At 47.9% G+C, this 142,837-nt stretch overlaps 3 protein-coding genes and 2 long non-coding RNA genes across 7 annotated transcripts in view; 3 read left to right on the top strand and 2 right to left on the bottom strand.

The window, feature by feature from the left end:
- The window catches only part of MR1 (major histocompatibility complex, class I-related), a 20,338-nt gene extending 11,522 nt beyond the window's left edge, over positions 1-8,816 (bottom strand). Inside the window, exons 1-2 of one of the 2 annotated variants that reach the window (XM_059875291.1) lie at positions 8,646-8,816; positions 7,381-7,558 (exon numbers count right to left, since the gene is read on the bottom strand). Coding sequence is in view for 1 of the 2 variants with exons in the window: in NM_001190298.1 (NP_001177227.1) it covers positions 8,646-8,700 (55 nt within the window). In the remaining variant the exon portion in view is untranslated. The remainder of the gene's footprint in view (positions 1-7,380; positions 7,559-8,645) is intronic. The other variant, NM_001190298.1, reaches the window with a different exon arrangement.
- Positions 8,817-21,916: 13,100 nt separating this feature from the next.
- On the top strand, positions 21,917-73,200 carry STX6 (syntaxin 6). 2 transcript variants are annotated; one of them, NM_001082431.1, is made up of 8 exons: positions 21,917-22,142; positions 39,603-39,772; positions 41,614-41,708; positions 54,484-54,546; positions 57,678-57,803; positions 59,027-59,133; positions 63,288-63,382; positions 67,446-69,060. In NM_001082431.1, exons 1-8 carry the CDS (start codon positions 22,108-22,110, stop codon positions 67,520-67,522), a joined length of 768 nt encoding a protein of 255 aa, NP_001075900.1. In that variant the 5' UTR covers positions 21,917-22,107; the 3' UTR covers positions 67,523-69,060. The 2 variants fall into 2 exon arrangements, with proteins under 2 accessions (NP_001075900.1, XP_059731326.1); XM_059875343.1 differs by lacking the exons at positions 21,917-22,142; positions 39,603-39,772; positions 41,614-41,708 and adding an exon at positions 48,707-53,377 and having other exon boundaries at positions 67,446-73,200.
- LOC132342488 (uncharacterized) lies at positions 22,149-33,102 on the top strand. Its single transcript, XR_009490897.1, has 2 exons — positions 22,149-29,652; positions 30,683-33,102. It is a non-coding gene; the product is annotated as an uncharacterized lncRNA (long non-coding RNA).
- Positions 73,201-81,626: 8,426 nt separating the features above from the next.
- On the bottom strand, positions 81,627-124,631 carry KIAA1614. Its single transcript, XM_003587099.6, is given in 11 exon segments — positions 81,627-82,883; positions 88,316-88,500; positions 89,170-89,297; positions 92,637-92,795; positions 92,797-92,896; positions 94,830-94,959; positions 97,625-99,114; positions 109,192-109,335; positions 120,646-120,709; positions 121,568-122,514; positions 124,209-124,631. Coding segments are annotated over 11 exon segments (3,588 nt in total). The 5' UTR covers positions 124,256-124,631; the 3' UTR covers positions 81,627-82,689.
- Positions 123,434-134,778, top strand: LOC107133256 (uncharacterized). The gene is made up of 3 exons (XR_001502101.3): positions 123,434-123,937; positions 126,479-126,565; positions 134,490-134,778. It is a non-coding gene; the product is annotated as an uncharacterized lncRNA (long non-coding RNA).
- The last annotated feature ends 8,059 nt before the right edge of the window (positions 134,779-142,837 follow it).

Genomic DNA, 142,837 nt, shown 5'->3' with positions numbered 1-142,837 from the left:
GGCCGAATCAGGCCTACTCAGCCCCGGCCCCTTCCAACCAATTGCACCAGTTCTGTAACCTGCAGGATCCTCCAGTTTTCTTTCTTTCTTTCTCAGTTTTCTTTCTCTCTGCTCCTCCAGCTGGGGTGGGAGCAGTTTTGGGCAGCACCCATGTCCCATGGGCCCCCTCCCTGGAGGTAGTATCCTGCATGTCAGCTGTGCTGCTGAGCAAGATGGAGGCTGTTCTCCCCCAGGCCTGGGCGGAGCATAAAGGCCCCATGGTCCCTCCGTACTGCTTTGACCTTTTATTCCCCACCCCTCTCCCTTCCCGTGGCGGTGGGGGCTGGAATGGGGAGGCAACCCAGTGAAAACCTCTGAGACTGGACATAAGACCATCACAAAAGTGTTGGTTCTTATGAAAACAAGAGTGAGGATAAGCAGAGGCATAAACTCTATCCCTGAAACAATAGTTCCATATTCTGCCTTCTATTCTCTTATCTTTGTTCACTTTCTACCCACTTCTCAGTCCTAAGATACTTAAGAACTGGGATTTAGCTTCTTCCTTCTGTATTTCCTACAAGGCCTAGCACAGGGAGCCTAGTGCATGGTTGGAACTTAAATATTTGTAGCTATTTGTAAATTGTTTGCAAAACACTATTTTTATGCTTCAAAATAATTAATTATGCTGGAATGAATGCGAATCAATTTAACTTCAAACTTATGCTTTATTTTAAAAACATTTTTGGCCTCACCACATGGGTATCTTAGTTCCCTGACCAGGGGTCCAACCCAGGACCCCAGCAGTGAGAGCTCCAAGTCCTAACCACTGGACTTAAACTTTAAAATAGAAATTTTAATAAAATAAAATAAAATTTTAGTTTTATAAAATTAAATTATAATTCCCAGGGAATTCCCAGGAACTTATACTTTAAAAAATACTTTTCATAAGGTGCAAGCTGGTGAATGGGAAGCAGAGCTGAAATCTAATTTACATCCAGCCTAGAGTCTGCAAAAGGTGTAATATGGTGGAATCTGCAACCGATTTTGCAAACGGTTCTATTTCTCCACATCTGGAAAGGTTTTGTGGTTCCTCTGCAGATTATGCAATTGCTCAAAGATGAAGGCAAAAGGAAGAGCAAGTCATGAACATTTTCTCACACTTTCTTAGTCTCCATCTGAGTACTCAACAAACATGTGAGTACCTTCTCCGTGCTAGGCGCTGTTCTGGACTCTGAACACATTACATACAAAACAGGTGAAAATGTCTGCCCTTCTGGAGCCTACATCCTAATGGGAGGACACAAGGAAGGCATACAATATAAAATAAATACATATAACCCGTCATTTAAAAAGTGCAGTGGATAAAAATAAAGGTGCAAAGAGGACTAAGCCATGTAATTCTAAACAGCGGAAGTTAGGGAAAGCTGGTCTGAGAAGACTTTGAACAAGTGCCTGCAGGGAACAAGGGAGCCAGGCAGATGTCTGGGGACTGCGGTCCAGGCAGGGGGATTTTGTACAAAGGCCCCAAGGAAAGGTCAACCTGGCACATTCTGGGAAAAGCAGTGAGGCCTGGGGCTGGAGCTGAGGGGGTGAGGGGAAAAGAAATAGGTAGGAATTGCTTCCACGCTTCCGATAGCAAAAAGCCTCATAGAAATCAAATCCCAGACAAAGAATGAGAGAGAGGGAGGAAGGATTTTAAAAAGAGACTATGTCATTGACATATAGAACTTCCCTCGGAAACTGGGTTTCCTTCTATGACATCTGGGGTCTGCGTGCCTGGTAGATGCCAACAAACAAACAAAAAAAATAGTATTACCAACTTGGGGTATTACTGCTCAATGGGGTTATTTATTCTAAATGAGTATCACTGACATCATCTCTATACATAATATCTACAATCCATGTAATTTCACTTTCTTACAAAAATGTAACTTCATAAAGATTTGCATAATCCAGAGTTTAGAGGTCAACCGAGAGACACATGGCCTGTTGCCAGCTGTCCAAGGACAGTGGAATGCCCTTTTCTCCAACCTCCGAGTCTTGTTCCTGGTTTCGGAGCAGTTTTTGTCCACCAGCCAGCCCTGACTTCACAGGGTGCTCTGCCCCTAAAGGCTGGCCTCCATCTGCCAGTCGCCTGCCCATCCAGCCTCGTGCAGTCAAGCTGTGGCTCTGCTCCAGGACATCACAGCCTGGTCCCCTTCCTCTGCCACGCACCCAGTTACCCATCTGGCGTATCCATAGCTATGAGCCATGCTTGCTCCTTACTTGGGCTTCTAAAATGTTACCTCAGCTGTGATGGGAAGTTGGTTGACAGATGTTAAGTCAGTAACTCAGAACAGAAAAAACAGGAGAAAATTCATGGTACTCTTTCTCTCATGATACATTAGATCTTGTGATAGGTTATATTCCTATGGATATGCTGTCTGGATGATTAGATTTCCATATAACTATGAAGGTTGAATCATTTGAAAAGACCTCTATTGGACTAGTTTTGATCTACCAAAATGGCAATTTCATATGATTCATTCTGACCTTCTGATTCTTTCTTCTTGTTCCAATAATTACAAATTGGGTTTTTCTCTCCCTTTCCATGAACAGATTATCAGCATCAATCCACTTAGTGGACTGAAATCTACAATTTTGAATTTGGTCTTCTGTCTAGGCCAGTCAAGCTGCTTCTCAAAGAGGCAGCTCTGTCCCAACAGCCTCTGATAGACGTTGCTGAAAAGCCTGAACAACACAACTGAACAGCGATCAGACCAAATATAGTGGTGACTCTACATCTTAAATTATGTTCATTTTAGCCTGTAGATGAACTAGCTGGACCATTTTGACAAAAGGCTGTGGAAATGACAATAACTGCTAACGTATTTTCAGATAGTCATCCATGAGGGCAATTGATATTTGAGTTTCTACCATGTAAGAGGAATTGTGAGGCAATGTCAGGAAGGGAAAGACAGATCAGACACCAGTTCTTTTCCTCCAGGAATTTACAGTATTATTGCAGAGCCAAAGTGAAAATGAAAGTGAAAGGCGCTCAGTCGTGTCCAACTCTTTGCAACCCCATGGACTATACAGTCCATGGAATTCTCCAAGCCAGAATACTGGAGTGGGTAGCCCTTCCCTTCTCCAGGGGATCTTCCCAACCCAGGGATTGAACCCAGGTCTCCCATATTGCAGGCGGATTCTTTACCAGCTGAGACATCAGGGAAGCCTATTGGAGAGCCAAAGAATGTGACAAAAATAAATACAATACAGGGACATATGGCAGCAAGCAGTAAGTGCCACAAAAGAGGCACCAATGGAATGTTCCAGCAACTAAGAGAGACATGCTGGTCTTCCATGAAGGGATCCAGAAATGCCACAAGGAGGAGATGGAAAACCCGCTATGAAGTTAGGCCTTCCATGCACCATGGAGCACAGTGAAATCTGAGTCATAACCCTCAGAACCACGCTTATTTCTTGAGTGCAAACCATGTGATAGCTACCATGCTAAGTCTTGGATAAACATGAATTATATTTACTTCTCAATACAACCTTTTATGTGTGTGTGTGTGTGTGCTCAGTCACTCAGTTGTGCCCAACTCTTCATGATCCCATGAACTGTAGCCCACCAGGCTCCACTGTCCATGGAATTCTCCAGGCAAGAATACTGGAGTGGGTAGCCAGTCCATTCTCCAGGGGATCTTCTCAACCCAGGGATTGAAACAGGGCCTCCTGCATTGCAGGCAGATTCTTTACCATCTGAGCCACCTGAGAAGCCCTGCAACCCTTTGAGGTAGATCTTAAAATTCCCAGGGCTTCCCTGGTGGCTCAGACAGTGAAGAATCCGTGTGCAATGTGGGAAACCCGGATTTGATTCCTGGGTTGGAAGATCCCCTGGAGAAGGAATGGCTACCCACTCCAGTATTCTTGTCTGGAGAATCCCATGGACAGAGGAGCCTGGTGGGCTACAGTCTATGGGGCTGCAAAGAGTTGGACATAACTAACTGACTAACACTTTTCACTTTCTTAAAATTCCCATTTCACAGATAGGAATGGGTTCAGAGAGATGATGAAAATTGTCCAATATCATCCTTAGAATCCATAAGTAGAGGGCCCAAGAATTTCCCTCTGACCTGTCAAGCAGGAAGCCTCTCTGCCTTAGACTGCCCAGCTGTTCAGAAGCAGAGGCCCTTCCCCATCCCAGGCTCTGTTTCAGGCTCCTCACCAGGCTCACCATTGCTCTCTCCCGCCCTCTTGTGTCAAGGATGACTCACTAATCCCAGATTTTCCTGTCCCAGGGGAACCAGACTTGAGACCTTCCTACAACTGGCTGTGAGTCCTGACTGGATGACCAGTTCAACAAAGCCCCAATTATTTGTTGGCCCTCCCAAATGGCCCTATGTCTTAACACAGTCAAAATGATTATAATTCCTGGGAACTACTCTCTGGAATTTCAGGCATCGTGGGAATGAGAGGGAGAAGTGGAGGGTGATATTTTTAGTTAAGAGGGCCTTTGGACACTAGTCCAACTATGCAGTGATGTGGGTGGCTCTATACACTTCAAGAACTGCCAGTCTCTCCTAACAACTCCTCTCACTACAGAAACTTGTTGAGGGCCAGGAAGTGCTGAATGTGGCGGTTTGACTTTTAAGTTACTCTTTTAAGGCTACCCTTTGGAGGTTACCAGTGTCCCTTTTAAATTTTATGCTTTTCTGAACTTCCAGTAGGCACAGTCCTAACTGCTAGGAATACAGCAATGAACACATCAATGTCCCAGCTATCTGAACTCCTTTCTAGAAGGAAGACTGGCAGTAGCTAAGTGTATAACACAAGGGTTTTGAAGAGAAATAAAGAAAGGAAAGGAAATATACACAAAAATAAACAAAATTTTTTTAAATGGAGAAAAAGATACTGAGAAAAGAAAATTTAAAAAGAGAAAAACTAATTTAAAAAAAAGAAAAAAACAAGGAAAATAGAATGTGAAGAGGGATGATCTTATAGGTTAAAGGGACCAGGAAAGGCGATCTCAGCAGGTGGCACTTGAGCAGAGATGTGAATGGAGAAAGGAAGTCAGCTTAGGAGAACCTTCCAGGCAGAACAACAAGCCCAAGCCCTCCAGAAAGTTGCCCATTCCATGTGTTTGAGGAATAGCAAGGTCTACTGTGAGCCATATAAACCTTCAGAGAATGAATGAATGAGCCCTGATGGTTTTTTCCCCCAGTACTCTCTGTATACGATGATGACCACAGGTCTCCTATTTCCCAGAAGAATTACAATTTTATGAATTCTATTCTTATAAAATGATTCCATTGAAGTTGTAACAAAATGTGATTTGGTACTCATACTCTCGAAAAGTTTTCCATAATAAATATAAACTCGGCCATCAGAAAGAATGTCCTTTATCATCTGTCTCAATTTGGGTTTCATAAAGCAAGTATTTAAAAAGTCATGTGTTTTCTCTTTAACCTAGGCCCCTTCCTTTGAGACCTTGGGAATCCTCTAGTGAGGATGACCGAGGTCAATGGGTTTTAGTAAGAATAGACAAATATTCCCACTAGTCAGAAGAAAATCTACAAATTAGTTGAATTGCTCGGATTTAGATAGATTCAATGTCAACTAAGAAGAGGGCCTTAGGGGAGTAAAACAGTATCTTGGAGAAATTTCTACTGCATGTACCTTGGCAACAGCCCCATGGAAACAGACTGGAGTCTAATAAGGTCTATAGCAAGTGCCCATATTTTCTCATGTTAACTCTTGGAACTCAAGGTCATTTCTTAGCAGATAATTTGCAAGCCTGTCTCTTAACACTAGCCCAGTTGACAATTCCGGGGACTTATCTATCATCAGTCCTTATCTGTGGAGGACTTCATGAAGCAGATTGATATAGCATATTGAAATATCCATAGAGTTATGAATAACGTCAAGAGACTGACCTTGGTGTTTTTCAGGATCAACCATACAAACCACATATAGCTCTGCCAGAGAGATCCCATGCCTGCCCCACCTGATTACACCCACCCCTCACCAGCTCACAGTTTCCCACAGGCTGGAAACCTCTTTCTTTTTCATGCAAATTCTGCAACCAGAATAAACCACAGTCATGAATTTAGTCATTATTGCTGCCCAAGTTCTCTATGGCAGTTCTCTCCAACCCTAACCCCAACCTTTTTAGCACCACAGATTGGTTCCCTGGAAGACAACTTTTCCACAGCCTGGGTAATGACGAGGGGTGGGGGAGGGTTTCAGGATGATTCTCATAAAAACCTAGATCCCTCCCATGCATAGTTCGCAGCAGGTTCTTGAGCGTTCCTATGAGAATCTAATGCTGCAGCTGATCTCACAGGAGGTCAGCTCAGGTGGTAATTCAAGCTATGTGGAGCAGCTATAAATATGGATGAAGCTTTGCTTGCTTGCTCACCTGCCTGCTGCTTACCTTGGCCCCAGAAGTTGGGGACCCCTGCTCTATGGCATACAGTCAGATCACTTCAATTTCTTAGAAACATCACCTTGGAACATAAAACCCAGGAGGTGTTTATTAAGTGCCTATTGGTCACTAGAACATATGAGGGAAACGAGAAAAATGAGATCTCTCTCCCCGCTTTAAGGAGAACCTTGACTGAGAGATTTTGGTAGATAGAAAACTATAAAACTGGGAGCAGGAGCTATGGGAGTATAAAGGCAAGAGCAGGTTACTGAAGGCTAAGGAGTCAATGAGAACACCACACTGGAAGTGATGCTGGAGTGATCTTAACATTGCTCTGTGATCTCAAACGCTCTGGTATCTCCTCCCTGCATTTCCACCCCTAGAAGCTCCCACTCAGGGCCAGCATTAGGTCCAAATATCAACAAGACCAAGTCCTTTTTCATAACTCCATCTCCCCTCTGTTAGCACTCCTCAATGCTCAGCGTGCTCAGTCAGGGTCCTGGCAGGTAATAGCCTTCACTCTAGATGAGTCACATGAAGAAACTTCAGTGGAGGGACTCTACACAGAGCTGTGAGCAAGGTTACAGGAACAAATGAGGGATGTTAGGGAACCCAGAAGCTAGCAGTTATAAGAAGCCGTTACCAGCCCTAGTGTTGTAGCGATTAGAGGAGCAAATAGTGTTCCTGAAGCCCAGTGGTAGCTAGAACCATGAAAAAGGGGCTATTCATGGAAAACTATATTGTGGAGGGACACAGCTATTATACTACCAGAGGCACTAGAGAAAGAGGGAAAAGAAGAAGGTAATACCTCAACCTCGCTTCGCTCTCTGATTGCTTTCCCTCGGCGTCTCCTATTGGGTGAACCCAAACAGAAATCAGCCTGTGAGAGAGACCGGGTGATGTCGCCTGTAGCAGTCAACGCCCCGGGACACAACACAGGGCCGAGAAGGATGCAGCGGAAGAGAAGGAGAGCCAGCACAAGGTGACCTTACCTGCCCTTCATAGGCGACTGGTTCTATTTCTCATGCTGTCAGTTATCAAAGTGCGGAGCATCCACATCCAGAGACGCTACGATTTTGTGGGAAAGCCAGGGGCTGTGGGCGGGAAGACCTGCATGTGCTTCAGACTCTGTTCATTATGTGAGCTGAGTCCACCTCTCTCGGTCTGGATCTCCTCATCGGGAAATGGGGATATTGTCTCAGCCACAAGGGTTAGTTAGACCAACACATAAAAGATTATATTTAGGGGGTATTGTGGTCATATTATTGGAGAGTTCTTTGAGAATCAAATACAGGCAATATATAGGCTTTTTACCTTCTAGAAATATCACTCCTGCCCTCTTTTTATCCTCTGTCTCTTACCTTCACCTTCAATCTTTCCCATTTCTGACTTGAATGGTAGGACTTTTCTATAGAAGTTTCTATAGAATTAGGACCTATGTCTATCTCGTCCATGGTCATGTCCCCAAAAGTGCCATCACATAGTAGGCCATCAAGAAACACACAGATATTTTGAAAGAGCTCCTTCCCATCATGCTCATACATCGTTGTCTATGATGGTAGCCCAGATGTTGTCCAGCAACCCCCTGGGAGTGCTGAACTCTAGCTGAGAAAGCAGTTGCTTAGAGCAGAGAAGCCTGTTGCTTCCAGCCCACCAGTCTTCTTGTGTATTTGGGGCAACAGAAAGCAACTGCTTCCCTAGTAACACAGGTTCCCCATACAATGAAAATCTTTTTCTACTCAGTTGATAACTCTTACACTCAGTACACAAGTCCAGAACCATGGTTTTATCTTTCTGGGATCTTGTGTTACAGGTTGGGCTTATGGTGAGGAGGATAAACAAATAAATGTGAACAATGGATCTGCTCTACTCTTCAATGCCCCTGAAACCCTGACCACATCCTCATGAGACTCACCAAGCTAGTAGGGAGGAAAAACAAAAGTGAAAGAAAAGACATGAGCAGAAAAGACAGGGAACAACGTGCAGAAAGGAAATAGGAATGAGGAAGTTACCCAGAGGGTCTTTCCAGAATGGCTTTCAACCCCTCAGAAAAGGTGGGCAACATCAAGATCCTACGCACACAAACTGGAAAACTGTATAGCTTTCCGGTTCATCACTCCAACAAGTCCTGGGTTGAATAAACACACTTTTCTGCCCCTGGCTTCTTCACTTCACCAGGAGTTTCAGGAAGACAAACTGTTTCCCAGAGGCTCCCTCAGCTGGGGAGTTTAGAGTAAAGAGAACTTGGGGTACTCACGAGCATCGCTGAGCTTCATCATTAATACAATGATGAGAGGCAATAGGAGCATCATCAGCCCCTCTAAAATCCTTCTCTTCTGATTCTTTTAACAATAACACTGATAGGTCCCTGTTGATCTTTCAAGAACCTTGTACTGCTCTCTCCGTTTTTTGGTGATTCAGCAACTGTGACATTCAAGGTCTCTCTCCCAGTCAAAACAGTGGAAATGTTGGTGTCATCAGTTGCTAGGTAGCATAGAGAGCAAGAGAAAACTAAAGGACCGCCTTCCCCAGTGACCTTTAACCCTTTGTTGGTCTGAGACACTGATTGCTCCTTTTGCTGTTCCTATCTTGGTCCTGTTACCAACTTCTAAATATTTATGGAGCACAGCTATAAGAAAGACACAGGGAACACAAAGATGAATCAGTTCTGGTCCCCCAGGGAGCTCAAAAGAAAAAGAAGCCTTTGTTTATTCCCTGGAGCTTAGGTTTCACCCAAGATCCATGAGAAAGATTCACACAAAGTTCCCAGGACTTGCTCTGGCTTCCTATAATGCTGCAGTCCACATGTCTGATATAATATGTATCCCCTAGACTATCTTGTCATTTTTAGCTTACATCTATCTTCCATGCTGCTCTAGCACCCCCAGCCCAATAGCTCAAAAATGCTCATTGAGTAAAGGAGACCTGGGGCTTTACGAAGATTCTGAGGGGCAGATGGCTTGGCTTCCTAGATTAGCAAACCTCAGCACAAAGCCACAACTACCTGGTCATCAGGAGAACACAATGACCTGGGAAACAGAAGTGTAGCTTGTTCAGGGAGTTGGAGGACAGGCCCAGACAGGAGAGAGGATGTAGAGGTGAGCGGGAGAGATGAGTGGAGGCAAGGCCACCAGGCAGGCTGGCTTGAGCTTCTGCTCAGGGACCTGGGATGTTTGCATCCTAGCTACTTGACCTTGTGCAGAATCCCAAATTGTGTTGAGGCTCAGTTTCCTCGATTTATCTATTTTGCTTTGAAAACTTTTTCTTTTGTATTGGGGTACAGCTGATTAACAAGCTATGTTGTGATAGTTTCAGGTAAACAATGAAGGGACTCAGCCATACGTATTCATGTATCCATTCTCCCCCAAACTCCCCTCCCACCCCAGACTGCCACATAACATTTAGCAGAGTGCCCTGTGCTATATGGTACATCCTTGTTGGTCATTCATTTTAAATATAGCAGTATATACATGTCCATCCCAAACTCCCTAACTATCCCTTCTCCCCATCCTTCCCTACCAGCGTCAGTCTTCTCAACTTTAAAAGCAAATCCTGGCATATATTTCACAAGGCTTGTTGAAGATTTAGATGAGGTTATGTTTACAGCGTACAAGGTAGATAGTAGAACATACCAGTTTTCTTCTGCAGTAGGTGGAATAATACCCCCTTCCTCACCCCAAAGATACCTATATTCTAATTTCTAGAACCTGTGAATTTATTACCTAGCATGGCAAAAGGGACTCAGCGATAAAATTGACTTTAAAATATTGAGATGGGGAGATTATCCAGGATTATCTGGTGGGTCCAATCTCAAGGGTGTTATAAAATTGAGACAGTCTCTAGAATTGGAAAGAGAAGGAAGAGATTCTCTCCTAGAGCCTACAAAAGGAACACAACTCTGCCATCACTTTCATTTTAGCCCCAGAGACCCACTTTTGGACACCTGACCTCCAGAACTGTAAGAGAATAAATCTATGTTGTTTTAGGGCACTTAGTTTTGTAGTAATTTGTTCTAGGAGCAACAGAAAATTACATGTCCTCCATCTCCCAAAAGAAAAAAAAGAAGCCAAATAATGAAATAATAATGATATTTAACAACTCTCAGCATCTCCTAGCACCTTCTCTTCTCGGACCTTTGTATTTCTTCCTTTCCTTCCTCCTTCCCTTCTCTTTCTTTCCCTTAATTCTTCACTTAACAAATGCAGGGCACCCCTGTGCCTCTCACTCTCAGAGCCCCCAACAGTCCCCGGGATCTCTCACTAGCACTGATGTCCCACAGCAGGGAATTCATTTCTTCTTTTGAATTTCTGTTCCTATCTTGTTACAAAACTGCATACTGTACTGCAGTCTGCAGCATTTACATTAGAAAGTAGGTATGGTGACCGTGCTTTTCATTTTTAAGTCATTTTATCCTAAGTGCAAATCAACAAATTCAACGCAGAAAACTTGAAAGCACATTAAAAAATCAGAGTAATAAGATAAAAATCACTCTTCAGAGAAAGCCAATGTTAACATTTTAGTATATGTCTTTTTAGTACTTTGCTGTGACTATATATGAATGTATACAAACACACTTTGGGGGATTCATTTTACCAAAACAGAGTTTCACATCCTAATATTATTTTGTAATTTATTTTTCACTTAACAATTTCCCAGTACCAACATGCATTTTTATAGCATAGCCTTAATAGTCTTAAATTTTTTAAGTAAATGGATTTAATAAGTGTCAGTATCTTAAAGGACAAGTGAAGACTGCCCAACTAAGCTAGAAAGCATTGGAGTGAGAAGTGTCCTATTCATTCCCCTTGGGAACTAGCTCTACCTCTGAGCAAGTGTCTAATCCTTGAACCTCAAGCTGTATTTGTCACAATAGGTTGTGTTCACCTTGTTTACTATGGGTCTACGTCTTTGGTTTTTAAACACTGTTTTATTATATATATCTTGAGGCCCTTCTGAAGAATCTGACCCATTTGCAATGGGACAAGTCATCCTCAAAAACCAAAAGACAAATTATTAAGTTAGCAAAAAAGTCTAATTCATTAAATGTATTGTGAAAGGGAGGCCTGGCATGCTGCAGTCCATGGGGTCACAAAGAGTAAGACACAACTGAGCTACTGAACTGAACTGAACTGAATGGATTGTTTTCAATATACTGTAGTGTATTTTATTCCATTCAGTAAGTAGTTTCCTCTGGGGTGTTTTAAGAAGTTCAACAGGGGTGTGTGTGTGTGTGTGTGTGTGTGCATGTGCCTGCGTTATGTCTGTGAAATCTGATTTGAGCCATTTTCAGTGATTAGGTAAAATCCATTCACCAATTTTGGGACAAGGCTAGCCCTTGTACAAATGATCAGTAAAGTACTATAGCAAAGAACATGGATTTAGGAGTCAGACAAACTTATCTTCAAATGGGGCTCTGCCACTTCATACCTATGAGACCTTAGACAAATTATCAACCTCTCCAAGCCTCAGGTTTGTCTTGTGGAATATGGGGGTCATAACAATATCTACCTTATAGAGTTGTGTGGATTCAATGAAATCAGCAGTGATGGAACCAAGAGGTGATTTGTCACTTCTTGGGACTTCTGTTATTGTTGTTTAGTTGGTAAGTTGTGTCCAACTCTTTTGTGACCCCATGGACTGTAGCCCCAAGGCTTCTCTGCCATGGAATTTTCCAGGCAAGAATACTGGAGTGGTTGCTATTTCCTTTTTCAGGGGATCTTCCTGACCAAGGGATCGAACCTGTGTCTCCTGCTTGGTGAATGTCTGCTAAGTCACTTCAGCTCAGTTCAGTTCAGTTCAGTTCAGTCGCTCAGTTGTGTCCAACTCTTTGCGACCCCATGAATTGCAGCACGCCAGGCCTCCCTGTCCATCACCAACTCCCGGAGTTCACTCACTCACATCCATCGAGTCAGTGATGCCATCCAGCCATCTCATCCTCTGTCGTCCCCTTCTCCTCCTGCCCCCAATCCCTCTCAGCATCAGAGTCTTTTCCAATGAGTCAACTCTTTGCATGAGGTGGCCAAAGTACTGGAGTTTCAGCTTTAGCATCATTCCTTCCAAAGAAATCCCAGGGCTGATCTTCAGAATGGACTGGTTGGATTTCCTTGCAGTCCAAGGGACTCTCAAGAGTCTTCTCCAACACCACAGTTCAAAAACATCAATTCTTCGGAGCTCAGCCTTCTTCACAGTCCAACTCTCACATCCATACATGACCACAGGAAAAACCATAGCCTTGACTAGACGAACCTTTGTTGGCAAAGGAATGTCTCTGCTTTTGAATATGCAATCTAGGTTGGACATAACTTTCCTTCCAAGGAGTAAGCGTCTTTTAATTTCATGGCTGCAGTCACCATCTGCAGTGATTTTGGAGCCCAGAAAAAATAAAGTCTGACACTGTTTCCACTGTTTCCCCATCTATTTCCCATGAAGTGATGGGACCGGATGCCATGATCTTCGTTTTCTGAATGTTGAGCTTTAAGCCAACTTTTTCACTCTCCACTTTCACTTTCATCAAGAGGCTTTTTAATTCCTCTTCACTTTCTCCCATAAGGGTGGTGTCATCTACATATCTGAGGTTATTGATATTTCTCCCGGCAATCTTGATTCCAGCTTGTGTTTCTTCCAGTCCAGCGTTTCTCATGATGTACTCTGCATATAAGTTAAATAAACAGGGTGACAATATACAGCCTTGACGTATTCCTTTTCCTATTTGGAACCAGTCTCTTGTTCCATGTCCAGTTCTAACTGTTGCTTCCTGACCTGCATACAGATATCTCAAGAGGCAGGTCAGGTGGTCTGGTATTCCCATCTCTTTCAGAATTTTCCATAGTTTATTGTGATCCACACAGTCAAAGGCTTTGGCATAGTCAATAAAGCAGAAATAGATGTTTTTCTGGAACTCTCTTGCTTTTTCCATGATCCAGAGGATGTTGGCAATTTGATCTCTGGTTCCTCTGCCTTTTCTAAAACCAGCTTGAACATCAGGATGTTCACGGTTCACGTATTGCTGAAGCCTGGCTTGAGGAACTTTGAGCATTACTTTACTAGCGTGTGAGATGAGTGCAATTGTGCGGTAGTTTGAGCATTCTTTGGCATTGCCTTTCTTGGGGACTGGAATGAAAACTGAGCTTTTCCAGTCCTGTGGCCACTGCTGAGTTTTCCAAATTTGCTGGCATATTGAGTGCAGCACTTTCACAGCATCATTTTTCAGGATTTGAAATAGCTCAACTGGAATTCCATCACCTCTACTAGCTTTGTTTGTAGTGATGCTTTCTAAGGCCCATTTAACTTCACATTCCAGGATGTCTGGCTCTAGGTCAGTGATCACACCATCATGATTATCTGGGTCGTGAAGATCTTTTTTGTACAGTTCTTCTGTGTATTCTTGCCACCTCTTCTTAATATTTTCTGCTTCTGTTAGGTCCATACCATTTCTGTCCTTTATTGAGCCCATCTTTGCATGAAATGTTCCCTTGGTATCTCTGATTTTCTTGAAAAGATCTCTAGTCTTTCCCATTCTGTTGTTTTCCTCTATTTCTTTGCATGATCGCTGAGGAAGGCTTTATCTCTTCTTGCATTCAGATGCTTATATCTTTCCTTTTCTCCTTTGCTTTTCGCTTCTCTTCTTTTCACAGCTATTTGTAAGGCCTCCCCAGACAGCCATTTTGCTTTTTTGCATTTCTTTTCCATGGGGATGGTCTTGATCCCTGTCTCCTGTACAATGTCACGAACCTCATTCCATAGTTCATCAGGCACATTATCTATCAGAGCTAGGCCCTTAAATCTATTTCTCACTTCCACTGTATAATCATAAGGGATTTGATTTAGGTCATACCTGAATGGTCTAGTGTGGTTTTCCCTACTTTCTTCAATTTAAGTCTGAATTTGGTAGTTGTGTCCAATTCTTTGTGACACTATGGACTGTAGCCCACCAGGCTGCTCTGTTCATGAGATTCTCCAGGCAAGAATACTGGAGTGGGTTGCCATTTCCTCCTCCAGGGAATCTTCCTGCCCCAGGGACTGAACACACGTCTCTTGCATCTCCTGCTTTAGCAGACAGGTTCTTCACCACTAGCACCACCTGGCAAGCCTCTCTTGGGACTTTAGAGCATCATTACCACACACACATAATTACCATCCCAAATAACCCATAATTTCAAAATATACACTGGGTCTGCCATCTAATGTCAGTTCAAGTCTCCTAGCCCTGTTGTCCAAAGAAGTTACATTCTAAACCTGCCCCATGTAGAAATTTTGGAGCCACTTCTGAAGAGTATGCATGTATATTATTTAGCACAATGTCTGGTCCATAGTAAGTAAATGTTAGCAATCGTTATAACTATTGTTGTGACTCACTAGTTTACCAAGCAAAACTGTAGTTTTTCCTTCCCTGTGCACTAGCAAATTCATAGAAAAGGGTAAATGTCATATCTGCCTCTCAACAATGGTTTGAATTCACTATTTTATCAAGTTCAGGGTTTCCCTTGTGACTCAGTGGTCAAGAATCTGCCTGCCAGTGCAGGAGGTGCAGGTTAGATCCCTGGCCCGGGAAGATCCTACATGCCTCGGAGCAGCGAAGCCCATGCACCACAACTATTGAGTCTGTGCTCGAGAGCCTGGGGAGCCACAACTACTGAGCCCACAAGCTCTAAAGCCTGTACTCCACAACAAGAGAAGCCATCACAATGAGAAACCCACGCACCACACCTAGAAAGTAGCTCTCGCTCGCTGCAACTAAAGAAAAGCCCACGCAGCACCAAGCAGCCAGCCACAAATAAATAACTGAATTTTAAAAGTTTGTTGAATTTCAATAGTATAAATTAACTTTGCGAACTCACTAATATCCTTTCATTCATACACTCTTAACCTGCCTTATTCTAAAAGGGATTTAAAACTGCTAACCCTTGTTATATTTTTGCATATGTGGTCACTTGGCTTTCTCACTTATCTTTCTTCAATTTTTCTTTCTTTTTTTACTTTTTATATTTCTGATTATCCAAGTATATACTCCATTGTAGAAAATGATCAAACTTTAAGTACATTTTCTTTTTTCTATGTGTAAAAGTGTTTCTTCATATAAAAATGAGCAGAATTGAAATCATATTATAAATATAATATTGTCTTGCTATTTTCAATATATATCATTATACAATTTTAAACAACCTTTTTGGTGACCATCAAATGGATGTTTCAGAAATTGTTAATCACTTTCTTGTGTTATATATATAAGGAAAGAAAACACAACTTGCATGTGGATATTCCCTATGGTTGGTGCTGGGAAATGTACACATAGCCAGGTCAATGGATGCCAACAAGAGCCAGTGTCTTCTGGAGTGCTCCAGAACAAGCACATGCATTTCAGGGCCTTTAAAAGATTGGGATGAAGATGAAGAGTATAATACCTAACGTCTACATAGCACTTTTCTCCCTTACTCAATCTTGTTTCAAAAATGAACGCAACAACAAAAAGACAAACACAATTTTTAAATGAGCAAAGGACTTGAATAGACACGTCTCTAAAGAAGATATGTGCTGTGCTTAGTCGCTCAGTCGTGTGCGACTCTTCCAACTCCACAGACTGTAGCCTCCCAGGCTCCTCTGTCCATGGGATTCTCCAGGCAAGAATACTGGACTGGGTTGCCATTCCCTTCTCCAAAAGAAGATATACAAATGGCCAATAAGCCATTTGTTTATTTATATAGAAAAACATGTATTTAAAGTTTGGCAAAGAAATGCTGCTCAATATTCTGTAATAACCTAAATGGGAAAACAATCTGAAAAAGAATAGATATATGTAAAACTGATTCACTTCGCTGTACACCTGAAACTAACACAGCATTGTAAATCAACTATACTCCAATATAAAATAAAAATTTAGAAAATTTTAAAAAATAAAAATTAAGTTTGGGAATTTTATACAATGAAATGTTTACATGAAATGATGTTCAACAGCACTAATTATTAGGGAAATGCAAATCAAAACCACAATGAGACATACTTCAAATCCATTAAGATGGCTACTACAGAAAAAAAACACACATAAACAAAATAACAAGTGTTGGCAAAGATGTGAATAAATTGAAACTCTTGTGCACTCATAGTGGGAATGGAAAATGGTGCAGCCACTATAACAGTCTGGAAGTTCTTCAAAAGATTATGATCCAGCAATTCCAATTCTGGGTATACACCCGAAACAATTTAAAACAGTATCTCAACTACATACTGGTACATCCATGTTCATAGCAGCATTATTCACAATTGTCAAAAGGTGGAAGCAATCCAAGTGTCCATCAATACAAGAATGAACAAAGAAAAGGTGATGTATATATGCAATAGAATGTCTGCCTCAAAAAGGAAGGAAATTCTGACACATGCCACAACATGATTGAACCTCGAATACCTTATGCTGAGTGAAAAGAGTCAATCACGAAGAGACAAATACGGTATGAGATACATGTGTTACAAATACTGTATGAGTGTATGAGAAGCGCTTATATGAGGTATCTAGAGAAGTTAAATTCATAGAGGTAGGAAGTAGAAGGGTGGTCAGGCAGGGGGAGCAGAGACTAAGGACATGTTTCAGAGTTTCAGTTTAGCAAATAAACATTCTGGAGGTTGGTAGAAAATGTGACTGTAAACACTACTGAACAGAGTACTTTAAAATGGTTAAGATGGAAAATTTTATGTTATGTGTATTTTACCACAATTAAAATTTCAAAACTATTTTTTAAAAAGACCTAGGGGGACACAGAGTATCTTAAACACTTTGCAAAATGTAGTCACATTTAACATCCCAATTGATCCTTAAAATGACCTAGTGAGGGAGTAGTTTAGACACCATTCCCATCTGAGAATGGAAGAGATCCCTTGTTGGAGTGATATGGAACTCTCACAGCTTTTATGGGGTTGGAAGTGGCCCGGGTTTATTCTGGCATTCCTAGCAACAGGGTGTGATTTGATCCTTTCTGATGCTCATCCTCATGAGCTCGTGACCTGGTGGCCTGTGCCCTCTTTCTGCATTGGCATTTCCTATTTCAGCACAAGATGCCTTGCAGGATCCCAGTAGTATCCTCCACCACTCACTCTCCTAACTTTGGAGACTTGCTCAGAGACCCAAGGTTTTCACGGCTGACCACTCAAAATCTCAGAGTTGGAATGTTAGCCTTGTTCCAGCAAAATGGACAGAGTCTAAGTACGCTTGACAAGTCCTGACAAATTCACATACCTGTGTAACCTACAGTCCTGTCAAAATACAGAAAATCACTAGCCCCCAGAAAGTTTCCTTTCCTAATCATACTCCCCACCCAAAGGCAACTACTGTTTTGATTTTTTTGCTCCATGAAAATTTTTAACTCTTCTTTTTCCGGAGGTAGTGGAGGGTGGGGAGTGGGTAGAGGAGATGACTTTTTGCTGAGTGTTCTTCCTGAGTTATTATGTTTTTGTTTATGCCAGGATCTGAGGCCTGTTAAATTTAAAAGAATAGAAGAGAAAAAGAAAAGAAGAAAAAAAGAAGAGAAGAGGGAAAAGAAAGAGCTTCCTTTATTTTTCCTCCCATTTAAGCTATACTTCCCTTTCCCTGGGGTAGCAGAGGCCAAGGTCTGGGTTGGTTTGAGAAAGGATGACGTATTAAAGAAAGAGACACCCCTTTCATGGAATAGATAACAAGACGCTATGCCAGGTATTGAGGTGGTAGTAACATTGGAAGTCTCCCTCCCTCTGTGAGTTTACAGTTTAGTGGGGAGAACTGACATACATGCTCGAATCCTCAGTTGTGTCCGAGTCTTCGCTGCCCCATGGACTGTAGCCCATCAGGTTCCTCTGTCCATGGAATTTTCCAGGCAAGAATACTGAAGTGGGTTGCCATTTCCTCCTCCAGGGGGTCTTCCCAACCCAGGGATCAAACTCATGTCTCTTGTGTCTCCTGCATTGGCAGGTGGATTCTTTACCAGTGTACCACCCGGGAAGCCCCGGAAAATCAACCTGCTAGCAGTTAATTTATGTTCACCCTAATTCTAGTCCTCCTATGTTCTTTTTCTCAGTGATTGGAACTAACAACAACCCACTTCCAAGTCCAGAACACTCCTTCTTTCACCAGCTCTGAAAACGCTGAACGCTGAACCATTCACTCACCAAATCCCCGAATGTTGCCTCTAAAGTATTTCTGAAATATATCCCCCCTCTCCATCCTAGTTGCAGTGAGCCTATCTCAGGACACCCTCACCCCTTCTCTGGACCATGACTTCCCAGCTGACCTTTCAGCCACTGCTGCACCTACGTCAAATGCCAGAATTATCCTGTCAATTCCCTCAGCTGAGTCTTCACAGTTCTTAACATCACAATCAAGGGCCCCGAGAAACTGGCCCTGCCCATTTCCACCCTTGGCTCCTGCTGCCACAATCCTATTCTTTCCGTTCCAGCTATGCCCCCTGCCATGGCTCCTCCAAAGGCTGCCCTGCTGTCTCCTGGCTGCCTCTAGCCATTGTTCAGAAGTCCTCCCCACCCTCCCCCACACACAAATAGATTGGTGGCTTGTCTCCGTGTTTCTCTGGCAACATATGCCTTTCTTTCATTATGTAACTGGCCTTGCTCTCCTGCTAGTCTGAGAATTCCTTGAAGTCAAGGACCAAGCCTGTTCATTTCAGTGCCTAGCACATAGTAAGATGACAACGCATGCTAGTACTATTCTGAGCACTTCTCAGACACTGACTCATTTAATCCTGATGACACTCTATGCTGCTGCTGCTAAGTCACGTCAGTCATGTCCGACTCTGTGTGACCCCATAGACAGCAGCCCACCAGGCTCCCATCCCTGGGATTCTCCAGGCAAGAATACTGGAGTGGGTTGCCATTTCCTTCTCCAATGCATGAAAGTGAAAAGTGAAAGTGAAGTCGCTCAGTCGTGTCCGGCTCTTCACGACCCCACGGACTGTAGCCTACCAGGCTCCTCTGTCCATGGGATTTCATTACTCTGTCCATGGCAAGAGTACTGGAGTGGGTTGCCATTACCTTCTCCGGACACTCTATGAGCAAGGTGCTATTATGATATTCATTTCTTAGTTGAGGACAGTGAGAGACTAAGCAGCTTGCCCAAGACACAATACTCAGGAAATAGCTGAATTAGGATTTGAACACAGGTAATCCAGCTGCCCAGGTGGCAACAGGGCTAGAGAATCTGCCTGCCAGTGCAGGAGACACGGGAAACATGGGTTCAATCCCTAGGTCAGGCAGATCCCCTGGAGTAGGAAATGGCATCCCACTCCAGTATTTTTACCTGGAAAATTCCATGGGCAGAGAAGCCTGGTGGGCGACAGTCCATGGGGCTGCAAAGAGTCAGACACGAATGAGTGACTGAGCACAGTCCGGCTGCAACTATGGCTCTTAACCTTTATTCTCATCTTCTCTTCAATTTCCATGTGTTTGTTGAATGAATGAAAAATGATTGATCCCTTTTGAGTTCCCCATCTCAATATGTTCAGAACCCAAACAGTTCTCTTCCAACAGCTTCTTTTTCCCTACATCTGATCCCCTTCAGCTGCTCCTCCAGGGTCTCAGAGAAGCCTGGAGTCTGATTTTCACCTCTCTCCCCTTTAACCCCATTCAGCCTTTCACCATATCTAGGTGTTTTGTTTTTCCTTGGAAACATCTATCAGATTGTCTGCTTCCTCTCCATTTATGATTGCTGCTGTCCTATTCTGGTCCTCAGCCCTTCAGGCTGGATGACCACAGCAGCTTCCAGACTAGATTCCCTGACTTCACTGCCTTACTTCCTTGGGGCCTTGGGGTTTCCATGCATTTTTACTTAACCCTCACAACAATCCACGAGCTAAATATTATTATACACACTTTATAGATGAGGGACTGAATAACAGAACTCAGGTTCAAACAGGATTTGTCTGGTTCAAAGGACTCTTCCATCTCCAAAAAGACTGGTACTTTAAGCAAGTCACTTAACCTGCAAAAGTCTCAGATTTCTCATTTGTAAAATGGGGATAACAACAGTAATTACCTCCTGACAGCAACTGAGGTTAACACTTAGCACAGTGCCTGACATACAGGAAGTGCTCAAAGATAATCAGCAATTAATGTTCACAGACCCCATAGCACATCTAACATATGAATTTGATAACTGTTCTGACCAAAATACTTTCTGGAAGTGCTTTTGAACCATTTAGCTCAGAAGAAGTTGCCATATCTGGCCCCTCCTTTGTCCCTCAAAAGTTCTTTCTCCTGGGAAGCATCACATGCTGTATGAAAAAATTATCTTACTGGTCACTTCGAGAAAGGCACACAGCAATAGAAAATACACCCGTCTGGTGGAAAGTGCACAGATTCTCTGATTGCCCTGTCCAGGTTGTATGAGAGCAGGAAATCTCGAAGCGTCTCTGAACTTTTCTCATCTACTAAATGGTAATAATAATACCTTCCCCCCAAGAATATTGAGATAATGTACATACAGCCTTCAGTGCATTGTTGGATATAGTAAGACCTATGTAAAGTTGTGCAATATAGTCAGATAATGTATACGAGCAGGCTTTATTGTAAGTGGAGGACGAGATGGATTTCTAAATCAATGTTATCAAAATCAAGTATCAAAAGTAGAGGAAAGGTGAAAGAATTGTGCAAAGGAGATACTAACGCATACCTAGGACTGACTGCAGCCATGAAATTAAAAGACGCTTACTCCTTGGAAGGAAAGTTATGTCCAACCTAGATAGCATATTCAAAAGCAGAGACATTCCTTTGCCAACAAAGGTCCAGCTAGTCAAGGCTATGGTTTTTCCCGGATCATGTATGGATGTGAGATTTGGACTGTGAAGAAGGTTCAGCGCCGAAGAATTGATGCTTTTGAACTGTGGTGTTGGAGAAGACTCTTGAGAGTCCCTTGGACTGCAAGGAAATCCAACCAGTCCATTCTGGAGCTCAGCCCTGGGATTTCTTTGGAAGGAATGATGCTAAAGCTGAAACTCCAGTACTTTGGCCACCTCATGCGAAGAGTTGACTCATTGGAAAAGACTCTGATGCTGGGAGGGATTGGGGGCAGGAGGAGAAGGGGACGACAGAGGATGAGATGGCTGGATGGCATCACTGACTCGATGGACGTGAGTCTGAGTGAACTCCGGGAGTTGGTGATGGACAGGGAGGCCTGGCGTGCTGCGATTCATGGGGTCGCAAAGAGTCGGACACAACTGAGCGACCGAACTGAACTGAGGACACCTGAATGCCTTTCCGGCGAAGGGACAAGCAGCTCCGGCCCCTGAATCCTGAGGGGCAAGTGGAGAGAAGACCCACCCTCTTCCACCGCCTCCAGAGCCCCGCCTCCAGGGTCGTGTGACAAGGTGCCCAGGGCCCGCCAACGAGGGGCGGGGTCGGCTGTGATCACGTGTGCACGGATGCGGAAGTGGTGCGGCGGGTGGCGTTCGTGATTGGCCGAGGCCGAGGAACCTGGGGGCGGAGCCAGGCGGCCGGACGCTCCGGGAGGAGTCGGGGGAGGGGACAGCCGCGGGGCCGGCTTCGGAGTCTGGATTTGGTCTGCAGTGCCCATCGAGTGCTGGACCAGCGGCTGGCCGGTGCACCCCGCCCTGCGCGCGCAGAGGCTTCGGGACCCCCAGGCCGAGGCGCGGGCCGCTACGAGAGGCGGGTAGGGTGGGCAGAGGGAAATTTGGAGGGCGCGGGCGCCCTGTGCGCGGAGCAAACGTGAGGCGGCCGGGGGCCGGGACGCCATGTCCATGGAGGACCCCTTCTTTGTGGTGAAAGGGTGAGTGTTGCCGAGGGCTCCACTGGAGGAGGCGGTGGCCGTGCTGCCTGCCCGCACCTCCCCGCCTCTCCTCGTTGTAGGGGGGATGGGAGGCAAGTAGAGGCTGGCGTGGGGACAGTGGGGACGGCTTAGCCTGGAGGGCCGTGATCAAGTGTCCAGAGACATCCCTTTCCCGTCCTACCTGGACTTTGAAACCCATGCCCCCAGTCAAGCCCCTGGGGGGGGGTCCCCTTTGGCCTGTGCGCTGCCCTACAACTTATTTGGACGGGAGGAGGGGTTCAGCAGTTCTGCAGGTGGGAAGGGAGCTTAGGCGTCCCAGACCAAACTGGGGCTCTAGTGGAGCACGGGGCCCTGCTTCGAAGGGGGAAAAACAGCATCTGGGCAGGAAAAGGGAAATGGCCCTCCTGAGCTTTGTAGTTGGCGTGGACGGGGGTGAGCTCCTATTGTCCATTGAGTTCGGAGCGCTGGCCCCGCAGACGGGTGAGACCACAACATGCCCAGAGGCGTCTGAGCACGTTAGCAGGCTTGGGGGCGGGGGCGCCTGGCTCCGGAAGACGACTCAATTCAGTGGGGGAGTTTTTACTGAGTAATGGGAGGGGAGGAAAGCAGCCGTTCAAACTCAGTGATGATGTTGGAAGGAAAACAAAATGAAATCAGCCAAACTAAACTTTCCTTAGCTTTCTGTTAGCACCGGGTTTTTCCCACAGTGCTAAAGGAAATGAGCGCTTGGTTTTTAACTCCCTGATTTCATCCAGGCTGTTTGACAGGTTTCCCCCATTTCTTCCTCTGCCTTTCAGACTAGAACAGCCTTAAACTTATTTTTCCCTGTGAGCTGTCGTGACTCCATCTTTGATTGCTCAGTTGTTTGCAGATACCCAGAAACTTTAATGGCACTCTGTTATATAGGCTTTGTAGCCGTTAAACAAATTCAGGGAAGATGGATCCTGTTGTTACAACTTGTCAGCTTTTGTTTTAAATGTCAAACAAACGTTAAAAATTTGAGAACTGCAAAGTTCCTGAGAGATCAGTGCTAATCACCCTAAAGTACGGCTTTGCTTTCAACTAGTTCCTAGCTCCCTATTTCTATTTCTGTAGGGATAAAAGCTGACCAGTTACTTGAGGGTGTATGTGATTTTTTTTTTTTTAAGGTTCTTCTAAGAAAATTTAAGTGATATTCTAGGTGAAATACTTTATTATCCATGGTACAGTAAGATACATTTATATATATATTTAACATTTCCCTAAAAGGTTTTGCCTTCACCTGACTTTAGATAGGAAAATCTGAGTTTAGATGATTAATAATACATGGATCTCTACCTGGAAAATGTTATTAGAAGAATTGATTTTTTTTTTTAGGTGTTAATTTTTAAATGTGAAATCTGTGTGTTTTTCCTTTAAATGTTTTTAATTCTTAGGTTTCAAAGGTTATGTCTGGCAGTGGAGGCTGTAGATAATCAGAATTTTTTGTTTCATTTTTAAATGGAATTTGTGAAAATGCTAAATTGCTCTGCCATCTTGACTATTTTTCCTGATAGTACGATTTGCCAGGGCTTGCTCACTGATTAGATAGCACTGCTTTATTGAAACATTGGCCAGGAATCTTGTTTGACTTTTACATTGTTTGAGCGCATATCTTTTAAGATATCAAAACCTTTTGCTATGGAAAAGTAAAATTAGCTACATGAGTGTCTCCAGATAATGTGGTGAAATATATGGGGAGCCATGTACCTCTGTTTATTAAAAGTTTTGAAAATACACTCACTGCATGATGTGGAAAAATGAAAGAAGCCTAAATTGTGACCTTTAGCCTAGGAGCTGATAGTCTAATCTGAGAAACAAGTCACCCAATAATTAAGTAGAAATGACTGATGGAAATGATTAGTGCTGAAGTGAATCCAACAGATGGTAAGTCCCCTAGTAGTTCACAGAAAGGCATCCCATTAGGAAAGGTTACTATTGGAAAAGCTTTGAACATAGTAGCAGGTCTTGAATTGGGTTTTGAAGATGAGTATCACTTAGATGATTCAGTCCTGTGTGTCTTTTCTGGACTCGTCAAGAAGAGTCTCTAATTGGTCTTCCTGCTTCCAGTCTCTTTCCTCTTGCGTCTGCCTTGGTTTTGTCGGACGAGTGTTCTCCAGAATGCAGTGTGAGCCACACATGGCATTTTACATTTCCTAGTCGACACAGGGAAAGTGAAAAACATGTAAAGTGAATTTTAATGTCATCGATAACCTGGGATAGTCAAAATATTTCAACATGTGATAATTATAAAGATTATTAACGAAGACTCTCACCCTTTTTGTACTGTCTTCAAATCTGGTGTGTGTTTTACACTTACAGCACATCTCAATTTGGATGCTGAATTTTCATCAGAGACACTTGATCTGTTTTTAGAATTCATTAAACTTACAGTTGAAAAAGTAGATTCACATACCCAAATTGTTCCAAGTATATTTTTAAATTTTTTGGTAAGTGAATTGAGTGTCAGCTTTTAAATTTAAAGTAATTAAAATTTAAAACTTAGTCCCACAGTCACACTAGCATAGTTCGGCAGTCACATGTGGTGTCCATATTGGGCAGGACAGGTGTAGCTCTTCTAGAACCCAAGCAGGAGTTCCCTACTTAACATCATTTAGTGGCTGCCTGTTGCCTGGAGGAAAGTCTCAAGACTTCCTGGCCTTGTGATGCAGCCTTCCTTTACCCTTCTCTCACTGTGCCTGCCCAGAGCTCCAGGATCTCCAGACTCAGTACAGTGACTGTGACTGTGGGACTGGGTGCTCTGACCCCATATGCATGCATTCTGCCAGATGCGCGCACTCAGCTTGCAGGATTCAAAGTCAGCGTCTCCACTGCCTCCAGAAAGCGCTTCCTTGACACCTGTAACACATTATCGCACCTCTTCCTCTGGCTCTCTGTCATTATTACCGTGAGCTCTGAGGGTTGGAACTGTTTGTTTTTCCTGTGTTTCCAGCCCGCCACCTTGAATATATAGCATAAATGTTGAAGAAGTTCTCTTTGGTGGTTGTGGTTGGTAAGGAATGGTGGTTCGTGGATGAGAACACGACCAGCAAAGGCCCTCAGATGGGCATGGTGTGTTTAGAAATCAAGGAGGGCATCCCAGGCGGAGTAGGAAGTTTATTTGGAGAAGTAATAATAATAATAACTGACATTTAAAGGATGCAACACCTATGCCAGGTGTTGCAAGCTCAGTAAGCACTTTATAAGAATTACCACTTTGTAAGAAGAGTTCTGTGGTGTGGGTATTAGCCCCACTTAACAGATGAGAAACAGCTACCACAGGGCGGTTGAGTTACTTCCACAGGGTCACAAAGCTAATAGGTGGTAGACCCAGGATTCAACATTCAGCTGCCTAGTTCTCCTCATACTGTTAACACTTCACAGAACAGGTAGAATAAAATCAAGAAGAGCTCATCTTGAGGCCATTGGAAGTTTTCAAAGCAGGGAGTTCAGTTCAGTTGCTCATTTGTGTCCTACCCTTTGGGACCCCATGGACTGCAGCATGCCAGGCATCCCTGTCCATCATCAACTCCCGGAGCTTGCTCAAACTCATGTCCATCGAGTAGGTAATGCCATCCAACCATCTCATCCTCTGTCATCCCCTTCTCCTGCCTTCAGTCTTTCCCAGCATCAGGGCCTTTTCCAATGAGTCAGTTCTTTGCATCAGGTGGCCAAGGTATTGGAGTTTCAGCTTCAGCATCAGTCCTTCCAATGAATATTCAGGACTAATATCCTTTAGGATGGACTGATTTGATCTTGCTGCCTAAGGAACTCTCAAGAGTCTTCCCCAACACCACAGTTCAAAAGCATCAATTCTTTGGCACTTAGCTTTTTTGAAACTCAGTGAAACTATGAGCCATGCCGTGTAGGGCCACCCAAGACAGATGGGTCATGGTGGAGAGTTCTGACAAAATGTGGTCCACTGGAGAATGGAATGGCAAAACACTTCAGTATTCTTGCCTTGAGAATCCCATGAATAGTTATGAAAAGCAGGGACATGACATGAAATTAGGGTCCTGAGAATATTGATTTGGTAGTAGTGTTGGGTGCATCAGTGTGAAGAAAGATTAAAAAGGAGACCAGTTAGAAAGCTATTTTAATTTAAATATTCAGTGATTGGTGTCTGAGTGTTTGAGGTTCACTTTGTGAGATTTTGATACTGTCGATGTCTTGTTCAGAGCAGAACACCAGAACATGGGGGAAAACCACCACAGTCGGGCAGCTGGGCTCTCTGGGCAGGTGGAGCTCTACTGGCCCATGTATTCACAGTGGTATTTTTGCTCCCAGAACGCTTAGCCCTACAGAGTAAACCGAGACCGGCCCTTCACTTGTAGTTTGAGTGGTTGACCCTCTTCAGGTGTGTTCTCACTAAGTAAGCTTGATTATTCCCATTGCATCAGGTGGTTCTGTACATCCCGCACCCTAGTCACTCTGACCCAACTCTCTCCCAAGTGTTCTTCTGTGTATTTTACTAATTGTTTGACATCCCCCATGCTGTGGGATGGGTATCTTACCGCCAATTCTTTTTCATTTCCTTCCCCCTACCTAAAAATCCCTTCCTCCTCTTAGCCCTATTCACTCCCGACTCCACACTCTGTATCAGTCCTATGTCCACTTGGTCATCAGGTCCTCGTAGTGCATCCCCGGGATATCTCTGGAATTCTCTTCCTCTCTGGTTTTGGTTCCTCCGCCCTCATTCACGTCCTTGTCCTCTCCCACCTGGACTCTTACAAGTGTCCTCTTCAGCAAGCTTCATTGGCACTGCTGCCAGATGTGGCCTTGGAGACATGGTCAGGTCACAGCTCTATCCAGAATCCTTCATTCTAAAACACTTACCGAGTGTTCTCTTTTCGTTTACCAGGGGCGAAAGGTCCAGCAGTGGGCAAACGACATTCCTGTCCTTATGAAGCTTATGTTCTAGGGACAGGTGGTAAACAAGTGAACAAATATATGGTATATCAGGTGGTGGTAGATTCTGTAAGAAAAACAAAGCTAGGTGCAAAGGGAAAGGAAATGCGTGCTCTGGATGTTATTTTTCTTTTTATGTGACTTCCAGAGGCAGTGAGATTTGGTGAAGGAAGTGAGCTGTGTAAATCAGGCTGATCTAAAGTTGGAATCTCACCTCTATCCATTATTTGATGTAACTTTTGGCATGTTAATTATCTTCTCTGAACTTGTTTCTTTAGGTACAAAATTGGCTTAACAATGCCTGCTTTATCAGTTATGAGGATTAAATGAGTTAAGGCATGTATGTTGTCTTGGCACAGTTTGGGGCATCCATCAAGTGCTCAGTAAACATTCTCTTTTAAATGTCTGTTGATGTGTCTCCTTCCAAACAGTCTGCCCTTTCTAAGACGAAAGACCATGTCTTACTGTTTTTTTGTTCTGTTTTTATTTTGGAGTAACATTTAAAGTAGCATATGCTCATTTTAGAAAACTTAGGAAATAAAAGTATTTTAGAAAAGGATTAAAGATTCATTGAAGGGACTTCCCTGGTGGTCCAGTGGCTAAGACTCTGAAGCTCCCAAGGCAGGGGGCCTGGGATCAATCCCTGGTCAGGGAACTAGATCCCACATGCTGCAACTAAGAGTTTGAACGCTGAAACTAAAGATCACGCGTGCCACGACGACGACCCGGTGCAGCCACGTGCATAAATGTTAAAAAAAAAAAAAAAAAAGCATTGAAATGCCATCATCCAGAAATAGTTAAAATTTTGGTGTCTTTCTTATCAGTTTCTGTTAATAGTTTTATGTAATACTACCCATCAGTTTTTGATCTCTTATCATATATCAGTCACTGTGCTGAGAACCTGCCAGGGGTTGTCGTTTTAATCCTTATGAACTAGGTACTAGTACTATTATTATTATTTTACAAATGAACAAAATTAGTTAAAAAAAACTTCCAAGTTCATAAGCTTGTAATTGGAAAGGCCAGGATTTATATAAATTGGTATTATTGTTATTATTAATCATGAAGAAATTGGGATCATACTGTCTTGAAATCATTTCATCTGTATATCTTTATATCCTTAGCATGTAGCATGCCTTTGGTGGGGAGGCTTTTTAATGACTGCCTTTGTATTTTGTCATATAAATGTAATACAATTTATCACCTGGGATGACATTTATGATGTTTCTAAATTTCTCATTATTACAATTATTGTAATGATAAGCCCTGCTTTTCATAGGTCTTCATTGCTGTTTCTGATTATTTCCAGAGCCTTGATTCCTCTAGCAGAATTGCTAATTCAGTGGGCCAGCACATTTTCAAAGCTTCTGATACATGTTACCAAATTGCCTTCCAGGATACACTCCTCTCTACTCTACTCCGCACTCCACCCCGCCAAAGTTTGATGGACCCATTTCCCTTGATCCCTTGCCAGTACTGAGATTCTCATTTGAAGAAACCTTGACTAATTTGCTAGGTGAAACATACCATATTTGAATCATGTTTTTTTCATCATTGTCTTCAGTAAGGTCCTACATAGTGTTTGTTGAATGAATGATCCCATTTTGAGTTTCGGGATCTGTAGTTTTTACCCCTCTTTTGTTTGCAGCTTGTAATCAAAATAAGCCATTAAGAAATTGAGTGGTGGAATATGAGAGTATTTTGTACCAAGTGAGCCTCTCCTGTAGGGAAAAGGCATAAATATTGTGTTCCTTTAATATTTTGCTGGTTTGGAGGCTTTGTGTGCCTAAAGGAGGATAGTTTTATTTCTATGTTCTTGGCTATGGATCCTGTTGAAATAATGGTGTAAGTAAGCAGATGAGCAAAACAATATGTTTTACATTGTATTATTCTCTCTCTTGTCTCTGTGTAGAACCTTTTATGAGCTCCTTGAAGGCAAGCATTGTGCACTTTATTCACAATGTTGAGAAAAGTTATCCTTATTTATGAATACTATTATCCAATAAAATGGAATATGTCAAGTCTCATTTTCTACTTTTTGAAAATCTATCAGATGTTTCAGATGTTTCTTTCTTTTTCTTTTTTTTTTGCCTTGCTGCATAGTTTGTGGGATTTTAGTTCCCCAACCAGGGCTGGAACCCACACCCTTGGCAGTGAGAGTGTGGAGGCCTAGGCAACTCCCCAATCAGATGTTTCATTGTAAAAATCACTTTGCAGACATTTGTTACACATTTATTGAATTCCTGATACTCTGTTTGGCTCCTGGTTTGAAGAACACTGTGCAGCTGTGTGAAGCAGTTTAGGTGATAGACGATAGGGATTGCATGTAAGATTTTGGAATAGAGCTGAGATGCTGTGGAGACAGAAAAGACTCCCCGGGGAATGTTGGTCAGGGACACTTGCATGAAGCAAGTAGGGCCTTAATCTGAGCCATGAAGGAAGTGTCTGCTTTTCATTTGCAGAGGTGTAAGGACTCTTCCAGATGGGGAAGCGGTGAGCGAAAGTCCAGAGCCAGAAATGAGGAAAGGGAGGATGAGAAGAAGAGCTGCCAACTGAAACAGATTTTGTTTCAGTGAGAAATCAGGTTGGAAATTAAAGTTGGCTCCTTTGTGGGGAGGAGGAGGCATGGAATACCCAGTTGAGGAGTTTAAATTTAATCTGTTTGCTTTTGTAAATTCTTAATGAGGAGGCGGTTTTAACAGTTGTTACCATGCCACTTGCCTGTGGTCAGACAACTTCTGAGGGCTCAAACCCAGGTCTTTTGATTCACTAAGAAAATAGATTTGTCAGGAGGCTTTGATGGGGTTGAAAAGTCTTGTTACTGGAAGGCGCCTCGTGCTCTGGGTCAGAAGAACTTGAGGTCTGAAACCAAGAAGTCTGAGCCCCTGTTCTCTTATTTGTTTAATGAAGGCAGACTTGTTATTGTGAAAGTTCCTTCTAGATCTAAAATCCAGTGACGCAGCTTAAGTAGAGGTTGTGCAAGGTGAGAAGTAAGAGGAAGAGTCAAAGATGATGCTTGTCTAGACTAGTTTCAAATCTTGGAGAATAGTGTCACTAAGAACTAGAATGAGGAAGTTAGAGAAGGAAGCAATTGTTGTTGTTTTCTGCTTTATTTTGTTGTTTGAATACTTGCTTTTTTGTAGGAAGAATATGATTAGTTTGGTTTTAGGCAAATGGAATGATCCTGGAGACAGCTAAAATATAGGATTTAGTCCTGGGTGACTGGTTAGGGTTGGGACGGCAGTTGGGGAGTCATCAACCTCAAGGGAGCGTTTGAATCTACTAGTGTTGTTGAGCACCTAGAAACTGTAAACGTAGTGCTGAGAAATACTGGGACCAGGTGGAAGAAGAGGAAAGAGAAAATTAGTAGAAGCTAAAATAGCATAATATCACAAAAACAAGGAAGTGAGAGTTCCAAGAAAATAGAAAGGCTGCGGTGTCAAGTACACTGAAAATGAGGGCGAGTTCAAGTCACCCGTGACTGGGACCTGCAGTGTCCCTGGGGCAGTAGTACTGTCCCGGGGAGCTGTGGAAGCGGTGCAGGTTGAGGTCAGAATTGTCTAGAACTGTAGGTAACTAAAGGCTTTTTTTTTTTTTTTTTTTTCCGCCTCTAGGAGAATTATTGCAAAAGATATTATCACAGTGAAGTTGAATTTGGAAATGGCAGTAAGGGCAAGTGTCGCAGGTGTGTGTGTTTCCCCTTACAAAAGGCTTGAGTGTGCAAGTCAGGCGGTGAAAAGAGCGCCTCCTCACCTAGCCTGAGGGGTTGGTGGTGGGACAGGCCGATGGGGCCCAGGGTGGGAGAATGATGCAGAGGCTCGCACAGCCTAGGGTTTTCAGTTTCATCAGTAGAGTGGAAACCGTCTCCCTCAGCAGCCTCTCGGTGCGTTGGTGAACCAGGGACCCCGGTTTGGTACATACAGGATGACGTACACCATGGGTGCTGCTCCAGACACACGTGTTACAGCCTGTGTGTTTTTCCAAAGGTGGCCGTCCAATATCTATCCTGTCCCATTTGCTTTTCTTAAATTGTGAAGCTGGCTTTCTTCTATCAAGCTGGGATCTTCGTTGCTTTTCTTTGAACCCAGGCAGACCTGTGTAACTGCCTTGACTGACAGAATGAGGCATAAATGACACTGCTTGACTCCTGAGGATTAAGTCACAAAAGACACCCAGTTCAGCTTCCAGTCACATCTTTGTGACTTGGGACGCAAGTCCAGCTCTACCGCAGCCCCTCTGCTCGAGCGCTCATGCGGCGAGACTACGAAGGCGCAGAGATGCTACTGAGGAGCGCCTCCTGCCCCGGCCCCCTGCCCAGGGAGTCTTTCAGCTGAGGCCCCAGACAGTGTGCAGCAGGGACAAGCCATCCCTTCTGTGTTTGGCACAAATTCCTGACCCAAAGAATCCATGCACGTTTATGATCCAGCAATCCCACTGCTGGGCATACACACTGAGGAAACCAGAATTGAAAGAGACACATGTACCCCAGTGTTCATCGCAGCACTGTTTATAATAGCCAGGACATGGAAGCAACCTAGATGTCCATCAGCAGATGAATGGGTAAGAAAGCTATGGTACATATACGCAATGGAGTATTACTCAGCCATTAAAAAGAATACATTTGAATCAGTTCTAATGAGGTGGATGAAACTGGAGCCTATTCTACAAAGTGAAGTAATCCAGAAAGAAAAACACCAATACAGTATACTAACGCATATATATGGAATTTAGAAAGATGGTAATAATAACCCTGTATACGAAATAGCAAAAGAGACACTGATGTATAGAACAGTCTTTTAGACTCTGTGGGAGAGGGAGAGGGTGGGATTATTTGGGAGAATGGCATTGTAACATGTATAATATTATATATGAAACAAGTCGCCAGTCCAGGTTCGATGCATGATACTGGATGCTTGGGGCTGGTGCACTGGGACGACCCAGAGGGATGGTATGGGGAGGGAGGAGGGAGGAGGGTTCAGGATGGGGAACACATGTATACTTGTCGTGGATTCATTTTGATATATGGCAAAACCAATACAATATTATAAAGTTAAAAAATAAAAAAATAAAAAAAAAGAATCCATGTACATAAGAAATGGTCATTTGTTGCCCCTGATTTTGGGGGTCATTGTTATACAACCAGAGTAACTGAAACAGATGCCACTTCAGAGCCTATCAGCATGGTCAGAGAAGAAAGGAGAAATCAAAAGGCTGGTGGAGGCTGCACCTATGATTATCCTGCAGTTTGTTGGCCCAACTGAATGACAGGTTCAGGGAAACTGAAGCTCCCTAATGGCTGAAACACTTCTTCCTTCCATCTTACCAACAAATTTGGTGAGATCCAGCTAAGAAATGATTTTATGGACATCTGAATGTATTGCCTGAAACCCAAACAAAGGGTTGGCTGGGATGGTGAACTTTTCTCCATGGTGGAACAGACTGGGATGTTGTATTGTCGTTCAATCGCTCAGTTATGTCTGACTCTTTGTGACCCCATGGATTGCAGCACACCAGGCTTCCTTGTCTTTCATCATTTCCTGGAGCTTGCTCAAACTCATGTCCATTGAGTCAGTGATGCCATCCCACCATCTCATCCTCTGTCGTCCCCTTCTGCCTTCAATCTTTTCCAGCATCAGGGTCTTTTCTAATGAATCAGTTTTTCACATCAGGTGGCCAAAGTATTGGAGCTTCAGCTTCATCATCAGTCCTTCCAATGAATATCCAGGATTGGTTTCCTTTAGGATTGACTGATTTGATCTCCTTGCAGTCCAAGAGACTCAAAGAGTTTTATCCAACACCACAATTGAAAAGCATCAATTCTTTGGCAGAATGTTGTGTGGTAGGGGCTTAACCAGCAGTGACTAGAGGTTAGTGCTCGCTAGCTTCAAACAAACAGGGGAACTTCCCTGGTGGTCCAGTAGTTAAGACTCCTCACTTCCAATACAGGGGACAAGGGTTCAATCCCTGGTCAGGGAACTAAGATAAGCACATGCCTCATGGTGTGGCCAAAAAGAAAAGGAAAAAAAAAAAACAACAACAACCACCCACGGAAGAACTGGGTTGGTTTCATCCTGCCAATCTCAACTCTTTTTAAGGAATGGAAGAATCCAGTTTTGAAAGCTTGGATTACTTTATTTTTGCTTGAAAGATACATTCTTCAAAGACGCAGGCTGTGTTTTCGTTTTTGACATTTGCTTACTGGAAAGAAGCTCTGTGTTACAAGTGGTCGCATGGGCCCTGGTATGACTCTCAGTGAAGAGCCTTCATTCTCTTGGTCATAGAAGTTGTTATCCATGAGGATGTGATGGGGCTCATCATTTTGATGGGCCGTTTGGTGGACAGCAAGGGGAAAAGCCTCTTCCCTGGTATTTCCACGCTGTGACTCTTGTTATCCATGAAATGTGTGAGTCGAGACTGACTTCGAAGCATCTGCAGCAGATGTGGGAGTTAGCCATCTCTCTCCTTCAAGGGGCTGAAAAATATCTCCTGGTAAGGAGCTAACCCTGTAATGCCTAGGGAAGCAATTAGCAAGATTTTTGTTGAAATGGTGTCAGACATGATACCCAAAGCTGTCCATGAGCAGATTATTACTTATCAAGAAGATAGTTAAGCTGAAGTGAAGTGAGTGAAGTCGTTCAGTCCTGTGTGACCCCATGGACTCTAGCCTACCAGGCTCCTCCGTCCATGGGATTTTCCAGGCAAGAGTACTGGAGTGGGTTGCTGAAGATCTCCAGGGTATCTTCCTGACCCACAGATTGAACCCGGGTCTCCCGCATTGTGGGCAGACGCTTTATGGTCTGAGCCACCAGGGAAGCCTCTGTACCAAGAAGCTAAGCCGAAGAACTCCAGAAATTCAAGGTGTACATGGCCCCTCGTAGAAAGTTCTGAGTATCAGACTTTAATCATTCCCATTATGCACTTGGAAGAAAAACCTGAAAATAGCTAAAGCAGACTCTACAGGAAAAAGAGGCAATATCGTGTGATTCCTACCTTTCCAGAGACCGCAGATGAAAGTGGATCACCGTTGACTAAGGAGTCGGCAGCCTCAGAGCTCCCTACAGGGTGCAGCATGCTCACAGGGGCTCAATGTGTGGTGGGCGCTAACCATGAGCAGAGGATGGCGCACCTACATGTGTGGGAATGCACACAAGTTCATGCAGAAACAACCCCTGTACCTTTCCTGGAAAAGTAGGTGAAGAAAGCTCCACCAGCTCTTCTCTACTGAGATCCTCCCAAATACCAAACAGCTGGCCTGGTTGTATACTCCTGTGTCCTGTTCATCGGTTTACTTGGAATGACAGGTGCTTCTAAACATGTAGTCCCAGGTATTTACAAATGGTTCTGAGCTGAGTGGGTTGTGTCACTAGTTAGTGTCTTGTACTTCTTACGTGTGTCTTCAAACTGTTCAGGAATCCCAAGTTCTTTTGGATATTCTGGGTACCATTAATATTTGGTTTAAAAACAGGTTTTGTCTGTGACACACATTTTCTCTCCATGCTTTCTTTTTCAGGCTAATACTAAGCTGAAATGATATTAAAAGAAGAAAAATTGGGAGGTGTTATAAACTTTGAGGGACCCTGTTATAGATGCTATTAAGATGGGATTCCTTGACATACTACAGGTTCTTTGGCTTTTCAGATCAGAACCACTGCTGACCGTTCCCACCTTTGTGATCCCTTAAAACACATCTCAGAAAAGTAAAATAAGACTACTTTGACTTTCTTATGTCTGTGCTACTACTCGAAGACTAAAAATGAACGAGATTGAGAGTGATATGAGCCAGGTCACTGGCCGGGCATGTGGGGTGTTGAATGTTATCCTGGGATCGCTTAGTAGCATTTTTCTAATTCCTGCCATTTCTTTCATTTCTTTTTTAGGACATGCTCAAGTTCTTGCATGCTTTAGGACTCTTTGATTTCACTCTGTGTTGCTAGAATTGAATCCACCCACCTGCTCCTCCTTCCTCTCAAGTCTGAGTCGTCAGCGTCTTTAAAGTTGTGGTGATGAAAGTATGGCCCTTGGCTCCCAGTGTGGGGGCCACCTCAAGATCCTTTCATAGCAGAGCCCCTCAGCTTCAGATGCTTTTGCTACTCAGATGTTATTTACTTTTTTCATCATGTTAACATTTAAACTGATGGTGCAAAGGCAGTGGCAGGTTAAACCACTCGTGTCTTTCCCTAAATCAAGGCAGCGGCACCAAAACCATTCCTCCCTCGTGGTGAAAAAGAAAAAGAATCACGTTCCCTTCAGATTGTTCTTCGTGAAACAGTAAAAGAAATATTAATTTTATCTAATCTTGATTCCCAATAACACTTTTCCTTTTCTAAAAAAAAAAAATAGTTGGTCTCTCTCTCTCTCTTTTTTTTCCGCTGTTGTATGCACCCTGTGGGATCTTAGTTCCCTAACTAGGAATCAAACCTGGGCCCCCGGTGGAAGTGCAGAGTCCTAACCACTGGACTGCCTAGGAAGTCCCAACTTTTCCTCACTTTTTAAAAGTTATGATTAGCCAACAATAAAACTGACTCTTTTTAGTGTATACTTCTGTGAAATTTGACAAATGCATGTAGTCAGTAACCACCACTCCACAAGTAAGTTGTAGGACAGATCCATCACCCCTAGAAGTTTCTCTCTGTCCCCCTCCCGCCATGTCCAGCACCTGGCAACTACTGATGTGTTTTCTCTCCCTATAGTTCTGCCTCCTCCGTAATGTTACAGAAATGGAAGCATACATTGTGTGGCCATCTAACTTCTTACACTTTGCATGATACGTTTTGGGATTTGTCTTTATTGTTGCATGTAGGCATGGTTTGTTCCTTTTTATTGCTGAGTACTATTCCATTGTGAAGGTGTACCAGAGCCGTCCATTCCTTGGTTGAAGGACATTTGGCTTGTTTTCAGTTTTTGGCTATTATGACTAAAACCACTGTAAGAATTTGCAGGTTGTTGTGTGAGTGTGTGTGTTTTTGTGTCGTCTTGAAGTGGCGTTGTTGGGTCATATGGTAAATGTACGTTTTGTATGTTTAATTTTAAGAAACGACTACACTGTTTTCCAAAATGGCTGTACAAGTTTGTGTTGCCGCCAGCAATCCATGAGAGTTCCAGTTACTCCACCACCTGGTCAGCACTTGGCATTGTCGGTTGGTTGTGTGAGGCCATTCCAAGTTTGTAGTGGTATCTCATTATGGATTTACTTTGCATTTTTCTAATGACTAAAGGGATTGGGCATCATTTCATGTGCTTACTTGTCACTTGTATGTTATCTTTAGTGAAGTGACTGTGCAGATCTTTTGGCCTCCCCCCCTTTTTTTTTTTTAAGAAATCAGCTCCGTTTTCTTTTTTAAAGATTTGTTTGTTTATTTTGGAATGTGCTGGGTCTTCACTGTGCCCATTTTTTTAATTGGGTTTGTTTAAGTTTTGAGAGTTTAATATATATATATATGTATATTGTAGATACAAGTTATTTAATCAGAAGTGTAACTCACAGTTGTTTTCTCCCAACCTCAGTACACACTTTAATATTCTTTGTGACAGCATGAGAGAGTGCATGGGGCACTTTTGCTGTATTGTAAGATGACTGACTCCAGCGAAGGCACTTCCGTGATGCAGTAACAAGCTGAAATAGCTCACTTTTTCCTCCACAGAATCTCATTTTTTCCTTCAAAAAATGACTTGCAGACTGGTTATTGAGACTTGCATATGCTCACAAGGATCAAAATTATCCATTAAAAACCTTGAGATTTTCTCAAAAATGAATGAGGTGAACCTGTCACTTCTTGGAAAACAACTGACAATATTTTTACGGATGATGAAATTAGAGCCTTTTTAAAAAAAAAGAATTTGGGAAGCTTGATTCAACTTGTATCATGTTACAGATTCCAAGTAGTTAAAGTTTTTGTAGTGGGATTGGTGGTGATACTATTGTATGATTTTGGATGTTGTGTAATGAAATGAGTCGGCATTTGGAAGATCTTTGACGCTTGGTAAAATACTTTGCGAATGAGCAGTACATGATGGGTGAAAGAGGCATCCACTGTAGAAGATGGAGCAGTGAGTTGCAGTGTACGAGGTGTTCACAGGGTCTTTGGTGCAGTTGCAGCTTCATATCGCCGCTAAGCTTTAAGAAACTGCCACTTGTCAAGTTTTCTTAGAGCGACAAAAAAGAATATCCACAATTATCTGAAAAGACTGTTAAAGTACTCCTCGCTTTTCCAACTATATATCTGTATGAGGCTGGATTTCTGTCATATGCTTCAACCAAAACGTATGTAAACAGTCAGTGTAAAAGCAGTTGTAAGAATATACCTGTCCTGCTGTTAAACCAGATATTTGCAAAATGTGCAAAATGTGAATCAAAGATTTGCAAAAATGTGAATCAGTGCCAGTCTTCTCACTAAATATTTTTGTTTTAGAAATTTTTTGCAAAACATTAACATACAGTAATTTCATTGTAATGTTTTATTAATTGGTAAATATTTAAAAATATGTTTGAATTTCTAAGATGGTAAATGACAACAGATAAAGAGCCCACATCAAAATAAGTTCTTTGGGGGTCTTCAGTAATTTTGAAAAGTGCAGAAGAGCCCTGAGACTGAAAAAGTTTATGGATTAGCGCTTAAGAGTTTAATTCCAGCATCCTAGTTGTCTGGTGGTGGTAGAGAATGTGGTATGCTCCAGCCTGAGACTTCTAGTTTTCAAAAAGCGGATTCATTTCGATATTTGGCAAAACTAATACAATATTGTAAAGTTTAAAAATAAAATAAAAAAAATAAAGTGATTAACTTAAATCATTAAAAAAAAAAAACAAAAAGCAATTCAGAATTCAGATTTCCTTTACAGAACTGGTAATTTTTATGTCCTTTAGAATGAGATATATCGTCTTAGATAACTTTTTAACTCTGCCTTCTATTATCAGAGAAGGTATTCAACACAATTCAACACAAACTTCCCTTCACCAAGTACTTCATATTATGGGAAAATGTATGCCCTTTTCTTTACCAGATCAGCCAGAAACCTCAATAAAGAGTAAAAATAGTAGATTTGCATCTCAGTTACTTAGTCCTTCCTCTTTCTGTCTCAGATAGAGTTTCTCTTTAGCACTGAAAGCATAGGGCTGATGTGAGAGGAGCAATGAGGGGACTTGTTGAACCCATGAAAAGTACTTGCTGAACATAGTAGACTGTTCCTGGTAGATTGATTGTGGGCCACAGAGCTCAGTGATTTATTCAGCTGGATCCAGTGTCTATAATTCTGTATTTAACATTCAGCTTTTTAGCTCTCATCAGTATTCACAGTCCAAGATATTATAAGGTACCTTTTTTCATTTTGTTAGTGCTGTCTCCTCTGACACCTGAAATGTCAGAGGGAATAGGATGCGTGCAGCTCCCTGTTTTAAAGCCATAGGCAACAAGCACACTGATTGAACACCCAGAAGAGTCGGTTAAGAAATCATGGAAGGATCATAACAGGTATCTTAGTTTAGGAGCATGAAGGTTATAATCTTTGTACACAAGAGACCATGATTATAAAATGACTCCTTTTTGGCTTTTATACATGGTAGTGTTAGATTATAACATTTAATGGTAGATATTGGCCCAATGGTGGGGAGAAAGGTTTTTAAGACCTTGTGGCTGTTATCTATAATCTAAAAGAAAACAGACCATAGTACTTAATGGCCTAGTCTCACCCCCTGAACTTGAAGCACACTAATCTTCTGTGCAGAGTAGAAAGTACAATAGAGATATATAAAGCTAATACTGCTGGGGAATCTTCTAATGAGATTTTGAATTTTAAAATGTCTCAGGTTAAAATACTTACCTTCTAAAAGATGAGCTGTATAACAGTAACTCTTCTATCTACCCTTTTTTACCCCCCTTTCCCAGCAGTCTTCCTAAGGAAAAGAAAGTTGTTTTAGAATCTTCATCTGAATATAAATTACTTTGCACCAACTAGCAGCATGTGTGAATGTTAATGGTCCTTTAGTTAATTTGTATTATAGCTTCTTAGATTACTTTTAAGTATGGTCTGTTAGAAAAATTAAATTTTGTCCTTTACAAAATTTAAAGGACACCCTGGTGGCTCAGATGGTAAGGAACCCACCTGCCAATGCAGGAGACACAGGAGACGCGGGTTTGATCCCTGAGTTGGGAAGATCCCCTGGAGAAAGAAATGGCAACCCACTCCAGTATTTTTGCCTGGAAAATCCCACCGACAGAGCAACCTGGGGTTGCAAAGGATGAAACGACTGAGCGGCTAGCAGTTTCACTTTACGAACAAACTTGATGTTATAGCTGCTTAAGTTGTGGCTGTTTTATTTTGAAATCAACTGAAAACATAATACTCAGACTATTATTTTAAAATTTTGAATTTTGATATTTGTCCATGAAGAGCCTTCTGTAATAACGGAGAAACACTTTGGGGAATGGTGGTTCATTGCTGAGGGTGGGGTCTGATTGTAATGGTTAACATAAGTCTTGTGTTAACTTGTTCATAGTAAGCGTTGTCTCATTTCTCTCCTTTCCCTTTACCTGGTTACAGAGAGGTTCAGAAAGCAGTCAACACTGCACAGGGATTGTTTCAGAGATGGACAGAGCTCCTCCAGGACCCATCCACAGCCACGAGGGAAGAAATCGACTGGACCACCAACGAGCTGAGGAACAACCTCCGGAGCATAGAGTGGGACCTAGAGGACCTCGACGAAACCATCAATATCCTTTTCTGAGGCATCTGTGCCATGTGAGGCAGACAGGCAAATGGACAGGTTTTCATTCAGATGTCTCAAATACACAGATTAGATATTTCCTTTTATCATTGATTGATGTTGCTCTTATTTGTACCATGGCACACTTAAAATCATTGCCCAGGAGGCTAAGGTAGAGTAATCAAATTCTGCTTCAGTGCATGACAGATTCTGCAACATAGAGGCCGCGTAGCGCAGTGGCTTTGAGCTTGGACCCTGTAGTCAGACTGGGTGTTCAAGTCCTGCCTCTGCCAGTTGCTAACTGTGACTCTGGGCACTTTGCTTTTCAGTAGAACCTTAGGTAACAGTTGTACCTAGCTCATACGATTGTTGAAAGTTTATCAGGTAAAGAGCTTAGGATAGTGCCTGACCCAGTGAACTTTCTTTTTTGTTGTTGTTGAGTCATGCAGCCTGTGGGATCTTAGTTCCCCAACTAGGGATCAGACTGTGCCCCCTGCATGCCTGCTTTGGAAGCTCAAAGTCCTAACTACTGGACTTGCGTGAAGTCCCCACAGAGAGCTTCTGTGAGTGTTAGCTGTCATTATTTTGAGGAGGTGTATACAGACCAATATCGTACATTGTAATTAGAGATCAAAAGAAAATCTTTCCCCAGACTTTCCTGTTCAGTGCCAGTGAGCGTTAGAGAAGCATCTTGTCCCATGAAACTGCACTTATTAAAGCAGATCTATGTGCCAAGTCATGCTATTGATGTTAAGTAAGTTCGCTGATATGATGGATGAACCAGGGAACTGTAAAAGTTGGATTACATGGCCGTTTTTTCAACTGGAAATATTCAGTCATAACTTTAGATTGAAGATATGCCATTTGCATGTTCTGAGGCCTGTTTTGTTTTTTGAGTGTAACAAAACATAAAGGAAACCAGATTTTGTCCGGATCAGTCTATAGTCAGCACATAGGTTCATATAGAGTTGACTTGTGGAGTGGATAATTTCTTTTCATCAAAATGACCCTGGGGTACCTTTTAAATTATTAAAAGACAGATATGTTCTCTAAAACTAGTGGAAGAGAAATATGTGAAGGGGTGGGAGCAAAAGCACCCTTACAGGGAGATATGTCCTACCTCGAGATAGGAGGGAAGAGAAAAAGATTGGGGGAGATAGAGAAATTGTGAGAGAAAGAGAACAAAAGTTTTAATAGATATCGTCATTCAGCAAATAGTCACTGAGTGTGCTATGTGCTGGACATCTTGCTAGTTCCTGAGATTGGATTGATAAGCAAAAGTGTACCGACCCTTGTAGAACTTATGGTGGGGGTAGAAGGGGGCTTGGAGGAGGAAGAACAGACATTAGTCAAATATTATTACAAACGCATCCTTGCGGACGATAAGAGATGAGTACAGAGAGCCATGGAGTGACCCAGGGTCGGGGTGAAAAGAGCAGGGAAGCCTCGGAGAAGAAGCCTCGATTTCTAGATTAAGAAGCAGAGTTAGCATCTTGACAGAAGTGGGATGGTTGGGAATGGCAAATGAAAACGGCTTGCAATCGCTGTCCTGGGAAAGATGATCTGGAGTCAAAACAGTGGTAGGCACGTGGAAGAGCCTAGCTCAGCTGTGGCCGGACACCTGTGGGTTTGTAGTGAACCCAGGCAGGTCACCTCTGCCTTGGGGCACAAGGAACCCTGTCTAGCTGTGGGCAGAGAAAGTTTGAGGATGATCAGTGTAAGTTGACTGTGTGTTCAGAAATTGGGCCAGATTTTATTGCTTGCTTGTGAGAGATCTGCGGTTTAACACTGATGTTGGCTGTTAGGTTTTGGCTGATGAAATTGCTTTACCTTGACTTTTTGACCCACGCATAGTTGAAGCAAATCCTAGGAAATTCAACCTTGATGCAACCGAATTGAGTATAAGAAAAGCCTTCATCACAAGTACTCGGCAGGTTGTCAGGGTAAGGAGTGAAATCTTATTGTGTTACTTGTGCAAGAAAAAGCCAGACTGTTCCAAACTCTTTCCCTTAGTGTAAACTACTAGGTCAGCTATAAAACTCCTCCTTAAGTGAGTTAAATGACAGTTTCCACATATAATTTCTCTGATAGAAAAAAATCTATTGTTAATATCATCAGGCTTATTTCTCAGAGCAAAAATGAGGGGATAGACTGCTGGCTTTGGGAAGGTTATTGTGTCCTTCCTGTCCATCTGTCTCACTCTTCCAGACCAGTTGTCTTTTTTCCTCTTTATTTCTTAGTATGCTGTGTTCCTAGACAAAAAGAAGAACTATGGTAGAAACCATTTGGTTTCCTGATTGATTGGTAATCACTTTGCATTGTGAAGAGTGCTCTTACTGGGTTTGGATGGCGGCCTCTTCTACCATCTGAATTGCTTCTGGAACTCTTGCAACCCAGTTACTGACATTTCCATATACAACTGCTTGACAGCCTTTCGGGAGTTATCCAGAGCAAGCAAGCAATCATCAGCCTATAAGAAATCAATCCAAGGGAAAAAAATCTTTAGTCTCAGATTATTTTGATATTAACCTATTGTTAAAAAGACCTAAGAGAAAATAGCATGTAAGTGAAGTATCATTAAGATATGTTTGTATTTTGAAACTATATGGCTAAGCCAGTTGATTAGCATAACTAGATGTAAGAGAACCAGCTGTCTTTAACATATGTACTAGAAAGCAGCTTCCTTGAATAAAAAGACTTGGGATCATACCAGTGCTAACATATGGCTTTTTAAGAGTCATCTTAGGCAGGAACCTTGCTATGTGTTTGCCAAAGACTCCATGTCATGTGATTTCCTTTTGAAATTATTTCAAATGGTAGGTTATCACTGAGCTTTAAACGATTCTTATTCCTTGTTTTACTCATTAGTTGCCTTTCTGTATCCATATACCTAAAAATTGTTTAGAAATAAACCCATGTTTATGGGGTGGTAACCTATTTAGATCTAGGAGCCCCATCTATGGGTTTCTCTGGTGGCTCAGTTATAAAGAATCTGCCTACCAACACAGGAGACTCAGGAAATGTGGATTTGATCCCTGGGTTGAGAAGATCCTCTGGAGGAGGAAATGACAACCTGCTCATGTATTCTTGCCTGGAAAATCCCATGGACAGAGCAACCTGGGGGCTACAGTCCATGTGGGGTGGCAGAGACACTACTGAGTGACTGAGCACTCAAGCATGTATTGAGCATGTACACCCCATCTATACAGTGAACATTTGGGTTAGACATTCCTAGTCTCTAGCCAGTTCAGAGGATATTCTGATAAGGAAGCCCTGTTGTTAGGTGGTATATTGTTGGGTAGTGCAAACAATTTCCCAGTTACTTACTTTATAAATATAGTGTGTGCTTTTTAAATTTTTTGTGATAGGTTTTTCTGAAGATGACTTCTGTAGATGTTGATATTTAAATGATGCCTTGCAGTGATGCATATATTCTTGACTTTAATCATTATATTTATTCTTTCTGCAAGGTAGTACTTAGAAGTTCTGCACATTGAAATTCAGAGGTCAATACAGTAAACGTTAAGTGAGTTGGTATAATTGAAAGTGTAATCCAAAGTTCATTTTCTAGTATTTGAAAAGCTTTTTAAAGTATGTTCTTTGCAATAAGTATTCTAAATCATCTATACTTCACAATGTTGCAGAGTCCTTTTAGAGTTGAAAGCTAAAGTAGACTCAAAACGGTGTGATCCAACTGAATGTGTTAGAGTTTTTGGTCCGCCTTCTAATTTGGAAGCTGTTACTATTTGCCAGTGGTGGGTTAATAGTACCTAACTGATTTTTTGCTTCTCTGATTTTAATAAATTCTAGTTGAGGTTTTGTGGAAAAAAAGAAGTGGTAATTGACAGTAACTTGATTTTTTTTTTAAAAGCATTGTGTTGATTCAGTATTGTTATATTCAACTAGACAATATTTGTATCCAGAGCTCTCTGAGTTCCACTTCAAGGACACTGATAGCATGGGTTCAGAGAGTTAGCATTTTGGGTAAATGAAACACAAGGCCAGGCTCAGATTAGGACTTTGTACACCACAAGTTTATGCAAGCTCCTTGGTTACCAGTTCGATGTCATTCAGTTGCTTGAAGGACTGCATTTTGATGCATTTGTGCCAGTTGTGCTTTCTCCTTCCTTGGGCAGGCAGTGGTACGTTACACATTTTTTGTAGCTGTTCTGTCTGAAGAACTAAACCTCTCTCTCGGTTTCTTCTCAATTAATGTCCACTGTTTTTGCTTTTAAATAAGTCATTTTTATTTAAAGAGTCTTGTGTATGTTTTTCCAAGTGTCTTTTTAGTTTGTGCAGTTTTATTAAGTCTTACCAGCAGTTTTTTACTAAAGAAAACAAAGTGAAGTGAATTCGCTCAGTCGTGTCCAACTCTTTACGACTCTATGGACTGTTTCCCCTCATGCTCCTCCATCCATGGGGATTCTCCAGGCAAGAATACTGGAGTGGGTTGCCATTTCCTTCTCCAGGGGATCTTCCCAACCCAGGGATCGAACCCAGGTCTCCCACATTGCAGGCAGGCTCTTTACCCTCTGAGCCACCAGGGAAGCCCAAAGAAAGCAAACATTTGTGGCAGTTGCCTATATATCAGAGATTTCACATGTGATATATTTGTGTTATGGAGATCTATTGCAGAAGTGACATTGGGTTAATTTAATAGTGAAAGGTTTTTGTAGTCAATGGCAAAATAGTGAATAAGAAGTGAGAGGACATGAGTTCTAGGCTCCCCTGAGACCTCAGTAAATTTTCAGCATGGCAAGTCATGTAGCCTCTCTCGATCTCAGTTTTCTTTAACAAGTAAATGATCCTCACTAACTGCAACTTTCTGAACTTTCAAAGGCAATCAAAACTATAGCACCCTCTCCCCAAAATCCATCTCTTCAAATCTAAGAATTGTTTATAGTCAGTTATAAGTCATGATAGAAATGGCTTTGGTTAATCAAAAAGAGTGAGGCATACTGTGTCACTACAAATGACGCTGGGATGTGAGTCCTCTGCGCGGGAAGCACTGGGATTTCCAGCGTGTTATTCACTCAGCTTGGAAGATGGCGCAAAATGAGAACAGCATACACAGGAAGTTGTTTCATTTATTTGTTGTTTTTTTTGACAAGTGACCCATATTTTATCAGTACTAACTGCTTATTGACTGCTTATTCTAAAAGAAGATGAGTTTTAATTATGTTTTTGGCATGACAGGTGTTACAAAATACTCAAAACTGTTTAGCAATGTAACTTAAAATCCCAGATCCTAATAAGGTGATCTGTGGCATGGTATCTGGCAGTTTTTACCCTGCATAAAGAAAGGACCATCTTGAAAGTGAAAGCCACAGCTCTTTGCCTTTTGCAATGCCAAACACAGGATGCGCACCACACAGCTCTGAGGTTACTGACTGTCGGAGCTAACACACACTCACACATACACACACATTTTATTAAACGGAAAACTTAAAAATGGAAACCTTTAAATGTGTGTTTCATTAAAGTAATGCATGCCCATTTTAAGGGCTTCCCAGGTGTTGCTAGTGATAAAAAACCTGCCTGCTAATGCAGGAGACATGGGTTTGATCCATGGATTGGGAAGAGCCCCTGGAGGAGGGCATGGCAAACCACTCCAGTATTCCTGCCTGGAAAATCCTATGAACAGAGAAGCCTGGCGGGCTACAGTCCATGGGGTCACCAAGAGTCAGACCCAACTGAAGCGACTGAGCACATGCACACACATGCTTTTAAAGAGAATTAGAAAAATTTTACAAAAACAAAAAATAGAAAAAGAAACCTAAACTCAAAATACAACACAAAAACAGAACTTTGTTTTATTTGTCCATATTTGTGATTATACTGTTATGTAATCATAAGTGTTTTTAAGTTTTAAAATTAAAAATAATCTGTACTTTAAAAAAAATGCAAATAATTTTGATGAATAAGAAAGGTGAAAATGTGCCTCCATTCTATAATTCCACTCTATAAAAATAATCAGTTTTATCTATTTTTTCTAGGCATTTCTATAAAACGAAATTGAAATATATTTTTAAAAGAAATGATATATTAGTTTGTAATTTTATATGTAAAAATATTGTGGACATAGTTTTATATCAATACAGATACATGCTGTCTAATAGAAATACTAAAGTACAAGCTATCTTTAATTTTCTAGTAGTCATATTTAAAAAATAAAAAGAAACTGGTAAGGAGAAGGGGGCGACAGAGGATGAGATGGTTGGATGGCATCACCAGCTCAATGGACATGCTGCTGCTGCTGCTAAGTCACTTCAGTCATGTCCGACTCTGTGCGACCCCATAGACGGCAGCCCACCAGGCTCCTCTGTCCCTGGGATTCTCCAGGCAAGAACACTGGAGTAGGTTGCCATTTCCTTCTCCAATGCATGAAAGTGAAAAGTGAAAGTGAAGTCGCTCAGTCGTGTCCGACTCTTCGAGACCTCATGGATTTCAGCCTACCAGGCTCCTCTATCCATGGGATTTTCCAGGCAAGTGTACTGGAGTGGGATGCCATTGCCTTCTCCGTCAATAGACATAAGTTTGAGCAAAACTCCAGGAGATAGTGAAGGACAGGAAAGCCTGGTGTGCTGCAGTCTATGAGATCACAGAGAATCAGACACAACTTACCTAATGAACAACAACAAACTTAATATATTTTATTTAAATTAGTATACCCAGAAGACTGTTACTTAAACATGTAATCAATATTAAAAAAATTGAGATTTCTATAAAGTTTTAAAAAATTTTTTACTAAAACTTACAAATTTGGCATATATTTTATATTTAAGCATATCTCAATTCAGAACTGAGCTTTTCATTGGAGATACTTCATCTGTATTTAGAGTTTATAAAACTTACAGTTGAAAAGGTTGATTTACTGGAAAATAGCCAGATTTTCCAGACATATGTGAAAGTTTTCCCAGTAACTAAATTTAAATCTAAATTAATTAAAATTAAGTCAAAAGTTTAATTCCTCCGTTGTACTAACTCCATTTGACGTGCTCAGTGCATAACCGTAGTTGGCTGACAGCTATTGGACAGAGTAGATTTAGAGTATTCTTTTTCATAGTTGCATACTTTATTAATCCCCTACAATGACCCTATAAAATAGCATCTTATATGGAAGAAATAAACACTTTGAAAAATTGAGTAATTTGTCCAACCCTTGCATATTTATTAAAAAGCATAACTAAGCTTGAACCCAGGTCTTTGACATGAGAGGCTATGCTCTCTTCTCTAACCTGTTTCTGTTATGATTTGTTTGATCATTGACCCTGTTGGTACGTATTTATGTGGTTAATTTTTGGCAATTACAAACCATACTTCAGGAACTATCTTTGTGAGTGTATCTTGGATATTTAAGTACTAAAAAGTTCAATGAAAATGCCCATTTTAAACACAGATAAATATTTTCAAAGTATCAAGACCTTATCAATGATATTTCTTAATAGCAGAGTGCATATTTTATATTTCCTAATACCTTTGGCAACACTAAGTAGTGTTCATATTTTTCATCTTTCCCACTCTAACCAGGAAAAATATTTCTTAGCTTGTACTTCTTTGATTATTAATGCATTAGTGCATCTTTTCATGTTTGATCATTTGTATTTTTCTGTGAATTGTTCACTGAACTCTCTTCCTAATTGTAATATCTGATACAGATATATCTGATACTATTCTCATGCTTGGATATGATGCTTATTTATTCTTTCACATTATAAATAAAACTGCAGTATACATCTTTGTATATCTGTTTTGGTATATATTTTATATTATTTCCTTAAAGTAAATCCTATTAGAATTACTAATTAATTAATTCTAATTAATATTAGAATTAGTAAAGTAATGCTCAAAATTCTCCAAGCCAGGCTTCAGCAATATGTGAACCGTGAACTTCCTGATGTTCAAGCTGGTTTTAGAAAAGGCAGAGGAACCAGAGATAAATTGCCAACATCTGCTGGATCATGGAAAAAGCAAGAGAGTTCCAGAAAAACATCTATTTCTGCTATATTGACTATGCCAAAACCTTTGACTGTGTGGATCACAATAAACTGTGGAAAATTCTGAAAGAGATGGGAATACCAGACCACCTGATCTGCCTCTTGAGAAATTTATATGCAGGTCAGGAAACAACAGTTAGAACTGGACATGGAACAACAAGACTGATTCCAAATAGGAAAAGGAGTACGTCAAGGCTGTATATTGTCACCCTGCTTATTTAACTTATATGCAGAGTACATCATGAGAAATGCTGGACTGGAAGAAACACAAGTTGGAATCAAGATTGCCGGGAGAAATATCAATAACCTCAGATATGCAGATGACACCACCCTTATGGCGGAAAGTGAAGAGGAACTCAAAAGCCTCTTGATGAAAGTGAAAGTAGAGAGTGAAAAAGTTGGCTTAAAGCTCAACATTCAGAAAACGAAGATCATGGCATCCGGTCCCATCACTTCATGGGAAATAGATGGGGAAACAGTGGAAACAGTGTCAGACTTTATTTTTCTGGGCTCCAAAATCACTGCAGATGGTGACTGCAGCCATGAAATTAAAAGACGCTTACTTCTTGGAAGGAAAGTTATGACCAACCTAGATAGCATATTCAAAAGCAGAGACATTCCTTTGCCAACAAAGGTTCGTCTAGTCAAGGCTATGGTTTTTCCTGTGGTCATGTATGGCTGTGAGAGCTGGACTGTGAAGAAGGCTGAGCGCCGAAGAATTGATGCTTTTGAACTGTGGTGTTGGAGAAGACTCTTGAGAGTCCCTTGGACTGCAAGGAGATCCAACCAGTCCATTCTGAAGGAGCTCAGCCCTGGGATTTCTTTGGAAGGAATGATGCTAAAGCTGAAACTCCAGTACTTTGGCCACCTCATGCGAAGAGTTGACTCATTGGAAAAGACTCTGATGCTGGGAGGGATTGGGGGCAGGAGGAGAAGGGGACGACAGAGGATGAGATGGCTGGATGGCATCACTGACTCGATGGACGTGAGTCTGAGTGAACTCCGGGAGTTAGTGATGGACAGGGAGGCCTGGCGTGCTGTGATTCATGGGGTCGCAAAGAGTCGGACACGACTGAGCAACTGATCTGATATGATCTGATTAGAATTACTAGGTCAAGGCAGTGGATATTTGTTACAAATATCAAAACTGTTAATACAAAATGCCAAGTTTATTTTCAGAGGGTTGGTTTGCCTTCTAGCCATTGTTCAGGAGCAATAGTTCTTTTTTTTTTTTTTTTAAATACAAATAATTTAAAACTTTAATTCTCTCACAATTCATTTTGATGTCTGTCTTTTTTTCATTTTTTGGCTTTTGTATGACATACATGCATACATGTACACACACACATATATATGTTTCATGTGTCCAGCATTACAATTCAACGTCTGTGTATACTACAGAATGATTGCTGCCACTAGTCTAGTTATCATCTTTCACAATACAGTGGACCTTCTTCATTCATTTCACCTACCCACCCCCAACTGCCTCTTCCCTCTGGTAGCCATTAGTGTGTTCTCTGTATTCATCAGTTTGTTTTTGTTTTATTTTGTTCTCTTTTTTTTTTTTTAGAATCCATATATGAGTGAAATCATATAATATTTGTCTTTCTCCACCAGAATTATTTCACATGGAGAAATATCTAAGAGGACTCTTGGCATGAGGACTCTTCTATCTAAGATAAAGATATCTTAGCATGATATCTTTAAAGTCTAGCCAGGTTATCATAAATGGCAACGTTTTGTTTTTTATGGCTGAATAATGTTCTATTGTATGTATATGTGTATATACATACTACATCTTCTTTATCTGTTCATCCATCAGTGGGCACTTAGGTTGTTGTCCTATTTTGGCTATTGTAAATGCTTCAGTGAACATAAAAAGGCATATATCTTTTTTAATTAGTATTTTCATGTTCTTCAGTTAAATACCAAGAAGTAGAATAACTTGGTCATATGATAGTTCTATTTTCAATTTTATGAGGCATCTCCGTACTGTTTTCTGTAGTGGTTGCACCAGTTTATATTCCCACTGACAGTGTACAGGGCTTCACCTTTCTCTGTGTACTCTCCAACATTTGTTGTTTCTTGTCCTTTCCATTATAACCATTCTAATGGGCATGAGGTGATATGTCATTGCATTTCCCTAATAATTAGACATGTCGAGCATCTTTTCATGTGTCTCTTGGCCATCTGTTTATCTTCTTTGGAACAGAAGAAATGTCTATTGGGCCTTTGAATGAAGTTTCTGAAAACCAAGCGAGGCCCCAGGGCGAGCTTAGCACGTAGGCTATAAGTAAATAATAAAACCTGCCCGCTTCCTCGCCAAGAACTCCAGGCAAATTTGCACTGAGATGCCACATGAAATGAACACATTTTCTGCCTCCTTGCGCCTGCCGCACCGTCCAGGTCACTCACCGCTGAGCTCTGGCTTTGACTCAAAGCAAGAGGGAAAAAAAAGAATACACGGGACTGCATCAAACTAAAAAGTTTCTGCAAAGTGAAAGAAACCATCATCAAAATGAAAAAGTAGCCTACTCAATGGGAGAAGATATTTGCAAATCATGTATCTGATAAGAGGTTAATATTTAAAATATTAGTAAAGTACTCATGCTGCTGCTAAGTCGCTTCAGTCGTGTCCGACTCTGTGTGACCCCATAGACGGCAGCCCACCAGGCTCCCCCGTCCCTGGGATTCTCCAGGCAGGAACACTGGAGTGGGTTGCCGTTTCCTTTTCCAATGCACGAAAGTGAGAAGTGAAAGTGAAGTCGCTCAGTCGTGTCCGACCCTCAGCACCCCCATGGACTGCAGCCTCCCAGGCTCCTCTATCCATGGGATTTTCCAGGCAAGAGTACTGGAGTGGGATGCCATTGCCTTCTCCGAAAGTACTTATACAACTCAACAAAAAACAAACATTCTGATTAAAAAGTGGAAAGAGAATATGAATAGACATTTTGTATTCCAAATAGAAATGTGGACAATAGACTTTTTTTTTAACTTTTAATTATATAACAGTATAGAAAAGCGTATACACCTGTATAGAAAAGTATATACACCCCAAGTATACAGTTTGAAGAATTTGTAAACTGATCACAACCATGGAAGCAATACCTGGAAGCATTCCAGAACATTCCCAGCAACCCCCAGAAATCCTCTTGTGTACCTTTACAGTCATTACTCCCCCCTCACTGTCTTACCTTCTAAGAGCAAAAATGTATTCTACAGATAATGTTCAGAGTCCAACTAGAACTTCAAAGTTACTTTTCCCATACAGGTGTGCTGCTGTTTTTATTATGCAACTAATATTCAATAGGACGCTTCCCTGGTGGCTCAGATGGTAAGGAATCTGCCTGCAATGCAGGAGACCCGGGTTCCACCCGTGGGTTAGGAAGATCCCCTGGAGGAGGGCATGGCAACCCACTCCAGTATTCTTGCCTGGAGGATCCCATGGCCAGAGGAGCCTGGCAGGCTACATACAGTCCATGGGGTCACAAAGAATTGGACATGACTGAGTGATTAACACACACACAGTGTTCAGTACTTGTAAAAGGCTATTATAAAGTGTACTGAATGTGTTTTTTAAAATATATTTTTATTTATTGTGTTGGGTTTTAGTTTCATCACGCAGGATCTTTTGTTGGGGCACATGGACACTAGTCACGCTGTGCAGGCTCAGTAGCTCCAAGGTATACGGGATCCCAGTTCCCGGACCAGAGATTGAACCCACATTCCCAGCATTGCTGGACTACCATGGAAGTCCCCCTAAATGCATTTTTCAAAAGCGTGTATCATCCTAGCCAGGGAACAATTCTGATATACTAAATAAGTGAGATTATACTATTCATATTGTTTGATTGAAAATCAGAATGTCATCTTAAACTCTAATTGATAATTAGAAAAGGAATCCTGCAGTCCAGGAGGTAATAGCATAATGGTCTCCTTTGAAGGCTTCTAGAATTTGTGTGGACCAGAGCCTGTCAAACAGCTTCTCATCTGGGAGACTTGTTTTTAAACTGTTCCTTAAGTTTCATTTAGTAAGTAGTTCTGAGTGGGGTCCAGGGACCTGCATTTTTAATAATACCTCAGGTGACTGACTCAGGTAAATCTCAAACATTCAAGAAATATGGCTTATGTCACTGTTTCTCTTGTTTTAAGTATGCCAGTATCTGGATCTTTATGGTGAATACTTTTTTTTTTACTAAGTACATTTTTTCTCAGTTTCTGTGGGTGGCATTCTTTTTTTTTCCTTTTGAGGTTTGTGAACAAATTAACTTAGGTAAAGATTCCTAGAATTTATGGGTTAACTGAGCACCCTCAGATGCCCTACCTCTTGCCCAATATCATGTCCAAGCGTTCCCGTGCCCTCTTGTTGAAGGCTCCCACCTTCAGGGCACTTCTTTCCCATCCTGGGCAGCACTTTAATGTGTGACAGTAAGATGATCTCTTCACTTCTGCTCTGCTTAATTGCCAGCATTTTTCCCAATGAATAACCAGAGTTAACACATGACCCAGAATACTCCACAGCCCTTCTCAGAATACTTTAAGGCTTCCCATTGCCTTAGAACAGGGGCCTGCACTCTGTGGCCCATGAGATCTAAGAATGGTTTTACATTTATTTTTAAAGGGTGGTTTAAAAAAAAACACGACAAAGGCGGAATATTCAATATCTACTTCTTTACAGGACTAGTGTGCCAATCACTGCCTCTGTATAAACTCTAAGCACCTTGATGGCCCTTGCCTGTTTTGGTCAGCCTTGTCCGACTCCCAGCACGCAGTGGCTCCTTCAGCAACGAGTCTTCTCAAAAGCTAAACCATTGAGCCGTTTTGCCTGCAGGCTTTTGAGCTTGCTGTTTCCTTTGTCTGGAATTCTCTGGCTTTGGGCTTGTTCTGTGGTGGGCTGCTTCTAGGCCCTCAGGTCTCGATCAGGTATCATCCCTGTCTTTCTAGAGTGGCGCTCACCCACTGGATTTCAGCCCCATTGACTCCCTTCCTTCTAGAATGGTCGTCACCTTATTGAAGTGTGTGTGTGTGATTGCCATTTGCTGCTGCTTGTCTACCATGATGTGAGCCATGTCAGGCAGGGGCCGTGTCCGTATCATCACTGCTGTGTGCAGGCACACATCAGTCAGTATCTGCTGAGTGAGGGACCGGGCAGACTGAAGGTTGCAGCGAGGTGGTTATCAAACTTCCCATAGTAGGAATTAGGAAATGTGGCACCCTCATCTACCATTCCCTTGTCATGCGTCCTGCAAGAAGTTTGTAAAAGCCTAATACATCAACATTTGTACCTCTAAAGTAGCCTATGAGCCAGCAGAAAAGAATATTTTGGCATCCCTTTTTTTTTTAAAAGAAGACTTATAGTAATCATATACTTAGCTGAAATCATTTTAAGGTATATTGGGTTGTAGTTAAATATGCAGCTGATGGCTCATATTTAATAAAGCGTTTTGCATTAGATTAAGTAATGGGTACATTCCTTTTTCTTTCCATACAAAAAAAATTTTGGTATCACTCTGGAAAATACTGGCATTAGAAATAGTCTATATGTCCCATGAATCCAACTCAGAAATAAAGTGACCTGTTCATCACTATTTGAAAGTATTCTCTGGTGTTTAATGGTAAGTATACTTTAAAGTATGTGGTTTTTTTTTTTTTTAACATGTATTATACTTGAAGATCGGAGAAGGCAGTGGCACCCCACTCCAGTACTTTTGCCTGGAAAATCCCGTGGACGGAGGAGCCTGGTAGACTGCAGTCCATGGGGTCTCTAAGAGTCGGACACGACTGAGCGACTGCACTTTTCACTCTTCACTTTCATGCATTGGAGAAGGAAATGGCAACCCACTCCAGTATTCTTGCCTTGAGAATCCCAGGGATGGGGGAGCCTGGTGGGCTGCTGTCTCTGGGGTCGCACAGAGTGAGACATGACTGAAGCAACTTAGCAGTAGCAGCAGCATACTTGAAGATGGGCTTCCCGTGTAGCTCAGCTGGTAAAGAATCCGCCTGCTATGCAGGAGACCCCAGTTCGATTCCTGGGTCAGGAAGTTCCCCTGCTGAGGGGATAGGCTATCCACTCCAGTATTCTTGGGCTTCCCTGGCGGCTCAAATGGTAAAGAATCCACCTGCAGTGTGGGAAACCTGGGTTCGATCCCTGGGTTGGGAAGATCCCCTGGTGCAGGGCATGGCAACCCACGGACAGAGAAGCCTGGTGGGCTACAGTGCATGGGGTCGCAAAGAGTCAGACACGACTGAGACTAAGCACAGCATATACTTGAAGATACAAGCATTGAACACAAGCTTTTGTGTGTATGCCCAGGATTGCCATTTACTGGCTGTGTGACCTTGAGAAAGTATCTTAATCTTTTTAGATCTTAGTCTTGTCAACTGTAAAATGAAGGTGATGCCAGCTTCATAGGGTCATTGTGGATAGATCACATAGTGATCTAATGTGTACATGTTTAACAGTGTTTTGGCCTGTGGTAGGTACCCAGGAAGTACTTTCTCTTTCCTCATATTTAAATTTAGTATCCAGGCTACCTCTTTTTAAGGGGATGTCCTTCTCTTTATTTCCTTTATTTTTGAGGCTGAAAATAGAAGGCAAAAAATACTGCCTTTTTGTTTAAAAAGTTAATAATGAATTATGTATATTTTACTAGTGTGCAGAATATCAACCACAGTTTTAAGGATGTTCATTTGTTTTCTGGTCTTCTGCTTATCTCGTTAGGACATGAAAGATCAGATGTCAGCTTCATCTGTGCAGGCGTTAGCTGAGAGGAAAAATAGACAGGTGAGTAAGCGTTGGAATATACAGTATCACAGAAAATACACAGATACGTGGACTTGCAAATTCTGACATCCGTGTATCATGTCTTCAAGCAGACGACCTTGGTGCTGAGCCCGTAGAGATGGCAACAGCCTTCCCCCCTCCCCCGCCACACCCTCTGGTTCTCGCCTCTGGGCTCCCATTGCACCCTCTGTGTGCCTCATAGCCCTTGCCACAAGCCATTTATTCTGCACCTGTGGAGCACATTCTGTGTGCCAGGCGCTCTGTTAAGAGCTGTAATTGCTTGCTTTCTTGTCATTTTCTCTGCTGGACCTCAAGCTTCTTTGTGAGTGGGGAGGGATTGTGTCATGGTTTTTCTCTTCTTGTTTTTTAGATTTCTAGCTGCCCATGTGTAGAACGCTCTAGACATTTAATGATTGAAACTTTACATAAAGCATTTGAAGAAACTTAAATATGTGTTAAATCTTTCACTGTTTTATGTATCTTTTTTTTCTTTTTTGATGTGAGGTCCAGTTTTTGTAAGTTATTACAAATAAATTATGAAACCTAATAAATTTCAGAAACCAAAGCCCAGATACTGACACATCAAAAATAAAAGCTACAAGAGACCCAGTCCTTGAATTTAGTAGGCTGATAATTGAAGAACAGCTCACCATTTTTAATTAACTAGGAACCAGTGGTTTATGATACACTCTTCACTTTATACCTGTAGGTATTTCTTGACCCACTTAATTTTGAAAACAAGTATTCTAAAAGCTTGAAAAGGGAAGAGGACTCTCTAAATATCTTCCAGCTTAACTTCCCTGTTTCCTTCCCCACATGCCACTCTCCATCACTGTTGTTTCCCCATCCACCTTCCTTGCTTGTAACAGTGCAGACAGGAAAAGACACTAGCTAGCCATCCCATCTGGCACTGACTCTCAGAAAAGCTAGTGAGCTAACATAAATAAAATGTGCATTTATGCATAGCCTTTCTGACTGTGGCTGGGAATTTTGTTTTAGGCGATGAGTAAAATATCTTTGGGCTTCCCAGGTGGCTCAGTGGTAAAGAATTCACCTGCCAATGCAGGAGACCTTGGGTTCGATCCCTGGGACGGGAAGATCCCCTGGAATAGAAAATGGTAATCCACTCCAGTATTCTTGCCTGGGAAATCCCATGGACAGAAGAGCCTGGTGGGCCAGTCCATGGGGTCGCAAGAGTTGGACACAGTCCAAGTATAGGTCCCAGTATCCACCATAGAGTCATTAGAGTCTTTGTATCAAAACGAGCAGGATCCTTTCAATCAGCCCCATGACCAGATGGGGCAGAAGCATCCCCCAAAACCTTATGTCTGCTCTACACCCAAGACAGTCACCATCCAGACTCTTGACTAAGGCTCTGGGCTGTGGAAGTTCTCAGGCATCCTGGTCCTCTTCTCATATCTGCCTCAGAACTCAACATACATCCTGAACTTCCCTTAGCAACTAAACGACAACAAAATGTCTTCGAGTCACAGGCGTTCAAGGAATGGAAGGTGGGCAGAGTCCACCTCATAGCTGCTTCCAGCACCAGGTGCTGGGCTGATCCTCACAAAGCCAAGGCCTCCTGCTTTGGCACCTATACTTGGGCTGGTCCCCAGTGCTCTGGGCCCTCTCCGTCTTCTTTCTCACTAACTAACTCCTGGAGGTCAGACCAGGGGAATCTCAACAGCTTCACGGGTGACTCTTAACAGCATGTCATATGCCTACCCAAGTGTAGACCATGGATAAGCTAGGAAAAAATAGCCATGACTGTGGCTGCAGGAGCTCTGATTCTCTATTCATAGCCTAGTGATACACTGTAGACTTTTTCTGACCTTGAAAAAATTGTCACTAGGTCCCAGTATCCACCATAGAGTCATTAGAGTCTTTGTATCAAAACGAGCAGGATCCTTTCAATCAGCCCCATGACCAGATGGGGCAGAAGCATCCCCCCAAAACCTTATGTCTGCTCTACACCCGAGACAGTCATCATCCAGACTCTCGACTAAGGCTCTGGGCTGTGGAAGTTCTCAGGCATCTTGGTCCTCTTCTCATATCTGCCTCAGAACTCAACATACATCCTGAACTTCTTTGAATGTAGACTCTGAAATGTGGCCATTTGGCCGAATTCATGTCTCAAAGTCAGGCAAGGCTAGTGTGGGTATTGAGGGGCTTTGCAGAGAACCAAGGAATCAGTTAGACTTTTAACAGTTCCAGAGCTAAAGGGTACCTGGTAAGAAGTTTTGGCAGCTTTACAAGACAGAAGAATCATAGTCACTAGCTTGGTCCAGTTCTTTGGTTAAAAAGGCTTGTGAGGATCCCAGGCAGGGTTAGCTCACTTTCCTGGCTGGCCTCTTCAATGAAGGAAGACATTCCCAAACTTAACCTTTTCTGACTACAGAATTCCTCAAATTCATACTAGAAAACACAACCCTGGCGTCTGGGAGCCCAGGCGGAGAACTGACATCAGGGCCAACCCTTGTTTGGGTTATCAGGGTCAGGCCCCCACTGTGGCCATGCTGCCTGCCGAAGCAACCCCTATTCCATCTGGAAACCTCTAGCCTTTTAGTTCAGCTGAAGGGCATTGGGATGTATCTGTGGGTCACACTGAGCAGACATTGGTGGTTCTTGTGCCTTCACTGTATGAGGGACTATGACTTAATTTCTTGTCACTTTAAGGCACTATCTCCTCCCTCCTCTGAACACCAAAAATTTCCTTGGTCATGCTTACATAGAAAGGGCTCTGGATGTCTGGAATCAGTTAGACTAGGACCTTCAACGGGTCTCCAGTGAAACTCCAAGGGTGCTAGGAAGAGCTGGTCCTGTGAGAACACGTGCCTTATGGTCCACAAAGCAGTGCACAGAGGGGCTTTAAGACTGCTTTAAAGTTGACTCTCACTTGCATTTTTAATGGGACAGAGCTCATTTGTGAGTCCATAGAAAGTGCCCTTCATGGCATTCTTTGATTTGTACTCTGCAGGCACCAACCTGCACCAATCCATAAAAAGCTGACCCCTGGAAAGACAGCTTATGAGCAGTGGGAGAACTCTTCATATCATGGTGATGAGGCCCTTGTTTAGTGAGAGTAACGGTTTGTCCCTCCTGCTCTGCTGCCCCCGGCCCCGCTCTCGCAGGCCCTGCTAGGAGACAGTGGTGGACAGAACTGGAGCAGTGGAACAACGGATAAATACGGGCGCCTCGACAGGGAGCTTCAGTTGGCCAACTCCCATTTCATCGAGGAGCAGCAGGCACAGCAGCAGGTACCTGAGTGGAGGACAGGGAGGTGGGAGGCCAAGCACCACCCTCCCCACTCCTCTGCCAGCCAGGGCTCTGTTGCTGATGACAGGCAGGATGGGCCAGAGCTAGCCTCACAGCTGCCGGAGTCTACCTGTGTGACGGTTGCTTTCATAAAGGGTGTTGCAGACACCCTTCAGAGCATGACAGTTTCAAGAGAACCAAGCTTGATTAGACCTCTTAGGACAAGCAGACCAGACCCCCGCAACTGACAGAGGAGGCCATTGACTTAAAAACACAGCAGCCTCTTCCCCAGCCTCTGCTTCTGTACTCAGCTTTTTGTTCATTTCAACAAAGGCACTTTGAGAAAAATTGAGTCCTTGTTTTTTCATCGAAAATTGTTGTTGGTTCCATTAGATGTAAAAATCGTTGCTTTGGTGGAGGTTAAGGGGTGGAAGGAAAGGTTGATTATATTTGTGTGGTTGCTTTTGATTTGTATTAATTAAAGGAAGCTAATAGTAAAGTGTCTGGGGATTTGAGCATTATCACCCCATCAAAACGATTGGTTCTTAAATACTGTGTTTTATATATACATGCTGATCTTTTTCCATTAGCACATCAGCTTAACCATTTGTCTCCTTAAATTGCTATTAACCAAGCAAAATTTTTTTTTTTTCAATGAAAAGTGAGGCTACTGCAGCACAATTAAAAGTAAGTTGTGCTCAGGAGTTGCCTGCAAGGTAGCTTACTGCCGCAGAGCCTCCTCTCACGTGTCCTTGAGCAGGGAGCAAAGGACTCCGTGTGTGTAGTTTTCCCATGTCCAGAGACCTGCTAGACTCTCTCCTACAGTTAAGTTGTGGCCGGCTGTTGCCAGTTGAGACCCTGACCCCGGCAGCGGGCTTCCTCTTCCTAAGCATCCCCACGTGTCCGTGGTCACTGCACAGGTGCTTTTGGCCATTGTCTGTCCCTTGCTGGACTTCAGTCAACCAGGGTAAATCTCTCTGGGTGGTTTCAAGCCCCGCTGACTGTTTCACAAGTTGGATCAGCAGGGGATATCAGTAGCTTGACAGCCCAGCCTTTTGAGCAGCGTGTTCTCTGAGGCGGACGGTCTGGTCCTTTGATTTCTGGGCTTTGCTTCTGAATGTGAATTGTCCCGAGTTGGCAAAGAAGCTAGCAGCTGCTCGAGTGCTGGGCTTGGAACCAGGTAAGATGGATTTTAATTGCTTATTTCCCATTTCTCTGGCACCAGCTGATCGTGGAACAGCAGGATGAGCAGTTGGAGCTGGTCTCTGGCAGCATCGGAGTGCTGAAGAACATGTCCCAGCGCATCGGAGGGGAGCTGGAGGAGCAGGCCGTGTGAGTACTGGGATGCCCCTCTCGCCTCAGAGAGGTGAAGGGAAGAGCCATCTTAGGAGACCCCTGAAGAGCCTGCGGGTTACATGGCCAGTAAAGCCAAAAGCTGTTTTGTTTCTAGCTGCATCTTTACTCTGTTTTACAGACTAGCCTCTCCAAAAAAGGCAAATCCATCAGATACAATTTTCAAGAAGGTTTAGGCAAAGTTATTAGTATTTTTAAACACTTGCAAAAGAGGTACCAATTCCTCTGAACAGCTGACTTCAAGTGTTGTAGTGAATAGGAATGTGAAACTGTTAGGGCTGTGTAAGCTCCATGGAGATTTTTTGTCCCAAAGAGGATAAGACATGGGCTAACTTAACTTCATCATTGCATGCCTTTCCTGCTATATTAAATGGAACTTTTTGCTCTGTATCTTAAATTTTTATTTTGTTGGAGGGGGGGAAGTATAAGTTTAATTCCAACTAATAAAAAAATCTCCTACAATGGAAAAGTCTTCTCCTAGAAAAAAAGCACAAGAAAACATACCTGGATTCGTTTTTCCTTAAGAAAAATCTCCGTTTGCACTCCTGAAGTACGACACCAAAAACAGAATTCTTAAAATATGCTACCTTTGCCATTTCACAAAATATTTTTTCTGGGGGGAAAAAAAAAATCTAGTAGGGTATTTCAGAAACTCTCCTACCTTGATTTTGTGTTCAACCTTATGGATTCATTTCTTACAAATTCAAACTGGGCATCTTGTTCTCCTGGGAGGCCCCAGGGTATCCACAAAGCAGCCAAAAGAATAGGCAGGGTCTCTGCCATCAAGGGTTCACTGCTTACTGGGTGGAATGGATATTATAGAAATGGTGCAAGTTGTGAAGGGTAACAGAAGTGGAGAGCTGCCAGTGGGGGGAGTGTGTGGTGCCTTGAGGGCCCTAACAGCCTGAACTGGAGAGCTGACTCAGTCTAAACTCCCTGAGAAGAGAAGAGAGGTTTAACTGGGACTGAAGAATGAGTAGAAGGTACCAGATGGGGTGGGAGGAAAGGGTGAGGGGAGGCTCTCCTGGAAGGAAGAGTCCTTATAATGACTTAGAGGTGATATGTGCACACAGCAGAGAGGTTTAGTGTGTCTAGAGCACCAGGGTTGAGAGGGAGGTTACAGGAGTCAAGTCAGGGAGGCAGAGAACAGATCAGGGAAGGCCCCAGAAGCCACAGTAAGGAGTTAGGACTTGTCATTCAAAGGGTGATGGGAAACACAACCCCAGGGAAGGTTGTGTTAGTAATGCCATGGTCAGGTTTATGTTTGGGGGAGATCCGTCCATCTTTGGTTTTGATGGTGAACCACAGTGGAAAAGACTGGAAGCAGGGAGGCCACGTAGGACGGTGGCAGAACAGGAGCTTAGGTATGCAGCTTAATTTGTCTGAAATGCATTCTTACCCTAAAATTCACTATGCGGATGGGAAAGAACTAATTATTTGAGCAGTTACATTGGTTGGGTAGATGATAGACCCTGGCAGACTTCCAAATAAAGACGGTGAACTGAACACAACCTCTTTATCTCCGTTCCTACTCTGAAGTCCACGAGAACAGTAACAGAGGTTTTTATTTGTATTTAATGGCATAAAATCTATGGGGACATAGAGCTTGGAATAAGAAACAGCGATCTTAACATTTTAGCTCCTGGAAAGCAGAAAGATAAATGGTGAACCTGAGAAAACAGGGTCCTTGGTGAGCAGAGGGGAGAGCCCAGAGCGGTGTGATTCAGGCCCCAGACCCCCAGCTGAGAAGAGCATGTCCTCACTCGTGACAGTGGGAGCCCTGGATGTCGACCTTATCCAACCAGGACACAGTTCTGTTGGAAGGAAGGAAGCGGGAAGAGAAGTGGGAAGGATGCAGAGGTGGGGAATGGAATGGGAGGGCGCTAAGCCCTAGGCTTTCACCGTGCAGAGTCAGCGGGATCCGGACACTGAGCTGCCAGCGTGTAGCTTCAGAAACTGGAGAATGCACCCAGAGAGTAGTGGAGGGGCTGAAAGCGCTGGCTGTCGGGGATGGGGGACAACTGTGGTTTTTTATAAAAGGACTGATTGGCTCTACAAACTATGTGTGTGTGTAATTCTAATAAAAATAGGTAAATTAAAAGGAAAAAGTGGGTCTTACACTTAGACCTGTGCTGTCTAGTACAATAGCCACCAGCCCCCACATGGCCATTGAGTACATGAAATATGGCCAGTCTAAACTAAGAAGGGCCCTGGGTATAAATGCACACCAGTTCTGAAGGCCTTAGTGTGAAAAAATATAAAATTGCATATTGAAATGATAGTTTTTTTTAGGTATATTGGGCTAAATAAAACAGGTTATTAAAATTAATTTCAGCTCCCTTTTTTAAAATGCGGCTACTGAAAAATATGAAGTGGCATAGGAGACTCACATTGCATTTCTTTTGGACAGCACAGAGGTAGGCTAGAAACTTGTTTTTTTTTTATTTTGTTGTCCTTTAGTCACTAAGTCATATCTCACTCTCTTTTGACCCCAAGAGCTGTAGCCCACTAGGCTCCTCTGTCCGTGGCATTTCCCAGCCAAGAATCCTGGAGTGGATTGCCATTCCTTCTCCAGGGGGATCTTCCTGGATCAGGGATTGAACCTGTGTCTCCTACATTGGTAGACAGGTTCTTTACCACTGAGCCACCTAAGAAATTTGGTTAGTGCATGGTTAATGAGTGTCCTTGGACTGGAGGTTGGATGACTTACCCGTTTTTGTCTTGAGTAAGAAAGATCTTACACAGCACACACAGGTAGCTCTTGTTTATCAGCATTTGCCCTGTGTGGATAGGTCTGCCAGCTGCGGGGCCAAGATGCTACCAGAATCTAAAATGAGCTAAAAAATGTTTTAATTTGAAAATTCAGGTAAGGGACAAAGGCTTGTTTGTGTAGTTGCCAACATGGGGGATATTTAATGACTGACTTAATGAGGAGTTGGTTGCCTGAATCTTGCAGGGCTCTCGGGTGCCTCTTGTGGGCCCAGACCCAAACCACTCGCTGCCCTTGGTGCTGCCAGAGGAATGAATAAAGCCTTGTTAAGAAGCCCTCTGGTTACTAATTAGTATGTCATATTCTAGCCTCAGGATAATCATATATTAATCCAAAGTTGAATAGTCTGGAATGCTTAGTAATTTATGAAATAAACACTGTTGGTATGAGTATTGTGTTTTCTTTCCTAGCCACACCTTGGGCAGCAAGCAGTGTGAGCCTCAGGGAGCTGGTTCTCTGTGCGTGTAGAGGAGGTGCACCGAGCTCAGTCCTGAGGCTGCCCAGCTTTATGGTAAAGCATGGGGTGGCTTAAAGCAGATGATGATTTGGTCAAAGTCCATTTCTTAACTCACGCTACTATAAAGTGCTTTGTGTGGGGCTTCCCTGGTGGCTCAGACAGTATAGAATCTGCCTGCAGTGCAGGAGACCTGGGTTTGATCCCTGAGTTGGGAAGATCTCCTGGAGAAGGGAATGGCAACCCACTCCAGTATTCTTGCCTGGAGAATTCCATGGACAGAGAAGCCTGGGGGGCTACAATCCATGGGGTCCCAAAGAGTCAGACATGACTGAGCAACAAACACTTTAACTTTCATGGGAACCCTGTTGATAGGATCGCCTGCTTTTACAGATAAGGGTCCCTTGTCCAGAGTAGCAAGTGGCAAAGCCTGGTTGTCTGATTCACACAGCCTTCTTTCTGCTACACTGCACTGCAGCTGAGTTTGTATTATTGTATGTTCAGGTCCCCATTGGCCTTGGCTGCAGTTCTGCAATCTAGAAAGCTCTAAAAAAATTTGCAGCAAGCTTTTGTTACAGAGGAACCTGACCTGAACTGACTGCAGCCATGACTCCTCATAGTTTTCTTTGCAGAAATATTAACTCAGGTGTTTGATGACAGCCCCAGACTCTGCTGGGGGTGTTGGCTAATACACAGTGTATGTAACTTACTACTTTTTCAGATTTCCAAAATTCCGAACTCAAAAACAGATCTTGTCCCTTGGATAAAAAGATTGGGGGGTCTGAATCCCAATGTTGTCTGTTTGGTGATTGTTAAGACTGAGGCCCAGATCCCAGTAATTTAACTCCATGGCCACTGTATCTGGAGCTGTGCTGAGCAACCTCCTCCTGTGTCTGCTTGTCTTTCTAGCATGCTGGACGATTTCTCTCACGAGTTGGAGAGCACTCAGTCTCGACTGGACAATGTGATGAAGAAACTTGCAAAAGTATCGCACATGACCAGTGGTATGTATGTGCTTAAAGCTCCAGAATTCTTAATTCTAGAGACACAGTCTAGGGGGTGTCTCCTGGGTGCGCTTGTTCAGATCCTCTGGCACATTTTTGTTAGACGTTGGGGTCAGGAGATGGAAGACTAGCACACACAGGCCTGGTCTTCGGCTTGTGGCCTTCGCCTGGGAAGAGCCTTCGTGGTCCCCACCATGCGAGGCTGGTGCTGACGTTTCTTCTGGTGGAGTAACTTTCTTTGCACTTACAAAATCATTCATTTTCCTTTTTTCCTATTTCCTTACCAAAAGAGGGAATTGGTTTCCCAATTCCCAACTAGTAAGAGCTAGTTACTGTTTCTCCTGGACTGACTTTTCACTGAAAGAAACACCTCTACATTTCAGAAGATGGCCTTGCAGATCTCATTTAAACTGTTTTTATTTGAATCTGTAGTGAACTATTCCAGCAAATTTACACCAGGCAAGGGATGAAGAAGTAACTTTTTTCAAATTAGTCACTGTGTAGGAAGATGAGTACCAGTGACTATTTTTTGGTACTACAACCTATCTTCTCTAAGAGAAATAACATCTTTTTAAATCAGAGAAAATAGAGTATCTTTTTTCCCTCTATTTGGTGGGAGACTCTGGGTGAAGGGACGGACTGAGACATCCTTCAAGGGCACCTAAGTGTTCTTGAACCAGAGCACCCCCTCCCCCATCAGAACGTCCCCTGTGTCTTGACAGCTTTCTTCAGTTGATTTCCTGTTGTTACATCTGTATGACATAGTCTAACTGTCCACTCTTGCGTTTTGAGGCAAAATTGAAATACAAGTGTGTATTTGCTTCTCAACTGTTTAACTCATAGTCAAGTTACATAAGACTTCTCTTGGGCTCTGTTTCTTTTATATATAAAAAAATTGGATGACACCTACCTCTCAAGGTCATTGTGAGAAATAAATGAAATAGTAATTAGTGTACAAATGTTTAACAGTGTCTCTCATGTATTAGTACATAGTAAGTGTTTGGGGAAAAAAAGGGGGGGTAAGACAGGCCGAAGATGGCCCTGGGGGGCCAAGGACCTGTTACATCTAAGAAAAAGGGAAGCTCCTAGCCAGACTGGTTTCCTTCCTTCTCTCTAGGGCACATATGCTTCGTGCTTCTAGTAGGCTCTTCATTGCCAGCGGCAGGCCCCAGCTCACTTCGTCTTCCACACATCTAGAGGAGTTTTGTGAAGTCCTCTTCCTGCGTATCCCTGTTCTCTCTTCTTCCACCCCTTCCCTCCTCTTTTTTTCTCCTTTAAAAAAAAAAAAGCTTTTTACTGAAGTATTATATAACCAGTTTCAACCAGATCTTTCACTAGTGTCTGTATTAGTGGCAAAGTCAAGTAGCTACTTGAGCACCGGTTTTGTTTGGAGAGAACAGTGTAACAAAGATGCACTGTGTCCTTGTCTCCAGCGTTCTGGGAATGAGTAATTTAGAAAAGTACTTGCATTGTGATAAGCCGCTCCGTGTGTATAAATAGCACTGACGTCTGCTCACGCTGTCTTCTACTTAAGTCTGCTCACGCTGTCTTCTACTTTTTCTCCCCCAAAAAAAGTTTGGGGAGCAAGTAAGAACTTGAGGTATGTCCTGTCATACCTCAAGAAGGAGAGCCAGGAAACAGAGCATTTACACTGAAAGGCCCCTGGGTTTGGACAGCTTGCCTGTGGTGTTCATTGTAGTATCTGCTCCCCAAAGAGAGCGATTTCGGGGCCTCCTGCTTGGCTATGCTGGCTTTGATTTGATGACAGGGCAGTTTGGTGTTTGTCTCTGTTCTTCGTAACTTTTGGGAAAGTTCACTGCTTTTCGATCAAGCCTACATACAAAGAAAGAGTAGCGGGACACGCTGGAGTGTGTGATTAGGCAGTTCGTGAACGCCCACATTTCACAGGCCTGCAGAGGCGAGACCCCTGCCCTCCCCGTGCCTGGCTGCTTTCCTGGGCAGAAATCTGCCAGGGTGCCATACTTACTATTTTGAATGACCCAAGAGAGACACTGGTCTTGTCATTCTACCCAAAAGAAGTATGTTCTTTTGAGTGGATACCCAGGTTTTCTTCCCCTCACTTTCCAAAGTTCTGTTGTTCATCTTTTCTCTTTAGGGGAGGAGACTGTTGAGAGCAGGAAAATCCTGCAGAGTCACCTCTGGGGTTCTGCACCGCCCCCCCACCCCCCGCCCCCACACCTGACTTTCTGAGACAGGTCCAAGCTTGCAAAAAGGCTGGTTAGGACCATTCACTTGGGGTCACAGAAACCCTTGTGGTTAGGACCCACCCCTTCTGGGAGAAGGCCGCTAGGATAACAGCTCCCTGGGTCACCCCGTTCATGCTTCCTAGGAGCAGCTTACACTTCAAAGGGAAGTGGATTTAAAAGCACATTCCTGGATTGTGCTGGCTTGTGTGCTCTTTGATGAAAGCCCCTGTTTAGTGCAGTTTCAGAAGAGAAAGTGATTGGAGGTGGGAGGAGGGCTGGGTAGAGGCTGATGGGAAGCTGGTTCACTGTTGGAAGTTCAGGTCTAAGATGGCAGGATGCCTTGGGCAAGGCAGCAAGGAGGTATTTACCTTGACTGTATCATCTTAGAAGAATATAGATTAATCACTTTAATGAGAGGATTTTTAAATTATTGTAAACATTTTTAAGTAGATGAAAGAAGGCTAGATACTTGAGTTTTCTGGACCATTGAAGTGATAGTTAAACAGGTGAATACTGTTATCTGGAGTAGGCAGACTCACCCTCCCCACGCCCTTTGGACTAGTCCTGTCTCAGAAAGGAACAGGTGGACTTGAGGTCTTGATTCTAATCCCACTTGCTAAGTGCGTTTCTAGCATGTGTGATGGGGAGCGCAGTGAGCCACTGGAAAGGTACTTGCTTTACTTACTGTTGGTCGGTGGCAGTTCTGTTGACCGGTTCTAAGACTTTGCTGTCTGCGACATTTACTTTAGTTACATGTTTTATGGACCCAGCATTGCTTTGTGGAAAGTTGCGTGGTCTATTTTCCTAGATTCAGACCTTTTTACAATGTGATTCTCAATAGTAGTGTTGTGCTAAAATCTTTCAAATAAACTTTTGATGAATTGGTAGGGGTACCTTTTTACTTCTACTTATACAGAACTCTTATCTTACTTCTAGCAGCTGAGCTCCAGTGTCACAGGCTTTAATCTCAGCTTGACCTTTTGTGCAGAATGGCAGGGGTTCTCTGTGGGGAGCCAGCTTGCTCTTCCTACATCTGCCCAAGCAAAGGGCGCATCCTGAGGACGACAGCATCCTGTGCCAAGTGTGGGCCGACAGAGTGTGCGGATACTCGTGTTGCGTGGTCCTCCGGCAGCCCTGTGAGTTAGGGGCGCTCAGCAAGGACTGTGGGGGCCCTGCTCTCATCCGTCCCTCGGGGCCACCGTGCTCTGGGGTCACTTAGATGGGCTCTGGCCACTTTGTTTCCTGCGCCTGTTGTAAATTATGAGTAGGGCAGAAAGCTTCAGAAAAGACATTCCACTTTGACGTAGAGATGTTCATGTCAGTTACTTTAATACTGGTTAAAGCGATCTTTCTTGCCCAGGATGGTATGAAGCCCGTCACACACCCATGATCAGTACAGCTTGCTTTTTCAGCTTTTTTGTTTCCTGAAGTGACCACCAGCAGCTTTCATCTCCTTTCTGTCCTCCCGTCGTGCTCCTTGAGAAAAGACCATGATTATTGTTTAAACGATGTGACTTTGGTGGGACATTAAAGCAGATGAGCTTTGACCTGTAACACCAATGCCAACACCTTTTCCAGGGATGTGATAACCGCCAGCGGAAAGCTGCAGCCCATAGATCTTAAGAGAGCTGGGACACAAAGCCAGTACTTCTTACGAGGCTGGCTTTCGGGGTACGGGCAGGCCAGGAACAGCAGCGGTCTAGTGCCAGGTGCCCGGGCAAATTGGGGCCTCTCTTTGCCATCATTTGCCCATTCTGTGCCCTTTGCGTGCCCAGGTGTTGCCTTAACTGTCCTGTAACTGTGTCCTGGGGAAGGTCAGGTCCTAGGAGCGCTGACCCTCGTGTCCTGCCTTCCAGATCGGCGCCAGTGGTGTGCCATCGCAGTCCTCTTCGTGGTCCTGCTCATCGTGCTGATCCTCTTCTTAGTGCTGTGACAGCGGGGCCCCGGCTCGCTTCCTGCTGCACACACACCCCGGGGGACAGGGAGAAGCAGCGCGCGGCGGCCCGCTCCTCGCCACCCTCTCCTGGAAGCACAGCCTGAGCTGACTTTTCTTTCCATGACCCCACTGTGGAGACAGCGCCTCCAGCCCAGTGTGGGGAGGGCCGGTGGGCAGAGGAAGTCGAGGACTGCACGCTCCCGGCTCCCCGGCTCCCATTCTGAGGACAGCTGGCTCTGCTTTGCCTCCCCCGGAATTCACTCCCCCCGGAACTTGCTCCCCCTGGAGGGCCTTCGAGGAATCCAGAAAACTTCGCAGACTCGGCTCATGTTGGCTGACGCTTATTCCATCCATCTTTGGCAGCTCTTTTCTCGCGTTCAGACTCTTCGCCCCTCAGACGGCTCGCGCTGGCCACTGCAGAAACACCTATGGGGGGTGTGGGTGCCTCGATAGGTCTCGCACCCTGTCGAGGCAGTGCTGTCTCACCCCAGAGAGCTGGTGGTTAGTGGGGACAGAGAGCTCAGAGCACTTTGTGACAGAAGATGCAGTGGTTGGTTTGCAGGGGTAAGTGCTGGGGTGAAAGTGCTTCTCTAGGCGCTGTTTTTGTGGTAGGAATAACCAGTGGAAAAGAGCGACAAGCACTGGGCTTTGCGGCTGCTGGCGACTTGTGGCTTGAATTAAAGGGAGGACGGAGCAGCAGGGCACAGCTGCGGAGGGCGGGTGAGGTCGCCGGGGTCAGGCCCTTGCTGGATTCATGCCACTGTCATACAGCCACCTCCCCAGAGGGGCAACTTGCATTCCTAGGGGACCCTGAAATGAGCGGCTCAGCGGCTCACGTGAGCGGCCTGAGGTCCCAGGATGGCGTCCGCGGCAGTTCTTTTATTCCAGCAGCACTCCGCCTTGAGGGCTGGGAGTGGTCAGTACATTAATGACACTTACCAGAAACCATAATGTCAAAAAAGGCTAGTTCTGGACCAGATTTTTCATACCCTGTAATTGCAAGGATGGGTAGGTGAACATGGTTCCTTTTTCCCTGAGACGATGTGGTTTATCATCCATTCAAATAACTGAGCCCTTCCGGATTTAAATGACAGATGCTTTCATTGGGTTTTAGTTGCTGACCCTGCTGAGACACTATACACTCCAAGCTTCTGGTGACTTTTAAAATGCCTCCAGTGTACATGTGTATATATTTTTATAACTTCCCTGATGAAAACCTAGGATTGAAGTAGCAGCTGAGCCCAGAGCCAGCGTGTGGCCGTGGCAGCTGCCGGTCCCTCCCCACCATCTCTCTCTGCACTTGTGAAGCAGCATCTGGGCAGAATTCTGGCTTCGACTCCCGTCTCCTCATCTTTCGGGGTCCATTCCTCAGCACACTAACTTTTTTTTCCCCCTTGTTTTGTTTGTATCTTGTTTTTTTGTTTGTGTCGAGCTTCTGTTTTCCCTTTTTGGTGTGTGTGATTTGCAATGATGTACTTGCCCAGCTAACTCTTGAATTGCACTTTGGAATAAATTCTCATAACAATTTTTTTAAAGAAGGGTATTTTCTCATGTTTAGGATCATGGTAGGTCAGGAAATCTGCCTGTGGATGAAAAGCTGAAAGCAGGTTTATAGAATTAAAAGGGTGGTTGACATCCACGTTTACACTCCACTCTACTTGATATGTAAGTTATTTCTTTTCAAATTAGGGAAAAAAGTGATTTTTACAAATGGCTTCAGATATAGGGTACTAGATTACTTTTCCAAGTTTTGAGCTTGTTAAAATAGTCTCCTACAAGCCAAAGACACAGCTGGTCCTTAAAATGTCTTTGTTAAACATCCATGTGGACCTTGTCTCAGTACTGTGATTCCCCACCTTCCGTGTTACACAAAGCAACCCCTTCTTGATGAATTACACGATTGCCCTGTTTAAATGCCATACTGTTCTCCAGGTGTTACCAGATTGACCATGTCCTTCGAAACTGACATCATGTCTGCAGGGCCTGTTGGGAACACGCTGGTCATTAGTAAGATTCTCCCCAGGCTTCAGGGACCAAGTTTTGTGATACCGAGGCTTAACTACTAACTGTTTGGGGATATTAAGAGTTGGCAAACTTGCTCATTTAAGGTGTTTGCTAGACTGTGGCTGTTGCAGACCAGACTGAAGAGGAAAATATTTAGAAAGTTTACTTAAAATCCGGGCAGTGCAGCATTCTCCCTGTCTTTCTGACCTTGGAGGAGCTGTTCTCTGATAGGCCACCTCTTAATGTGTTTGTCGGACACACAGCCCCAGGTGACCTGATCCTGGGTCTGACCCTGGCTGTTATATATCAGGACTGGGCAGTCACTGCAGACCAATGTTCATTTGAAGGCTCCCCAGTGAAATTCCAGACTGTGGCAGACAGAGCATGCCAGGGGCTTAGATTCATTTCTAAGGATAAATGTTTCCTCATCAGTGACCTAATGCTGTGAGTTCCTTGCAGTGGTCCGCTGACCCTGAGTGGCAGAATGGGGGTGGAGCAGATGCCCACAATACCTCCATGAGGCTCAAAGGCACTTCCAGTAGCCATGGGGCCTTTCCCCTCCTCAGCAGGTACTTCATCCGTACTCATCATTGCTAAAAAAGCTGGCAGGATATGATGGATAACAGAAAGAGCTCAATTTCTGTTTATTGGAAGAACATTTTACTGATCAATTGGTTGGGCAGGGTGGGTAGAATGGGGGAGTGATCCACTGAAAGAATTTGCCAGAGCAGGAATCCAGCTGGGAAACCAAAACACCTTTACTTCCTTGTCCTGGTTTTTGATCTTGTCTTTGTGTGAACTGTGAAAAATCACAAACGCGCTCTGTATGCTGCTACTGCGTGGCAATTGGATGTCACAGCATGTGTGTTACATGAGGCTCTTCACGCCAGAGCTGGGGGAGAAGCTTGGTAACTTGCCCATTATTCTCTGCTTTTAGCCAGAGTTAGACAGACTGATGGGTCTGGTAGCCAACGACTTGGCAACTTCCACTCCTTCTCACCTCGTGAGATTAAGGGCTGCGAAGAGAAACGCAGCCTTAACTCCAGCAGAAATCTGTCTCTCTGAAGCGTTTTACCTTCTGTAAGTGAAAGTGGCGGAGCCAAGATTTTTCTTTTGGTTATTTCCCTGGCTGTCAAGTGAGACCATTACCACCTTTCTCGAGAATTCATAGCATCCGAAGATCTAAAACCAACTGATAAATACGAGTTGCTTTTCCACGCTGGAATTTGAACCATTTGGTGTTACCTTGTACACAGGACAAATTTGTAAACAAAATTCGGACTGTCTAGAAAGCTAAAGTTCTAAAATATGGAACACAGTACTGCCAGTGCTTCCTCTTTGTCTTCCTCTCACTGGCATTTCTCCCCCTTCCAGGTTTTTTTAAGGAAAAAAAAAATTTTTTTTTAAGACTGTTCTTTGTCTATCAAGTGCAGAGAGAGGGTGAAGCCACAAGGCCCGTAGTCAGGCAGCCCCGTGCCTGAGCACAGTGCGTGAGTATGGGGCCCAGGGTAGGACCCTGCAGCCTCCCCCTCCCAGCCTTTACGTCTCTGGGGCAACAGGGGGTGGGCACTCCCGGCAGGAGGAGGTAGCCTTTCTGCCCCATCTGGTTACCTGTACCCAGCTCCCAGCCTGTGCTGAAACCAAGGAGCTCCTTTGGTCTGCCTGATAATGCTCCCAGGGAGACTGCTGACTGCTATCGGCTGTTGAGTCCAGAAACCCAGGAAAGTTCTGAGTCGAGAGAACAGCCTTCAGAACAGCCCTGCTGTGAACCTGGAGGCCAAAGCTCCAAGCTAGCCGACTTCTGGGATGTTAGCATCCTTAACAGTAGACTCAGAAGGACTTTGTCACTTAGCTCAGCCCTCATGTTTGGAGAGAGGACACACTTTCAGCTCCCTCAACAGACACAGGAGTCACTGGGTGGGTTGCAGTCCAGATTTGGCACAGGGAGCCCACCCACTGTCTGGGACAGGCTGACCTCAGTGATGGGACGTAGGCTTGTAGTGACCTGTGCTCCCCACTGAGCTCAGCCACTTGACATCTTTTGCTTTTGGGTGAACACGAGGCTCTGAATGTTACAGTGGCACTCTGGTCGTGTTGCTGTGATGTCCGTGGGTGGCAAGTTCTTTGTTAGGTGATATTACCGTCTCTTTACTAGGACAGACACTTGGGGAGGTGAGAAAAAAAGGACAAGAACTTGGCTTCCCTCTGATACAAGCTAACGTGTTGGTGCCGTTTTCCTTCGCATGTGACCTGTGTCCAGAAATGCCCTTCCCCGAGGCCGTGCGGGGAACTGTGCTTAGACAGCATCCAGGCGCCTGCCCTGCTGCTTGGGCTTCACACGAACATTTCATGGTCCTGACCCTTTGTGACAAAGTGTATTTTGCCTTTTTTCTTTTTTTCTTAAAAGTTACGACTTATCCAACCTGAAGCCACTTGATTATCCGGAGGGTATTAGAAACAAGACCACCCAGCTTCGTTGTCTGCTGTTGTCGCAGGCTTGTTCCCTGGCGGCAGCCCAGCGCCCTGCTCCAGCCCAGCTTTCTGGCAGCCCTGGGGGTGGGACCAAATTCAGGGAGGTTCTTTTCCTGCTCTGCAGAAAGTAGGTTTTGGCTGAGACTGGGCTACTGAATGGGAATTGTGACCCCACGGTTGGTCGGTTCCGGGACAGGCAGCTGTCCTAATCCTCAGGAAAACAGTGTGAGTGTACCCTGTTGTCTGTGCGGGGTGAGGGGAGGCCAGGCAGGTGTCCCACTAATAAGGCACTGGAACTGCTTGCGAGCATCACGTGATGACGTCCTGACTGACCCGGGCTGGGAGGCCGCCCAGGGCTGGGGGCGGCCTGGCAACCAGGAGAGGGCCAAAGCAAGCAAGCTGTAAATGATGATGGATTCGGGTTTTGTAAGTGGAAATATGCTTCCACTGGCTCACTTGTAATCAGAAATTAGTGTAATTAAAAGTTGTGTAATACATGGCAATGCTCAGCAGGACTAAACCGTTGTTTTTTTTTTTTCTTTAAAGGATAAATAACCTTAAAGCATTTTATTTTTAATTAGCTAGAGGTACAAATGAAAGAAGTGAGATCAGTGATTAGAAATGCAAAAGCCGTGGTGATTTCCAGATGGTGCTTCCGCCCCAGCTCCACCACCCCAGGAGAACAGTGTCAGAGCCCGGGGCCAGCAGTTCCAGCCTCGCTGTAGGTAGATCTCGCTTCCTCTACGCAGTAGCTCAGCAAGTGTGGAGTGGGACCGGCGGGTTGCGTCCCCTGGGGACTTGCTTGAAATGCAGATTCTTGGGCCCCACCCCAGACCCACAGACTTGGATGGGGCCAGTGGGCTGTTCATCAAGCCCTCCAGGGGATTCTGATGCCCACCCAAGTGTGAGAACCACTGCTCCCTGCATTGTGGAATTTAGGCTGCAGTAAACCACCGCTGCTGTAAAATAAAACAGCTTCATGGCCTTGATTCTAATCCTGACCTTAAAATTTGATGACACAATAAACTTGAAAACTTTTGAAAAATACTTGTGTTTAAAAAAGCCTCCACTAGCCATCCTTAAAAGTGATATTTTTACACCCAGAAGTTTATCAGTAAAGTTTCTTACTTCTACTCTTGAAGTCATGTTACAGCTGTACAAAGAATACTGTTCAGTATTAAAGAGAAATGGAGAGACCATGAACTTTGTCCTGGTTTTTGATTTGGTTGGTTTTTATTTTTAGTTCTTTTCAGACCAAAACACAGCTGCCTCTCCTCCTCCTGCTCGCACTAATAAACATGAACCTGTGCATATGGCTGGGGTAGGAAAAGTTTGTGGCTGGTGTGAGATGTGAGTTCTAAATTGTTTTCTCTGGCTGAGTAAGTTATATATGAATTCTTAAACCCCCAGCCAGTCATACTGTGCATTCATACAGCACCGTTTCAGTTGGGATGAGGCACCTGGGGGTCAGAGAGACTATAACACAAAGGAATCGAGTCCCCGACTTGCCCTTCACTAAAGTGTTGGCATACAAAAATATTGCCCATGCCAGTTGGTAGTCAGAAGAGCTTGCCTTGAGCTCTGTGGGACAAGGTCAGGCTGTGTGAGCTCATGAAGGACGGGGTCTTCACTTCTTTTGCATCATCGTCCTCAGATTGAGCACGTTCTGTGTATGTGCCAGGCACTGTTCTAGTACCTTCTGTTAACGCATCTAGTACTGGAAATGCCTGTGTGAACTGGAGAAATTTCCTCATTTAGTCTTGCCTCAAATCTGCACATGAGGAAATTTGGACACGAGTAGTCTCTCAAGGTCCGTCCACAGCTGGTGAAGGGCAGAGCCGTGTATGTGTCCCCCACACCTTGCTCGGAAGTTGGCCCAGCAGTGCTTCCCGAGTCCTCAGCCTCATGACCCCCTGACCTGATAACTAGAAGGGGCAGAGGCGAGTCAACATACAGCCTTACTAGAGGAGTGCCTGCTTATTGACAGTTACAGCAACTGTTTCCCGGGGAGGAAATGGGTCTACGTATCTCCTGATAAAGCCGATCACCTCCCCACAGCTGGGGACAACATGGACCCCATGGCGTGGACCGAGGGGAGACACACATCCCCACGGCCGAGAGGTCCTCTTCCCCCAGCACCTTGACCCCACTCCCAGCTCTGCTGCTGTTCCAGAGGTCCCACTGGCCACAAGTCCTACACAAAACTCACACTGGGAATGTTAAAAGGCAACGCTAGAGGCACAAACGGAAGCCCCAGGAAGGGCAGACCATCTGTGCCACCACGGTGTCTTCACTGTCGAAGAGGACACATTTCAAAGTGTGCCCCATCCTCGGAACGTCCCGGGTGCCAGCTGTCTGGGAATAGGGTTCCCCTCCACCCCCCGCACAGGGTGCTGGCAGCCAGAACGCAGCAGTGGTTCCTGTTTGGTACAGGCAGAGCCTGAGCACAAACATCCCCACCACCACCTCTCAGGGAGGGAGTGATGGGCTCCAGCAGTCGCCCTGGACTGGAACGTGGACTCCCAAAGCCAGCCTCTCTGACCTCTGCAGGGCCGCTTCCTCCCCCCAGTCTCTGTCCACCCTGAAGTGCACCATTAAATGGCTCTGTCTCCATTCACAAAAGCTCACAAGATTGGGCAGCCTTCCGGGAGGATCATCAACTCTTCCAGGAGAGCAAACTTCCAAAATTTTTTATCTCATTAGTAGCTAATAAAGCTAATACTTTTGGCCAATATTTGATGATAATCTGGTACGCCAGCTGGTCTTTGACCAAGGCCTGAGGGACATGACCAAGGCCTGAGGGACTGTTTCTGTTTATTCTCACAACCCCATGAGGGAAATACTGTTGAGGCCCATTTTAATGTCTGAAAACTGTGGCATAGAGCAATTACGAATCTTCCCCAAGATTACAACCATTGTATGATAGAATGGGAATCAAGTTCTGACATGATGCAGCCTTTCTGAGGAGTCACTATCTAGGTTTCAGGGGTGGTGAGCAGATGTTTCTCTCACCAAGCCATTGTTCTAACTGGAGAAACAGGTAAAACTGAGGAGAGGAAAAAGGCTCAAATAAGTTGCAGCACAGGTAAGCAGCAGGTGAAAGCACTGGACTAGAAGTGCCGAAGATGGTGATGATGGACACCCGCCACCTTGAACTTGACCATAACTCAAACCCCATAAGCCTACTGCAGAGTTCAAGAAACCTGGTCAAGGACCTCAGGCAGGTCAGCCTTGCTGATAAAATGTTCTGAAGCTTTTGTTCCTTTGGCTGGAAATGTGTAAAAAAATAGGGGAGCCAAGCTCATTATATAAACTCAGAAAGGCCTGGAGACAGGCTGAGGAGCACAGGATGAGAAAGCTGTGGCATCCAAAGGTCACCATGAGCCCCATGGCTGCCAGCGCTCCTTGTTCCTGAGACAACACTGAGCTGGGAGGGAAGCTGGTGAGTCTGGGACTGCCTCTCCTGGGAGGCCTTTCTGCTCACCAGGTGCAATGGGGCCACCTGCCTGGGGCTACCATCGTAGCCCTTGGCACACTGGTTTGTCTCTAAGCACAGCTGTAGCTGCTTCCACCCTGGGCATCCCAAGGACAGGGAAGGCCTCTCCCCGGTGCCCGGCATTGGGCCAGACCCCTAAGGGCAGCTTCACACTGTGAGTCGGGGCCCGAGTCCAGATTGCAGAAGGGCAAGACAAAGGCAGGCCCAGCAGGCAGCTGGGCATCCACTGGAGAGCCCGGATACCCTCCAGGCCTGGCAGGACAGCTGTTAAGGCCTGGCTCTGTGGGCAGAGTGTCAGAGCCAATTGCAGCAGCCCCTTCCTCGGCACCCAGCACTGCGACCTGGCCAAACCCCAGCCTGAGAGCTGGGCAGAGCTGCCTGCCAAGGAAGGCTGTTGCCATTTTCAAGCAGGTGCTCTGGCTGTCTAGAAGAAAGGGAAACTTCAGAGAGGATGATGGAGAGGGAGGGAAGGAAGGGGATCAGGTGACAGCCTGTGGGGGGAAGTGGGCAGATGAACCAGGGAAGTCCAGTTGTTGCCAGGTAAGTTTGGTGGAGGATAAAGAAGCAGTTCCATGGGGAAAGAACCGCAAGGAAGAGCCCTTGAGATGAGATTCTACAGGAGTTAAGCAGAGGGGGCCATAGTCAGCATGCAGGGGTTGAAACTGAGCAGGACCTAGTGGGGCTCCTGGACATGGAAGCCTTTCTGTCCCCCTTTTCTTGTTTGTAGGGAACAGACTCCAGCCTCCATGCCCTTCCCTGAGTTCCAAAGGGCAGATTCGAATAGCTGGTAATCAGGGAAGAAATGGAAGAGACACAAGGAGAAACAGTCAAGAAACAGTTGTGCAGCCTTGCAGCAGGGTCCTGGTTCCTTCTCAAGGGATACACATAACAGTATCTTTGGCTAAGTGTGTGAGTCTCTTAGTCATGTCTGACTCTGTGATCTCATGGACTGTTGCTTGCCTGACTCCTTTTCCTTGCAATTCTCCAGGCAAGAATACTGGAGTGGGTAGCTATTCCCTTCTCTGGAGGATCTTTTTGACCCAGGGATCAAACCTGGGTCTCCCGCACTGCAGGTGGATCCTTTACTGACCGAGTGACCAGGGAAACCCATTTTGACTAAGACTCCCAACAAATGAAAGATGTTAGCATTCTTCATTCCAGAGAAGACCACCTGAGGCCGGATTGAAGGAACCAGAGAAGCTCATCCTGAGATTACCTGGGACCAGATTAAAGGAGTGCAGGCCCTGGACACACCCTAGTCTTATCAACAATCCCATCCTTGAGCCATTACTATAAAACTCCGCACCAGATCCTTCCAGGTTGGCACACACAGTTTTCAAAGAAAGAAGCCTGCTGTGTCTCCCATTGCTTAGCAAAGCAATAAAGCTATTCTTTTCTCAGTTCAGTTCAGTCCCTCAGTTGTGTCTGACTCTTTACGACCCCCTGGACTACAGCATTCTTTTCTACGTCACCCAAAAATTCTGTCTACAGATTTGACACTGGTGCACAAGTTTTCGGCATCAGTGTCATGGAATGCTTCTGCGGGTGGACACGTCTAACATATTTGCAGGCTGTCTGGGGTCCACGGGTGGACAGGGGGGAGACTGCCCCAACAAAGACACATAAATAAGATAAATGGGTGGATGTGAGTGTGTGGAGTTGGGATGCAGCGGAACCAAGAAACCAGCAACTGAAGTTTGAAGCTCAAGCCAAAAACTGCCCTTGTGGGAATCCTGCTGCCGGTGGTCAGCTTGGAGGACCAGGAAGCCCTGTCCCGTCACGGTGCCCCACCCCGGGTGCAGGCCTCCTCAAGGTGACAGATGTGGGAGCAAGGATGCCTCTGCTCTCAGGGGCTGGGCGCATTCACACCCGCCCTCAGGCCAGGTTTCAGCAGCTCCTAAGTTGGGCAGCGCTGGGCCCTGAGGGCAGAATGGAGGGGCCAGCCTCCCAGCCTTAGCCCCAAAGATGGTTCTATGCCACCCTCAGAGCAGAACACGCTTCAGATTACAACTCTGGGACACACACGTCTTAAAGGCATTTTCCATACAGAACCTAACCTTGCCTTGTGTGAAGCACTGTTAATTATTTTTTAATGCTGGTCCTTCTTTAAAATATCTTATGACCCACTAGTAGAGGCCTGCAGTTCAGAAACACTGTTCTGTAAAATGATTTGCCCGCCCTACTCCCTTCCCCACACCAGGAGGTGGGAGCACCAGCTCCATTTCCCTGAAGGAAAACTGAAGCCAAACCCCCCAGGCCTGCCATAGTGAAGGTCATTGCAGCGCTGGGCCTGAAGAGCTGATCACAGGCTCCAGGGATTGGGGGTGGGGGGTCTGGTGGGGTGGGAGGGTGGCTCGGGGACCTCCAGAGATGAGCCTCATAGGATCGCAGAAGGGCAGACGCAGGCTGGGAGTTGCAGAGGGCCGGGTTCAAATCCTACCTCTGTTAATTACTTGCTGTGTGACCTTGGATAAGTAACTTAACCTCTGAGTCTGGGACTCCTAATTTGCAACTCGGAGATGAGTAGTCCCTCCCTCGCTGAGTCACTGTAGGGATTCAGGATTGTGACCTTCCTGTCCCCAGCAGAGCTCTGGGGTATTTGAGGAGCAGGCCGAACAGGGTGGCGGACGGCACAGTGACTGCACGTCCCTGGATTCCCAGGTCCACCTTGGTTTCCAAAATGCGACTGGGGCCTGCCGTTCCTCCACGTGAGAGCGCTTGAGGCACTGCGCGCACCGGGTCCCCACGCCCGCGCCCCGACACGCGTGCCGCCCGGCCTCACCTCGCTCCCCTCGCCACCGGCTCCAGCTCGTCCCCCTGCCGCGCCGCCAACGCCGGGCGCGGTCCCCGGGCAGCTCCCCAGGCTGCCCTCTTCCCCCTTCTCCCGTCCCTAAAGGTGCGCTCCTCGAGGATAAAGCGGGCACCAAGCCGAGCGTCCCAGCTGTGCGGGCTACGGGGCATGTAAAACCCCCAAGACCCCAGTCCCGTCAGACTCCAGGCTCCAGCCCTCCCGCGGTCTAAGCGCGCCCCGACCTGCTGGACCTCCCCGAGGGGACAGCGCCCGGGCCCTTCCCCGGCCCCACGGAGGCGAGGACCGGGCGGCGCCGAGACGCGGGAGGCGCGGGCGCTGACCGAGGCAGGCGGCCCGGAGAGCGGCCGGCCCCATCCTCCTGCCGGCGCGACCGGGGCCTCCGGGGCCGCCGAGGGGCGGGGAGGGCCGACCCGACTTGCCGGCGGCGCCGTAGGCTTCCCTCATGGCTCAGTCGGTGAAGAATCTGCCTGCAATGCAGGAGACCCGGGTTTGATTCCTGGGTCGGTAAGATCCCCTGGAGGAGGAAATGGCAACCCACTCCAGTATTCTTGCCTGGAGAATCCCATGGACAGAGGAGCCTGGCGGGCTACAGTCCATGGGGACGCAAGAGTCGGACACGACTGAGCGACTAAACCACCACCACCACCTGGAAAAAAGTAGCCAAGAGGGGAAGGCTTGGTGGGCGCCCTCCACAGACCTCGGACCTCAAGCCGGAGACACCCAGCAGCGCTCTGCCAAGGAGACGCGCTCTCGCCCCTCCAGTATCGAGGAAAGGCGATCCTAAAATAAAAGGTCCAAATCGGCATCCTTCCTCTACAGACCTGCCAGACCAGCTCAACACCCGCGGCTTTGGCGGGGGCTCCGAGGTTGCCATCGCACCTGAACAGGCTCCTGGCTGTCCTAAGGATATTGACACGCCCGAAGCCAAAGCCGGGGCCATTTTCTGTTCTGTGTGGTCGCAGTGTCAGATGCCCATCTGTACAAAGAGACGTCTGGACACACAGCTTACACAGCCACCGGAGGGACAGAGGGCAGATTCAGGAGAAATCCATACTTTTGAACATGCTGCTTATTTTCTGTGCCTGAACATCTTTTCCTTTACCTTCCTGCGAGTTCTTCCTCTTAAGAGCCTTTCCTCCCGCTTCTTAAGCAGGCCTCCCCTAGCCAATCTCAGATCATTGCCAGCCTCTCTACCCTAGGGCGAACCAGCTGCCTCCTCTCTGCACCATCAGGCCAGGTGGTGATGCCTGAGTCTTCCCCTAGCCTCTGGCCAGGTAAGGTGGAGCCCATCTTTCTCATCTCTCTGAGCTCCTGCATGGCCCATGGCCTGGCTTCCTAGTTAACACAAGGGCTTCCCTGGTGGTTCAGCTGGTAAAGAATCTGCCTGCAATTTAGGACACCCAAGTTCAATCCCTGGGTTGGGAAGATCCCCTGGAGAAGGGAATGGCAACCCCCCTATTCTTGCCTGGAGAATTCCATGCACAGAGGAGCCTGGCAGGCTACAGTCCATAGGGTCGCAATGAGTCAGACACGTCTGAGCGACTAACACTTTCTAAATAAGAAGGTTCTGATGGCCCTGTGGGAGGGGTGGATGCCGCAGCGCTGGACCTAGCTTTCCAGGTCAGCAGTTCCCCAGGCAGAGCAGATGGGGAAGGTCAGACAGGAGGCCGGAGAATCCAAAGCCCCCTCCTACCCACACAAGTCGGGGCCCAGCATCGCTTTACTCCAGGAGGGAGCACCCTCAGCCTCCGTGGAATTACAGTAAAGCAGGTCTACTTCACACACAGCCCACAGAGCCTCCCTCCCTCCTCCTTCCATCCAGCCTTATTTTGGCATGGGGGACGGGGGGAGGGGGCAGCAGTAGAAGAGTGGGCCCCCAGTCAGAGTACTAGGTCTGAACGGCCTGTCATCACTGCTGAACTTGGTTCTCCGTCTGTGTAAAAGAAGACACTAGATGGGACATCCCTGGCAGGACTAGTTTAAGGATGAAATAAGATGTGTTAGAAGCCTGACCCTGCATCTGGGATCTAACAGATGCAGCTGTTCAGGGCTCCTTAGAAACCTTCCCCTACTCAGTCCCAGCCCAAGCACCCTACTTCCCAGCTGGGGCTGAAGAGGCATGTTATTCTGGTTATCCTCACCAGACAGAGAAAACAGCAGGTCTTTTTGCCTCTAGAAGCATCTTTCAACGTGAAATTTCCTCAAAGTCTTATGAACACAAGGCCACGGGTTGGGGTGCAGGAGATGCCAGGGTTTCCCCACTCCTGTAGTTCCTGTTTTGGGGCCATTTCAGCTGTGGGGGGCCCTGGGCTGGTGTCTGAGTTATCCCAGGGCCCTCTTCACACCTGGAAGACCCCAGTAGTTGTTCCACTGATCCTGCTGCTCAATCCCATCACCCTGACCCCAGGCCAGCACAGCCTCCCCAGCCTGCAGTGCCGGGGGCTCTGGGAGCTGTCCTTCCCCGCTAGCCTCCAGGGAAGTAAAGAGGGGTTTTAACTGGCTGCTGCTGCTAAGGCCCTGGGAGAGGAGAACACTCACCGCCCCCACACATAGGACTGCCTGACCTCCCCTACAGCTGCCCGTCATCTTTCTCTCAGGCCACATGTCTCCTGGGAAAGAACACTCACCACACACACACACACACAGACTGCCTGACCTCCCCTCCACTGCCCGTCATCTTTCTCTCAGGCCACATGTCTCCTGGGAAAGCTCACCACACACACACACACACACACACACACACACACACACACACACACATACACAGACTGCCTGACCTCCCCTCCACTGCCCGTCATCTTTCTCTCAGGCCACATATCTCCTGGGAAAGCTCACCACACACACACACACACACACACACACACACACACACACACTGCCTGCCTGACCTCCCCTCCACTGCCCGTCATCTTTCTCTTAGGCCTCAAGTCTCCTTCAGCAACCGTGCCTGCTAAGAGCTGCAGCCACACACATGGTAACCTGATTCTGCAGTGTTCTCACCACAGCCTGCCCCCAGCAGCCCGGGGCTGCCCATCCCAACTGATCCCATCTGAGGACCCTTAGCTCCAGTCTGTCTCCTGCTCCTAAATGCACCTTGCCCAGGGCTCCTCTTCCAGCCAAAGAGCGACCTCTGGAGGCTTCCACCTCAACCCTGGCATCACCCCAACCCCAGAGGCCTCCCCGGCCCCTGCCTCTGGCATGCCAACACAGCCCACTGCCATGCCTGTGTCCTTCTTCCCCCTCCCCCCAGGCCCCTGCCAGGCTAGTGAAGGTCAAGTGAACACATCAGCCCAAAATTTAGCGACTCAAGAGTGGGAGACGTTTCGGTTTTGCTTTTTAATAATTTAAGACTACTTCCAGAGAGTCCCAACACTTTGGGCCATGGAAGAGCCAGATGGGATGGCCCCTCCCTCTGCTCGTATGCCCTGCCATCTCCCTGCCAGCGACCCACCCACAGCTGCCCTCAGGGAGTCTGGGCTGAGAGCTTGTGGCTGGAGACAGCCTGGCACCAGCTGCAGCCTTGTCCAAGGCCCCAGGAGAAGGAAGACAGAGCCCCTCACGGCCAGGCTGCAGCGGCTCCAGTCTCACTCTGGGCGGGAGCAGAGGTCAGGGCGGGGTGGGGCAGGGCTGCTCTGGTCAGTCCCACTGGCTACAGCTGCACTTCCCTGAAGTTGGTCTCGGTTTCATTTTGTCCCTTCAGCCTCGTATATCATAAAGATTTCCCAGAAATCCTTAATATTCTGACTACCAGATAACATCTCTCAGCTGTTCTCACACCAGACACATGTTGGTTTGGGATATATGGTCCATGGCTGTAAGGCTGTGACTCCCGGACACTTGGTCCATTTTTGGAAAAAGAGCAAAGGCGTCAGATGGGAGCTGGGAGAAATGAGACCAAAAAAGGCAGGCTCAAGGCCAATACGGCCAAGTACTTTCTTTGGCTCTGGAGTGAGAGGAGCTCGGGGAGCCCCTGACTGTGGGACGACGGGGCCTGGGGGTAAGGCGATGCTGCTTGGGGACCAACCGAAGGACCCACCGAATCTCTCTCCTCCTGCTGCCAGCAAAGGTGCCAGAAGACGGTGACCCCACCTCAGGCCCTTCAGGGTGGGAGACCCATCCCCTTCCCTGCTTCTGCATAAATTAACATCCTTAAACAAAACACACAAACAGCCTCCTTCCCTCTGCAAGGACGGTCAGTCACAGAAGCCCGACCGAGGCCCGAGGGGTTGCACGCCACCGTGTTCATTTTCAGTAGACAAAGCAGCTTTGTGTAGCACATTCCCAGCCACCCCCGGGAGCGGTTCGGGGTTTCCATCGGGCGGGGGTGGGGGGGTGGGGGGGCGGTGGTGTGGTAACAGGGAGAGGCAAGGCACCTCTGTGTCACCGTGGGACAGGCCTCTGCCTCAGCACCCGGATCGACAAGTTCTCCGCGTGGGCCAGGAGCTCCCTCACGTGAGCCAAGCCCAGCCCTGCAACCTTGGCCCCGTTCACCTCCAGGATCTCATCCCCCACCCCCAGCAGCCCCGAGTAGAGCTTGGCTGTGCTCTCGTCAGCCATCTCCTGCACGTAGAACCCTGCAAAGGAAAACAGGAGAGTTAACGCAGGAAATCCAAACCGAAGACACACAGCTCTGTGGAATGCCGACCAGGTGGGTGGCGTTGGGGGGTGCATGGAGGGGAGGCAGGGGCTTATACAAGGTGCTTCACGCATGCACGCACACTCCCTCATTATTCCACTTCACAACCACAACTCCCTTTATAATAGATACAGCAGGCCCGCCTCCACTTCATTTTTCCTTTTTTCTCTTTTAAAATGCCCCTAATACAAATAATGCCTTAAGCTGTTATTATTCATGTATACCTCAGTGTGAATGAGCTAATCTTATCTTTTTCTGGGAGAAGCCTTGATTATAAAATAAGGAAAATGTTAAGACCTACAACATGCCCGGCACTGCTCTAGGTGGGGATTCACAAATAAGACCCACCTGCTCCCTTCAAGTAGCTGGGGGTGGATGGTATCACTGGAGCCGCAAACAAGTCAAAGTGTTAGTCACTCAGCCATGTCCAGCTCTTTCAAGCCCAGGAACTGGCCCGCCAGGCTCCTCTGTCCAAGGTTGCCATTCCCTTCTCCAGGGGATCTCCCTGACCCAGGGATCGAACCCATGTCTCCTGCCTTGGCAAGTAGGTTCTTAACCACTAGTGCCACCTGGGAAGCCCAGGGAGTTGCTGGGCTGAGGTCAAATCCAAACCTGGTTTGCTTCACCGGATTGTCTAGGGCCAGCCCTGGCTTCAGTCTTCCTCGGATATGGATCCTTAGAATTCAGAGGCATCTGGGCAAAAGCCCAGGAAACAGAAATTCTGGTCGGTTGGTTTAGTTGCTAAATTGTCCGACTCTTGCGACCCCATGGGCTGTAGCCTGCCAAGCTCCTCTGTCCATGAGATTCTCCAGGCAAGAATACTGGAGTGGGTTGCCATTCCCTTCTCCAGGGGATGTTCCAGACTCAGGGATCAAACCCGGGTTTCCTGCATTGCAGGTGGATTCTTTACCAACTGAGCTACGAGGGAAGACCCCGTAGAAGTTCTAGCCCCCTATTTACAGTCATAGTGGCTCGATTTTCCTTTCTGCGTACACTCTCCCCTCCAGTGCCCCCGAGGGGCCCCACCTGGCGGGGACCATTTCCTGGGTGTCTGAGGTAGGGTGAACCTCGGAAGGAGCTGCTTCTCCTTCTTTCCCCAGTTCAGTTTGAGGAACTCATGTCAGTGGAGCAGGCTCTGGGGGCCTCGGGTTGGCTGGGCTGGGCTCCCTGGCCACACAGTGTGGGACAGTCCAGCTGACTGAGCCCCTCTTGCCTCAACTTCCGCGGAAAACCTTTCAAACCCTCTCCTTCGCTGTCTCTGCCTGAGGGAGCAAGGGAGCACAGGCTCTTCCAGGGAAGACTGGGTGTCCCACATCCATGGGTTCCCCCCACCCACCAAATCGCACTAAGTGAGCACAGGTGTGCAGAGCAGGAAGACTGCAGGCCGGGGAGCCTGTACAGTGACGGCCCCTGCAGGGTGCCCTGGGACACGCTGGTGTGGCTTTAAGCACCCTCGCTGCGCCCCAGCCTGAGCTCGGCTAGCTGATTAGAAACACTTAGCAGCTGTCCACGCCCGGCTCTCTACTTCCTCTTCTTAAAAATCAGTGTTCTTAGAAGGGACCTGAAAGAGCATCTCCTCTCTGGCTGGAAGCCTTTTAAGGGTGGGAAGTCATCTTTCCAGTTCACCCAGCATCGTAGGAGCTTCTGGTCCCAAGAGAAGTCAAGCTTTTCAAAGCTGGGGTTTGAATGTGCACTGAAATCTCCTCTAAGACACTCGAAGGTTTGCCGCTCTTGGGTTTAGCAAAGCCAATCTGTTGACATGTTCCTGCTTCCCGGTCTGAGCTGTGGAACTCGCTCTCAGTGCTTCTTGGCTGATCTGATCCTTTCCTGCAAGGCCGGCTCCCTCCTGGCAAGGCCTGTCTGTCATCTTGGCTGCACAAGGCTTTTCTCACAGCCCTTGCCCTAGCCTTCCCCTCTTCTTTTTGGGTTCTTTAACTGCTTGCCTGCCTTGTCTGCGTGCAGGCAATAGTCGGGGGAAGGCAGGTAAGGAGGCAGGGGAGGAACCTGCAGAAATGGCTGCTGTCCAGCAGAGCGTGTCAGTGGGGAGGGATGAGAAAACCCAAAAGAATGGAGTCGGAGGACCAGACACTGCTGTCACGCCTGCCATGTAGGGGGAAGACTCCGGGGTACGTTTCACAGTTCGAAGTCATGACACAAGTATGACAGAGAGGCTGTTGTAGACGTTTATTGTCTGCTGCCAACGGCCTTTGTTCAGGATGTATGATCTCTGTGTTGTTTTCAATGAGAAGCAGACGGTGAAGCCTGCCGTTCTCACGTGCTTGTACGGACTTAGATGTGACAGCCAGCAAGGAACACCCACATCATGATGTTTTAGTGAGGAATGAAAACCAGCCCCAATTCACAGCCTCTCTGAGGCCCAGGAGAAGTGACCCTGGGGGGCTGGAGCACGGCCTGAGGCTAGGACACACCAGTACCAGCCGCATTCCAAGGGTGAGGGCATCTCTGCGGGACAGCTGACAGCCAACCGCAGTGGCCAGAGGAGGGTGCCACCTGGGCAGGACAGGGAAGAGCTGGCACCCACCCAGGCAAGGGGCGCCCACAGAGCAGGCCAAGGCAGAACCCAAGAAGCTCCTGGTCACTGGAGACCCCTGCCCATCAGCAGTCCGTGATGGGTGATCGGGGAGGGAGTCCCACTGCCGGCAAAGAGGCCTAAAGGGACTTGTGGGAAGGATGGGGGGCACAGGAGAATGCCTGGTTGGGCCTGAGCTCACACTGGCAGCTGGTGCAGATCATGTCTCGGCCCACTTCCCCCCGCCCTCTGTCTGGAGTTCTTCTCCCCAAATACACATTCTTTTTCTGAAGAGGGAAGGAACACATGTGCCAGGTACTTCCCTATATACCCCACTGAAATGACTTTTCCAGGCAGGGTTTCGTTAGCTTGATGTTATAGGTTAGGTGTTCTTTATATATGGGCTTCCCAGGCGGCACTAGTGGTAAAGAACCTGCTTGCCGACGCAGGAGACATAAGAGACGTGGGTTTGAGCCCTGGGTCGGGAAGATCCCCTGGAGGAGGAAACAGCAACTCACTCCAGTGTTCCTGCCTGGAGAATCCCATGGACAGAGAAGTTCTGTGGGCTGTAGTCCATGGGGTCGAGCAGCAGCATTTACTTATTTACTGGATCACACTGCCTGGCATGTGGGATCTTAGTTCCCCAACCAGGGATTGAACCTATAACCCCTATAAGGGAAGCACAGAGTCTTAACAGTTGGACCCCCAGGGAAATCCCTCATTTTACAAATTAGAGACTAGAGGCTCAAAGAGGGTAAGTAACCTGCTCAAGGTCACACAGACAGCAGAGGCGCTGGAGTACAAACCATGCTCTGTCGTCTAACTACGCCTGCATGCTGCCTCTCTGGCAAGGCCTGACCCCCTCACTGAAGGGTAGAGGAAGCTGGAGGAAGGGGCAGAGTGGCTAACAGCCTGTGGAATGCTTTACGATGGTCAACACATGCTTAACACATCCCCCTGCGAGGACAGATGAGTATCCTCCTGAGGGCCAGAATGGGGAGACTCTTGTCCTCCCTTCCTCTCACACTCATGTAAAACCTACGAGCAAATAGTCAGAACTACCTTCAAGTCAGCCAGAACCCGGCCACTTCTTACCACCTCCACAGCCGTGCCAGTCTAAGCCGCTGCCACTATATCTATTCCAGACTATTGAAATAACCTTAAAACTGGGCTCCTTGGCTCCACTTGCATCCCACTAGGGTCTATTCTCAACACAGCAGCCAGGGACCCTGGTAAAAGCGTTAAATCAGAGCACGTCGGTCCTGGCTCCAAGCCCCTGTAACTCCTGTCTCATTTCAAGGAAGACGGCCCCGTCTGAGCTCAGCTCAGTCTCTCTCCCACATTTCGAGGCTCAGCTGTCCCCCAACCTTCCTGCCCTCAGCTTAGTCTCTCCCCCTCACCCCGCTTCTGTCCAGCTTGACCTCCTTGTAGTTCCTCCCATGGGCCAAGCTCATTTCCAGCCCTCAGGGCCCTGCATGGACTGTTCCCTCTGCTTGGAACTCAATGCCCCAGACACCACATGGGGCCACCCTCACGTCATGCCAGTGTCTGTCTGCTCAGGGGTCTCTTCTCAGAAAAGCTGCCCCATCAGGACTCCCAACTCACTGCCCTTGGGCCTTATCCTGCTATATATATATGTAGATGTGGATAGTCTAACTGCCTCATGAGAATGTATACTCCTGAGGACAAGGATTTCATCTGTTCCATTTACTGCTCTGTCCCCAGTATCTACAACACCTAGGAGATGCTCAGCATACATTGTTGAAAAACAAATGATGGAACACATGCAAGAACTCACTTCAGTCTGCAACTCCAGCAGCAGTAGTGTTCTGCCACCTAAATGGCTTTGACTCAGGAGATCAAAGCACAGGACTAAACCCACCACAGCACAACCCATCCAGGGCAGCTGTGAGTGTCTTTCTGTGTCTGCCTTTCTGTTTTTCCTCCTCTCTCTCCTCTCCTTCCCACTCCTGCATGTCTGTCTTCCTTCCCTACTCATCTCAGCTGAGAAATACCTCCCAAGGTCCCTTGCCCTGTGGTGGATCCCTAGTGGCTCAGCTGGTAAAGAATCCACCTGCAATGCGGGAGACCTGGGTTCGATCCCTGGGTTGGGAAGATCCCCTGGAGAAGGAAATGGCTACCCACTCCAGTATTCTGGCCTGGAGAATTCCATGGACTGTATAGTCCATGAGGTTGCAAAGAGTCAAACACAACTGAATGATTTTCACTTTCACTTCACTTTCGCCTTGTGATCCTAGCTCACAGACCTCAGGTAAAGGCCTGAGCAAGTCATTTTTTCCCTGAAACATCCATGCGGCAGGGCTGAGAACTGGCCAGGGTGCAGAAGGACGTCCAGAGACCCTCCCTGATCCGGCCAGTGCTGAATCGCGACCTAGCAGGCCGCCCGGCCAGAGGCGTAGAGCCAGGATCCATGTGAACATCCCCAGCAGGAGCCCGCCCTGAGGGAGGGGCACAGACAGGCAGGCACGGTCCACGTGCCCGGACACACTCCGCAGCTAGAGGAAGGGAACCACACCAACCACATCAAAGAGATCTGGAGGGCCAGCCAACACAAACAACCTCCCTCTGATTCTCCCGTGAAGAGATGGGAGTCGGGATTCTGATTTCAAGATGGATGGAGGGACAATGGAGCAAGCCTGCCGTCCCCACCGCCTGGAGGGGAGAATTCCAGTCTCTTCATTGAGAGACTCTCTGAGTCCGGAGCTCTCGGAGCTCTCGGTGAAAACCCGAAAACAGATACGGCCACGGCCAGAAGGCACTGCTGCGGCCTGCTGATGCGCCGGGGGCCGTGGAGCCAGAACAGGGCGGCGGGGGCCTACCTGAGTCCCGGCGTCCATTCCCAGAGGCCACGTTGAAGCCGAAAGTGCCCTCCGGGGGGCGCTGTAGCTGCAGCTGGCTCGTGCCGTCGGGGAACACCTCCACCAGGCGGCCCACGGCACGCGCGGGGCCGGGGGCACTCACGTCCTCCACGCTGAGGGCGCGCCGGGCTGGCGCCTTGCCCAGCCTGTAAGGGGCGAGAGGCAAGGGAGGGCAAAGGGGGCGGGCACTGGGGCCTCTAGGCCTAGAGGAGGCCTCCAGCCAGGCCCGGGCCTGGCGGTGCCCACGGCTGTGTGAGGTTCCACAGAGCCCCCTCCCCCAGTGGTTTTTAATCATTTTAATTGGAGAGATCTCTTGAGAATGTGACGAAGTTTTTAATTTTACACAAGAAATTCCAGGAATTAATGGACCCCCTGAAGTCCCTCCGTGGAGCCCGCAGTAAGAGCAGCTAGCCTAGCGGGTCTCATCAGAGAGGGCGGTTTCTGTAGGCAGACCTGGTCAAGGGGCAAGGACCTCTTTGGGGACCCTGTCTCTGGATCTTTAATAAATCTTCAACTGGACCAAGGAAGCTCTCTGAACATTCCGATTTCAGGATGTCATTAGATAGTAAAGGGATGGAGGAATCAAACCTTCCAACTCTAGAGAACCCCCAACCCCTGTCCAGTTGCTCAGGACAAGGGCACTGAGGTGTGGGCCCTAAGACCCCTGAGGTACCTGAGGCACAGGGAGCTGGCCTCGGTTTCTCTTTTAAAGGGACCCTCCCCTGGGCCATGCTGCTAAGGCAGGAAGGAGTTAAGTGTATAGCCCCACTGTTCATGCTCTGGGTCTCCCCTCCAAAACACCTGCCCACTCTTACCTGTCAGCTGCGCTGTGATCCCCTGGCTCCCCTACCAGGTAGAGGGTGGACCGGTCCACCTTGCCACTCAGCAGAGAATGGAGGTTCTGAAAGGAGGTGGCTTTCCGATGTTGGCGAGAGGGTGACACCTGGTGGAGAAGACCCAATATTGCAGGTAAGAAAAGCCATCTGATAGGGGGTTGACAGGGATTCCCTCATTAAGAATCTGCCTACAATACAGGAGACTGGGTTTGATTCCTGGTGTTAGGGAAGATCCCTTGGAGAAGGAAATGACAACCTATTCCAGTATTCTTGCCTGGAGAACCCCATGGACAGAGGACCATGGCAGGCCACAGTCCATGCGGTTCTAAGAGTTGGACACAACTTAGTGACTAAACCACCACCAAGGGGTTGACAGAGAGGGAACCCCAACCATGAACTTGAGGGCCTGCTAAGAAAGTGCTTAACAGAATAACCATAACTCACTTAAAGAGATGGGCCTATGCAGGCACTCTGAAGCTTCAAATAATGAAAAAAATGTGCTGGTTGAAATAGCAACTGAATATGATAGTGCTAATTATCTCACTGACTAAGAAAAGCTAACTTTCTCCTTGATTAAGAAAAAAAGGTAGGACTTCCTTGGTGGTCCAGTGGTTAAGAATCCATTTGGCAGGAGACAGTTTGATATCTGGTCCGGGATGATTCCACACATCATAGGACAAATAAACCTGTGCACCACAGCTACTGAAGCCTGCATGCCTAGAGCCTGCATGCTGAAACAAGAGAAGCCACTGCGGTGAGAAGCCTGCCCACTGCAACTGGAGAGTAACCCCACTCACCACAACTAGAGAAAGCCCACGTGAGGCAGTGAAGACCCAGCACGGTCATAAATAAATACATTTTTAAAAAGGTAAAATCAAATAATTACAGAATAATGAACACAGTTTTAGAGTTGAAATCTTAGTTTGTGATTCTTTAGTATCCCTTTTATGATCGCTGACATTAAAAATTTTATCAAGTATGCACCTTAAAACACTGTGCATGATGGATAAGACTGAAGTCCCTCAAGGAGCTCACCCCACAGTGGGGGTGGGGTGAGCATGGACAGGTCAGAAGCCCTAAATGTATATTGTAAGTGTGAGGCTAGAAGCATGGATGACGCTGTGCAGGGAAGCAGAGCGACTCAGCTCAGGAGGCCTCGGGGCCCTGGAGGAGCCGCTGCCTGCGCAGCACCTGAAGCAACAGCTCTCCAGATGAAGACAGGGGTGGGGAGTTCCAGGCATAAGAAACAGTAGAGGCAGACAGACAGAGATGGGAGAAAGCATGAATGTTCTGGAACATACTTGTGGTCTGGGGGGCTGGGCTGCAGAGGTGATAGGCGGTGGGCTGGAGCCAAGGGCCAGACCCGGAGAGACCTCATCTGACCTGCAGAGGAGCCACTGAGTGATAGTAATCAGAATAATTACAAGGTCCGATCTGTGTTCTAGAAACTGACCCAGTGAGGAGGCTATTCTGAGGGAGCGGGTGGGAGGCAGGGAGAGGCAGACTTCTAAACAAATACTGCACACATTATTTATCACATTGGGAAGCCGTGCTCTCAGGAAGTTGTATTATCCAGAAGCTTACGAGGGGGCCTGAGCTTGCCTTGAAGTTCTGGAGGGCTTCCTGGAAGAAGTCATGTTCAACTCAAGAGTGGAAAGGCAGGGAGGAGGGGAAAAGGGAGGAACGAATGAGCCACAGCCACTAGAGGACGTGGGAGCCGCCCACGTGGTGAGGGTGCTCACTGCCTACTTAGAAGGGCAGAGTGGAAACCAAGCCCGTCTGCACTCTCACCATGCACACTTGGCAGCACAAGAAGAAGGGGTTCACCCTGAGATAGGTCATGAATATACCAGAGTGAGGCGGAGTCTTATTTTATGTTCTTTTTTTAGTTCTTGAACAATTCTTTCTGCTGCTCAGTCCTCCCGGCACTTGCTCCCACCCTTTCTCGGCCAGCTTACTTCCTAACTTGGCGCACTCGGATTACATGGCAGATGATGGGCTGTCATCTCCCTTGGGTACAGACTGAAGCTCTGGTGGCCATACATCTGAGCACCATGGCTCAGACACACCGGGACAAATTTAACTTCAGGAGAAAAGCAGCGAATTCCTGGAGCACCATGTCACTCTAGGCTTTTGTCCCAAGCTTGAGATCATCTTGCTTTTGTTTCTCTGCCTTCCAACTTCATCCAACCAGCAAATATTTATACTCTACGTGATGCAAGACGACCAATGGAACGTTCATTCAGCCTGCATTCTCTTCCCTACTTCAGACTGAAAAATGAAAGGCTCCAATGCCCTGAACTGCAATCATCTGCTTTGTTCTGCCCAGGGGAGAGGGCGGGGAAGAGAACAGGCATGATACCTGGAAAACCTGGGCTAGAACAGCACTTTCAGAGACCTAGCTGAGAGTCAGGCGCTGCTACTGGTGTGCTGTTGGTATCTGCTAGCACACGAGAAGGGAACTTTTGCAGGCTGCCCGGTGTTCACTCACTCATTCATTCACTGCGTACTGCGTATGTCTACTATGCCAATTTCATACTAAATATGTAGACTCTAAAGATCAAGTAGTGTTCCGTCAGAGAATCACATTCCACTGAGGGGAGACAGACAAAAACCAACATACTACATGAGAAGTTCCGTGAAAGAGGAAAGCGCAGGATGAGAAGGGAAGCCAGAGCAGAGGTGCCCAGCTCAGCCCAAGGAAGAATGAGAAGCGGTTTCCTGGAGGAAGCTGTGCCTTACGTATTGATGGATGAACAGCATTAGCAGGTGGAGAAGATGGGAAGAATATTTCAGGTGAAGGTTCAAACTGTGTGGCCTGATTTCAGAACTGCCAGGTCAAGGATACCTGGGGTTGAGTATTAGGGGAATGATCAGTCAGATTACAGAAGCGGTCAGATTATAGAAACCCTTTGGCAATGTTGAGTGGCCTCCAAGTGTTTTCCTGGGGGTGATAAGGGACCAGTGGTGGATGTTCCACAAGGGGGGAGGCAAGACCAGATTTGCATGCAGGAAGGACCGTTCTGGAAGCCACATGGGGAAAGACAGGGCAGGGACGCCAGTGAGGAGGCTGTGGAGGCCATCCAGGTATGCAGTGATCTGTGCTAGATGAACAGAGTGGCTGTGGCCGCGGGGAAGCTTCCAGAATAATCAGGCAGCGGATGCCAGGCCTTGGCAGAGGTGGTGGAGTGAGGGAGGGGGAGGGGTCTAGGCTGAGCCCAGGCTGGGGCAGCGGGGTGGAAGGACAGAACTCGCTCATCGCACTGTGTCCAGGGAGTCCACGTCTTGCGGATGGACTGTGGGGATGCCAGGAGCGTCCCTTTCCCCACCCCGGGCTCCTCAGGAGCACCCCCTGGCACTTCTCTTCTCCTTCACCTTTCATCTCAGTGGTGGCTACCACCCCGCTGCCGTCACACACCCCTCGGCTGGGCCCTTGGGACTCTCACCAGATGCAGGGATTGTAAGGACGGGGCTCTCTTCACTTTGGGGGTGCCAGTGTGTGAAGCCGGGCCGGGCGCCGGGGGCTGCAGCTGCTCCACGCTGTAGCTGCGGGACTTGCCCATCCTGGGCCGCGTGCCCTGACTCAGCGTCGAGAAGAACTTCTTTCAGCCCCAGGGCAGAGGCGATGCCTCCGCTGCTTTTCTTGTTCTTGTCAGAAGCGGTGGTGGAAGGTGGGCTGGGGCCCGCATTGACCCCAGACAAGGCACTGAAATGCAAAGGTGGATGTGAGGTGGGTGGGAGAGGGCTGGGTGGAGGCAAGAACCTTAGGGTCCTGTGGGGCCCAGGTGGGCCAGCACCCCAGCCTCGAGGAGGAGGTGACAGCCAGGCTGCAGACAGAAAGGCCGAGTGGACTTCTGAAGGAGCCTCTGCTTGGGCAGCAGAGAAGACCCTCAGGGTCACAGCCAACTATGGGTTCACCAGTCATCTGTTCACCCAGTGATTCCTCAGAACCTCTGCAAGGCTTCCTGCCAGCATTGGCATGTGGCAAATAACGAGGGTATGGGATAAACCAGATGGAAAGACCCTTCCACTTGGGAGCTTATGAACAACAGGCCAGGAAACAATGGAGAAGCCCTCTGAGTGACCGATGAGCATGGTGAAGCAGAGGGTGACAGGGTGGCTGGGGAAGGCCTCTCTTACAAGACGACATTTAAACAGAGGACTGAATGGCAAGAAGGAGTCAATCTTGCCCAGCCTGGAGGTGAGAATTCCAGGGCTAGGGAGCAGCTGAAACCACAGGCCTACACAGGAAGAGACTCGCTGTGTGGTGGGTTCGAGAACATAACAGGGCCAGGCCTGTAGGACTTTGACGTAATGAGGAAAGAGGGATCAGCAGGGATCTGACAGGTGAGCGAAGCTGTCAGTGAGTGCTATGTCAGGGTAAGGGGTTTGCATCAGGGTAAGGTAAGTGAAGGCGAATGGCACCCCACTCCAGTACTCTTGCCTGGAAAATCCCATGGACGGAGGAGCCTGGTAGGCTGCAGTCCATGGGGTCGCGAAGAGTAGGACACGACTGAGTGACTTCCCTTTCACTTTTCACTTTCATGCATTGGAGAAGGAAACAGCAACCCACTCCAGTGTTCTTGCCTGGAGAATCCCAGGGATGGGGGAGCCTGGTGGGCTGCCGTCTATGGGGTCACACAGAGTTGGACACGACTGAAGTGACTTAGCAGCAGTAGCAGCGAGGTAAGTGAAAGAATAAACCACTGGGGTTTCAGTCAGAGAAATGACATCACTTAGTTAAGGTTTTCAAAAGACACTTCAGACCATTGAGTGGAGAAGGAATTGAAAGGGCAAGAGGAAGGCAGAGAGCAGAGAGGGAATGTTAGGGTTGCACAGAAAGAAGGGACACTCTGAGACCAGGAGAACGCCATGCAGGTGGCTGCAGGGGCCAGAGAGGACGTGCCAGTGGATGAGGGTGGGAGGGAACGGGGAGGAGGCAGCCAGGACGGCGGGGTGCGATCACCGTGGGGATGGCGGTGTGCTGTGTGTTTGCCCGGGGGAGGGCCCCAGGAAGCAGCTTTCATCAGAGGAGAGATCAAGAGTTCCACTAGGCCTTTCGGGCACCCTAGTGGGGATGTCGGGGGAACTGGGTGCACAAATCCGGAGTTCTGCGGCACACACGGGGCAGGAGGTGGCGATCTGGCTGCAGTCGCATGTGAAGCCCTGGGCCACGTCACCAGGGATGATGTGTAGTGGAGAACGGAGAGCCCGGCCAGAGGACCAGCTCACCAAGGTTCGGCAGCCCCAGAGTAAGGACTCAGAGCCTCGGGACTGAAGGAGAGCGTGGAACCGTGAGTGGCAGGCTGTTTCCCACCCCAGGGTCAGGAGCAAGTCCTCTGACAGAGAGCCCATCCTGGGAGCACCTGGAGGGCTGGGGCTGTATGCACAGCTGTGCCCAGCACAGTACCTGCAGCTTGAGGCCGTTCTGGGAAAGCTTGGGGAATGAATAAGCACGCACAATAGACTGGACAGGGCAGGGAACGGAGTGCTGGGGTGCCATGCTTGCACCTGATCTAGAAGCCTCCAAGGATCTGGGAGTAGTTAACTTATCCTGCTGCCACTCCGGGGGGCTCCTTCCCCACCCAGCACCCCAACCCCCAACCTCCCAAGTCAGGGCTGTCGCTCGCGTCACTCACCGGGATGACACGTGCCCTACAGAACTCGGCTCTGTCCTCTGCAGGCCTCCTTCTGCTTCCTGGCTGGACTTGGGCTCCTCTGAGGCCGGGGAGAAGGTGATGCCCACGGAGCTGATGGTGCCAACAGCTGCTGAGGCAAGACAGCCCTGGAGTCCTCTTACAACAACCACAGCATTCCTCCCGTGGCACTGATCCACCCCCACAGGTCATGGGGGTGAGGGGGGCAGTCCTAGCGACAGAGGCAGGAGAGCCAGAGGAAGATGCAGGGAAGCGGGAGCCCCACGAGAGCCACGGAGGCGGTGGTGAGACCCACACGCAGCAGGGAGGGATCCTGTTTCCCTGGGATGAAGCCCATCACCCCCAGCATAACGCCTGGTACGCAGCAGATGAGAAATAAACACCTATGAAATGAAGGCTGGACTTCCCTGGTGGTACAGTGGATAGGAGTCTGCCTGCCAAAGCAGGGAACACAGGTTCAACCCCGGGTCTGGGAAGATTCCACATGCCACAGAGCAGTTAAAGCTCATGTGCCCCAACTACCGAGCCCGCATGCTGCAACTTCTGAAACCCCTGTGCTAGAGCCAGTGCTTGGCGACAAGAAAAGCCATCGCCATGAGAAGCCCGTGCATAGCAACCGAGAGTAGCCCCCACTTGCTGCAGCTAGAGAAAGCCCACATGCAGCAGCGAAGACCCAGCACAACCAAAAATAAAAATAATAAATAATTTTTAAAAAGTGCAAGGCTGCTTATGATAAGTCATGTCGCTCCTGTATCAAGAGGTATATGAAAGGACATGTGGACCCCGTGGGGGAAGCAAAGAGTAGGAGGAATGGACAAAGTAGCATCAACATACATACACTAGCTGTTTTATGTGTGAAACATAGCTGATGAGAAATTGCTATATAACACAGGGAGCTCAGCCTGGCACTCTGTGATGACCTAGAGGGGTGGGATCAGGGTCTTGGAGGAGGCTCAAGAGGAAGGGGATATATGTATAATTATGGCTGACTTGCACTGCTGTATGGCAGAAACCAAGGGCTTCCCTGGTAACTCAGCGATAAAGAATCCACTGGCAATGCAGGAGACACGGGTTCCATCCTCGGGACAGGAAGATCTGCTGGAGGAGGGCAGGGCAACCCACTCTAGCATTCTTGCCTGGAGAATCCCATGGACAGAGAAGCCTGGTGGGTTACAGTCCATGGGGTCGCAAAAGAATCAGACACAACTTAGCGACTAAACCAACAACAACAACAATGGAAGAATCCAACACAACATTGTAAATCGATTTTCCTCCATTGAAAGAAAAGAGAGGGACATCTATGGCAGCGGGTGGGGGGGGTGCTGGGGGGGATTTGTGTTCCTGGGACAAGACCCACAATCTGGTTGGCTGTGATGTCTAACAGCTAAACGATAGCCACCATGTCTACAGCATCTGTGATACGCTAGGCAAGAGTTAAACCCTCTACGGAGATTACTGCCTGAGCTCCTAGGAGATGGGTTCTAATGATATCCTCAGGTTAGAGAGGAGAACTAGAGATAGAGGGGTGATGTGAAGAGCCCAGGACCTCGTGGTGAATGAGAGGAGGAGCCTCACCTGGCCCTCTGCTCCAGCAGGTGAAGGCCGGGCTGGCCAGAAAGGTCAGCAACTCTCACAATAGGAGCCCCACAGGAAGTGGGTAGGAGCAGCCAGCCCAGAGCCCACCCAAGGGAGGAAAACCACACTTGAGCACAGGGCAGGTGGGAACTCAGGGTGGGGCCTGCTTGCTCAAGGTTCCTGTGAGTACGAGAGGGATAGGGCAGCGTTGGCTCCCCATATGCAGTGGAGGGGTGGTGGCACCCCCCAGGTGGGGCGGGCGCTGGGCACTGGCATCCTCAGTAAGGTCAGCACGGCCCGTCACCTCTCTGGCCTCTCCCCCCTCACTGTTCCCAAGCCCTGGATTCCTCCCGAGCCATCACAGCACCAGGGCTGCCAGAGCCGCGGGCACGTGAAGGCAAGGCTACTACCTCTGCCTAAGAGCGGGTGGCCGAGTTGCTCACCTCAGATCATAGCATCAGGGAAGCTCACGATTTGCCCACGACATGAGGACCCCTTCCAAGGGCAGAGGGGATACCCTCCAGCCTTCAGCAGCCTTGCCTGCTGAAACCTACCAGCGTGCCCAGTAGGCTTGGGGCTCTAGGAGGGCTCAAGCACTAGAGAACAACCCCAGCACTCCTTGTAGGAGCTCTGCTTACTGGTCACTGTGTCATCAGGACAGCACACCTGCTTGGCCACCGAGGGTCTCAGGGGGTAGACTCCTGCTGAATTAATTCACTTATGCATCCCCTGCAGGGCCTAGGATGGTGCCTGGCCTGTAACGGGTGCTCAAACTGTATTGAATGAATGAGTATATGAAGTGACGCTGTTGAAGGGGAGGGACCTTAGCCGTGGGATTATCTGGCATTTGCTGCTCTAAGCAAGTAGTAAATCCTGGAGCTGCTGCCTCTTTCTGCTCTGTTGGTAGTAAAATTCCCTCAAAGCCCAGGCCTCCCACAGCCACAGAGCTTGGAGCTCCTTTAGCATCCCTACCACCGCCTCCCCGGGGGGAGCTGGCTAATCTGCCTCCAGGCTGATGTCGAATCCTGCACCCGCTCACAGACCCTGCCAACTTCCCCAACATCTGCCAGGCTCTGGGAGCTGCTAGGAGCAATGCACAGCTCTGTCATCTATTAAGATGAACAGTTAAGTGGCTGGTGGGCCACAAACCCAGCCCGTGATCTCTGGGCTAGCACCACCCTAGCCCCCGGGCCATCCCTTACCATCTCTGCGGTCCTCCAGCGGTGCTGTGGGGTCCTGGCTTCGGGCACCCGTCTCCCCCATGAGGATGGCTCCTTCCCAGGGCTCCTGCAGCCCCTGGGGCATGCTGCTGTTGCAATTGTTGGTGGACAGGGCCCGCAGGGGGTGCCTGCTGTGGGGACTGTGGGGCGGGGGCTGTGTCGAGGTGAGCTCGCAGGTCCTGGGAACTGCGCTTCTGGAAGCAGGCAGGGGGCTGTCCATGGGCTCTCTCTGGTTGCCCAGCCTGCGAAGCCCAGCCAGGGCTGCCTTCCTGTGAGACACGGGTGAGGTGGTTTTCTTTGAAGAGGGAGGGGTTGGCACCCAGCCGTCAGGGCAGAGGGAAGCAGTCGGCTGTCGGGCCTGGTGGTGGGCAGAGGGCTCTGCGCGGCTCTGTTGCGGGCAGTCAGTTCCCAGAGACTCCTGGCTTTCTATAACCGGGCCTTGTCTGCCTGGCCCCGAGGACCCCAGCTTCATGGGAGAGGCGATGGTGTAGGCTGTCCGAAAATCCCCGGGGTGAGCCCAGTGATTTTCCAGCCCTGGTCCAGACTGCCACGGGGACCCGGGGAAAGCCCTCTTCAAGTCCTGGACAGGAGGCTTAGACAAAGCATCTTCTCTGGGGAGCAGAGCCCCTGCCGTCGTCTGGCCCGCGTCTTCTGTCACCTCATCTGACACCTCCAGGAGCTCCAGCCCAGGCAGGTCGTGTGAGGCCTGAGGGCTCCGGGGCGGCTCCATCTCAGCCTTGTGCAACCACCTGTGGCCTCCCCGAGGCCTGGAGGCCCGCAGGCGGGTCTTGCTGGGCTGAGAGGTCCCGGCCTCCTCACTGTCGGTCCGGCAGCTGTCGGAGGTGTCGGTGCTGTCCAGGGCCGAGTCCGCCTCCTCGGGAAGCGCCTGCTCCCCGATGTGCGTCTCCCGGATCCACTCGGTGTGGAGCCGGGGCTCGGCGGCGGAGAGGAGCCGGAGCGGGACGCTCAGGCCCTGAGAGGGGAGGGGCTGCGCCGACGCCCCCTCCCTTCCGCAGGCGGGTTCGCGCTCCCGAAGGACCCTCGGGTCGGGGGCGATGCAGTGGCCGCAGGCTCGGCACCTCCTCTCGCTGCCCCGAGCGTGCGGCGGCGGCGCCGAGAGGCCCCCAGGCTGCAGCCCACCCAGCAAAGGGTGCAGAGCGCCCGCGCCCGCGTCCCGGCGCCGGCAGCCCCCCTGGATGTAGTCGGCGAGGTCGGGCTTGGAGCGCAGGGGGCCCTGGTCCGCCAGGCTGAGCACCTGCCGCTGACGTTGCTGCAGCCGTTCCAGGTAGCGGGACTCAGCGTCCCGGGCGGATTCATCCTCAAAGCGGACGTGGGACGGGGAGGTGCCCCGCTTTGGCCACTGCCCGCTGCTGGACTCCCCGCTGGAGGAGTCGCTCGTGTTCCCATTCTGGAGGTTGTCTCGGCAGGCAATGGTCATCCTCGGGTCCAGGGCTGGGCTTTTCCGCCCATCTCTGATGGGCAGGCAGGAGGAGAGAGGTCATGAGCAAGAGGAGGAGAGGAAGGTACAAGCCTCCTCGCTGGGCGCTAACCCGTCCACCCTGGGGCCCGGTCCTGCACAGCGCTCAGGCAAAACTACAACCCAAAGTTGCCCAAATCAGGTTCCTCAGGAGTCCAGCAGCAAAGCAGAAAAGCTTACAGGCCCATCCCCATCCTGAACACAGTGCTGAACAAAATGAATACGACCTTCTCTACTTTGGGCTTTGCCTCTGTTGCCTGCCTCCGTCTGAGTTAAGATGAAACGCTGTTAAACGCAGGACTGTAGGAAAGGATAATACCGAAGTCCTGGTGTGTGTTTAGAAGTGAGTCTGGCCATCACGGGCATCTGGTGAACTGTGATGAATTGTGGCAGTCCTGCATTAGTTATAAAGGTCTAATGGGAAGAGCAGACGTTTCCATGGAGACCGTGTGGGACCTGCAGCCGAGTTTCTAAGCATTCCTCCTCTCCGGATTCACTCACGGTTCCTAAGCATCTTGCTGGGACAAAATTTAGACAGAGTAACACTAGTGTTTCTCCTTGGTCTTGCCATCTAGTCTGTTCCAGCGCTGCCTCCTGTATCTGCCCCTCCCCAGCCCTCCTCACACACTCTGTTCCAAAACACTGTGACAACAATTACTATGCTAGGAAGAGTCCTCACATTGTCGTCAGCCTTTGCTCTGAGAGACACTGTAGCTGGTGGTCAAATCCTGCTCAGATTAAGAAAACACCTGCACAAACCTCACACCAGGCCTCCCGGAGCCAGGTGGCCTGAGTTTCAGATCCCTATAGGCCCTCGTCTACCAGAGGCCACCTAAGTAAGGACCATGCTTCTCCCTGCCTTTCCCAGCAGCACCTCGCCACCAATCTACTGATGAGCAGCTGGGACTCACATCCTTTCCTGCTTTTCTCACTCACCCTGGACCCCTGCGGTGGCCTCCTATTCATTGGTTCTCCTGGATCTCAGCTTCATCGCATCATCTCTCAAGAGGGCACAGGATCAAGTTCTCAGTCTTTGGGGTAAAGACACAGGCCTTCCACATTCCTCTCTGCCTTCCTTTCCTGCTGTGGCCCACTTGCAAGGCCTCCAGGCTTCTCACCCCATTTATCTTAGGCAACTCTCCTGCCACTGTTTCCTACACTCTCTCTTCTTAACCTGTCTGCCTTTGATTACCAGTCATTAAATCATACCTGTGTATAGATGCCATGTGTAATGTTTAATTTTATGTGTCAGCTTGGCTGGGCCATGGTGCCCAGGTTCTTGATGTTTTTGTGAAGGTTTTTTTTGGATAAGATTAACATTTAAACTGTGCTGTGCTTAGTCATCAGTTGTGTCCAACTCTTTGTGATTTCATGGACTGCAGCCGCCAGGCTCCTCTGTCCATGGAATTCTCCAGGCATGAATACTGGAGTGGTTTAGCACTTCCTTCTCCAGGGGGATCTTCCCAACCTAGGGATCAAACCCAGGTCTCCTGCATTGCAGGTGGATTCATTACCGTCTGAACCACAAGGGAAGCCCAAGAATACTGGAGTGGGTAGACTATTCCTTCACGCAGGATATTCCTGACCCAGGAATCGAACTGAAGTCTCCTGCATTATAGGCAGATTCTTTACCAGCTGAGCTACCAGGGAAGCCGACTTAAACTGGTAGACTTCAAATAAAGTTGATCATGGTATGGCGGACCTCATCTAATCAGTTGAAGGTCAGAATAGAACAAAGACTGCTCTTCCCTGAGCAAGAAGGACTTCTGCCAGCAGACTGCCTTTGGATTTGAGTAGCAACTCTTGCCTGGGTCTCAAGCCAGCCAACCTACTCTGCAGAATTTGGACTTACCAAGTTTCCTAGGTACCATGAGCCAATTTTTTAGAATAAAATTTTCTCTCTCTATAAGCACACATTATGTTGGTTCATTCTCTGGAGAACCCTGACTGATACAGCTTGATGCTGTCTCCTCCTCTGACTACCCATGCCACCCATTTGTCATCAAAGACTCAAGAGACGTCAGGGTTGGAAGGGACTAGCATGACCAAGTGACCCCTATTTGTTTCCATGAAGGAGAGGGCACACAAGACCAGTTTCTGGACGGACCAGCACCTGAACAGCTGGGAAAGGCAAGCTGCAGGGAGTTTTTCTCTTTAGAAGGAGCCATGAATACGGAACTAGTCTTTGACCATCGTCATGGTCAGGTTCTGACTGGAGACAGGGGCTTGGGTTTTAGAGACCTGTTACTTCTTTCCTGCTATGTCATCTTATATGCTGGCAAAGTAATGCTCAAAATTCTCCAAACTAGGCTTCAGTAGTATGTGAACCGAGAAATTCCAGATGTTCAAGCTGGATTTAGAAAAGGCAGAGGAACCAGAGATCAAATTGTCAACATCCATTGGATCATCATAAAAAGCAAAAGAATTCCAGAAAAACATCTAACTTCTGTTTCACTGACTACGCTAAAGCCTTTGACGGTGTGGATCACAACAAACTGGAAAAATCTTAAAGAGATGGGAATACCAGACCACCTTACCTGCCTCCTGTGAAACCTGTATGCAGGTCAAGAAGCAACAGTTAGAACTGGACATGAAACAACGGACTGGTTCCAAATTGGGGAAGGAGTACGTCAAGGCTGTATATTGTCACACTACTTATTTAACTTACATGCAGAGTACATCATGCAAAATGCCAGACTGGATGAAGCATAAGCTGGAATCAAGATTGTAGGGAGAAATATCAATAACCTCAGATATGCAGATGACGCCGTCCTTATGACAGAAAGCAAAGAGGAACTAAAGAGGCTCTTGATGAAAGTGAAAGAGGAGAGTGAAAAAGTTGGCTTAAAACTCAACATCCAAAAAACTAAGATCATGGCATCCGGTCCCATCACTTCATGGCAAATAGATGGGGAAACAGTGGAAACATTGAGAGACTTTATTTTCTTGGGCTCCAAAATCACTGCAGATGGTGACTGCAGCCATGAAATTAAAATACGCGTGCTTGTTGGAACAAAAGCTATAACAAACCTAGACAGCATATTAAAAAGCAGAGACATTACTTTCCCAACAAAGGCTGTCTCTAGTCAAAGCTATGGTTTTTCCAGTAGTCTTGTATGGATGTGAGAGTTGGACTGTGAAGAAAGCTGAGCAGCGAAGAATTGATGCTTTTGAACTGTGGTGTTGGAGAAGACTTGAGAGTCCCTTGGACTGCAAGGAGATCCAACCAACCAAACTAAAGGAAATCAGTCCTGAATATTCAGTGGAAGGAGTGATGCTGAATCTGAAATTCCAATACTTTGGCCACTTGATGCCAAGAACTGTCTCATTTGAAAAGACCCTGATGCTGGGAAAGATTGAGGGCAGGAGAAGACGGGGACGACAGAGGATGAGATGGTTGGATGGCATCACTGACTTGATGGACATGAGTTTGAGCAAGCTCCAGGAGTTGGTGATGGACAGAGAAGCCTGGCAAGGTGTAGTCCATGGGGTCGTAGAGAGTCGGACATGACTGAGTGACTGAACTGAACTGAACTACTTTTGAATTACCGGAACAGTACACATGCAGTTATCTATGCTGGCATACTTTATGTGTTGTTACTGCTTTTAGTCCTCAAAGGCACTTACCAAGGCTTCCCTAACTATACCCTCCTCCTAGCACAACTCGTTCAAGCTTGTCTTGATACTCCAACAACTTATTCTAAGTGAAACGTATGTGAGTGACTGGCTGATTTTCTTATCCTTCCTCTAATTGGATGCTTCAGCGATTCTGGAGGAAAGATGTCAGTGCTCTCAAAAAGGCTGCCTTCACATGAGTTCCTTCTTCACCAAATTTACAGCTACCCAACAGAAAGACAGGTGTGGTTTGCAATTAAAAGGAAAGGAGTTCAATGTGGACACAGCACCGGTCAGGTCGCTAGTGCGAAGCCGCTGTATAGCACAAGGGGTTCGACTTGGTGCTCTGTGATGACCTAGAGGGGTGGGATGGAGGTGCGGTGGGAGGAGATGTAGTATACATATAGCTGATCCACTTTGTTAACACAACACTATAAAGCAATTATACTCCAATAAAAATTTTTTTAAAAGGAGGTCAGACAATGGCAGGAAGAAACCATCCATGCTTAACAATTACTGTTAAAACATGCCAACCAAGTGGGGAGAGTGGCCACTGAACTGGTTGACTTCCTTAACTATACATGGCACTGACTAGTCTGGACAGTGTATCCTTCCAGGCTGTGCTTTCTGTATGCATAAATGGCCTTGCCTGCCTGACTCAGGTGGACATGTGCTCACCTGGGCCCTGAGGGTATCCCTGACCATTCCAATTCATCCCTTTCCTGGGTGCCTTGACAGCCAGGCCACTGACTAATCTCAAGACCCTGATGGGTAGAATGGTCTGGATCACAGATGGCGTGGAGTATGGCACATAGATGCTACCCTTGGGGGTCCTGGGGTTGCCCGAGATGTCATAGTTAAATTGTCCAAGACTGATTCCCTGCAAAGCTCCATGGGAAACAGCTACAGCTGAGAGCTGATTCCCTCACTTGTGCCATGTCAGCTCACTACAACCTCAAATCTTGGACCTGGGGCCTCTGGTCACACCAAGAGAGGGGCTGGTGCTCACCCAGCCATGAATGCTGAGCCGGCACAATAAAGCTACAGCAAGGTCCTGCTGTGTCACACTGCATTGTACCTTAGCCCCCAGTTCACAACAAGGAGTGGCTGCTGCTGCTGCTGCTAAGTCGCTTTAGTCGTGTCCGACTCTGTGCGACCCCATAGATGGCAGCCCACCAGGCTCCCCCGTCCCTGGGATTCTCCAAGCAAGAACACTGGAGTGGGTTGCCATTTCCTTCTCCAAGGAGTGGGTGAGTACTTCCTAAACCAAGGAAGCTGCGAAGTGCCACGGTGCGAGTTCTGGGGCCTCCCTGAAGCCTGATGCTAGGTGTTCCCTAGGTGGTTACACTGCCCTGGATGCAGTGGGCAGGGGCAGCCTGCCCACCTGCCACCAACCCCGACTCCAGCATTTTCCCCAATTGGCGCTGCTCCAGGAGGATTAAAAAAAAAAAAAAAGTACCACTGCTAAGTAAGTGGATCTGCCTGCTTTGAGATCTGAGCAGATTCTGACACTGTCAGTCATCCTGTTTCCTGGAATCCACATGCAAAAAGGGCCATCTTTTCCATCAGGCACAATAGCCACGATACCTGGGAACCACAATTCTCCTGGGGCCCATGAAAATGTTTTAGTTTCTTTTGAAGTCAAAAGAGAATACATAAATACACTTTTAAGTCAAAGAAAACATTCTCAGATATAATATTAATATATTTACCTTTTAGCCAACATGGTCATAACATTTAAATTTTAACTTTGTTTATGGGGAAAGGGCTTCCCAGGTGGCTGAGTGGTAAAGAATCCGCCTGCCAGTGCAGGAGATCCAAGAGACATGTGTTTGATCCCTGGGTCGGGAAGATTCCCTTGAAAAAGAAATGGCAACACACTCGGGTATTCTTGCCTGGAAAATCCCATGGACAGAGGAGCCTAGTGGGCTACAGTCCATGGGGTCGCAAAGCACTAGACATGACTGAACACACACACACGTAGTATGGAGGAAGGAGTCACGAAGGCCAGAGTGCCTAGGGCCCCCCAGAGTCACTGTGGGCCTGCCTTTGGAGAGGGCTGTGAGGCTGAGATGTAAAGCTCCTGGGTAGAATCACCCCTGGTGAGGAGGTGCAGCGTCTCTCTCTGCTCGTCTCAGCATGGCCGGGAAGTCCCTCTGACCCCGCTTCTGGCGACCGTTCTCTTGAAGTGACTGTGAGGCGCTGCAGCCCTTGGCGCCCAGGATAAGGACCCCATCTGCAACTGCATCTCTTGAGCCTGTCAGGACCTGAGAAGGAGCGGTGAGACAATGCCTCTGGTGGGCTCACTGACAGTGTGGGGCTCCTGGGTCAGGTATCCAGAGCATTCCTGCCCAGAAAGGAAGGCTCTAGCCAGAGAAACAGCACCATCTCACCCTCTAGAAACAAGAGCAGCCCCGCTGAGCAGCTCTGCCCCTGCTGCACGGGCAGGGTGCCCTGGTTTGCCAGGCCTGCCCAGTGCAGGAGAGGCCCGCTGGACACTCAGCACGCCAGCTTAGATACAACACCCCACACCAGGCCCCGGGGGCAAGGCCCTGCTCTGCTGACAGCATATGAGCTACACTTTCTAAGAGGAAAAACACTCAGTTGTAGAGGTGGTATATTCCTAATCTAATAAGGAACTCCAGGTCCTCTCAGCCACATCAACGACCTTAAACTTTACAGTCAAGCGGGTGAACTCAGTCATCCTGAATTCGTGCCAAAGGTAGAAATCATATTTTTGTTCTAAAAGAAGAAATGGAGGGGCTTCCCTGGTGGTCCAATGATGAAGATTGTGCTTCCAATTCAGGGGTTGGGGCGTATGTTCCAATTCTGGTCAGAGAACCAAACTCCCACGTGCTATATAGCAGCATGCCCAAAACAAATAAGATAAAATTCTCAAACACTGCCTTCATTAAGAAGAAGAAATGGAGACATGCAGAACAGCTTAATCCCATGAGGTTTGCTGCTGTGTGGTCGCTCAGTTGTGTCCGACTCTGAGACCCCATGGACTGTATGTAGCCCACCAGCCTCCTCTGTCCGTGGAATTTTCCAAGCCAGAATACTAGAGTGGGGTGCCATTTCCTTCTCCAGGGAATCTTCCCAACCCAAGGAGCAAACCCATGTCTCTTGCATCTCCTGCATTGGCAGGCAGATCCTTTACCACCACCTGGGAAGCCCCAGTCACATACCTTCAGCTCAGTTACTGAATCCCCGAGGTCCCTACCAGCAGTGCTGGGACCAGGGCATAAAGGTATGGCAAAGGTCTTAGAGACAAGGGCAGAGCGAATAAGGCACTCCAGCAGCAAGCAAACAGCAACCTTGTCAACATGAGGCACTACTGATGCCTCCACAACCATCCCTCTCCGAGAGGATCCTGTCTGCTCAGACGCTGGTGCCAAACGGCCTCTGTGTGGAGGCCCCTCTCTACCACAGTGCTGTCCTAGCCACACAAGCTCCAGGCAGCCCTACCCGGCCCCTGACACAGAACGCCAGCACTTACGGTGTCCCCTCCCAGGCCCTGCCTCTGGTGGGTGTGTTCTGCCCTCCTGGGATCAGGAACACCAACCCAGGTGCGCCTGTCTCCCCAGTAGCAAGAGCTTGCACTTCCAAGAGCTCTCCATTTCTACACCGATTCGCTTCCAGAAAATGCAGCTGCGGCTGGCCCCCTCTTCACCTCCTGCAAAAGCCTGTCTGTTCAGGATGGCCCCAGCCACCTCCAGCTAGACCTGAGATAAAGAAGACCTTCTGGGGGCTGCTGTGCCTGTCTGTCCCACTCTTCCGTCAGCTTTCATCAGGCTGCTCTTTGGAACGAGTGATGTGTCTGGGCTCGGGGGTTGGAGGGGGTGGAGGAGGGGCTCCTGCATCTAATGAGGCCCCAGGCCTGTGTGGCATCGCCACGGTAGCTCAGCATGGCTCTCCAGGGTGATCTGACAAGCGTAACCTTTAGAAGCATCTGCAGCAAGCCATCTGGCGTTGATTTTTCAGCTATACCCTCTGAGGATTCACCAGTGCTGCCAAGTCAAAGTAATTCTTTTCTGGACACAGCAGCTGCTAAAGTGGGTCACCTTGCATTTCAATTGCATTTCTACTGCTGGAGAAGAGCCTGGTGAGAGGGAACCTACTTTAAAGTTAGTGGCTGGGGTCGTCGTTAGCGGTTGATGAGATTTGGGGAAGAGGAAGTGTCCCAAGGTACATTTACATCATCCGGTCTCCTTTGCAGATTTTTGTTGTTATCGTTCAGTCGCTCAGTCATGTCTGATGCTCTGTGACCCCATGGAATGCAGCACTCCAGGCCTCCATGTCCTTCACCATCTCCCAGAGTTTGCTCAAACTTATGTTCATTGAGTCAGTGATGCCATCCAACCATCTCATCCTCTGTTGCCCCCTTCTCCTCCTGCCTTCAATCTTTCCAGGCATCAGGGTCTTTTCTAATGAATCTGCTCTTCGCATCAGGTGGCCAAATTATTGGAGCTTTAGCTTCAGCATCAGTCCTTCCAATGAATATTCAAGGTTGATTTCCTTTAGGATTGACTGGTTTGATCTCCTTGCAGTCCAAGGGACTCTCAAGAATCTTGCCTGTTTTGCAGCTACCCAACTCAACCTTAGTACCTAAAGAAAGTGGAACAGGAGGGCTCCATGGAAGTCTAAGGCTCTGGGCCGCATATACATGCAGAGAAGAACAGTCAGGATGCTTCAAAGGAGGCACTGGCATTCCTAATTAGTGTCCTCCAGCCAGAAGAAACAAGGCACAAAATGCAGAGATAAAAGGGGAGCCGGGTGGGGACCTCTCGCCAGGATTTAGGGTCTCCTGAGCGCCTCTCCTAGAGGTCACCGTGACACTGACCCAGAGGCAAGCCTCAGCCCTCTGCTCTTGCTGAAGTCAGTCTCAAAGGTGTCCGGAAGTTCCTCAGCCTTTAATAAGCCAGTTCAGCATCCCCGTCAAAAAGCATGGTGTCCAGTTCCACCGAGAATCCTCGCTCCCTCTAGTACCCACTGCGCCAAAGAAGCCACAGGCCTGGTCAGCCACAGATGGTCCTGCTGGGGCCTGGGGCATTTGGACCTGAGCTGGCAGCCTCACTGCAGGTCAGATGCACCCGCCAGCTCCACCTGTAAGTGATTCCTTGGGGCGCGTGGTACACGGAACAGGCGCAGAGATGGGGATGGGATGTCATGCAAGGGGCGTCTACCTGTGTGGAGTGCTGAACGTCCTTGAACTTGTTCTTTTCTCATCTCTCCATCCCTGACGAGCTCACCTCCCTCATGGCCCCACCACTGTGAGATCGGGATGATGTCTACATCTGCAGTCTGACCTCTGTCCTCCTCCTCAGCTCCTGTATCCAACTGCCTGATAAGCACCTCCAGTGGGTGTTCCGTGGACAGTCCCTCCCAAGCTTAATCCTGCACCGAGGGTTCACTGAACCTCCAGACACCAAGTCAGAATCCTGGGCTCCATCCTGGATGCCCCCCTTCTCAGGCTCCCCTCATCCAGTTGATTCCATGATTCAGTCAGAGGTAACACTTGTAGGGTACTCACTACATGCCAGGGGCTGTTCTAAACACTTTCTATGAACTCACAGAACCCTCACAATTATCCTGAAAGATAGGGTCTGGTATAATTCCCATTGTGCAGAGGAGCAAACCAAGGCACAGGGGCTTCCCCAAGAGCACACAGCTAGGAAGTGGCAGAGCCAGAACTCAGCAGTCCACTTCCAGTCTTAACCACTTCTCTGCTGCCTCATTAAGCCTGTTGCTCTGGCTCTGGGCAACCTTGCGTCTCCACCCTCTCCTCCCATCACCACACACTGTCCCCCTGGTCCCCCAGATCCAACTGTCTCTGCAGCCAAAGCAGCTTTACTGGAATGCAAACGTGCTGGTGCTACCCAGCTGCTTGAAATCCTTTGGTGGCTCCTAGCTATTACAGGAGGCTTCCAAATTGTCCGTCAGTCCTGGAGGCCTCCATGACTGCCTCCACTGGGCCGTCTGGCCCAACTCCTGAGAATACTGCTTCTGTTCAGTTTCTGCCCGGGATGCTCACCCCTGCCTCCCTCAGCTGCCCAGTAAATATCTATGTTTCTCCTTCAAGCTCCAACTTAGAAGCCACCTCCTCCAAGCCTCCCCTTCCTTTCCAGATGGAGTTACAGTAGACTTCCAATCCTACACACACGTCTCTCCACACCACAGTCCACAGAACTGTACTGACCCATCTGCTGATCTTTCTCCCTGGAGATTGTGACACCAATGTTCCCCCAGGGAGACTCGGGTTATGTTCCCTAATACGCCATCAGTAGGCTCTCAGCGAAGATGTACTAACTGACTAAAATCATGAAAGCGGTGCCTGACAACGGGAAAAGCTCCCACACGGACCAGCAGGGAGGACTGAGAGCTGGCATTTTGGCTGGATCCCATCTCTTCTCCTGCCGCAGCCCATACCGGCCGGCCTGGCCCGGGCCCCACTCACCGGCTGCACAGGGCAAGGGTGGGCACGATGTCATGGCTGGCACGGACAGGCCGGGTCCTGGCCTTCATGCGGGCTCTCTGCAGCAGATGCTTGGCTTCTTCATGCCTGGGGCTCAGCACGGGCTGCGGCTTGGGACCGAAGGGCCTGCAGGGGGGTGTGTGGGCCAGAGCGGGTTGGGGGAGGGATTAGAAGAAAATAACACGGATTAGGAGGGCTTTAACAGTGTCGAGCTTGGCTGTGCCAGAAACAGCCCCGCATGGAAGCCTTCCTTGGCCAGCTCCCACACGGGAGGGCACCAGCCTGGGGCCTGGGGCCGGGGGCCTGCTGACTCTGGAAGGGACCGGCCCACCCCGGACAGCTGCTCAGAGACCGGAGGCAGAGACCCCAGGAGGATCTAGAAAAGGGTAGGGGAGTCTCCAGATTACTTCATTGTTCTTCCCTGGGCAGATAGCAGGAGTTATCTGGGAGGAGGGGAAGGAAAGGGCCCAGGGCTGCTGGGCTGCGACTGTGCCCAGCCAGATGGTCCCTACACGCATCACCTCCCTCTCTCCTTCTGTCTCTCGGCACCCACACACACCCACTCAAGCTCACAGCGCACCGTCCTAAGCTCTCACCGCAGACACAAGGCATCGGGGCCCTGCCCATCACTGCTCTGCTCCTCTGAGAGAATGACATTTTTATAAGTCCTGGTGATTTCTGGCCTCAGTTCCAATCCTAACCCAACAGACATCAGGTCAGGGCCAAGAGGAACTACGCTGGACCCACACCAAGTTAGCAAATGGCTCACTCCTCGTCATAACGAGGGTCTGCTTCCAGCAGCTCTCACCACCTCCCAGTTGTGCTGCCTCCCCAGCCAGGCTAGAGCTGCCGAAAATGACAGCAGCCTTTTTTCAAAGCCATCTCCCAGTGACACAGCGGCAGGTCGCAGGGATAACAGCCGCCCCACAGCCTCCCGCTGACCAGAGGGCCCTCTCCGCAGCCAGGCGGGCCTGGGGGCAGGTGCGCTCTCTGCCTGACAGATGAGGGTGTTCCTGAGCAGAGAGGGACATGTGACATGTCACTCAAGGTCGAACACCAAGTGAAGCGGAGCAGACAACAGCCAGCTCCACTGTCTCCAGCATCCTTGCCGCATCCTCCGGCTCCTCCCCGCCCCGGGGTCCCAGAGCAGGCTGAGCCGGCATGTGGCTGAAGCCAGACTCACTCTCTGATGCGATGTCTGCACTCCCCGCAGCTGCCCTTGTCCTTCCTCGCTGTCACATATGCTGGGCTGTCCCCACCAGGGAGGGTCTGCAGGGGGAGGACTTGGGCGGCTAGAGGCTCAGGCTGGCCTGCATCTCAGTCTGCAGACAGCCAAATCCCAGGCTTCCCCAGCCCATACATCACCTGGAGAAAGGGGCCTCGTCTTGACGGGGGATGGTACCAAGTCGTTTCCTAGGTGACGGATGATAGAGATGTGAGTGGAAAATGGCCCAACCCTGAGGCCTCCTTGGGACAACCTTGGACAAGCACTGGGCAGTCTATGATTTTTTTTTTCTTTCTTTTTATTTTCCCATTATTCGCACCTAATCCTGCTTTGGGGCCAAGATTAAAACTGAGAACTGCCAGAATAAAGGCACCATCTGTGCCTGTGGACCCTGGCAGGGCCCAGGCACGGTTCTGGAACCAGGAGGGCTTCCAGGAGAGAATGAAGAGTGAGGTCTCAAGGCCCGCTGCCCTGTGAGGCGAGGCAGCCCTCTGCACAGCTTCCCAAGCAGGCAGGGCCTCCAACGCACCGCTGAGAGCAGCTGTGCTCCCTGGGGCTCCAGCTCCGCCAGCAGAGATAATGAGGTTACCAGCCCGGAGAGACGCCTCTGCAGCCACGGGCCTCTGGCTGCCAGCCCGCGCGCTCAGAGCCTTCCGGTGACAGCTGTGGCCGCCCGGCTGTCGGAGGGCATTTGTCACAAGACCTGGTGGGCAGGCAGGAGGGCTCCAGGCAGCTGGCCAGATGCTGTCAGGAACAGCCTCGCCCCAGGTTTCGAAGCCATTTTCCAGCTTTGCTGTTTTTTTCTTTCTGCTCCCTCTACTTGGAGCTGTTATTTATTTTTTTTCCTTTTCATCAGCTGCCCTGCTTTGGTTTCTGGCAGACAAAGCTGGTTTCTCCACTGATTAGAAAAGCAGGGTTTTTTGGAGGTGCCTGGAGGCATCCACGCAGGAACAAACTGAGCAGGGAGGAGAGAGGCAGCCACCTTCACCAACCGCGGCCAAAGTCAGGAGGGCAGCCGGCTCTTGGTCATGGTGCGCTCTGGAGTGGGCAGGCCTGACAGCCCTGTGGCTGGAAAGGGGTCTTTCTCCCCAGTGGCAGGGAGCAAGCAGGTGCAGCCCCGTGAACCTGTCCTATTCTCACACCCACCTTGCCGCCCCCCAACTTCGCTGCATTGTCCTGGTCCACCCGAGGCCACCGACCTCGCCAGGCAGACAGGTTCAGACTCCGCTATCTGAGGCAGACCCTCCACTGTTATGTGACGACAGCCCTGGAGCCAACTCCTTCCCTTTGTGACTACAGCCCAAGGTCCCCGCTCCCACGGTCCCTCTGCAGATTGCCTGGCAGGGCTGGGGCAGTCCCTGTGTGGCTCGGCAAAGACTTTCCACCTGAGCACAGAGAGCTGTTGTCACTGCCGTGAGAGCTCGCACACCTAGGGCTTGTGAGCTCAGTGGGTGGGACACAGGGTCAAAGAGGCTGAGTGCTTCCCCCGGGCCTCAGTTTCCCCATCTGTAAATAGCTGGAGTTGTACAGAGAGAGAATCCACGTTGCTATCTCATGAACCTACATCTTAGGCCAGAAAGTCTGCAGTACCACAAGGCCGGGTGGGGAAACTTGAGGTCCTCTCCTAGGGGGCTCACAGATGCTTGGCCCCCAAGAAGCAGCAACACCTAAAAGAGCTAATTGTGGGGGACAACGGGAGATCCACGTGAGTACCCTGGCCCTTCCAACCACAGCGTCCTAAGCTGACCCCAGGACAAAGAGCAGCGGGAAAGCCCCTCCCACTCTGGTCTCTCCATCTAAGCCCCGCTTCCTGGTAGAGAGGCCAGCTGAGCCCTGCCTGCAGCTCCCCTCCCAGCCAGGCATAGCCAGCTCAAGATCTCCAGTCAGGACAACCACCATTTCCCCCCAGTCAGAGAGGTCAGGGAGACAGAGCAGCCTCCTTTAGCAGCCATCATAATCCTGGATTAAAATAATAAGCTCCAGCCAGTCTGGCTTTAACCCTTTTATCCTAAGAACAGGAATTAGGGAAACAATTTGGGATGGAAAGGGATCTGACATTTCCCAGAGTCCAGGATGCAGCAAGGAGAAGGAACATCTATTGTGACCAAAACACACCTTCCTTTCTGCCTAGCAACTGTGCCATTTTTGCACATTAGAGAGCTTTCAGATGGCCACGAATAGAGTGCCCTTACTGTCACACTGTGTGCAGCCCCCCGAGTGAGGGCAGCAGTGGGCTCGGAACCTATTCTGGACCGTGTATTCCATGTGGGCAGGGGCCTGTGGGCTCACTGTTATAGACGCCTGCTTCCCAGGGCTGCAGGACATGGACAGAACAAACCCTACAGTGAAGGTTAGAAGTGTGTTTCCGGGACAGCCTGTCTAACTCTGAGACCCCACGGACCGCAGCACACCAGGCTTCCCTGTCCCGCACTATCTCCCAGAGGCTGCCCAAATTCACGTCCACTGGGACAGGCTGCCCAGCTTCTCATCCTGGGCTGCCACTTACTAGCTGTGTCACCCTGGTAGGTTACTGAGGGGTTAAAGTTCGGCTTCCTCTTCTCCTAAAAAAGGGCTCAGTTGTTAAGTGAGACCGATCCCCTCAGAAGAGCTGAGCACAGAGCCAGGAACTTGATGAGATTCAATCAATATCAGCATGTATTATCATCACTGCTTTTATTATTTGCACAATTATTTTGTTAAGTTCCTCTCACCCTCTTGCTGAGCTTAAGATGGAATCCCTGAACGTGAACTAAAAGCACCTGCCAAAGAGATCCCCTGTCAACTTGGGGATGTCACACAAAGGCATGTTCAGAAGTGAGAGACTATTTTGAAGCTAGAGAGGGCTTGGTGGGTTTTGTTCTAGACCTTTGGAGCCCTGCACAGGGCTCCACAGAAAAGGCAATTTCCATTGAACAGGGAGCTGGAGGAGGCTATCTGGTAGCAGAAGGAAGCTGCTATCCAGAAAATAAATGGGCACTTCTCTCGAAATAGAAGGAGGAGCGGCATCCTTAAGAATGGCACATATCCAGAGAAAACTATAATTTGAAAAGATAACGTGCACCCCTATGTTCATTGCAACACTATTTACAACAGCCAAGACAGGGAAGCAAACTAAACACCCATCAACAGAGGAACAGAAAGAGAAGATGGAGTACATATATACAGTGGAATACTACTCAGCCATAAAAAAGAATGAGATCATGCCATCTGCAGCAACAAGGACGGACCTAGACTTTATCACACTAAGTCAGGTAAGTCGGAAAGAAAAAACAAATACCCTACAACATAACTTACACGTGAAGTCTAAAGCGCGACACAGATGAACCTACCTACAGAAGAGAAACAGAGTTACAGACACATAGAACAGACGTGTGGGCGTAAAGGAGCAGGGGGCGGGGGAGGGAGGGACTGGGAGTTTGGGATCAGCAGATGCAAACAACTGTATATAGAAAGGATAAACAACAAGGTCCTACTGTGTAGCAAAGGGACCTGCATTCCGTGTCCTATGATAAACTATAATGGAAGAGAAAATGAAAAAGAATATACGTGTATGTATAACAATCACTCTGCTGTACACAAGAAGGTAACACAACACCGTCAATCAACTACACGGCAACAAAATAAAACAAACAAAAACAGATGGCTGCGTGGGATCCACCGCATTGAACACCTTTGAAAAGATGTGTGTGGGGGCGTGCAGAGCTTCCCCAGGTCGTCGACTCCTTAGGGAGAGCAAAGTGGTTCTGTCCTTGCCTTCTTGAAGAAGGAAAAGGAGAACAAATTCCTGTGGGCTGTCCCCTTGGTCAGCACTGCATGGGTGGAGGCAGGTGACCAAGACACCCCCAGGTAGGGGGACAGTGGCCTATTCCCCTCTGAAGACCATGGAGGAAGGCTTCCTCTTGAATTTCAGCCCAGCTCCTCACAGATGAATGATCTTGAGCAAATTAACTTTCCTGAGCCCCTCTATTCATAAAGATTGGGACCACAATGAGATTTTCACGTGTGGGGTGTATGAGTGTGACAATGACATGGAGGAAAGTTGCAGGTGACACTCGCTGTGAGGGAGGGCTTGAAGGGATAGCATCCTTCCTTCTCCACGGGGTACTCAGAACCCTAGATGCTTCAGGAGTGTGTGTGTAGTTGGGAACACTGGTGAGCGGCTAAATGTAATTTTCTTCTTTTTAGTTTTAGTCTTTGCAGGTTTGAGAGTGGCAAGGGGTTTCCTCGAGTTCTCCTTCGTGTCTGTATATCTGAGTCAGGGGGAAGGATGGGGAATGACAGGGGGTAAGTATGCAGGACAGGTAGGGGCTCAGCTAGTCTTCATTACACCTTGAACCTGGGGGTGCCCTCAGGTATGCCTGCAGCCCTGCGACTCCTGGGAGGAGCAGGAGCTGCTTCTCTCACGCTCGCACCCAGGACTCCCTCCTGCCACCCTACACCCTCCCTGGTAGGAGGACCCCGTCTCCTGGCAGTGCTGGGATGCTGCCATGCCCGTGGCCTCGTACCCGGTAGCCTGGTAAGGGGGTCTGCAGGTCATTCTGGCTCCCCAGCCAGGTTCTGGACTTTCTGGTTCCCTAGACTCAGGGGGTCATGAGGAATCCTGGAGGTGAGCATGAGACCCTTAGGAGTCACAGGGCTGCAGGTATATCAGAGGAGACACCTAGGAAAGGGTGTAACCAAGACTAGCTGAGCCCCTGACCATCCTGCATACACCCGGCCATTCCCCATCCTGCCCACCGACTCAGGTGTGGGTGTGTTAGTCACTCAGTCGTGTCTGACTTTGTGTGACCTCCATGGACTCCTCTGTCCATGGGATTCTCCAGGCAAGAATGCTGGAGTGGGTAGCCATTCCCTTCTCCAGGCAAACTTCCTGCTCCAGGAATTGAGCCCGGGTCTCCCACATTGCAGGCGGATTCTTTATCATCTGAGCCGCCAGGGAAGCCCACTGGCTCTGATACACAGACACAAAGAAAAACTGGAGGAAAGCCCTTGCCACTCCCAATCTTGTCAAGAGGAGAGAGACAGAAAATGTCTCTCCAGTTCCTCCTACCTTCAGTTCAGTTCAGTTCAGTCGCTCAGTCGTGTCCGACTCTTTTCGACCCCATGAATCGCAGCACGCCAGGCCTCCCTGTCCATCACCAACTCCCGGAGTTCACCCAGACTCACGTCCATCGAGTCAGTGATGCCATCCAGCCATCTCATCCTCTGTCGTCCCCTTCTCCTCCTGCCCCCAATCCCTCCCAGCATCAGAGTCTGACCTGGGGAGTTCCTCTTTCAGTATCCTATCATTTTGCCTTTTCATACTGTTCATGGGGTTCTCAAGGCAAGAAAACTGAAGTGGTTTGCCATTCCCTTCTCCAAAATCTAAATTCCCAGGCTCTCCAAAATGGCCTCAGCCCACACTCCCACCCTGTGTTCTGATAGTACCTTCCATGCAATCCCCTGCCTACCTCTCCCATGCGTGTCTGCAGGTCTTACCCATCTGGAATGTCCTCTACTGGCTCCAGTCAGATCCGATCAAGCCCACAGGGGCGTCCACCCCAGGTGAGCCCTCAGTTACAGTCATACACGCATGCTTCTGGCAAACACATTCTGAGTGCCGGTACCGTGCTGACACTTGGCAGGTCCCGGGTCCCAGAGAGAACAGCACGGGCCTCGCCCCTCAAGGAGCTCCCGAGGGAAGATCCACCAGCAACAGCCAAAGTTGGTGTAGGCAGAGTGGGCAGTGAGGGCAAAGTGGGAATTCCTTCTGAAATTACACACAGTGTAATGCTAGGGAATAAGTTAAGTTTTAAAAGCCCAAGGTTTTCTCACAGTTGTGGGCCTGACCACTCGAGCCACAGCCCAGGCCTCTGAAATTCTTGAGGGTTCCCTGTCTGCCCCTTCTGTAAACTGGAGCCTGCAGACAGCTTCGGGGCAGGGAGTTTTGGCTGCTAGCTGTCTGCGTGGAGGCCTGAAAACCGGAACCAGACAACGTCTGCGCCTTCTTTTCTTGTGATGAAGTATACACGCTGAGACTGGGCTCCCTCCTCTGAGCCTCTATTTCTGCATCTAGAAATGGGCATAACTCTGCCACAGGGATGGGGGAAATCAACAACTCAGGAAGTCCTCTGTGCTTTCATCATCATCACAGCACAAATTAAACGACCCCAGAGACCCTCTCCCCTCCATTGACCCCACAGCGGAGCAGGGGTTAAAGCCCCTGCAGACACGTGTCAGGGTCTGCCCCTCCGCCCCCCAAAGATGGCACACACGGAAGGCCCTGATTTGAAGCAGAGCAAGCCTGGGCCCCACAGCACCGCCTTCCCAACTAGCTTGCCAACGCAGGCCCCGGGCCTCAGGGGGCCTCCCTGGTGCCTGCAGCGGCCCGAGGCTGAGTGCTTTTTTGGAAAGAATCGACTCCCTTCCGGTGCAGGGCCTGGGGTGAGGATCGCACTGACTGCAGCTGCTCCTCTGGTTTTATACACTTTTTGCACAAGCAGGGTTCAGCTGGGGTCCTAAGGCAATGTATAATCCTGCTGTGCCCTCCCAAGGCCTCAAGACAGTGGACAGACCAAGCGGGTCCTGGCCGTTTTACAGACAGCAGGGGCGCGACACCACAGGCTTCTAAGAATGGATGGGGGCAGAGCCCCCAAGCAGAGCGCCCTTCGATTCCCTCCTCTGACGAGTCCAGTGCTCACACACGGCTGCGAGCGAGGTCACGGCTGACAGTACTGACCCCACTGGGCTTCCCTGAAGTGCTTTTGTTGAGTTGTTCAGTCACTCAGACGTGTCTGATTCTTTGTGACCCCATGGGCTGAAGCATGCCAGACTTCTCTGTCCTGCATCAACTCCCAGAAGTAGATCAAATTCATGTCCATTGAGTCAGTGATGCCATCCAACCATCTCGTCCTCTGTCATCCTGAAGTGCTTACCCCTCCCCTTGTCGTCTCTCCACAAATCAAAACCCCATTTCCCAAATCATGTCAACGGCGACTTAGGAGAGAAACAAGCTTAGCCCGTGGAGCCTGCCACCTACCTTTCTTGGTCTATACTTGAGAATACCAGGCTGGGGGAGGGGGCCAAGGGCCCCCAGATCCCTAACCCAAGGCATGACCTGTGGGGACAGCTTGTAGCAGTGCAGCATAATGGTTAGAGAACAGCCCTTGGTGTTTTTGACTGTGAACCCTGACTCTAACACTTAATAGCTTTATCACCAGGCAAGTCACTTAGCCTCTGCCCAAGAGGGTCTCTGTCAGTGAAATGGGAACAGTCAATACGTTGTTATTAGGACACTGTCAGGATGCAGTACAGCACAAGGGCTGGAGCTGAGTGTCAGCATGGTCTTCTGGAAGGAAGGACCTCCAGGTGGTTCCTGTCCTCTGGGGTGGAGTCTCCTTTCGTCCCTCAGTAGAAGGGACAACCAATTGGCCCTGGGACATTTCTGGTGTTCCCTCAGCATCTCGGGGGTCTCGCCTCCACAGGTGACTCTCCTTGTGACCACCTGCAATGAGCTGGGCCGACCCCGCCAGTCAGACAGGGTCTGCTGTCTTGGGCTCTGCTGCTTCACCATCATTGTGGGGCTTCCTGTCTTACCATCATGCAGAACAGTAACAACCGAGGACATAAATACTTGCTGGGTTAACCAGGTCATTACTGACCAGACTAATGATCAGTCGTCAACCTGGTGATTATTTGGTTCTAACACTGAACTGCACTGACGCTAAACTTGACTGGGTGTGAAACCAGACCTTTTATGCCTCAAACGCTGAGATTTAAGGGGCTCACTGCCAGAACACGTCCTGACTGATGTCCTGGCCCTTTCAGGATGACCATGATGACGGCTGCCATGGTCTCAGAGTCTACGCTGTCCAGGGTCCTCAGCCCCTCCATGTAGACCCTGTGGCCAGGGGTACAGGGCTGAGGGAAGTGTGCCTTACTTCAAAAGTCTCTCAGGAAGCTCAGACATAGAGAAGAAGCAGCAACAAAACCATCCTGCTTAGGGGAGAGACGGAATTGCAGGGTCTCAGGGATGCTTTAGTATCTGCCCGGAAGACTCAGGAATAGAGCCAAATGAGAAAGCCTGTCCCAAGGGGTCTCTGGACATGGATGAACTTTCTCCATGAAGTAGGCGTGCTTTCTGGCCCTTCAGCCTGGGTGTCTACTCAGCAGGGTGTAGATCACCAATAAAGGTCCATGGGGCACTGTGAACAACCTTCTAAACAAGCCAGGGGACAGTTTTCCCCAGGCCAACTCTGTGCCTGGATATATGCTGGGCACCCTCCTCATTCCACACATATACACACATGAGATCATCATACAATATACATATGCACACACCTACACAGCCTACACCTAGACACAGATACCTCGGGTGTGTGTTTAGTTGCTAAGTTGTGTCTGACACTTTGCGACCCCCTGGACTGTAGCTCACCAGGCTCCTCTGTCCATGGGATTCTCCAGGCAAGAATACAGGAATGGGTTGCCATTTCCTTCTCCAGGGGATCTTCCCGACCCAGGGATCGAACCCACATCTCCTGCATTGTAGGTGGAATCTTTACCGCTGAGCCACTGTAAACTGCAGACCCTAACCCACTGCAAACGGTCTGGTAGGTGAAACAATAGTTCAGAAATTCCTACCCTGAGCATTCTACACAAACGCCATCTCCTTGCAGGACTGGGGGGAAGCCCCTCCCGACCCCCCATGGTTGAGGTTCTTGTCCTTTAAGATGGTATTTTAATTACCTAGTACCCAACATGCAAGTCAGGAGCTTCGGCTTCTTTCAATAGTGACCTCTGGGCAAGCCCCCGTGGACATCTTGCAGTTGAGCCTTCCTCCCACCCAGGGAAGACAGAGTGCGAGCAGCGGGGAGCAGGGAGACATGTAGCTGCAGAAGAGGAGGCCCCGGCTCCTCTAGGCACAACTTGTGTCTGCCCAGGCAGGCTGTCTCCTTTATGGCTCCCCAGGAAGGACAAAGGGGCAGGGCAGGGGACAGGATGTCACAAGGACCAGTCACACGCCTCCACACTGTGGCTGGGCTAGGTGTGGATGTGAGGGGAGGCTGAACATGGCGGCCAGGGAGGCGGGAAGAGACCCCCGGAAGAAGGGGGGGCAGCTACGATTCCAAGTCGTAAATAATGAGGGATGAAGGAGCCAGACAGCCCCCTCTCCACCAGGCTCTCAGCCCAAGTCAGTGAGAAGGCCAGTGGCCAAGCAGAGGTTGAATCTCCTGAACCGGGGCAGCCCTCACTGTGTGAAAACGGAACTGGGGGTCCACATATTCTGGAGGGGAGGTCAAGCCAAGTGGAACTTAGCAGGCAGGGAATCTGCAGAAGTAACATTGCTGCCCTCTACCCTCAGCAGAAACCACGAGACCCACAGGAGGGTGACGTCACTGCACAGAAAGGGGAAATGCGGCTGCTCCCAAGTCCTGAGACTTCGCTCAGCTTCACGTGCCAGGCGTGCAGTGGATATGGAGGGTGAGGCCAAGCCCTGGGCAGCCACCGATGGATCCACAGATGGCCCCCCTGCCCTCCCGAAAGATACTCCTCTGGCCTACCTGGTCATGACACAGCCCCATGGCCACTCACCCCCACCCCAGGTGCCCAGCTTTCCTCAGACATCGATGGAGGGGCTGCAGCAAAGTCCGGGAGGCTGGGGGAGATGAAGACCTTTACACCAGTCAGCACACCCCTTGACTGGGAAAGGAACTGTCGGAGTAAAAGCCTTGCATTCACATGCTTTCCCAAAGGATTTTCACATCCATTGAGTAAACTCTGGGAGTTGGTGATGGACAGGGGGGCCTGGCGTGCTGCAGTCCACGGGGTCCCAAAGAGTTGGACACGACTGAGCGACTGAACTGAACTGATCTTGTGTTCAGTCCCACAACAGTCCGAAAGGTACATGACACAAGTTACTACTTGGCTCACTTGAAGGATAAAGCGACAGAGGCCGGGGCAGGGAAATGAGCCCCACGTCGCAGAGCAGGTGGTTTGCAGTGCTCCTTGCACCAGGCTCTGTACCCCGCAGTTTTGCACGGGGAGCAGGGGCCCCGCCTGGGCATCAGGGGGTGAGGGGTGCCTCCTAGGAGGCCTCCGGGAGGAGACCTGCCTGCAGGTGCAGCTGTTTGTCCCCTCCCCTCTCCGCATCTCCTACTCTCCTGCCGCAGAGGAAATGAAGGGACAGGGACAACTGTCCAGGAGAGACGCAGAGAAGATGTCTGCGCGCTTACCTGCTCTGGTCCGAGTCCTGAAGGGAGATGCCCGAGTCCCAGTCCACGTCGCCGGCTAGTCGCTCTAGGACCCAGAGCAGAAGCAGAGATTAGGGCAGAGCCAGGACCTGGGCTCTCAGCTGCTGCTTAATGAGCACAAGCTCAGAGGACAAAGTTTTCTCCAGCAGCCATTTACTCCCCCAGATAATTCCGACCCCCCCAGGTGGAGGCTCAGCCTGTCACAGTGACTGCTGGTGGGCACTGTCGTGAGCTGAGGGCCCACAGGGGTCTTCTCAAAGCTGGGTGTGGGAGGAAGGAAGGGCAAGAGCCGTGGCTAAGGCCTGAACACTTGCAGCAGTGCGACCACCTGAGCTCAGCCCGCCGGCCTGGAGGCTGGGTCTCTCTGTGGGGAGGGGCTCCTACCCAAGGACAATGAAGTCCACCGAGGGCTGAGGACGTGTCATCGTCAAAAAGCCACTGTTGAAAGAACCACAGGGAACAAACTGTGGAGGCTTCCCTGTGGTCTGGGACAGGGGTCTCCAACCTCTGGGATCTAATGCCTGATGATCAGAGGTGGAGCTGATATGGTAATAATAGAAATAAAGTGCTCAATAAACGTCACCTTTGAATCATCCTGAAACCATCCCCATCATCCCACCAGTCTGTGGAAAAATTGTCTTCCATGCAACCAGCCTCTGGTGCCAAAAGCTGGGGACTGCTGTTCTGGGGGGTTTGGGGGAGCCTTTAGCAGATGGGGCTGGCTGTGAGGTGATGCAGAATCTGTGTCAAAGCCCAGACTAAGAGACAACCTAGGAATCTGGTGATAAACAGCTGTGCTCTCCCACTTTCCCTCCCCTCCCCTCCGAGGTAACCCCCATCTCCTTTTCCCTCTCCTGGACTCCCCCCCTGCCCCCAGCCCCCAGACCCAGAGAGTGGGCCTTACCTGGCACAGCTCTATCCCAGCATGAAGTCCAGCCTGGGACTCCCACCTTGGAGGGGCCCTGCCCCCCAACACTTAGCATCTCCTGCAGCAGAAGGCGGTTCCTCTCCACGCGGTCAGACAGGGACAAGGTGCTGCCCCCAGTGCCCAGGGCCCCCAGGTCCCTGGTTCTCCAGAGCTCCCCCAGGAGAGCCGGCCTGGGGACGAAGTGTTCCTCTGAGGTCGGAGACAAGCTGTCCGGGTCTCCCCGGGTGCCGAGACCATCCTGCTGGGGGTGTGACCTTCCTTTCCGCAGGGTGAGCACGTGGGTGGTTTTGTTACAAGGACGAGAGCCCCCCGGCCGGCTGGGAGTGACCCTGTGGACGGGGCCCTCTTGCAGAGAGCTGGGCCCGGCCGGCAGAGCTCTGTCATGCTCAGGCTGTGTTTGAACAGCCTCTGGAGGCCACGGGCTCCTCCTGTTCCAGCACTCGAGTCCGGGAGCAGGCAACCTGGGAGGCCCGGGGTCCCCGTTCCTGGCGGGCTCCTCCTCGGTGACACTGCGGTCCAGCCGCCTGTCGTTTGGCTTCTGCGTGTGATGGACCACCACAGCCTCGGGTGGGGAAGGCCCCTCTGACGGAGGCTTGGACCCACCCACCTTGACTCGTCTGCACTTGGGTTTCTTGAGGGCCAGCCGCTGGTGGGAAGTGAGGCTGGGGCCTGCCCCCTGTCTGCCCGCTGTCATCCTCTCCTTCAAGGCCCTCACCTTGGACTCCAGCACGGAGGGCCCCTGGAGCTGTATCCCCGGTGCCCCGGGAGGCTGGGTGGCCTTCGGGCTGGGTGTTCCGTCTTCTCGAGGGCAGGGCCAGGGTCTTGGGAGGTGTCCGTTCTCCGGCTGTGGCTCGGGGTCACTTCTCTCCACAGCTGAGGTCACCTGCATGGAGCTGGCCGTTCTGCTCCCTATTTGGGGTTCTCTGGAGGAGAAAACAGACAGAGCTCCTTAGACCCACTACCTGGCCAGCTCCCACGACCTCCTGGGTCTCCATAGTGCCTTGGTATAGAGCCCTGTCTGGAGGAAACTTGGGGTCCGATCAGGGGGTGCCCCTAGACAATGTGAAAGCAGCCTGGGGAGCGCGAGCCTTTGGATGGTACGAATAAGTCATTACTGAGTTTTTTCTTCCAAGTCGGAGTAGTAGTCTTATTTTTCTATCCCCATTTTACAGGTGGGGACAGTGAAGCGTCAAGCAACAGCTAATCTTCTGCCTAGTGTGGACCAGAGGGGAAATGCGGGCTGCATTCCCAGTCCCTGGCTTCGTGTTTGGCTGACAGGTGTCAGGCCTCAGGGGAGGATGGCGATTTCTGTTCATGCCCACAAGCTCTTCCCTTTCCAAAGGGAACCAATGCAGAGGATGGGCTTCAGGAAGATACCACCCTGGATCTGACCCGCTGGTGGAAGGTGTCCCCCTCCCTGTGCCGAAACCTCAGGCGTGAGCAGAGCTGTGCCCACAGGGCAGCCAGGATCAGGCACCAAGGCCTTTCAGCCTCTGCTCGGTGCTGGGCAGGCCTGAAGGTACTTTCAGACGCTCTCTCTCAAATTCTCACACCATTCTGCCTGAACAGTTATGACCCTCATTTTTACAGACATTTTACAGAGAGACAGAGGCACAGAGCCATTAGGAGACACCAAAGCTGAGGGAGGCCTGGCTAGGAACTCAAAGCTTCTCCTCCCAAGGTCAGGGCTCTTCCAAAGCACCCAGTGACCAGGACCCCAACTCCCCTTAGTCCTAGACAGGTGACGTGCCCAGATGACCGCTCCTTGGTAGCACACTTGATGTCAATGTCTTCACAGGGAATAAAAGTGAGCTCGAGATTTTACTCGCCAAGCAGTTCTGTGCACACATAGAAGCCACAATGTCTTAATATTTATCCTGCTCTCTGAGAACATGCCCCTTCTACACCATACATCTAGGAATGTCCCACGGCATGCATAAAAATTCATATTTACATAAATTACAAACTAGGGGTTAATTATTCACCTAATACTGACTAAAGATTCACTACAGAATTCTCTTAAATGCCAAGCCTCTCTATAGTCATTTATTACAACTCCGTTTTTAATATATTTCATGAATACACATATTCCATAAAGCAAAATACATACACACGGTCTGTATGTTACATCAGTTTTTTTTTTTTTTGTTACATCAGTTTTAAGCCTGTGACATTTAAGGCCTGTCTTCGGGAGGACGAGATCAGTCTCTCTACCAGTTCATTTAGAATTGACGAACTCTGTCGTCACAGCCCAGCCACTGAGTCCTCTCTTCTAAGGTTCGATCCAGGAAGCAGGGGATTTGAAGGGTTTGGGTGCAATTTCCGTCACATTACAAGAGCCTTCAGGTAAAGTCTTGAACAGCATTCCAGAGATCACCCCTCTCTAGAGACCTGTTAGGATGGATGAGACTTTCCTCGGGGGAACAGTGGGTACCGATTTGTGCGGCTCGGGGCCGCTGAAGTCTAGGGCCGAGCGCTGTGCTCGTCTAACCCCAACCCTGAGACGCTGAAATGAAGACGGTCGTGACGGGCAGGGCTCCCCCCGCGACCCTTCCTTCTCGCTCCCCCGGTCCCGCCATCCCCGGCCCGCCCGGGGCCTCGCCTCCTCCGTACTCACTGAAGGCTGCCGCCGGCAGGTCTGGCCGCCGCCTCCATCCCCTCCATCCCCGGGGAGACCAGGCCCTCCTCTCGCCCCTCTCCCTCCCGGGCCCGCGGCGGGGAGCAGGGCGCGCGGGCTCCGGCCCGGGGCTCGGGGAGTGCGGCCCGCAGGCCTCGGCTCTCGGGGCGCGCCCGGCTCGGCTCCGGGCTCTGCTGGCCGCCCCGGGGTCCGGGTGGGGTCGGAACCGGGCAGCCGCCCCGCGGGCCGCGGCCTCCCTCCAGGTCCGGGGAGGGGACGCAGGGTCGGACGGGGAGGGCGCGGGAGGGCAGGAAGCGGCATGGGCGGCTACCTCAAGGCTCGGCCACGGAGGGGGTGAGAGGCCAAGCCCGGCGCCTCCCCCGGCTGGGACGGGAAGAGGGAGCGGGAGAGCAGAAAGGAGGCGCAGCGGAAGGGGCTGGAGGAGCAGCCCTCGCTCCCACCCCGCCCCGCCGCCCCGCGCGCTCCCCGGGGCCCGGGGCCCAGTCCCCAGAGCCCTGCAGGGCCGCCCCTCCCGGGACCGTGCAGACGTCTAAGCCGCCGGCCCAGCCGCGAGCTCGGGGCCTCGGACGGGGCGGGGCGGCCTTCCGTACCGCCGGACCTCACCCCTCCCGGCCCGGGTCGCCCCGTCCGCCGGGAGGGCGCTCGCAGCCCAGGCTTCGGGGAGAGCGCGGCGGTGAGACGCGGCTCCACGTGAGCCAAAGCTGCGGAAACACCGCGCTCTCCCCCGAGCTTCGCGGCGAGGCGTGTAACCCTACACCCAGGGCGCGGGGGTGGAGGGGGGAGGCTCGGCCGGCGGCTGGCGGCTGTCGGGGTGGAAGCCGAGGAACGCCCTTTGTCTGGACAACTTTTCCGGAGGAGGCGCCCTCTCCGAGGGGCTGTCTCCTTGGAGGTCAAGGTCATTTGTTTCCGCTTTCTAGCAGCGCGAGGGGGCACACGTGGTGGACGCGAGTCCCCTCTTCTTGTGCAGCTAAGGGGAGAGCCAGGTGCCTGCATGGCCAGACGCCTTGGAAAGGGACCGGTTCTGGGGGGACTCTGGGGACTCCTGAAGGCCCCTTGTCACTTTTCCCAGACCTGGCAGGAAGTATTAATAGCTGCAAAGGACTTGACCTGCAGCGGTGGCCCCAACCAAGGGAGCACGCTTTCTCTTTCCACCCAGGGGGAGGGAACGGAGCCCCAACTATTTCCAAACCTATTTCTCCACAACAAACTATAAGAGAATTAGGACCCAGGAGATTCCGGAAATCTCTACAAAGGGAAAGTGCTAATCATCTTTCCGACTGCTAACAAGCTTCACTGTCCAGTGCCCGTTGCTCTCTGTTTGCACTGAGGCAGTAGAGTCACCATCTAGGTGACAGACCTAGCTGCCTACCATAAGGACCGCAGCGTGCGGACTGCTGCGCAGAGGGTATGGGGTGTCAGGGAAGGATGGGAAGGAGGCCTGCCCTTGAGTGAGTAAGAGTTACTCTGCACAAAGTGGGGAAGAGGGCATCTGGGCAGGACAAGGCATCCAGGCCTGAGAGCGGCTGTTTGGGGAGCTGTCTGTGGGTGGACTAACCTTTGCTAATTTAGGCACCTGGAAGATTATCTAGGGCACACCCTCAGTGTTACAGAACAGGCCCAAGGTCACACAGGTGGTCTCCAGGGTCCTGGGTTGTGCTCTTGCAGCTAGCCCCACCCTCCACCCCCATATTCCCACAGCAAGCAGTTCCTCCAACAGGGACTTACCATTCTGTGCTGTAGTACTGATCACTTCATAATACAGTAACTGGTACCATTTATGGAGGGCATTCTATCACCTGGCATTGCTGCAGCCTTAAGAGATGGATACTGTTTCCTGTCTTCTTTGTACAGATGAGGAAACTGTAGTTAGGTGATCTGTCCCAGGTCGCAGAGCTGATAAGTCCAAGACCCTCTCCATTAACCACCCAGAACAATGCTGTTGCCAGCATTCCGCATATTCAACATGAAAAGATTTTGTTTAATAACATAAAAAAAAATTGTGAAGTACTGTGATAGTCGGATTATGTTGCTGCTATGGTCTGGCCCTTCCTTTCTGGATCATCTCTGCCTCCTTCTTCTGCCAGCCCAGATAAAATCCTGTAAACCTCGAAAGACTCCTTCCTCACCTCCGTGCACAAAGTCAACCCTACAAACAACACTATTACTATTATTGGGGACCTGTTATGAGCCAGAGTCTGAACCCAGTTCTGTCCAGGTCCAAGACACTCTGCCTTGCTTCTTCCTTTCAGAGTCACTGCTTTGGAGCTCAGACTCTTAGAGATTTCAGTTCCACGACTTCTGCTCCCCGCCTCCCCCAGAAGTTAATGATCTGTAAGGTAAGTTTCTGGAAGTTCTAGGAAAGGCTTAGTATTTAAAGGAAACCTGCCCTCAGCCTGTTTAACATGCAAATATTCACCTTCAGTATACTCATTAAATTTGTTATTTTGCAATAAACAAGGGGATGAAGTGTCACAGCTATACAGAGGCTTTAACAGGCACCTGTAGGAGACGTAAGAGACACGAGTTTGATCCCTGGGTCGGGAAGATCCCCTGGAGAAGGAAATGACACCCACTCCAGTATTCTCGCTGGGAGAATCCCATGGACAGAGGAGCCTGATGGGCTACAGTCCATGGGTAGCAGAGAAGTTGACATGACTGAGTGTCTGAGCACACAGCACATAGGTCCTAAAAACACCATAAAGCCGATCCTAAGAATGCTCTTAAATGATCGTGGCACTCGCATGTCTCAGAGCATGTCCCATTCATCTGGATTCTGTTTGGCTCAGCAAATATTTCTTGAGCTCCTACCGTGTGCTAGGCGCTGGGGAGACAAAATGTAGTACCCACAAATCCTGCCTTTGAGGAATTTCTGGTCAACTCAGAGTGGGGCAGTGCCTAAACTGTGTATAAGTGGTCGCATCAAGGTGAGCACAGGGTGATGTGGATCGTTTACAGGAATAGCTAGACTGAGATGCGTGCTGGGTGGTCCGGGAGGTGTCAGGGCAAGCTGGGTCTTGCAGAACGAGCAGGAATTAGCCAGACAGAGGGGGAGGAGTGGGAGAGGCAAGTCAGAGGAGGAGGGATTAGCATAAACACTGGCACTGAGGTGCGAAACTGCCTGGTTTAAGTGTTAAATATAAAGGTTAATCTGGGAAAGTCTGGGGGTGGGGGTGAGGCTGCAGAACAAGGGTGGTGGGGCCTGGTTGAGGGCTCTAGGTCCCCGGTGAGGCGCTAGGACCCCGTCCTTTGAGGTGAGAGTCCCTGGAAGGTGGTCTAATCTGGGCCTTAGCCTTGAGCACCTTTCAGGGCTGGGGAACTGCCTTACCTCCTTGAGTATCAGAGTCTTTCATTACCACCCTTTGGAGAGGAATCTACGAGGAACCCAAATGTAGAGTAAATAGCAGTCACAGAGCCCCCCTCCTCCTTTTGGATCACCTAGGGAAGTCTCCCTCCCCCTTAGCCTGGATGAAAACACAAGCTTCACTCCTCCTCTCCACCCTCCCGCAATGGGCTCTGAACACTCAGTTTGAATAGGGAGCCTTGTGGGTTGTGGAAGTAGGGATTTCCCTTAGGATGGAGGGAAAGAGTGAGCTAGTCCTTCAAGGTCCCTCCCTTAAAGCAGGTGGAGTCGAGTGGGAAAGGGTGGGAGGGACGCCTCGGTCATCCCTCCCCTTACTGCCTGCAGGAGTGTGTCCAGCTGGAGATCTGCCTTTCCTGTCCTCATCAGGGGGCACTGGTCCAGGAGCACTAGGGCATCTGATCCTGGCGACCCCCCTCGTGATACTGTGCACAGTCCCAGGGCCTCCCCCTCGGACCCTGTTTTTCCTTCCAGCAGAGTGTCGGGACTGGTTTCCCATGTACCCGCCTCTCCCTTGATAGGAATCCTGCTGTTTCCCAGGGTCCAGTCTACCCAGAGCTCATGTAGACCCTCCCAGGACACTGCTGAAAAGGCTGATTCTGAGGTCTCACCCTTGGGGATTCTGATTCCTTAGTTGGAGTTAGGCCCAGGAATGTGTTCCCTAACAAGTTTCCTAGGTGATTTTGAGGCCAGTCAGTGTGAAGAAGCAGAAATCCTCAGCTTAAAACTCAGAGTCCTTTGTATGGTACAGCAGTCCCTCTAGCCCCAGTTCTCACCACCCCGAGAACCTGTCCAGCCCACCCACCATATTGGATTGCTTCTAGTTCCCCCGCCTGGCTCATGTCTCCTCGCCTTTGCCCAGTCTCTCCTTCAGCCTGAAACACGCTGCTTCACGCCACACACACATACACACATCCCAACCCAACTTGGCTGTCTCCTCCTAGACTGTCCACACTCAGCTCAACTGGAGCCTCTACAGAGACACCTTCCTCGACATCCTGTGCTGTCCTCCCGACCTGGATTAGTGCACCCCTGACCCACTTCTGCCCGAGCACTTATCACTCTAAGTGGTCAGCCTCTGACACCTCACAGTGCTTCCTCCTCCTCAACCTCGTTCCTGGCTCCAACACACTCCCAGCACATAAAAGCTACTGACTAGAGGCCACATAGTTAAAATGACAGAAAAAAAATCCCTGTCGGGTAAGGATGCCTAAGAGCAGAACAGGGGGCTGCTCCTGCTCAGTGGATCAAGGTCATCTCCAAAGGATGTGGTTCATTCCCTCAGTGTGGCCCATCCTGCCCCAGGGCCTACAAGATAGTTGGCCACGGGCAGGGTGAGGACCGGCCTCCGGCCTTCATGACTCCCACTTACACCTGATGCTCCTGCCCGCCTCGCTTTTCCCTCAAATGGCCACTGATCCCAGACAGTGGTGTGGCCCTTACACTTCAATTCTGAGTGAGCCTGGAAATTTGCAGATAAAATAGCTCTCAGAAGAAGAAATAGATGGGGAAGAGGAGAGGAGAAAAGCACGCGAGAGAAGCAGGTAAATCTAGGTGGAGAGAAGATGCCTGGTACAGTCAGGCAACATGACAGCTGGGCACCTCCAGAGAGCAACCACCTAGGTTTCTAGTCATGCCACTCCACACACACTAACACACACGTATACACACACATGGGAACACATGTATGCCATGTTCTCCTTTGCCATGCTTGCCTGAGTTGACTAAGACTCAGGAAGAGCAAAGGCGTGGTTCCTACCTGGTCAGCCCGCACCGCTCCCCAGGGCAGGCAGGCGGGGAGCTGCCGGGATGGGACGGGCCTGCCCTGGAGACACTGACGGCAGACTGCTCTGCCCTGGAGGCCCACTCGCCCTGCACCCACCCTGAGTCTGCCAGGCATCTGCTCCCATGCGAGAGACACTGTAGCTTTTCATTTCGTAATCCTAATCACCAGGAAATGATTGGGCTTAGGCAAATGTTCTAATACTCTCCCTCCGACTCCCCGACTCCCCATGCCTGCTCAGTGGGAGGCCGCCATCAATAAGAGGAGAGACCCCTAGCTCTCACCTGTCTGCCAATAGCCATGGTCATCGTGGCCACACTGATTTTTCTCGTTAACAAAATGAGAGCAGATGCAGGGGGAAAGATACTGGAGGTTGACCGAGCACTGGAGTCATGTCAGTGACAGCTTTTGATCTTGAGAAAAGACAGTGTTCAGTTCTATGTGATAATTCGATTAAGACATATGAGAGACTCTGAAAGCCTCACGGCTTTTCTGCTGCAGATGGAGCCCTTTCTAGCCCCCCAGGCTCTGCAGTCCCTCATCCTGTGGGGGTTCCTGTCCCCCGTCCCCTCCTGCCCCCACCAGCCTGGGAGGTTTTGCTGGAGACGCAAATGAGCCTCTAGAGAGCCTCTCTCTAAGCAAACACCCTCCGCTTCCGGGGTCCCTCGGAAAGTTTTTCCCCCTGTGTTAAACGAAGGTATGTGGTGGGTGAGGTGTAGAGGAAAAGGCCCAAATTTGCCAAGCCCAGGATTAGACTCCGGCGACCTGGGTTCCGGTCTGGACTAGATCCCCTTGTGGGTCTAAGCCTTGGTCACGCTGAGTTGTTTCCTTACCTGGAGTGTCAGGCTGGACTAACAGGTCCCCAACTAAACTTCTCAGAACCCCAGGGCCCCGTGAGACGTGAACAGGTCTCCCGTGAAAGAGATTTCAAGTCCAGTAAATCTGGGCAATAATGCATGCCATCTCACCCTCCTGGCAGTTCGTTAGGCCCAAAGGCATTTCACAGGCTCAGCCATGTCCTGAAAACAAAACAAGACTAAACCAGTTTACCTTTGCTTAACACTGCCTTTCTCAAAAGTAAATGACCACAGAAGCTGTTTCCCCACCCCACCCCCAACATAGCAATTAACATCCTGGGGAACACACTTTGGGACACCCTGGACCAGACAACGTCTCAGGTTCCTTCTTGTCGGGATGGTCTGGGCCTCTTGACCTGGAGGGGAGGAGCAGGCAGCTGCTATGCAGCAAATTCTAGGATCCTGTAGACAGGTCCAGGCTGCAAGTGGAAAAGGCTTACTCGGGGGGCAAGTGACAGCCCATCCCAACTTAATTTTACTTTATTTTTTAAGAAAGCCTAACGCTAAAAGGAGTTAGAGACCAAAAAAGGGGACACTTTCTTTTAAAAAATTCTCAATTTCCATTCCAATTCTTTGGCAGTTTAAGTAAGTCAGTTCACCTTAAAACTAACAGCCTCAGTTTGCCCATCTGAGAAAAGGGAGAGCAAGGGAGACTTGGCTGAACTCACTCAACATTAATCCTCAGAACAGAATTTCCCAACCTGGGTCCCCAGACACCTAATTGGGAGGGGAGCATAAGTTATCATCCATATTACTCTCTTTCTCTCTTTTCTCTCTCTTTAGTCACTAAGTCGTGTCCAGCTCTTGCAACCCCCTGTACTGTAGCCAGGCTCCTCTGTCCATGGGATTCTCCAGGCAAGAATACTGGAGTGGGTTGCCATTTCCTTCTCCAGGGGATCTTCCTGACCCAGGAATCGAACCCAGTCTCCTGCATTGCAGGCAGATTCTTTACCAACTGAGCCATGAGGGAACCTGGGGTCCCCAGACACCTAATGGGGAGGGGAGCATAAGTTATCACCCATATTTAAAGAAGTCTAATGGAAATGATACATTTACCATGAGAAGTGTCTTTGCTTTTGACTAGTATTGTATCAGTTGAGTATGACAGTGTGGGTTGCCAAGGGGACAAGGATTATTATGCAATAAATGTGGTTGGTTTGTTGGACAAAACTTTTATAGACTTAAGGATCACAGAAGTAATAAAAGGATTGGCTGGTAATCAAAGGGTTACAAGCTACTGACTTAAGAGATTGGGTCTAAAACCAGTTTTAAGAGCTGTGGTGGAGAGTGAAGGAGCGACAGGATCTGGAGGAGGTTAGAGTGTTACTTTGTATAGAAGAACTATACAAAAAAGATCTTCATGATAACCACAATGGTGTGATCAGTCACCCAGAGCCAGACATCTTGGAATTCGAAGTCAAGTGGGCCTTAGGAAGCATCACTATGAACAAAGCTAGTGGAGGTGATGGAATTCCAGTTGAGCTCTTTCAAATCCTAAAAGATGATGCTGTGAAAGTGCAGCACTCAATACATCAGCAAATTTGGAAAACTCAGCAGTGGTCACAGGACTAGAAAAGGTCAATTTTCATTCCAATCCCAAAGAAAGGCAATGCCAAAGAATGTTCAAACTACTGCACAATTGCACTCATCTCACATGCTAGTAAAGTAATGCTCAAAATTCTCCAAGCCAGGCTTCAACAGTACATGGACTGAGAACTTCCAGATAATAAAGCTGGATTTAGAAAAGGCAGAGGAACCAGAGATCAAATTGCCAGCATCTGTTGGATCATCGAAAAAACAAGAGAGTTCCAGAAAAACATCTACTGCTTTATTGACTACGCCAAACCCTTTCACTGTGTGGATTATAAAAAACTGGAAAATTCTTTAAGAGATGGGAATACCAGGCCACCTTACCTGTCTCCTAAGAAATCTATGTGCAGACCAAGAAGAAACAGTTAGAACCAGACATGGAACAACAGACTGGTTCCAAATCGGGAAAGGAGTACATCAAGGCTGTATAGTGCCACCCTGCTTATTTAACGTCTATGCAGAGTACATCATGTGAAATATCAGGTTGGATGAAGCACAAGCTGGAATCAAGATTGCCAGGAGAAATATCAATAACCTCAGACATGCAGATAACACCACCCTTATGGCAGAAAGCAAAGAGGAACCAAAAAGCCTCTTGATGAAAGGGAAAGAGGAAAGTGAAAAAACTTTCCTCAACATTCAAAAAACTAAGATCATGGAATCCGGTCCTATCACTTCATGGCAAATAGACGGAGAAACAATGGAAACAGTGACAGACTTTATTTTCTTGGGCTCCAAAATCACTGCAGATGGTGACTGCCGCCATAAAATTAAAAAGATGCTTGCTCCTTGGAAGGAAAGCTATGACCAACCTAGACAACATATTCAACAGCAGAGATATTACTTTGCTGACAAAGGTCTATCTAGTCAAAGTTGTGGCTTTTCCAGTAGTCATGTATGGATGTGAGAGTTGGACTATAAGGAAAGCTGAGCACTGAAGAATTGATGCTTTTGAACTGTGGTTTTGCAGAAGACTCTTGAGAGTCCCTTGGACTGCAAGGAGATCCAACCAGTCAACCCTAAAGGAAATCAGTCTTGAATATTCACTGGAAGAACTGATGCTGAAGCTCCAATACTTTGGCCACCTGATGTGAAAAACTGACTCATTAGAAAAGACCCTGATGCTGGGGAGGATTGAAGGTAGGAGGAGAAGGTGACAACGTAGGATGAGACGGTTGGATGGCATCACCGACTCAATGGACATGAGTTTGAGCAAGCTCCAGGAACTGGCAATGGACAGGGAAGCCTGGTATGCTGCAGTCCATGGGGTCAAAAGAGTCAGACATGACCAAGTGACTGAACTGAACTGAACTGACCTGAGGGTGTTCACAGGGAAGATGTCACCTCCAAGGAGCCCTGGGGGACATCTGGGGTTTGTGTGCAGAGGAGTGTTTAGTGTTTGTGTGTATGAGGGACTGTGACACAGTGGCCTCTTTCAGAGCTTGCTGGAGAAGAGTCTCAGTAGGCTGGGTCAGGGTGTGAGGTGCTACGTTTACTGAGCTGAGGAGAGAAGAGTGCCCACGTGGCCAGTGGGCTCAGGGATCAGGTCAAAGTGGATTCTGTATACATTCTTAGAAGGCCTTCATCAGTGCCAGTGTCTGAGGGTTTGCAGGCCCTTGAAAGCTCTGATTTTGTGTGTGTAAAGTCCTATCCCATTGGGCCCCTCACCGCCCTTTCATGAGCAGCCACATCTGGAAAGGTTCTCTGCTTGTTTCATGGCTGTTTACTTCCGCCCCGTAGATGCCCTCACCCAGAATCACCCCTCTACTCTCCTGCTCCCCTTTCTCCCCCTCGGACCTCTCAACCAACGTCTCTCCCACAAAGTCCGGCTCCATTTCTGCAGCAGGGTTGGGAACTGTGCTCTGGGACTCGTCTCCGCACCCAGGAAAGCGGTGGTGAAAATCATGGGTGGTAGGTCTCTGTATGTCATGAGAAAGCTGCTTAGCTTTTAAAACTTCTTCAGTATGGAACATCTAAGACAAAAACTTTCTCTTGCTAATATTGATATTGCTAATGATATCTCTCACCTAGAGTTTTGGCCATTTCTGTGAAGATTTAGATGAAACAAGGAGAACTGTGGTGGATTCCATTTGCCCCAGGATCTGAGCCCGGCTGCTGGCTTTAGCTAATTGGCCAAGCTGAACGGGAATTTTTTCTAGGGTGTTGAGAACAAAGCATTTTGGAGTGTGAGTGTGTGTGTGTGTGTGTGTGTAATTATGTCAAATGACCTGATAAATGAATGCATAATTTGGAATGGGGAAGTTAGTCATTAAAGTATAGGGGAAAACGTGAAAGACTTTGAAATGATCCCCGAACATCATTGGATGTACTGTCTATGCATCCTTTCAGGTTATCTGAGCTGTTTTATAATTCTATAAATTGTAGTAAAGTGGATAGTAATGCAAATGATTTTTGTCCTGAGAAGTGACGGTTGTATTTGTAGAACTGACTTATGAATATTGACCAATTTTGCTGGTTTTGCATTTGTTTATAAATTTTCCCCACATTCCAGATGTCTGTATATTTATCTGTGTTTTAGATTCTTCTTTGAACAGGTTATAACATTATACTGGTTTTCTGATTAATGACAAAATCTCTGACATGTTTGCATTTTATAACTCTATGAAAGACATGACTATCCCTCTTAAAAACTATCTTCAATGTGTCCACAGAGAAAGGGCCATGTGAGGATACAGTGACAAAGCCGCCATCTGCAAGCCAAGCAGACAGGCTTCCAGAGAAACCAAATCTGCTGACACCCTGATCTGTACTACCAGCTTCTAGAACAATGAGACATATATTTCTGTTATTTAAGCGCCCCAGTGTGTGGTATTTTGCTATGGGAGCCCTAGCAACCAAGACAGTTTACCCAAATTGTTTATCCATTCTCTTGTTAATGGACATTTGGTTGTTTCATTTTTTTTTTCAATTATGAATAAATAAAGCTGCTCTTAACATTTATGTACAAAAATTGTGCTTGTGTGCTAAGTCACTGCAGTTGTGTTCGACTCTTTGTGACCCTGTGCACTGTAGCCTGCCAGGCTCCTGTGTCCATGGGATTCTCCAGGCAAGAATACTGGATTTGGTTGCCGTGCCCTCCTCCGGGGGGTCTTCCCAACCCAGGAATCGAACTGGTACCTCTTATGTCTCCTGCATTGGCATGTGGGTTCTTTACCGCTAGCGCCACCTGGGAAGCCCATACAAAAATTATCCTTGGCCAAATTAATTCAATTCATGTTTTCAACTAATATTTCTTACTATAAGCCAGGCATTATGGTTGGATAATCAGGACAGAAAAACAGATGGCATCCTTGCCCTCAAGAACAGTCTAGAATGGAAAAATTTGTAATGGTGGGTGCGTCTGTGCTCAGTTGTGCCTGACTCGTTGTAACTCCAAAGACTGTAGCCCACCAGACTCCTCTGTCCATGGGATTTCCCAGGCAAGAATACGGGAGTCGGTTGCCATTTCCTTCTCTGGGAGATCTTCTCGACCTAGGGATTGAACCCACGTATCCTGCATTGCAGGCGCTGAGCCACTGGGGGACAAGAGAGCTGAGAGCTGCCAACCAGAGACATTGCTCACAGCACGCCCATACCTGTGCTCCACACCTGTGCCTTCACACCTGTGCCCCAGACCTGTGATGCAAACCTTTCCTTAGACCGGGATCTGGCTGGTGCACTTCTGTATCCCCCATAGTCCACCCTGCATGCCATTCAGCTCACTTTTCCACACGTGTTCAGACAGCTGTTCTTCCAGGACTGTGGTGAGCTTTTCTTCCTGAGGTTAGAAGGATGAGACAGCCCCTCACTGATGCAGCTGGTCTCTGCACCACAGCTAATGCTCTTTCCTTCTAGATACCCCTCATCATCAGTTTTCAGCTCTCCCAGCCTCAGAGGCTAGTCTGGTGATGTGACCCTGATCTTACCCCCAAGGAGCCTGGGCCCTGGTCACCATGTCCTTGGACTGAGGTTTCAGTATCTCTCCATTTACACCACAATTGAGCAAAGGAATAGCAAGGGTACTCAGATCACCTGTGTTAAAAAAAAAAAGACAAAAAAAACACTTTCTTTCCAGAAAAAGGACAAAAGTATGACAAGCAGATATAAAGATGAATGAAGGGACTCCTCAAGATGGGAGAGGCGTAGGTGGACATGGAGTCCATCTCTCTCCATGGATGCATCAGGAATATACCTTCAGACACAGAAGATCTTGCAGAACACTAGATGAGAGCGGGCAGGGGTCCCTGACCACTGGAAAGAAATATATATATATATATATATCCACGCAAGACTGGGTAGGACCAAGGAAGGAGGGGGAAAGAGGAGAATGAGCAGCTGGACCCGTGTCCAGGGACGGGAGAGCTGAAAGTGTGTCAGTCGCTCAGTTGGATCTGGCTCTTTGCAACTCTATGGACTGTAGCCCACCAGGCTCCTCTGTCCGTGTAATTTTCCAGGCAGCAATACTAGAATGGGTAGCCATTCCCTTCTGCAGGGGATCTCCCCAACCCAAGGATCGAACCTGGGTCTCTGGCATTGCAGAACATTCTTTACCGTCCCAGCCATCAGGAGGAACTGAAGCAGGGGTCAAATCCCCACATGGGACAAGGATCTGGGACAGCGGAAAAGGATTTGAGGCTGCTGGAAAGTGCAGCGGCTGATCTATATAACAGTCTGAATGGAAAGAAAACCACAGACAATCCTTGCCACAGCCCTATGTATCCTGGACAGGGATGCAAGTCCTCTGGAACCTGTTGTGGCTGGGAGCTTGAGTGCAGGGATTGGAGAGCAATCCTAGGATGAGGTCTGCAGTTGATTGTGGGAAAACGGCCCGAGGGGACATGAGGGAGGAGATCCCGGCGGGGAATACCTTTGGAGGAAAGCAGAGCAGCCAGGGAGGCAAGGTGATGCTGCTGAGTCGTGTGCATCACTGTAGCTTCTTTCTGCAGACCAGCGCTGATCGTTGACCAATAGAGAAAGACCCCAGGGAGGGTAGCCCTTCAAGTGCCCAATGCACTGAGCAATAGAGAAGGACCCCAGCCAGGGATTTGCCTTGGAAACAAACTGAACTCATTCTGTTGTTTTTAAGATTGCATCCAAGTATTGCATTTTGGACTCTTGTTGACTATGAGGGCTACTCCATTTCTTCTAAAGGATTCTTGCCCATAGTAGTAGATATACTGGTTATCTGAATTAAATTTGCCCATTCCCATCCATTTTAGTTCACCAATTCCTAAAATGTCGATGTTCATTCTTGCCATCTCCTTTTTGATCACTTCCAATGTACCTTGATTCATGGACCTAACATTCCAGATTCCTGTGCAATACTGTTCTTTACAGCATCGGACTTTACTTTCACCACCAGACACATCCACAACTGGGTATCATTTCCGCGCTGGCTCAGCCTCTTTGTTCCTTCTGGAGCTATTTCTCCACTCTTCTCTAGTAGCATATCGGGCACCTACTGACCTGGGGAGTTTATCTTTCAGTGTCATATCTTTTTGCCTTTTCATACTGTTCATGGGGTTCTCAAGGCAAGAATACTGAAGTGGTTGGCCATTCTCTTCTCCAGTGGACCACATTTTGTCAGAACTCTCCACCATGCCCTGTCCATCATGGTTGGCCCTGCATGGCACCTAGTTTCACTGAGCTACACAAAGTTGTGATCCATACGATCATTTTGGTTAGTTTTCTGTGACTGTGGTTTTCGCTCTGGAGGCCAAGGGATTGTAGTTCTTGCTTCTATCTGCCCTCTGATGGATGAGGCAAAAGTCCCTTAGAAGAAATGGAGTAGCCCTCATAGTCAACAAAAGTCTGAAGTGCAGTACCTGGGTTCAATCTCAAAAAGCTACAGAGTGATCTCTGTTCGTTTCTAAGACAAACCATTCAACATCACAGTAATCCAAGTCTATACCTTAACCAATAATGTCAAGGAAGCTAAGGTGGAATGATTCTATGCAGGCCTACAAGACTTTTTAGAACTAACACCAAAAAAAAGAGATGTTTTTTTCATCATAGGGGATTGGAAGCAAAAGTAGGAAGTCAAGAGATACCTGGAATAACAGGCAAGTTTGGCCTTGGAGTACAAAATGAAGCAGGACAAAGGCTAACAGAGTTTTGCCAAGAGAATGCTCTGGTCATAGCAAACATCCTCTTCCAACAACACAAGAGACAACTCTACTTATGAACATCACCAGATTATCAACACCAAAATCAGACTGATTATATTCTTTGCACCAAGCCAAAGATGGAGAAGCTCTAAATAGTCAGCAAAAACAAGACCTGGAGCTCAGATCATGAACTCCTTATTGCAAAATTCAGACTTAAATTGAAGAAAGTAGGGAAAGCCACTAGGCAATTCAGATATGACCTAAACCAAATCCCTTATGATTATACAGAAGTGACAAATAGATTCAAGGAATTAGACCTGATAGATAAAGAACTATGGACAGAGGTTTGCAGCATCGTACAGGAGGTGGTGACCAAAACCATCCCAAAGTAAAAGACATGCACAAAGGCGAAATGGCTGTCTGAGGAGGCCTCACAAATAGCGGAGAAAAGAAGAGAAGCAAAAGGCAAAGGAAAAAGGAAAGATATACTCAACTGAGTGAGAGTTCCAAAGAATAGCAAGGAGAGCTAAGAAAGTCTTCCTCAGCGATCAATGCAAATAAATAGAAGAAAACAGTAGAACAGGAAAGACTAGAGATCTTTTCAAGAAAATTAGAGATACCAAGGGCACATTTCATGCAAAGATTGCACAATAAAGGACAGAAACAGCAAGGACCTGACAGAAACAGCAAGGGCCTAACAGAAACAGAAGAGATTAAGAAGAGGTGGCAAGAATACACAGAAGAACTATACAAAAAAGATCTTAATGACCTGGATAAACACGATGGTGTGATCACTCACCTAGAGCCAGACATCCTGGAGTGTGAAGTCAAGTGGGCCTTAGGAAGCATTACTATGAATAAAGCTAGTGAAGGTGATGGAATTCCAGCTGGGCTATTTCAAATCCTAAAAGATGATGCTGTTAAAGTGCTGCACTCAATATGCCAGCAAATTTGGGAAACTCAGCACTGGCCACAGGACTGAAAAAGGTCAATTTTCATTCCAGTCCCAAAGAAGGACAATACCAAAGAATGTTCAGACTACCTCACAATTGCACTCATTTTACATGCTAGCAAGGTCATGCTCAAAATCCTTCAACCTAGGCTTCAACAATACACAAACCAAGAACTTGCAGATGTACCAGGTGGATTTAGAAAAGACAGAGGAAACAGGGATCAAACTGTCAACATCTGCTGGATCATAGAAAAAGCAAGTAGAAAACCATTTACTTCTGCTTCATTAGCTATCCTAAAGCTTTTGACTGTGCTGATCACAACAAACTGTGGAAAACTCTTAAAGAGATGGGAAAACCAGACCACTTTACCTGTCTCCTGAGAAACTTGTATGTAAGTCAAGAAGCAAAAGTTAGAACCAGACATGAAGAAATGGACTGGTTCAAAATTGGGAAAGGAGTACATCAAGGCTGTATATTGTCACCCTATTTATTTAACTTGTATGCAGAGTATATCATGAGAAGTGCTGGGCTGGATGAAGCACAAGCTGGAATCAAGATTGCCAGGAGAAATATCAATAACCTCAGATATAGAGATGACACCACCCTTTTGGTGGAAAGCAAAGAAGAACTAAAGAGCCTCTTGATGAAAGTGAAAAAGCTAGTTTAAAACTCAACAATTCAAAAAACTAAGATCATGACATCCAATCCATTCACTTCATGGCAAATAGATGGGGAAAAAGTAGAAATAGTGACAGACTTTATTTTCTTGGGCTCCAAAATCACTGCAGGTGGTGACTGCAGACATGAAATTAAAAGATGCTTGCTCTTTGGAAGAAAAGCTGTGACCAACCTAGACAGCATATTAAAAAGCAGAGATATCACTTTGCTGACAAAGGTCTGTCTAGTCAAAGCTATGTTTTTTTTTCCAGTAGTCTCGTACAGATGTGAGAGTTGGACCATGAAGGCTGAGAGCTGAAGAACTGATGCTTTTGAACTGTGGTGTTGGAGAAGACTCTTGAGAGTCCCTTGGATAGCAAGGAGATCAAACCAGTCAATCCTAAAGGAAATCAACCCTGAATATTCATTGGAAGGACTGATGCTGAAGCTGAAGCTCCAATACTTTGGCCACTTGATGCAAAGAGCCAACTCACTGGAAAAGACCTTGATGCTGGGAAAGCCGGAAGGCAGAAGGGGACAATAGAGGATGAGATGGGTGGATGGTATCACTGACTCAATGGACATGAGTTGGAGCAGACTCCGGGAGATAGTGAAAGACAGGGAAGCCTGGCGTCCACGGGGTCACGAAGAGTAGGACGTGACTTAGTGACTGAAGAACAGCAACGGGCATCTTGACCAACATTGGGTGGATTTGTGCTGCCAGCTGGCCTCTGGTTTTACAGAGTCCTACCACCCCAATGCTATTGCTGTCAGCTTTCACAGCTCTGGAATGGTGTCTTCATACAAGAGTCACCTCTGAACTTTTAGTGATGCTGGTGTACCTCTGACCAGTACATTCTCCATGACCTTTGTTCATGGTAAGTCCTCTTGGCTTTCCAGCCATAGCGTATCCAGCAAGCCCACTTCCCTAGCTTTGTGGACCCTGCCTTCACTGTCTGCTGTAGCAATTCTGGAATTTTAACTGCTGAACACGGACGATCACTTTTTCAATGTTTCTAGGAGCTATCCTAACACCCAGTTTTTTACCAACTTCTGGAATCCTTGCTAGGGAGTTAAATTCTGTATCTTGTGAAGCACTTCCAAGTCAAACATACTTCTCTATTCAATCTTATATTCTGGCCCCTTTCTTCAAGAACCCTCAGGATATCCTCCAGCTCCTACAAAATATGAAACAGGGGTGGGAGGGCTAGTGAGGATTATGGGGAGTTATGGCTACAGGCTCAGAGTGTTCTCAGGGGTTTGAGGAGTCAAAACCTATGCAAGGGATCCAACCAGATGTTGCATCTGACGTCTCAGGCTTTCCCAACAGGGGGTCCTGACCTAGCAACAATCTTGGTTGATTGTTTAACTGTCTTTGAGGGTCTGCTAGTCTGTTAAGTCCTTTGTCCTTCCTCTTGCCTCCCACAGTAGGAGATGAGAACGTCTTTGTATAGCAACAAAGAGGCCCTGATTCTACATCTGGCTTTCAATTGCCTGGTACTTGTCCTCAGCCGTTCTTGCTTCTTCTGTAGATATCAATGGCACTTAGCAATAGCCATCCAATCTCATTTCTCTATAGCTCTTTTCTCCTCTCCACATCAATGCCTGATTCATCACAAGTTCATGCCTTCTCCAGTATACCATCCTGATTCACCATGGATGAAACTTTTAAAAATTGCAGGGAAGAGCAGGAAAAAACGTGACTGACTCAAGGGAGAAGACTCCTGTGAAAAGCAGTTGATTAAGGAGCTCATTTGTTACTATTTAAGAGTCCCAAGAACTGTCATCCCTGGAGGGGCAGAAGATAAATTCTCACCAACAATCAGAGAACCCAGCTTGCTGAGGAACCTATAGTTTGTGTGTGTGTGTGTTTTGTAGGAAGAAAATGTTCTTTGATTTTCTTTAAGATGGTTACATTCTGATCAGGCATAGCTTTGGAAAGAAGCTGCTTCCTAGTTCCTGCTAAGAAAGAAATATGTTTTCTCCTTCTAAGGAACAGGGAGAATGTGGGCTCTCCAGCCAGTCAGATCTGCATCTTAATTGCAGGGTCAGTAGTTACTGCAGTGTCCACAGCCAGGCACTACGCACTTTCTCCTCTATAAATGGTGCTAATACTACATGATGTCACTGATGAGAGATGGTCCTTGCCTGTGCTGGGCAGTGAGGGTCAGCAGTGACTACTCTGCCCTTGGGGGACCTAATCTGTTCTCTGTGGAGTAGAATAGAAAGTTCATGGGATGAAGAAGCAGCTAATTATCAGGAAGGGAGCACCAGGATCAAGTTTTCACACAACTTGATTCAACACAGGATGACTGACCAGTTTGTCAGTAAGCAAGTGTTCCTAAGAGGCACAACCTCTGTAGCAATCGATGGGGGGAAAAAAGTCAATTACTTCCTAAATTTGCTCAATAGCTTATCTACTAATAATCTCTAGAAGTTACCTTTCACTTTAACAAATATTTATTAGGCCTCTACTATCGTCTAGGTACTTGACACATTTCAGTAAATATGATTTTGTATGACTTCCCACTGACAAAACACCTTTGGAAAAAGGACGTCTCCCCTCCCCTGATTTGTATTACTGCTAGAACTCCAGACTAGACTAAGATTGGGGCATTGCATGGAAGAAAGTCAGCGTATATCCTCGTGGTCACTGACCATAGCTGGCAGCAGGACACACACCCTACCCAGCAAGTTTTTTGACGAAGGCTGCCAGGGATGTGCTTAAAGATTTCTACAGGATCTGTGGAACTGCAGGCAAAAAAACGTCTGAATTCTAGTTGACAGGAACAATCTTTGACAAACAAGTTTCTAAACTATCTTTGATATTTCATTATCGAAGGGCTACAGAACACTTGATTGACTAAAATTAAAAATGTAAAACACTATAGTGTATGTATACGCCTACAGGCATACAAATGTTGAGCATGTTATTATTATCATCAGATTAGAGAGAGGTGCTGAGGATCCAATGAGTCATATATATCCACAGCTTATCCTGACTTTAATGTGGTAACTGCATGTTATCATATTCTGGTTTAGTCAATAAAATATTTTTCTCTTTTCGAGTATATTTATCCTGGGGTCAGTTAATTTGATAACTTTTTCTAGATAGATAAGAGTAATAATCCAGGAATTCCACAGAAAATTCTACGTTCCCACAGTGTCTGGGTATGGAATAATAACAGGTGTCCAGCTGTTCAGGATTTAACTGAAAAAAGATCGGCTGCATCAATCCCATTGCTTTAGGGTCACACTTCATATATTACCTAAAGAAAAAATGCTATTTTAGATTATTTTTCA

Source organism: Bos taurus, chromosome 16 (assembly GCF_002263795.3).
Source record: "Bos taurus isolate L1 Dominette 01449 registration number 42190680 breed Hereford chromosome 16, ARS-UCD2.0, whole genome shotgun sequence".
NCBI classification, from domain to species: domain Eukaryota; kingdom Metazoa; phylum Chordata; class Mammalia; order Artiodactyla; family Bovidae; genus Bos; species Bos taurus.
Note: the sequence above shows the minus strand (reverse complement) of the source record. Positions and strands in the feature narration are given on the sequence as shown.

Bases quoted from the DNA above. Each gene is read 5' to 3' on its own strand.
- STX6 (NM_001082431.1), top strand. From the start codon at position 22,108: ATGTCCATGGAGGACCCCTTCTTTGTGGTGAAAGG. The intron at 57,804-59,026 runs GTACCTGAGTGG...CTCTGGCACCAG, and splicing joins AGCAGCAGGCACAGCAGCAG to CTGATCGTGGAACAGCAGGA. The intron at 59,134-63,287 runs GTGAGTACTGGG...TTGTCTTTCTAG, and splicing joins GAGCTGGAGGAGCAGGCCGT to CATGCTGGACGATTTCTCTC.